Raw genomic sequence first — 144179 nt, forward strand, 5'->3', positions numbered from 1 at the left:
AAGGTGGGTCGTGCAGCAAGACAACGACCCTAAGCACACAAGTCATTCTACCAAAGAATGGTTAAAGGCAAGGCAAGGCAAGCCAAGTTTATTTATATAGCACATTTCATCCACAGTGGCAGTTCAATGTGCTTTACAGAAGTAAAAGCAAAACAGTAAACAGTAGAAAATTACATAAAATAAATGGGGAAGAAAATTAATAAGAATTAAACAATAGTTGAAATAAAATAATAAAATGAGATAAAAATTCAATTAAAAAAAACAAAAAACAGCAGAATAAAATAGAATAAAAGTTTAGTAAAATTTAAAACATGGAGAGACTGTAAAAGTAAAGAGTTTAAAACATGTAGAGATGGCAATATTAATAATTTAGCAGAAAGCATCTGAAAATGGCTTGGTCTTTGGTCTAGATTTGAAGCTGCCAACAGCAGGAGCATTTTTAATGTCCTCTGGGAGTTGGTTCCATAGCTGTACTGCATAGTAGCTAAAAGCTGCTTCACCACACTTTGTTTTAACAACAGGTTTTAACAGTAAATTTTGCTGCTGCGATCTGGTAGATCTGATTGGGTTAGGCCGCTGCAACATATCAGAGAGGTAATTGGGCCCTGTACCATTTAGAGATTTGTACACCAGCAGCAATGCTTTAAAGTCAATTCTGTAGCTTACTGGAAGCCAGTGAAGGGACCTTAGAATTGGAGTAATGTGCTCTGTTCTTTTTGTTCATGTGAGAACCCTAGCCGCTGCATTTTGAACCAGCTGAAGTCGTTTGATGGTCTTTTTTGGCAGGCCTGTGAAAAGGCCATTGCAGTAATCAACCCTACTAGAGATGAAGGCATGTATAAGTTTTTCCAGATCATTTTTTGACATAAGTCCTCTTAGTTTGGAAATGTTTTTTAGGTGATAAAATGCCATTTTAGTGATTGCTTTCATATGCCTCTCAAAGTTTAGCTCGCTGTCAATGAAAACACCAAGATTTTTAACCATTTCTTTTGTTTTAATCCCCTTTGTGTCAAGAATAGTGGTAATCCTGAGTCTTTCATTTTTTTTCCAAATAGAATTACTTCTGTTTTATCTGTGTTCAGCTGAAGAAAATTTTGTGACATCCAGTTGATGATTTGATTGATACACTGGTAGAGACATTCAAGGGGGGCATAATCATTAGGTGATAGAGCAAGATAAATTTGGGTGTCATCTGCATAGCTGTGATATAAAATTGAATTGTTCTTGATAATTTGCCCAAGTGGGAGCATATAAAGGTTGAATAGTAATGGTCCAAGAATCGACCCCTGGGGGACACCACAGGTCAAGGACATTGATGCTGAGGTACAATTTCCCATGGTAACAAAGAAGCTTCTATCTTTTAAGTATGATTTTAACCAATTGATAACTTTACCAGTCAACCCAACCCAGTGTTCAAGTCGATATAGCAGTATGTTGTAATCAACAGTATCAAAAGCTGCACTGAGGTTCAGTAACACCAGGACCGATGTTTTGCCTGCATCAGTATTAAGATGTATGTCATTTATAACTTTAATCAGCACTGTTTCAGTGCTATGATTGGCATGAAATCCTGATTGAAAGTTATCAAAACAGCTGTTTGATATCAAGAAGGCAGTTAATTGATTGAAGACAATTTTTTCAAGGATTTTCCCGATGAATGGTAAATTTGATATTGGCCTGTAGTTATTTAATACTGAAGCATCCAGATTATTCTTTTTAAGTAGGGGCTTTACAACGGCTTTTTTCAAGGACACAGGAACAATGCCAGTCTCTAGGGATGTTTTTATGATTTGAAGCACAGCTGTAATTATAAGATGTAGAACAGACTTAAAGTTTGTGGGCAGAATGTCCAGTTCAGATGTTGAGGAACTGAGATTTTGTACAGTTTTTTCAAGAGTCTCAATCAATTAAACAAAATTCTGACACTGTGTTGAAGTTATCTGTCTGTGTCAATGGTGATTGCAGTTTTTCAATTATTTGCAACTGAGATATATTATGAGCAATATTATGTCGTATTTTATCAATTTTACCTTTAAAGAAGGATGCAAACTCATTGTATTTATTAACTGAGAGAAGTTCAGGTGCTAATTGTGGTGGGGGATTTGTTAGCTTCTCTACTGTTGAAAATAGCACACGGGCATTGTTCATATTCCTGTTGATGTTGGAGAAGAAAGACTGTCTTGCTTTACGAATTTCATAATTATATTTACAAAGCATCTCTTTATGGATTTGATAATGGATGTGAAGTTTAGTTTTGCACCATTTTCTTTCAGTCTTCCTACATTCTCTCTTTAACAGTTTAACAGCTGGGTATTGCTTCCATGGTGCTTTCTGCTTATCATTGACTCTTGATTTTGAATGGAGCAATATCATCCATAATTTGGGTCATATTTAAATTAAAAATTTCCAGTAAATCATCTACAGAGTCTGACATTTTGGTTGAGATCCGAGAGAGAGCTTGCTCAAAGAGAACACGTGTTGTCGTTTATGACTCTCCTACCCATCGTCATTGAGCTGTTCTGAATGTGAGGAGACATAGAAACATCAGAGAAAACACAAAAATGATCAGATAAGGCCAGGTCAACAACAGTAGTAGAAACAGTAAGACCGTTTGTGATGACGAGGTCAAGGGTATGACCACGAGAGTGGATCGGCCCCTGTACGTTGTACAAGGTTGAAGTTGTCAATAAGTGCAAGAAGTTCATTAGCATAGGTGTTTTCAGGATTATCTACATGCAAGTTAAAATCCTCAGATATAATAAATAAAGAAGAATAATGTTTTGGAATGGCCAAGTCAAAGTCCTGACCTGAATCCAATCAAAATGTCGTGGAAGGACCTGAAGCAAGCAGTTCACGTGAGGAAACCCACCAACATCCCAGAGTTGAAGCTGTTCTGTACGGAGGAACGGGCTAAAATTCCTCCAAGCCGGTGTGCAGGACTGATCAACAGTTCCCGCAAACATTTAGTTGCAGTTATTGCTGCACAAGGGGGTCACACCAGATACTGAAAGCAAAGGTTCACATACTTTTGCCACTCACAGATATGTAATATTGGATCATTTTCCTCAATAAATAAATGACCAAGTATAATATTTTTGCCTAGTTTGTTTAACTGCGTTCTCTTTATCTACTTTTAGGACTTTCATGAAAATCCAATGTTGTTTTAGGTCATATTCATGTAGAAATAAAGAAAATTCAAAAGGATTCACAAACTTTCAAGCACCACTGTAGCTGTTTGTCATGCTTAAAATGTCAGGGTTTTGGTTGAGATGGGGATTGAACATCTTAAACCTCAGGCCACCCTTGGAATGAGACAGAGATTCAGGACAGATGCAGAGACTTAGTGTTTTCAAAAAGGAAGTCTTTACTGAGAGCACCAGATCAAAAATCAAAATAAAGTCTTTAGCATGTATACTCCTGATCCAAAAAAGGTCAGTCATTAAAATGCACAAAAAAAGAGAAAACCCAAAAATGGCAAAACAGTACTTGGCACAAAAGTTCAAAAATAATATCCACTCGAGAAAGTCAAAAGCAAAACAGTCCTCTTCTTAGAAAACAGAGGGAGTGGTCAAAAGGCAGTTCAGAACAGTGGAGCAAACAGCTATAGTGAAAAACCCAGGACAAGTACTCACACGGTGGCTTACAGGAGAACTCAGCAAAGTGGAAAGAAAACAAACTCATATATAGGCCAACCAATCAACTACTTGCCATCAATGATTCACTTAGCCAATAGCATGAAGACAAGTGTAACCCAAGAAAAACAAAAGAAAATATAATGCAGAATAGTGGCATCTAGTGGCCAAGTAGATGAACAGCAGGCTGAAAAGTCCACAGAACCTCCCCCCTAAGATTGTCTCCTGACGATCCCAGGCCGATCAGGATGCAAGCGATGGAAGTCTCTAATCAAGGAGCGGTCAAGTATGTCTCTGGACGGCACCCAGGAGCGCTCCTCCGGCCCATACCCCTCCCAGTCCACCAGATACTGAAGAGACCCACGGACACAGCGGGAATCCAGGAGCCAGTTGACCGTGTACGTGGCCTGGCCATCGATGAGCCGAGGAGGAGGCGGTAGCCGAGGAGCTGGAGACAGCGGTGAGGTGACCACTGGGCGGAGACGGGAGACATGGAAGGTCGGGTGGACCCTCATGGAGCGGGGCAGCTGTAGAGTGTAGGCCACAGGGTTGACCTGGTGGAGCACCTTGAAGGAACCAACGAACCGCGGCGCCAGCTTCCGGTTCTCCACCCTCAGAGGAAGATCCCGAGCCGAGAGCCAGACCCTCTGGCCAGGTCGGAAGGTGACCCCCCCTCCGATGGCGATTGGACTGCTGCTGGTACTGTCGGGAGGCTCTCAGCAAGGCACGTCTGGCTCTACCCCACGTACGCCGACACCGCCGCACAAACTGCTGGGCAGACGGGACCCCTGCATCCACCTCCTGTTCAGGGAACAAAGGCGGTTGGTAGCCAAACTGACACTCAAAGGGCAACATACCTATAGCTGAGCACTTCAGCGTGTTGAGCGTATTCAGCCCATGGGAGTTGGGAGCACCAGGAGGTGGGATTGGTCGAGACCATGCATCTCAAGGCGGCTTCAAGGTCTTGATTCAGTCTCTGTCTGCCCATTAGACTGGGGATGGAAGCCATATGAGATGCTCGCAGTCACCCCGATTAGCTTGCAGAAGGCTCGCCAGAAGCAGGAGGTGAACTGGGGTCCACGGTCTGAAACGACATCTTGGGGAAGACCAAAGACTCGGAACACATGGTCGCATATTAGTCTGGCAGTTTCAGAGGCAGAGGGCAATTTGGGCAAAGGCAAGAAACGACAGGCTTTAGAGAATCTATCAATAATAACGAGAATGGTGGTGTTACCTTCAGAGGTAGGCAGACTAGTGATAAAGTCAAGAGAGATGTGCGACCATGGTCTGCGAGGAATGGGCAAGGGCCACCTCCGGTAGAAATTTGCAAAGCCCAAGAATCTCTGCGTCTCCTTGATTGTGTTGGGGACCGGCCAATCCTGTACTGCTTTCACCTTCTTAGGGTCCATGAGAATCCTCCCCTCAGAGATGACATAGCCAAGAAAGGACACCTTGGGAACATGAAATTCACATTTCTCAGTTTTAACAAAAAGGTTGTTCTTGAGGAGGCAACTGAGAACCTGTCGGACCTGCTGAATGTGCTCGGAGGGGGTCTTAGAAAAAAATCAAAATATCATCTAAATAAACAAAAACAAATCTGTTCAGCATGTCACGAAGGACATCGTTAATAAGGGCCTGGAACACAGCAGGGGTGTTTGTGAGCCCAAAGGGCATGACCTGGTATTCATAGTGGCCAGTTGGGGTGTTAAATGCAGTCTTCCACTCATCTCCTTCACGAATTCGGACCAGATGGTCGGCATTGCGAAGGTCCAATTTGGTGAAGATGGTGGCATTTTGCAGGAGTTCGAAAACTGATGACATTAGTGGCAGGGGGTAACGGTTACGGATAGTAATGTTGTTGAGTCCTCTGTAATCAATGCAAGGCCTCAGGCCTCCATCCTTCTTGCCCACAAAGAAGAAGCCAGCTCCGGCTGGAGAAGAGGAGGGTCGAATGAAGCCTGAGGACAGTGACTCCTTGATATACTGTTCCATGGCTAGGCGTTCTGGCGCAGAGAGTGAGAAGATATGACCCCTAGGTGGACAGGTGCCAGGCAGCAGGTCAATGGCACAATCATAGGGTCTGTGAGGTGGTAGGGTCGCTGCTTTTCCTTTGCAGAACACTTCTCTCAAGTCATGATACTCGGGAGGCACTCGGGACAACTCGGGAGGGGCTTGGGACAACTCGGGAGGCTTGAGAAACTCGGGACAGGTACTTGAGACAAGACAGCTGGCATGGCAGGTCAGGCCCCACTGGAGGATCGTGCGTGAGCCCCAGTCTAGATGAGGGTTGTGGCGAGTCAGCCAGTGGAATCCAAGGACTATGGGAAATTCTGGAGACTGGATTACATGGAATGACAGTTCCTCCTGGTGGACTGTCGATCCGTACGTGAACGGTAGAGGTCATTAGATCTACAAGACCCCCACCCAAAGGTCGTCCATCTAAGGCAGTCACTGACAGAGGGGGGTCAAGGCCAGATGTGGGAATCCCCAGACGTTGTGCTAGAGAGAGGTCCATGAAATTGCCGGCAGCACCAGAGTCAATGAAGGCCTGGAGAGAGTGCCGCTGGTGATCCCAGGAGAGAGTTACAGGAACGAAGAAGCCAGTGAACGGGAGATCAGGAGATGTCACCCCCATCACAGATCTCCTGGGGCTGGACGGGGTTTGGCCTTTTCCCAGGAGTTCTGGGCAGGTGCTGTGAAAATGTCCAGGCTTTCCGCAGTAAATGCAGCAACGCTCCCTCATTCGCCTATCACGTTCTGCCTGAGACAGTCGAGTTCCCCCCAGCTCCCTGGGCTCCGGTCTTCCGTCAGAGGAGTCGACTGCTGGGCTGCTACGGACTGGAACTGCTTGGTAAACGAAGCTTTTCGGGGCTTTGTTTTGTTCCTGCAGCCGATTGTCCAGCCGGATGACTCGAGAGATCAACGACTTGAGGTCTTCAGCCTCCTCCCATGAAGATAGCCTATCCTTGATATGGTCAGCCAATCCACTGTAGAGGGTAGCGAGCAAAGCCTGCTCCCCCCAGCCGCTTTCCGCTGCTAGGGTGCGGAACTGAATGGCATAGTCCGCTGCTGACTGATGGCCCTGGCAAAGTTAGTTTGTTGGCTGCGGTGCGACCACTGACTTCTGGGGAGAAGACCTTCAACATCTCCTTAGAGAAGGACAGGAAGGAAACGCAAACAGGGCTGTTGCTTTCATAGAGGGCTGTGGCCCAGGCCAGGGCTCTTCCAGTCAAGAGTGTGATGACGTAGGCCACTCGGGAATGCTCGGTAGGGTAGGCAGCAGGCTGGAGGTCGAAGGACAGACGGCACTGGGTTAGAAAGCCCCTGCAACCTTTAGGGTCTCCACTGTACCTCTCTGGGGCAGGCAAGCGGGGCTCACGGCTGTGCACAGGAAGAGACGCAGTTGGCTCGTTGGAAGACATGGCTGTAAGGGGTGGAGGAGCTGAAGAGGCTGAAGGGGCAGGTTGTGTAGGTTGACGAAGTTGGAGGACCTGGTGGATCTTGGTCAGCATGCCAGCTTGTCTTCCCATTTCCGACCCCCCACTGGGCTAAAACCTCTTCATGATGGCGCATGGTTTCCTCTCGGCTGGTGACAGCTGCTACCAGGTGCTGGAGGGTGCGTGCCGGGTCATATGCGGGGCCAGTTGCAGGTAAGGGGTCAGGCACTGGCACAGAATCGGACTCGGGAAGTGGTATATCCTCTGCTCCGTCCATTGCTGGCTGAGTTCTTCTGTCAGGGTTTTGGTTGAGATGGGGATTGAACATCTTAAACCTCAGGCCACCCTTGGAATGAGACAGAGATTCAGGACAGAGATGCAGAGACTTAGCGTTTTCAAAAAGGAAGTCTTTACTGAGAGCACCAGATCAAAAATCAAAATAAATCTTTAGCATGTATACCCCAGATCCAAAAAGGTCAGTCATTAAAATGCACAAAAAAGAAAACCCAAAAATGGCAAAACAGTACTTGGCACAAAAGTTCAAAAATAATATCCACTCAAGAAAGTCAAAAGCAAAACAATCCTCTTCTTAGAAAACAGAGGGAGTGGTCAAAAGGCAGTTCAGAACAGTGGAGCAAACAGCTATAGTGAAAAACCCAGGACAAGTACTCACACGGTGGCTCACAGGAGAACTCAGCAAAGTGGAAAGAAAACAAACTCATATATATATATAGGCCAACCAATCAACTACTTGCCATCAATGATTCGCTTAGCCAATAGCATGAAGACAAGTGTAACCCAAGAAAAACAAAAGAAAATATAATGCAGAATAGTGGCATCTAGTGGTCAAATAGATGAACAGCAGGCTGAAAAGTCCACAGAACCTGACATAAAACTGATCCAGGCAGTTCTGACAGCTACTTATTGTGGTTAGTTAAATCCTTGAGATTTATCTTTGCTCACATTCTGCTCTCTGTTTAATGAAGGCTATTTTGACCAGTAATGTCTTTCTTCTTTCACAAGATTATAATCCTGATGCATGATGTAATGGTACATAATGTATCTCTTTTTTCATAAAGCAGTCTAAACCAGTGAATTAACCCAGGGGTTTTCAAAGTGTGGGAGAGTCAGCCCCCCTCGGAGAGCAAATAAACAACAGCGCCCCCCCCTTACAATTTTTGTTGTTGCGATACTTAATGTTCCATTCGTATTTAAAAAAAAAGGTTGTTGTACACATTATTTTTTCTTTTTCACATTTTAAACATCTGTGCTTTTTAAAACATCTTGTTTTACACATTTTAAACATCTCATAGCATCGTTAGCTAGCACCTCTTGGCAGACAACACACTGTGGCAGTGGAGCATCTTCAGATCCAGTCCATGAAAATCCAAACTTTAAATAATTGTGGTCATACTTCCTTCTTTTTCCAGTCCCCCAGGATTCCGCGGGCCTTTTTTGTGATTGTTGCGGGCTAAAATGTCTGATGTTGCAGGGGTTTCCAAAAAAATTGCGATGCAAGTTGCGGTGTTTAGGTTTTTGTTGTGATTACATTGCGGGAGGAAGTGAAAGTTGCGAGAAATTGTTGCGATTTTCTCTTTTTGTGATTAAAATTGAGTGATATGTTAAATATTAAGTTATTACTGAAAAACTATTGATTAAAAAAAACAAAGACACTGAGAAATGGTCCTATAAACAACTTTACCAATATAAAAGATTACCAGGACTACAAAAATGCAGAAAAATAGGCTTTACTGATCCAAATGCACCTGTTTGTTCAAAAGTTAAAGTGCAGAGAACCTCACAGCACAACATGAAGTTACCTTAAAATATAATATAAATGCCTCAGCTTTCATGTAAGAAAAAAAAAAACTATTAATACTAGTACCGTGTGCAGGCAGTCTCTCCTGAATACTAAATTAAACAGTAATTATAAATTAATAAAATAAATGGCTCAGGCTTCATAGAAGAAAAAAAACAATTTGAACAGAATCTCACAGTATGATGCTGAAGCTGCCTAAACAATGGAAAATAAAATACCATTTTGGCAAAAATGTTGGCATCCATTAATTTCTTGTATTAAGTAAAAAAAAAATAAAGTGCACACAGTCCTTCACTGTAAACATAACACACTTTCAGCAACAGAATTTAAGCCTATATAAACATTGTCTCGCACATCATGCAATGTTGCCAGATACTGCTGACGTTTTCCATTCCAAAATATGTTCAAAACCCGCCAAAATGCACTTGAAACCGCCAATCTGGCAACACTGCGTATGCTGCTTCTCTTGAACATAGACATCCAGAAGTAAGGCGGAAGGTAGTTTGTCGATGTCACCTCAAGACGACACCAACGATTGGTCACATTTGCGGGAAAGTTGTGGTGATTGGATATAATTGCAACACCGCCCTGAATTCGCGGGGATTGGTTGAATTTGCGCTGAAGTTGCAAATCGCAACATCCTGGAGGCTCTGTTTTTTTGCTTGGCTGTCTCCTCACTCCCTGTAGCTTCAGGTACTAAAAATCGATCCATTTTGTCTCTCACGTTGCGCCCCCCCTGAAGAACTCTGGCGCCACCCGGGGGGGCGCGCCCCACACTTTGAAAAGCCCTGAATTAACCCATTCCCATCACCCACTGATGTTACCCTGTCATACATGGATAACTTAGCTTCATGAATCACATCATCATCCAATCACAGAGCTACAACACATTCCTGAATGTGAATATATACTCATGTTTGTCCGACAATAAACTGAGGAAAGTCTCTGAACACCTAAGCCCGTGTCAGTGACTGTGTAGGTCCGAAATTATTCATATTATATATCAATGACATATGTAGAATTTCACAAGTACTGAAATTTGTTTTGTTTGCACATGACACCAATATTTTTTGTTCCGGTGAGAATTTGCAGCAGACTTTAGAGACAATCACAACTGAAATAAATAAACTAAAACTATGGTTTGACAAAAATAAATTATCATTAAATCTAAGCAAAACAAAGATCATGTTGTTTGGGAGACACAAAATAGATTGTATTGTAGAATTGATAACAGACAATACTAAGATAGAAATGGTACAGGAAATTAAATTTCTTGGTGTGATTTTGGATCATAAAGTCTGCTGGAAACCTCATGGAGGATACATACGAGCAAAACTGGCAAAGTGCTCGGCAATTCTGTGGAAAACAAAACATATTCTTGATTGCAAATCTTTGCATACTCTATATTACGTGTTATTTTTGCCATATCTGAATTACTGTGTCGAAGTCTGGGGAAACACCTACAAAACCACTCTGCAGCCGATATGTACAATACAGAAAAGAGCAATAAGGACAATAAACAAAACAGGATACAGAGATCACACAAGCTCACTATTCATAAAATCACACATGTTGAAATTTATGGATCTGGTCAAATTCAGAACAGCACAAATAATGTACAAAGCGAGAAATAATCTATTACCAAAAAATATACAAGGGATGTTTAGTGAGAGAGAGGGGGGATATAATCTAAGGGGAGACCTAAATTTTAAAAAACCAAAGGTTCGAACAAATATGAAAAGCATGTGCGTATCGAGCTGTGGGGTGACTTTATGGAACAGACTGGAGACAGAAATAAAACAAAGTGCAAATATAAATCTGTTTAAAAAAAGGTACAAAAAATATTTTTAAACAAGTATATGGAAGAGGAAGTATGTTAACGGAGGATGATGAGGGATAAATCTATAAATAGAATAGGGTTGATTGTTATATTAGAACTAACTTAGTATCTGGTATATATGGTATATATTTATTTATGGGGATAGTTTATATATTTATATTTACAGGGATAGGTATGTAGTATATATATATATATTTTTGTAACTATATATTTATATAGATATTTATGAACTGTATATATATATATATATATATATATATATATATATATATATATATATATATTTTTTTTTTTTTGTAGCTATATATTTATATAGATATTTATGAAGTGTATATAGTGTATATATATATATATATATATATATATATATATATATATATATATATTTGTAATTATATATTTATATAGATATTCATGAAGTGTATATATGGTATATATTTTTAAAGGTGTATTAATGTAGTTTGGATTTCGGGGTAGTTAAAAAGGGGTGGGAAATTAAAAAAGTACTGTACTTCTTCATGAATCTCTGGTTAAAAATCTGGTTGGAGGTAAAGAGCTGACAAAATCAGTTATATAAAGGTGGGAAAAAACTGGACATGCATGTTTTTACAGAATATTTGACCAATATATGTTCTGAAAAGGGGGTACAAACTTCTGAGCTCATGAATTCAATTGTTTTCCACCTTTAAAACTATTAATGCCATGTTGGCCATGACTGTACCTTGTGATGATGATGATGATGAAGAAAGGGCTGTGAAACCAAACAGATGGCAAGTTCTTTGTACACTTCATTTTCTCTTTGGGTGTACAAACTTTTGCACCGAACTCAAACACCATCATGTAACAGTATGGTGTAAAAGAATTGTGTGCAGTTATATTGCTGCATATAATAATAATAATAATAATAATAATAATAATAATAAAGCTTGAAAGGTTCATATTTAGGCATTCCATATGACATTTATTAACAGTATATATCACGAATCTGATCGTCCTGTTTCTCTCTTTATTGTCTCATATAGAACATGTGTCTGTAAACTACAGAAATCAGTTTCTCTTCACATGAGTCTCATTCAGAAGTGAAGTTCTGTGAGTGTCAGCTGGGATCAGCTCCAGCTCCCCCGCGACCCACAGTGGACAAGAGGCAAAGAAAATAAATGAATGAAAGTGAAGCTTGAACATTTTAAACTGAAACGTGAGAAAATCCCCTTGAAGATTTCATTCTAAATCCACTGAAAGACGCCGCACCTGACTCTACATTTCTAACCTCATCAACTGACAGACAAACACCACTGAAGTTCAATATTGTGGACATGAGGTTTGTTCTTGTTGTGAGCATTCTCAGAGTCATGGCTCCTGGAATGAACAGAGCAGCAGAAACTTATTCACTGATAAATTAAATACACAGAGGAACACTTCAGACATGACTGCACTATGCAGAGAACCAGGGGCATCAGAAGCATTTTTATTTGGGGGGGAGACACTGGTGAGGGGTCTGGGGGTCCTCCCCCAGAACATTTTTAATTAATTAGATGCCATTTCCTGCATTCTGGTGTATTTTTAACAGGTTGTTAAACACCTAATTTTACCTACGAAAGTCACTTAATTCAATGACTATTAGAGACTCAACGATAAGTCCTCATTCAACGAGTCCAGATATTCATCAGCCTGTTTTTAAACCCACTGCTCTGCCGAAGATAATGAGATGAATGTGACACAATTTATCACCAACAATGACTTTATGGGTGCATTTTACTTTTTATTTTGTGTTTCCTTTTTTATTTAGTTTTAGATGTAACACACCATGCCACTGTGCCAAGCAATAGTGACCCTCAACTGTCTGTTTAAAAATAAGAATATTCATAATTTCACACCATGAACAGGCATGACATGGCATCATGCAAACTTCACAACACACAATCACACTGTGTCAAGCAACGGTGACACACAAAAGAGAACTTCACACAATGAACAGGTGCGATTTTGTTCACCACCAACAGTGACTTTATTGGGTGCATTTTACCTTTTTTTTCCAATTTAGTGATACTCATAACAAAAATGACATGGCATCATGCAGTCTTCATAACACACAATCACACTGTGTCAAGCAACGACACATAAAAGAGAACTTCACACAATGAACAAGTACAGTTTTGTCAACCTACATGCAATGGTGGTGCTACAGTAACATTTACAGATTAGTATAACAAATAGATTTATAGCTATAACTCCTTCTTACATTGGTGCCACCACAATTTCTACCACTTCATCACTTTTATCCCCCTTTCCTACTAAAACTACTCCAGTGCCAGCTATCCAGGTGGAGATGGGAGAAATGCCTCTTCATCTTAGAAGAGAACAGTTAGCCATTGTGTATTGGGCAAATTTGAAGGGTCATAATGAAAATCATATGAGTCAACCAGTCCTGAGGCAATGTCAAGAGTGTGGAAATGCCCAAGTCAGAAGTTTTGGTTGGGTGATTAATGATAAAGTTAATGAGATAGGGTTTAGTGAATTAACGATAAGTTCTACTGTGCCTATCCCAGCTGTTCCACCATGGGTTTTTAAAGAGGTATCCATTGACCTGGGGTTATTAGAGGAGATGCAAGAGAGCAACATGGACAAATTAAGGGTTCAGAGCTATCTTATGGAGACGTATAGAGAGGATATAACTCTATACACAGATGCCTCTAAAATGGCTGGTAAAAGAGTTGGGGTTGCTTTTGTTATCCCAAAGTTAAAAGTCAAAGTAGGAAAAAGAATCAATGATGATCTAGCAGTTTACACAGCAGAGTTGGTTGCTGTGTGGCGAGCCCTGCTATGGGTGGAAGTTAACAGGCCAAGGAAGGCAGTAATTGCTTCAGACTCCAGCTCAGCTTTGATTAGCATGAGAACGTCCCAGTCAAAATCAAGGCAGGACATTTTGTTTGAAATATTACAAGTTGCAAATAATCTGTTAAAGACAGGAGTTAAGATAACTCTTGTATGGGTACCAGCTCATATAGGAGTTGGAGGGAATGAGATGGCAGATAAATGTGCTCAACAAGCAGCTGGAAATCCCAGCATAGATATTGAATTCGCTTACAGCAAGACAGAAATTAAAAGTATGGTTAAAAACATAGTTAAGGGAAAATGGCAAACATTATGAGACAATGGCCAGACTGGGAGACAGTTTTATAATATCCAGAACAAAGTGGGAAAGAGGGGGCGGCACAGTGGTGTAGTGGTTAGCACTGTCGCCTCACAGCAAGAAGGTCCAGGTTCGAGCCCCGTGGCCGGCGAGGGCCTTTCTGTGCGGAGTTTGCATGTTCTCCCCGTGTCCGCGTGGGTTTCCTCCGGGTGCTCCGGTTTCCCCCACAGTCCAAAGACATGCAGGTTAGGTTAACTGGTGACTCTAAATTGAGCGTAGGTGTGAATGTGAGTGTGAATGGTTGTCTGTGTCTATGTGTCAGTCCTGTGATGACCTGGCGACTTGTCCAGGGTGAACCCCGCCTTTCGTCCGTAGTCAGCTGGGATAGGCTCCAGCTCGCCTGCGACCCTGTAGAAGAGGATAAATTAGCTACAGATAATGAGATGAGATGAAAGTGGGAAAGAGTAGCAACACCAACAGAAGTAAGGAAGAGGAGGATGCTTTTTCAAGCATGAGGTTTGGACACACAAGATTAAATAGTTCTTTGGTGATAATAAAAAAAGCATGCAGATGGAAAATGTGATTTCTGTGGCAGCCCAGAGTCTACAGAGCATGTTATTTTGCAATGTCCTAAATACCAGGAAGAAAGGCAAAGATTAATTTTACTGTTGCAAGGGAAACAATTAGTGTTAAACTTGGAGGACATTCTGCAAAGTAGTGCAGGTGAAATCTGCTTCAAATATGTATTTAGCTTCTGAAGGAACACAGGTCGAATTCAAAGAATTTAGATTTGTTTGTTTTTAAACTCAAGTACCACACCCCAGTCCAGCTGGTGGTGGTAATGCACCATTGAAGCTACACATAGTTGCCAACCACCATAAAACTGAAAGAAGAAGAAGAAGTGTGTGTGTGTGTGTGTGTGTGTGTGTGTGTCTTTCCCCCACCAGAGCAGGAAGAGAAAGCAAAACTCAGCAGCTGGATTTTGTGTCGAGGTGAAAATAAACTCTTTTAGGACGAAAACAAGGTGAGTTTCTCCATCTAAAGCTTTAATAAAACCCTCTGAAAGTATTGGAACAGCAAGAACAACTCTTTTATTTCTGCTTCACACCAAACACATTTGGGTTTGAGATCAAAAGATGAATATGAACCCAAAGATCAGAATTCCAGCTTCATTTCCTGATCATTACATCTCGATGTGTTCAACAACAGAACACGACACCTCTGGAGGCAGACCACCCATTATTTGGATGATCAAAAGTATTGGAACAAATAGTCTGCAAGTAAATGAGAAAAATGTAAGAATTGCCCTTGCTGTTCCAGTGCTTTCAGAGGGGTCTGTATAAACACATGAGACATGACGAGTAAAACTAATCACAATGTACACAGATTGATAATCTGAAACCAAATAACAAGGCATTTAATGCCACTTTTTGCAAATGTTCCTTAGTTTTGAACTGTTGGCTTTGATAAGACTTTTATCAGGCTTTGATTTATTTTGAGACAGAAGTCTTGTGTTATTTTGTGTTTATTAGATGAAGATTGTTGAAGAGATTCTGTGCTAATTCAAACTCGATATCCAATCATCCATATACTCTGTAATTATATCTCTATTGCAGAAGGATGGAGGGAAAGAGATCAGACTCACCAGAACCCAGCTCGGTGTCCATGAAGAGTCAATGGACAAAGGACCATTCAGTATACTTCAGAGACAGTTCTGCTGATCTGAGGTCAGTATAGTGAGATGTTTTCATTCTTTTCTCAACAACAAAATCCAGAATGTACACATTTGCCTTCAGCTTCATTGTCAGCTTAGTTTTCACAGCCCTGCTGCTATTCAGTCCAACTTGTCTGATTAGGGGACTGGACGTAACTGTTGAATAAACACCAATTGATATTGTGCATTACGGAGCTCCTGTCACGTCTGCACCTGGAAGCACTCAAGACTCCACTTCCCATAATTCACAGTGGCCTTCAAACATGGCCACCATGGACCACAGAACCCAGCCTCGACCTCACCGCTCAGTCACCTGATTATTGATTTCATTCACCTGTTCACTGTTACCACAGCACACGATTCCAACAGATCACTGCAAACTCTCGGTGTGCCATTCCTGACCTGAACAAACCTTGAATTTTGCTTTTCTGTTTTTTTTTCTTGCCAGGATTTGTTTACTTATCACCTGGCCAGTGCCTGTTTGCTTGAATAAAATCCTTTTTCTGTGCTGACATCCATCTGCTGCCTGCGTTCTTGACAGATTACTTCGCCATCTTCATGGATGTAGCAGGAGAGTGTCATGGAAGTCTGAATTTCAAAAACACACTTCCACAAAAGTAGTTATCTGAAAGCGCCTTTATCGTGAAGACAGTGCCAGCACTGAGTGTTTTCCGGAACACACTGAAATTCCTCCAGAGATGGCAGAGGTTTTATACAATCTGTCCCAGTACAAAGTACCTCCCCAGAACTGGCCCAAAACAAAATGGCAGCTCCTATTAAAATCATTGTAAAAGGACTTTTCTTTGTTTGATCACAGACTTCTGACTGGCTGCCCAACGAGGGGCTTCCCATTTTTTTGTGGATATTCATCAATTTAGATTTTTAAATTTGCTAAATGAGAAAATCCATTTAAAGAATATTTTTCTTTCATTTTTAGACTTTTGAAATAAATAAGAAATAGTTGTTTTTGACTGACACATTTTATTCATGATTTTGAAAATAAAATTCCCCCAACTGAAAAACGAACAGAGCAAAAACAATCAATTCAGGAACATCATGACAAAGTTCAGGTGCAGTGAAGCAGAGGATGGACATCATGTTTGTGTGATATTATAACATGCTTTCCATGAATCAGTAATATTTGATGTTTTTTGAAGAAAATAGTGAGAATAAATATAATTCCCATCAATGGACATGGAACATAGCCCGAGTTATAGAAAGACTCTTGTGTTTTTCCATGAAATGGTTGGACAGACACCAAACACTGACTCCGTTTGAAGCGGTTGTTGAGTCACAAAAGAACCCTGCAAATGCATTTGAACACAGTGCAAGTATTTATTGTTTGGAGAGAGCTTTTGTGTGCGCGCGCATGTTTTCACTTGTTTTTCATGTCGGAGTCTTTTAAACATTTATAGATATAAAATGGTTGGTTGAAATGTGAGGCCTTGACTTTTATTTGTCTGTATTATTTAATTTGCTGCTTATTAGACTAAGATTGAATTGAGACTAAGACGATCTGTGCAACATGAATTCAAACTCGATATGCAGTCTTCTGGAGACACTCCATTTTATATTAGCATGTACACGAACCTTAATTACAGGATGTAATAATATCTGTGTTGCAGAATGATGGAGGGAAAGAGATCAGACTCACCAGAACCCAGCGGTGTGTCCATGAAGAGTGAGATGTCAGTGGGACGTCCACCTGCCTTCAGAGACCGAGACGGTTCTGCTGATGTGAGGTCAGTACAGTGAGGTGTTTTACGGTGCTGTTCCACCTGATCAAACTCACTGGTCTCATGATGAAGCCCTTCATGAGCTTTATCAGGTGTTGAAGCAGTAAAACACTAAACTGTGCAGTGCTGCAGCTCTCGGACTGGCAGTGAGGAAAACTGCTGTGAGAGTTCAGTTCAGCCTGCAGTCCCAGAGCTGGAGGGTCTGTGGTGGAACACGAGAACATTTACACCTGGACATTCATCACTATATCACTATTTCATTCATTCATTCATTCATTCATTCATTCATGTGTTTGTAAGTATGTTCGTATCAGTGAGGAAATCCTGAACTCAGTGTATTGTGTTAAGAGGACAGTGTTAAATATCTGTCTCTGTATTTATTAGCGTGTGTTGGACAGCTATGGTACATATAGTCCATATTACAGGATGTGTTTTGTTTGTTCACAGACCACAAAAGAAGAAATCAAACATCAGCAGAAGTCAACTGGAGTCCATATTCAAGGTGTGTGTGTGCAGTTTTAGCCACATACAGTTGCATTATGGGTAATCAAGGCAAGGCAAGTTTATTTCTATAGCGCATTTCATACACAGTGGCAGTTCAATGTGCTTTACAAAGGTAAAAGCAAAACAGTAAACAATAGAAAATAAAATTGCATAAAATAAAGGGGGAAGAAGAGAGAAAGTTCAGTAAAAACAGCAGAATAAAATAGAATAAAAGTTAAGTAAAGTTTAAAACATGTAAAGATGATGATGATATTTATCAGTTAGCAGAAAGCATCTGAGAACAGCTTGGTCTTTAATCTAGATTTGAAGCTGCCAACAGCAGGAGCATTTTTGATGTCCTTTGGGAGTTGGTTCCATAGCTGCACTGCATAGTAGCTAAAAGCTGCTTCACCACACTTTGTTTTAACAACAGGTTTTAACAGTAAATTTTGCTGCTGCGATCTGGTAGATCTGATTGGGTTTGGCTGCTGCAACATATCAGAGAGGTAATTGGGCCCTGTACTATTTAGAGATTTGTACACCAGCAGCAATGCTTTAAAGTCAATTCTGTAGCTTACTGGAAGCCAGTGAAGGGACCTTAGAATTGGGGTAATGTGCTCTGTTCTTTTTGTTCGTGTGAGAACCCTCGCCGCTGCATTTTGAACCAGCTGAAGTCGTTTGATGGTCTTTTTTGGCAGGCCTGTGAAAAGGCCATTGCAGTAATCAACCCTACTAGAGATGAAGGCATGTATAAATTTTTCCAGATCATTTTTTGACATAAGTCCTCTTAGTTTGGAAATGTTTTTAGGTGATAAAATGACGATTTAGTGATCGCTTTCATGTGACTGTCAAAGTTTAGCTCGCTGTCAATGAAAACACCAAGATTTTTAACCATATCTTTTGTTTTAATCCCCTTTGTGTCAAGAATAATGGTAATCCTGAGTCTTTCATCTTTTTTCCCAAATATAATTACTTCTGTTTTATCTGTGTTCAGCTGGAGAAAATTTTGTGACATCCAGTTGTTGATTTGGCCGATACACTGGTAGAGACATTCAAGGGGGGCATAATCATTAGGTGATCGAGCAAAATAAATTTGGGTGTCATCTCCATAGCAGTGATACAAAATTTAGTTGTTCTTGATAATTTGTCCAAGTGGGAGCATATAAAGGTTGAATAGTAATGGTCCAAGAATCGACCCCTGGGAGACACCACAGGTCAAGGACATTGATGTTGATCAGACAGAGTTTCAGTTGTAACTGTGGGAATAGAAAGAGACTTTTCTTCTTTTCCTGAAATAAATCCTCTCTCATTGTGTAACATTATATTTCGATTTGTTCCTGTGTGTTTCTAACCAGGAGCTGGAACACAAAGTCATCGCTGTGATACAGAAGGAGCTGAAAAGGTTTAAGAAGCTCCTGAGTCCAGATTCCCCAGCATGCTCTGAGAGGGAGGTGGAGGATGAGGAGGATCAGAGCAGCATCAGAGAGGGAGTGCTGAAGATCACACTGCACTTCCTGAAGAACATGAACCACACAGATCTCGCTCACACACTGCAGACCAGTAAGAGCTCTGAATCATGACTTTATTTTATCTCCATAAGTTTGGTTCATATTTAAATGCATCATCTTAAATTTATCAAGCTGAATCAGTCAGTGATTTTAGAACTCTGGAATTAGTTTCAGTTTGCAATGTTTTCAGTTATAACTTCTTATAATTAATGAGAAGCGTACATCAATATTTCATTTATATTGTTCAGTGATTTTTGCATTAAAAGATGTTATGACTTTTTTTTTTTTTTATCAGAGTCTGCGGTCTCTGTGTGTCAGCAAAAGCTGAAATCCCACCTGAGAGAGAAGTTCAAAAGAATTAATGAAGGAATCTCACAGCATGGAAGCCCAGCTCTTCTGAATGAGATCTACACAGAGCTCTACATCACAGAGGGTTGGAGTGGAGACGTCAATAAAGAACATGAAGTGAGACAGATTGAGACAGCGTCCAGGAGACCAGCAACACAGGAGACACCCATCAAATGTAATGATCTCTTTAAAGACACGTCCATCAGAAGTGTGCTGACTAAAGGAGTTGCTGGAATTGGAAAAACAGTCTCTATGCAGAAGTTCATTCTGGACTGGACCGAAGGAAAAGCGAATCAGGACGTCACCTTCATGTTCCCACTTCCCTTTCGAGAGCTGAATCTGATGAAGCAGGAAATTCTCAGTCTGATGAATCTCCTTCATCACTTTTTCCCAGAAATGAGAGAACTAGGATTAATAGACTGTAACATCTACAAAGTCCTGTTGATCTTTGATGGTCTGGATGAGTGTCAATTTCCTCTAAATTTCAAGAACAGTGAGAGATTGTGTGATGTGACAGAGTCGGCCTCAGTGGATGTGCTGCTGACAAACCTCATCAAGGAGAATCTGCTTCCCTCTGCTCTCCTCTGGATAACTTCACGGCCAGCAGCAGCAAATCAGATCCCTCCTGAGTGTGTCGACCAGGTAACAGAGGTACGAGGGTTCAGTGATCCTCAGAAAGAGGAGTACTTCAGGAAGAGGATCAGTGATCAGAGCCTGGCCAATAAAATCATCACACACATGAAGTCCTCAAGAAGCCTCTACATCATGTGCCACATCCCAGTCTTCTGCTGGATCTCAGCCACTGTTCTTGAGAGAATGTTGGGTGGAGCAGAGAGTGGAGAGATCCCCAAGACTCTGACTCAAATGTTCACACACTTCCTGATCTTTCAGATCAAACACAAGGAGCAAAAGTACCATCAGAAATGTGAGCCTGATCCTCAGCAGACCAGAGAGAGTATCCTGGCACTGGGAAAACTGGCTTTCCAACAGCTGGAGAAAGGAAACCTGATCTTCTATGAGGAAGACCTGAGAGAGTGTGGCATTGATGTGAGAGAAGTGTCAGTGTACTCAGGAGTGTGTACCCAAATCTTCAGAGAGGAGTTTGGGCTTCACCTGGGGAAGGTCTTCAGCTTTGTACATCTGAGCGTTCAGGAGTTTCTGGCTGCTTTATACACATTTCTCTGCTTTATTTTTACAAAGACAAATGTGCTCGGGAATCAACCTCCTGGACTTTTTAATTTCTTCAGAAAGTCAAACATGTCTGATTTCCTCAGGAGTGCAGTGGACAAGGCCTTACGGAGTGAGAATGGACACCTGGACCTGTTCCTCCGCTTCCTTCTGGGTCTCTCACTGGAATCCAATCAGACTCTCTTACGAGGCTTGATGCCCCAGACAGGAAGTAGCTCTCACAGCAAACAGGAAACAGTCAAATACATCAAGAAGAAGATCAGGGAGAATCCATCTCCAGAGAAATCCATCAATCTGTTCCACTGTCTGAATGAACTGAATGATCATTCTCTCGTGCAGGAAGTACAACGCTACCTGAACAGAAGAGATTCCTGGTGTCTCAGTGGAACCAGACTCGCTCCTGCTCAGTGGTCAGCTCTGGTGTTTGTGTTACTGAACTCAGAACAGGAGCTGGATGAGTTTAATTTGAGTAAATATGACCCATCAGAGGAATGTCTTCTGAAGCTGATTCCAGTGGTCAAAGCCTCCAGAAGAGCCGAGTGAGTATTTTTATTTTTAACTGTATTAGTGCATGGTTTGTTATTTTAATGTGACACTGAACTGCACTGTTAGGATTAATGCTTGTGAATAATGACTCTGATCATCTGGAAACCAGCCTCTGGTACTTTTACTGAAGATTGTCTTCTTGTGTGTGTGTGTGTGTGTGAGAGAGAGAGAGAGAGAGAGAGAGAGAGAGAGAAGCTGCTTGCTCTCACGTGTGTGTTCTGTCCATGAGCTAATGGTGTGATAATAAATTGTAGCTGAGAGATCGTGGAGTGCAGAAAGACGTTGCTGCTCCTGTAAATGTGCTGATGTGGCGTCCTGTCCTCTGATTTCTGTGTTTGAGAGAAACACACTGTAAGGTTTCAGAGACAGACACCCAAATGCAGATCAGTTTGGCAGGTTTATTCTTTTAACACAGTCACAAGGTCAGGGCAGGTGAAAAGATTATGCTTCAAAGCAGTCCTCAACCATGTCCACAAACAAAAGGGCACAGAAGATCACTGTGGGCTTCGTGTTCAAAGTTACTCAGTCAGTTCACACAAAAATCCAAAAAAAAAGATCCAGCAAAGTACAGAGGTTAGTAGTAGAACTTTCAGATACAAAAAGTCACTGAGGCAGTCCACAAAAATCCATAAGAACAAACTCTCAAAGGGTCCCAAGCAGAATTCCAGATTCCACTGGTTACTCACGGACAAACAGGATAATCTTCACAGGCAAAAACAGGTTCACAAACATTAGAGTCAAGGTCAGGTGATCAGAGACAGAGCAGAGAAATGACAGCGCTTAAGTAGCAGTCCAGCACACAGAATTAAACAGGAAACAGCTGACACTGATTACAATGGTGATTGAGTCAGGTGACAAAGGTGAGGCACGAGGGGGGCGTGGCAGGAGACCAAAACAAAGGGCACATGGGACATCAAAACAAACACACTGTGAACACACCCGCAGTACTACAACTGTCCAGTGGGTGGCCAGAGTTCAGGACATTCAGACTCTAACAGTACCCCCCCAACGGACACCTCCCGGAGTCCCCCGGGCAGACACGGGATGCTGACGGCGAAAGTCCCTGATAAGTGTGGGGTCCAATATGTGCCGGGCCGGGACCCAGCACCTCTCCTCAGGGCCATAGCCCTCCCAATCAATGAGATACTGCAGCCCACGGCCCCGGCGCCGAACTTCCACCAGCCATCGGACAGTGTATGCCTCAGAGTCATCGATGGGGCGGGGGGGGCTTGGGGGCAGGATGCATGGGACTGCACAGAAAGGGCTTGGCCCTCGAGACGTGGAATGTGGGGTGGATACGGCGCGGGGTAAGGGGAGCTTGAGCCAGACCGTTGTGGGGCTGATGACTTTGGCAATGGGGAAGGGCCCGATAAAACGTGCTGTGAGCTTGCGAGACTCCGTCTTCAGGGGCAGGTCTTGTGTGGAAAGCCATATGCGTTGTCCCTGGAGATATCGAGGGGCCCAGGACTGACGCTTGTTGGCCTGGGCCTTCATCCTGGCAGCAGAGCGAAGCAGGGTGGAGCGGGTGCGCCTCCACGTTTGGTGGCACCCGCGGATGAAGGCTTCCACTGATGGAACCCCGACCTCCTTCTCCTGTTCCGGGAACAGTGGTGGCTGGTACCCCAAGGAGCACTCGAAGGGAGATCGACCCGTGGCAGAGGAGATGTGTGAATTGATTGCATACTCTGCCCATGGAAGCTGCTGGCTCCAGGAGGATGGGTTCTGGGACGCCATACAGCGTAGCACAGTCTCCAGCAACTGATTCGTCCTCTTGGTCTGGCCATTGCTCTGCGGGTGAAAACCAGAAGATAAACACACAGAGGCACCAAGCAATTTACAGAAAGCCTTCCAGAATGCAGAAGTGAATTGGGGGCCCCTGTCTGATACCACTTCTACAGGCAACCCATGTATGCGGAATACATGTTGAATCATCAGGTTTGCAATGTCTTTGGCAGATGGAAGACCAGGCAGGGGAATGAAATGAACAGACTTTGAGAAACGATCCACAACAGTAAGAATGGTAGTGTTACCGTCTGATGGGGGCAGACCAGTCACGAAGTCTAAGGAGATGTGGGACCATGGTCTTTGGGGCACGGACAGGGGTTGCAGCAGGCCAGCAGGGGGTTGAGTGGAGGTCTTGTTTCGGGCACAGACCTGGCAGGACCGGACAAAGTTGGTAATGTCCTCCTTCATGGACGGCCACCAAAATCTCCTCCCGATGAACGCTTGGGTTTGTCGGGGTCCAGGATGGCAGGACAGCTTGGTGGAGTGACCCCACTGCAGCACCTGTGAGCAGACAGAGTTAGGAACATACAGATGGTTAGTGGGACATTGACTGGGGCCTGCTTCATCCGCTTGAGCAGCCTTCACAGTGGATTCCACATCAAACAGAGCTGTCCCCAAAATGCAGTGGGAAGGGAGGATGGTGTTAGAGTCTGGATTCATCTTGGACATGGGAAACTGTCAGGACAGAGCATCAGGCTTAACATTTTTATGACCAGGGTGGTAGGACAGGGTGAAGTTAAACCTGGAGAAGAATAGGGACCAGTGTGCTTGTCGGGGGTTGAGTCTCTTGGCAGAACTGATGTATTGCAGGTTCTTATGGTCAGTCCAGACCAAAAATGGCAGCGGGGCACCCTCCAACCAGTGCCGCCATTCCTCCAGGGCTAACTTCACTGCAAGCAGCTCCTTGTTTCCCACGTCATAGTTCTGTTCTGCCGGTGACAGATGGTGAGAGAAGAAGGCACATGGGTGTATGCGATTATCCTTAGCAGAGCGTTGGGAGAGCACAGTGCCAACACCCACCTCAGAAGCGTCTACCTCCACAATGAACTGCCGGTTGGGATCGGGTTGGATCAGGATCGGAGCAGAGGTGAATTGCCGCTTCAGGTCTTGAAAGGCCTCCTCTGCAGCTGTGGTCTGAACCACTGAAATGAACTGAACCACTGAAGAGGTCAGGGCGGTGAGGGGGGCGGCTACAGTGCTGAAATTTCGGACAAAGCGCCGGTAAAAGTTGGCGAAGCCAAGGAAGCTCTGCAGGTCCCGTCGACTAGCAGGTGTGGGCCATTCCAACACTGCTTTGACCTTACGTTGGTCCATTTGGATGCCCCCCGGGGTGATCACATACCCGAGGAAAGTGACTGTTTCCTGGTGGAACTCGCATTTCTCCACCTTCACAAACAGCTGGTTCTCCAGAAGACGCTTCAGGACCTTACGGACATGGACAACATGCTCAGTGAGTGACTTGGAAAAAATCAAAATGCCATCACACATCACATCACACATCACACAAAGACAAATTGATTGAGCATGTCCCTCAGGACATCATTGACTAAGGCCTGAAAAACCGCAGGGGCATTGGTAAGGCCAAAGGGCATGACCAAGTACTCATAATGACCTGAGGTGGTGTTAAAGGCCGTCTTCCATTCATCCCCCTCGCGGATACGGACCAGGTGGTAGGCATTCCTTCAGTCCAGTTTGGTGAATACCTTGGCTTCTTGGAGGAGTTCAAACGCTGAGGACATGAGAGGGAGAGCGTAACGGTTTTTAATAGTGATATCATTTAAACCACGGTAATCAATGCAGGGGCGTAATGAACCATCCTTTTTTCCAACAAAGAAAAAACCTGCTCCTGCCGGAGATGAGGAAGGGCAGATGATGCCTGCAGCGAGGGACTCTTGAATGTACTTGTCCATAGCTTCCATCTCAGGCCATGACAGGGAGTACAAACGACCTCTAGGGAGAGTTGTGCCAGGAAGGAGGTTAATGGCACAATCATAGGGGCAGTGAGGGGGTAAGGAAGAGGCTTTGGACTTACTGAATACAGGCTTGAGGTCCATATAGTTCGGGGGGACGCCTGACAGATCTGGAAACTCCTCGTTGACATCAGAGACAGGTTTCGACAGAGTCTGGGCCTGAAGGAGACAGTTTGAGTGGCAAAATGGGCTCCAACCCATAATACACCTCCCTACCCAGTCAACATGTGGGTTGTGCTTAATAAGCCAAGGGTAGCCAAGAACTACTGGAGCATGAGGGGCATTAATGACAAGAAAGCATAACTGTTCATGATGGTTGCCAGAGAGGGTGAGACTCACCAGAGCAGTGATGTGAGTGATGTTTGGCAATTTCACTCCAGTCAACGTGTTGGCCACCAGGGGTTTCTCCAGGCTCTTGGTAGGCAGACTCCACTGACTCACCAAGCTGGCGTCGATGAAGTTCTCCTTGGCACCAGAGTCGACAAGAACTCCCACCTCCAGTTGTTGATCTCCCCACCAGAGGACAGCTGAGAGAAGAGTGCGCTGAGTAGAGAAGGAGTGTATGGGGGTCATGCTCACCGGTACCCCCCTCACAGGTGAGCGTTAGCTTTTTGCTGGACAGGAGGCAACGAAGTGACCTGGTTGGCCACAGTACAGGCAGGAGCGTGTGTTGATTCTTCTTTGCCTTTTCTCTTGGGTCAGACGGGTGCGGTCCACTTGCATGGGTTCTGGTACCGATATGGTGGTGGGAGGAGAAGGAGGGGGCATGACTGGACTGACAAGAGGCCTTCCTGCTGTGGACCCAAAGGTCCTGGCCCGGCGGTGTTGCTGTAGCCTGGTGTCAATGCGGATTGCAAGGTTGATGAGGTCCTTGCAGGAGCCAGGCAGATCGTGAGAAGCCAACTCATCTTTGATCTCTTCCGACAGGCCATGAAGGAAGGTGTCATAGAGAGCCTCAGTGCCCCACCCTGTAGTGCTAGCAAGAGTTTGAAAGTCAATGGCAAAGTCTGACACTGACCTATGACCCTGGTGCATATGAAGTAGCTCACGGGCAGCCTCATGCCCTTGCTTGGATTGATCAAAGGCTCTCTTCATCTCAGTCGAAAACTCCTGGAAATTCCCACAGATTGCTGACTGAGCATCCCACACTGCAGTTCCCCACTCTCTGGCACGCCCTGACAGCTGGGTAATCACATAGGCAACCTTTGCTCGATCGGTGGGGAAGGTACCTGGTTGCAGCTCGAAGATGAGGGTACACTGAGACAGGAAAGAGCGGCAGGTACCGGGTTCCCCAGCGTACTTCTCCGGTGGGGGCAGTCGTGGCTCTCGGGCTGATTGTGCAGTTGAGGCAGACTGGGCAGGCTCTGTGGACTGTGGAGATGTGGAAGCAGACTGGGAGAGTTAGAGTGGCTGGATCTGGGCTGTCAGGTTTCTGATGCTGGCAGCTACTGCCTCCAGTTGGGCTTGTTGGCGGCCCAGAAGCGCTCCATGCTGTTTGAGACAAGCCCTCAGGTGCTCTGGATCTGCTGGGTCCATCCTGCTCTGATCGCACTGTAAGGTTTCAGAGACAGAGACCCAAATGCAGATCAGTTTGGCAGGTTTATTCTTTTACCACAGTCACAAGGTCAGGGCAGGTGAAAAGATTATGCTTCAAAGCAGTCCTCAACCACGTCCACAAACAAAAGGGCACAGAAGATCACTGTGGGCTTCGTGTTCAAAGTTACTCAGTCAGTTCACACAAAAATCCAAAAAAAAAGATCCAGCAAAGTACAGAGGTTAGTAGTAGAACTTTCAGATACAAAAAGTCACTGAGGCAGTCAACAAAAATCCATAAGAACAAACTCTCAAAGGGTCCCAAGCAGAATTCTAGATTCCACTGGTTACTCACGGACAAACAGGATAATCTTCACAGGCAAAAACAGGTTCACAAACATCAGAGTCAAGGTCAGGCGATCAGAGACAGAGCAGAGAAATGACAGAGCTTAAGTAGCAGTCCAGCACACAGAATTAAACAGGAAACAGCTGACACTGATTACAATGATGATTGAGTCAGGTGACAAAGGTGAGGCACAAGGGGCCATGGCAGGAGACCAAAACAAAGGGCACATGGGACATCAAAACAAACACACTGTGAACACACCCGCAGTACTACAACTGTCCAGTGGGTGGCCAGAGTTCAGGACATTCAGACTCTAACACACACATTTCTGTTCCATGGTAAAGTTTAGCTAGATGATGGCTGTGTTTGTGTTAAAGATCAGTGTTCTGGGATTTCATCATTTCTCTTCCAGTCTGCGTCGGTGTAATCTGACAGAGGAAAGCTGTAGAGTTCTGTCCTCAGTTCTCAGCTCAAACTCCTCCAGTCTGAGAGAACTGGACCTGAGTCACAATTATAACCTGCAGGATTCAGGAGTGAAGCTTCTCTCTGCTGGACTGGAGAATCCACACTGTACACTGGAGATACTGAGGTACACACACACACACACACACACAGGACTCAGATCATCACTTTATAACTGAAGATTCCAAACAGAATTGTGTCGTTATTTTTTTTTTACTTTTATCCCAGTAAAATTATATCCAAGGCCCAATCTTACTTTCTCTCTACCTACTGATGTTCATGCATCATGTTCCTTCTTCTACACAGTGAACTCAACTGATTTATTTTGTTTAAACTGGAATGTATTGTAGCATCCCCAGCTGAATGATGGTCATACTCTTTAGCTGATGATTCAAAGTGTTTTTTCTTTTATTTTGCAGGAACCATGCACTTGTGAACACACCATAAGAGCTATGAAAGAGGACAAAAAATATAAATATCTTCCTTCACAACAAAGAGCATACCGGAACATAGCCCCACAATATTCACCCAAATGAAACCATGTCCTTTCTAACTGCTACAATCACTGCCACACTCATAGAAACAAATAAAAAAACAAATAAATCTCTTGTATTTATAAACAAATGAATGAAATAATTCCTTTAATCTAAACCGAGAAGATGTGAATTGGCATTCCCGCTCGCCAAAACACATTCATGAAACTGCATGAAACAACAAAAGAAACAATATGAGCTAGGCATTAAACATGACAGAAAAAGAAATGGCAACAAACCATGTGCCCTTATCAGCCAGGTGCTAATTAAATAATCCTTTTAATCTGTTTTCCTCCCGTCAGGTAGACACTTTTTAACGATATAAACACACTGACGGTAAACTCCAGATGCCCTTTTTTTTCTGGTGAGACGCCTTCAAAATCAAAGCAGCAAATTTAACGTCTGTTATAATTAAAGAAATAATAACCTGGCCTTAAAGAATGCTCAAAAAACAACACATTTTAGAAACAGTCTATTTCCACTAAAGGTCATTTACACTCCCACCAAATCATGACTGATTTTCATCACAATATGGGATGTCAAGCATAAATGATTTCTAAACTCAATATGACCTTTAACTCTTAAAGCTGGAGTCTATAACAATGTCCATAAACTCTTCATACAGTGAAGGATACGGTTACCCAGTCTCTAGGAGCAGGATCAGCTTCTGCACTGGACGCTCGACAATGGATGGCTTCCCAGAACGCTGTCCCCCCTTTCCTATCTTCTGATCTCCAATCTGAATCTTTACTCTTCTCCCCAGTTCATCTCTATCAGTCACTGTCTCTACAACTTTAGCCAGCTTCCACTTGTTGCGAGGCAGATCATCCGTTTTCTCCATCATGATGTCGCTGACTTTGAGGTTTCTCCTTGGAGTATGCCAGCGTTGTGTGGTGGCAATATTATAAAGGTACTCTCTTCTCCACCGACCCCAGAACTGCTCCGCCAGATACTGAACATGACGCTACCTCTTACAAGCATACGTGTCCTCTCTGATGAATCTGCCAGGAGGTGGTAAAGCTGCAATGGGTTTCATGGTAAGCAGGTGATTGGGTGTTAGTGGCTCTGGACTATCTGGATCATTTAGGTTGTCCGCTGTGAGTGGACGACTGTTCCCAATAGCTGCCGCCTCATAAAAGAATGTCCGCAGAGAGGCATCATCCAGCCTGCCTGATGAGGGTGAAAGAGTGGAACGAAGAACATTCCTCACCGTCCGGATCTGTCTCTCCCATACACCTCCAGCATGGCTTGCATGCGGAGCATTCAAGCTGAAGTCACACTGCTTTTCAGCCAAGAATGTGGTCAGATGATTAGCATCCACTTGCTTAAAAGCTTCATTTAGTTCATTTTTAGTTTCAACAAAGTTAGATCCTTGATCACATCTTGTATCACGTACAGCTCCTCTCATGGCAATGAAACAACAAAGTCCATTAATGAAGGCATCTGTTGACATTTCATCCAACATTTCAATATGGATAGCTCGACAACAAAGGCATGTGAAAAGCAGACCATATCGCTTTTGTACTTTGCATCCTTGCTTGGTGAGAAATGGACCAAAACAGTCCATTCCACAATAGGTGAATGGTGGTGATGGATCCACACGCTCAGACGGCAAGTCTGCCATCCGCTGTTCTTCTGTGAACCTTCCGAGTTTCTGACATGTAATACGTTGATGCAGATAAGCTGCCACAGCTGTGTTGATGCTTGGAATCCAATATCCATTTGATTCGATCTCATGAACAGTCAGGCCCTTTCCTTGATGTTGAACTTTCTCATGACAATGAGCAATTATTGTTTTGGTAATGGGATGATCCTTTGGTATAATCACTGGATGCTTCAGTGAGGTAGGGACTGATGCATTTTTCAGTCTTCCTCCCACCTTGAGGAGTCCATCTTGATCAAGAAAGGCATCCGTTTGAAACAGTTTGCTCTGAGTGGGAAGTTGATTTACCTCACTGAGCCGCTTTATCTCTTCTGGATACGCTTGCCTTTGTAAGTCCTTTATGATGATACAGCATGCATCTTCTCGTTCCTGCACAGTGCTGTGATCTGTTGACTTATCACCTTTGACACGATGAATGAGACGAGCGACTGCTTGGGTGGCTTTCGACCATGAAGGAAACTTTGGTAAGCGGTCTGAGAGACTCGATTGTTCCAGTGTCTGTGTTTTTAGTGTCTGAATCCTTTTGACTTCAGGACCTCCAATCTGTATTTCTGTGCTAACATCTGCAGCTGGAGGTATCTCTTTCTCCCATAGGAACCGAGGTCCTGTGAACCAGCTTGATGTGAGAATCTCACTTGCGCTTGAACCCCTAGAAGCGAGGTCTGCAGGGTTATCGTTAGTTGAGACATATCTCCATTGCGGAGGAGATGAGTTGAGATGTAGTTTCTGTTTCCAGTTTGACACAAAGGTGTGAAAACGACGTGCCTTGTCATTGATGTATCCCAAAACCACTTTGGAATCAGTCCAGAAATACAACCCCGATTCCAAAAAAGTTGGGACAAAGTACAAATTGTAAATAAAAATGGAATGCAATAATTTACAAATCTCAAAAACTGATATTGTATTCACAATAGAACATAGACAACATATCAAATGTCAAAAGTGAGACATTTTGAAATTTCATGACAGCAACACATCTCAAAAAAATTGGGATGGGGCAATAAGAGGCTGGAAAAGTTAAAGGTACAAAAAAGGAACAGCTGGAGGACCAAATTGCAACTCATTAGGTCAATTGGCAATAGGTCATTAACATGACTGGGTATAAAAAGAGCATCTTGGAGTGGCAGTGGCTCTCAGAAGTAAAGATGGGAAGAGGATCACCAATCCCCCTACTTCTGCGCCGACAAATAGTGGAGCAATATCAGAAAGGAGTTCGACAGTGTAAAATTGCAAAGAGTTTGAACACATCATCATCTACAGTGCATAATATCATCAAAAGATTCAGAGAATCTGGAAGCATCTCTGTGCGTAAGGGTCAAGGCTGGAAAACCATACTGGGTGCCCGTGATCTTCGGGCCCTTAGACAGCACTGCATCACATACAGGCATGCTTCTGTATTGGAAATCACAAAATGGGCTCAGGAATATTTTCAGAGAACATTATCTGTGAACACAATTCACCGTGCCATCCGCCGTTGCCAGCTAAAACTCTATCGTTCAAAGAAGAAGCCATATCTAAACATGATCCAGAAGCACAGACATCTTCTCTAGGCCAAGGCTCATTTAAAATGGACTGTGGCAAAGTGGAAAACTGTTCTGTGGTCAGACGAATCAAAATTTGAAGTTCTTTATGGAAATCAGGGACGCCGTGTCATTCTGACTAAAGAGGAGAAGGACGACCCAAGTTGTTATCAGCGCTCAGTTCAGAAGCCTGCATCTCTGATGGTATGGGGTTGCATTAGTGCGTGTGGCATGGGCAGTTTACACATCTGGAAAGACACCATCAATGCTGACAGGTATATCCAGGTTCTAGAGCAACATATACTCCCATCCAGACGACGTCTCTTTCAGGGAAGACCTTGCATTTTCCAACATGACAATGCCAAACCACATACTGCATCAATTACAGCATCATGGCTGCGTAGAAGAAGGGTCCGGGTACTGAACTGGCCAGCCTGCAGTCCAGATCTTTCACTCATAGAAAACATTTGGCGCATCATAAAATGGAAGATACGACAAAAAAGACCTAAGACAGTTGAGCAACTAGAATCCTACATTAGACAAGAATGGGTTAACATTCCTATCCCTAAACTTGAGCAACTTGTCTCCTCAGTCCCCAGATGTTTACAGACTGTTGTAAAGAGAAAAGGGGATGTCTCACAGTGGCAAACATGGCCTTGTCCCAACTTTTTTGAGATGTGTTGTTGTCATGAAATTTAAAATCACCTAATTTTTCTCTTTAAATGATACATTTTGGCGGCACGGTGGTGTAGTGGTTAGTGCTGTCGCCTCACAGCAAGAAGGTCCGGGTTTGAGCCCCGTGGCCGGCGAGGGCCTTTCTGTGTGGAGTTTGCATGTTCTCCCCATGTCCGCGTGGGTTTCCTCCGGGTGCTCCGGTTTCCCCCACAGTCCAAAGACATGCAGGTTAGGTTAACTGGTGACTCTAAATTGACCGTAGGTGTGAATGTGAGTGTGAATGGTTGTCTGTGTCTATGTGTCAGCCCTGCGATGATCTGGCAACTTGTCCAGGGTGTACCCCACCTTTCGCCCGTAGTCAGCTGGGATAGGCTCCAGCTTGCCTGCGACCCTGTAGAACAGGATAAAGCGGCTAGAGATAATGAGATGAATAAGATGATACATTTTCTCAGTTAAAACATTTGATATGTCATCTATGTTCTATTCTGAATAAAATATGGAATTTTGAAACTTCCACATCATTGCATTCCGTTTTTATTTACAATTTGTACTTTGTCCCAACTTTTTTGGAATCGGGGTTGTACTCAACAACATTTGCCAAACCAAGCTCCTCCTTCAGGGTGTTGCTTGCTGTGACTGACACAACAGCAGCTGTCAACTCTAGCCTGGGGATAGTCGTGACCTTAATTGGAGCTACTCTGGACTTTCCCATAACCAGAGCACAATGGACACTTCCATCTTCATTCACCTGTCTCAAATATGAACACTGTCCATAACCACATGTGTTTGCATCAGAGAAATGGTGTAACTCTTTTCTCAAGACTTGTCCAAAGCCAGGGGGCACATAGCAGCGTGGTATGGTGATATTCTCTAAATTTGCAAGATCATTCTTCCAATGCTCCCACACTGGTTGCAGTTCACTGGAAAGGGGATCATCCCAGCCTGTGCCGTGCCTACACATTTCTTGAAGCACCCTTTTTCCAGTGAGCAGGAAAGGGGCAACAAACCCCAGGTGGTCGTAAAGGGAGGCAACCGTGGACAGTATACCACGTCATGTTGCTGGCTGGTCTTTTAGGCAGACTCAAAATCTAAACGTGTCTGATTCAATGTGCCAGTGGATTCCCAAGGCTCTCTCTAAAGTCACATCATTAAAGGCCAGATCAAGAGCCTTCACGTCAGCAGCACGCTCAGATGGTGGTATACTGTCCAGTACAGATCTGTCATTACACATAAACTTGTGCAGTCTCAATCCACCCATAGCACAGAGCATCTGTGCTTCCTGTGCAAGCTGAATAGCATCATCCACATTTGCTATGCTAGTGACACCATCGTCAACATAAAAGTCTTTCATGATGAATTGTGAGCCAAGGGGGAACAGAGTCTCATTGTCCTTAGTGAGTTGTTTCAGTCTGTAGTTGGCGCATCCTGGCCACACACAGCACCAAAGAGATGAACTTTCATGCGGAACTTCTGTGGCTCTGCATTAAAGTCTCCATCTTTCCACCAGAGGAAATGTAGATAGTCTCTGTCAGCTTCATATACACAGAACTGATGGAACATCTTTTCGATGTCACGCATCAATGCAATATGGTGCTGTCTGAATCTGAGAAGAACACCATTCAGATTATTCAGCAGGTCTGGGCCTGACAGAAGATAGTCATTCAGGCTACTTCCCCTGTACTTAGCCGAACAATCAAAAACCACACGGAGTTTGTCAGGTTTTTTGGAGTGGTGTACTCCCTGGTGGGGGATACACCATTTCTCTCCTTCCTTCCCTTGATCGTGAACTTCCTCTGCTTCACCCTTTCTGATGATTTCATTCATAAAGTTCACACAGTGTTCCTTGTACTTATCATCCTTCACCAGCTTACTTTTAAGGTGACTGAGCCGAACCATGGCAAGTTTCTTATTGTCAGGGAGATATGGTCTCTCTTTCAAGGGGAGTGGCATCTCGTAATGTCCATGAATGTTCCTCTGAATTCCTTCCTTTAAAATCAAGCAGAGCATAAACGAGCCTTTCCATACCTGGACTGCTGACAGAGGAAACCCACACTAGCACGATCATTGAAGTGTTTATAGATGGTTCCTCAGTCTCCGCACTGAGAGACAATGTGGTTGCTGTTTCCTCTGTGGTGCTCTGATTTGAGACTGACGTGGGTTTGGCTTTCGTGTAGTTGTCATCATGGAGAAGCATAGGATGTCTTCCTTTACAGCCAGTGGTGTAGTGGAGATTTTTAAAGTGGGGGTACGCGATTCGTGATGTCATCGATTTAATATCATGTCAGAAGCGGTAGCCTTTGTTTGGTCGCCTATGTTTGGTATGAATGATTTGTATAAATGTTACGTTCTTTTAACAACACAAGAGGGCACAAGAAGACACTTTTTTTCAGACATTTTTATGTGTGCAATTTTCATTCGTGTTTGTCAGTACAGCCCAACTGTTATGGCGAAAAGCCGCGGTTTATTTTGTCTCCAATAAATATGCCGAAATGGCTAAAGAGGAATAAATTCGCCTTCTCCTTCCGAATGCATCGTCGTAGACAGCACCACTCTGCTGCTGGAACTCAACATAAACCTTGCATAGGTTTAACATGGACTATCAGGCGTGAAGCCAAAATATTGGAAATTATGATACACAAACACCTTTGTTCATGTTCGATTCATGTTCATTTGAGCCGAGCTGCATTCGGAATTCGATATTTTTACTAGCCTACTTACTGCCGTGGCAACAGCTACAGCATGTGTCCAGAAGTTCAAAAAAAGTCATGTCACTCACTCACATCGCATACAAACCAGCAATGGGCTGAAATTTATTATAAAAGGCACCAATCGAATAAATCAAGCATTTAGTCTGGCGTGATTGAGGCACCTGCGTATACAAAATACATGACATGCAGCCATTGGGTTAAGCCCTACCATGCACTCCTTCTTAAAGACTTGAGTATTTCTTTAAATTTGTCATTTCACATTTTTGGATGTACAACAAAACACTAAACAGGAAGGCCACAAAGATTATGAATTTCAAATCATATATATAATACAGTATGTGGTGAAATTATCCGCGTAAGGATGACCAGGCAGGCGATTATATCAGTTCTGTTGCCCTCTCGGTGCTGCTACCATGAACGCCCGGAAATCACACACACACACAGAGAGAGAGAGAGACCCTACTGTTATTATTAGGCTATTCAAAATCATAGGCCTATACTGAGCAAAAATCGCATTAGAACTTCAAAGATCATAAAGCATTAAACCGACAGATGGCGGAGTCAACCGTTTACATAATTCTAATATCTCGGCTGCGTTTAGAATGCATTCTACTTTGCGTCGCTATGTTTTACGTAACGTTCGATTGGGGTGGCATTGATGATGAGCACAAAGGCACATGTCACTTACTGTAGAGCATATAAACTCAGGCCATTGAATGACAGTTGTTTTTTTTTTTTTGAATCTCACCTCAGGAGAAGTGGGTGGACGGCGTACCCCCACGTACCACGCCCACTACACCCCTGTTTACAGCTATCACATGAATGTCTATTGCAGCAGTCCTTGGCATTATGGCCTGACTTCAGACAGCCATAGCAAGGTTTCTTTTCTTTCACATCTCCGTCATTCCTCCAGAGATTTCCCTTTGAACTCAGGACAGCGATGAAGATGACGTTTATTGTCTTGACAAAACATAGAGTGGCTTTAAACCTGTTTTTAACTGTCCATGAGTTTCATTCTCTGGACTGTCTGTGTCGAAAAACATTGGATTTATACTTCCTTTCTTTCAGATGATGTTTCTCTGGGTTAGTCTCTGATGAGTGGAGAGCATGGAACGAAGTTATAGAATTACATGCAATCTCTGCCTCAGTTACAATGAAGATGACAAAATCCTGGAAGTTAGGAAACTCCTGCTCATCTCTCATGACTTGAGTGACTTTATGGTTCCACTGTGATGCTGTCCAATCAGGTAGCTTTTGAACCAGTTTCTGATTGTCTTCACAATCGTCAAGACCTTTAACAGAAGGCATGGCTTCCTGACATGAGTGTAAGAAATCAGCAAATGCCCTGAGTCCCTCAGCAACCCTTGGATGGATCTTTGGCCATTTTGCTAGTTATTTTTCTGAATGCTCTGTATAACAAAGGGCTGACCGTATCATTGTTTGAGACGATTCCATGCATCTTTATAGGCTTCATCATTTCTATAAAATATGCCATCAAGTGTCTTTAGAGCTGGACCTCCTACATATTTTTTCAAACAATGCAATTTGTCAGCTGAAGCAATGTTCTTTTTATCTATGAGCGATGTGAAGGAAGCCTTCCACTCCATGAACTGGATTGGGTCACCAGTAAATACAGACAGTTCTGGCATTGGGAGCCTGTTCAGACCTATGCTATCTTGGACTGCTTGAGCCAGATAACTCTCATCTGTCCATGCAGGTGATGTTGCCACATTACTGGGCTGCTGGATGAGAGCTGAAGACACAGGTTGTTGAGGAGACACATGTTGCTGTTCCCTTGTGTTATGATTAGCAGAATGAACACTCATTACTTCCTGGTCATAGGTTGTAAACCTAGCTCGTGCAGCTCTTATGTCCTTTTCTGCCTTTAATCTTTCCAACTCACGTCTTTGAGCTTCAAGTTCTCTCCTCTGTTGTTCCTCTAGGAGTTGAATCTTTTCCTTTTGTTTCTCCTCCTCCAATAACACTTCATACTCTGCTTCCTTTGCTGCTAATTCTGCTGCAGAGTCTGCTCTTTTTGCTGCTATGACGGAGTTTGCAGAGTTTTGGCTGGAACCTTTACTGGAGTGTTGACTTGCACGTGAAGCTGTGGATCCATAGATGGAGCGAGCATAATCTCTGTTAAGAAGCTCACGAAGGCGTTGCTTTACTGTTTCACTATCAAATTCTCCATCAATGCCTGTTATCCTTTCAAAATCAATCTCAACAATGTCCCTTGTGACTGCCTCACAGGCATCAGTACGACGTCTTGTCTCACTAGATGGAGTGAGGTGAGCTCTGATTCCCATAAACATGTTAATAACATCGTTCTTTCCTTCCTCTAGTGTGTCGATAAGAGCTGCAATGTGGCTCTCAGGAATGTTTAGCTTTAGCTGCTCTCGAGCCTTGCGTGCCTGGGTCTTCCATTGTTCATAAATGTGAATCAACCTTTTCTCCTTTTTGCGCTCCTCCTCTCTCTGAAATGTAAGCATCCTCTCTGTGGGATTCCATTGGCGACCAGAGCAACAAGGTTCATCCTCGCCATTATCCTTATCCATTTCCTGGTCAGAGTCTTTCTTGATAAGTGAAAAATAATGCTCCGAACACCATTATCGCTCCTGTGGAGGACGGCCCCATGTGGACAGTTGGGGGTCGCACCTGGAAGACGCTCTGGACTCTTGCAGTGGTGCTTTTGTGGCTGGGGACTGCAGTTGACTTGCTGACTTTGGGACTGCAGTTGTCGTGAACGGTTTTGCGCTCGGGTTTCCGTCGGTGGGGGGTTTATAGCATCAACGAAGCTGACTTTATGTTAGGACTGTTAATGTTATAGTCATGTTGTCTGTTGTTGCCCAAATGAGGATGGGTTCCCTTTTGAGTATGGTTCCTCTCGAGGTTTCTTCATGTCGTCTGAGGGAGTTTTTCCTTGCTACCGTCGCCACAGGCTTCATCATTGGGGATAGATTAGGGATAGAATTGGCTCATATTTTAAGTAATTCAAATTCTGTAAAGCTGCTTTGTGACAATGTTGATTGTTAAAAGCATGATACAAATAAACTTGACTTGACATTTTAATAGCTTGACTGCTGGTACCTCTTAATACCCACATTAAACCAGAAGAAACTTCAAAGAACACAGATAATTGCTCTTAAGTTAAAATACTTACCTTGTTGATCTGAAACCAGTACAATTTTTCAACAAATTTGAAAATTTTCAGAAAATTATGTTAAAATCCACCACAATGCACCGTGTTAAGTCTAAAGTGTCCCGGGGCGAGACCACCCCCAAATAACACAAGCCTCTGTGCTGCAATCCTCACTGTCAGGGCCCCTCTTCAGGCCATCTTCGGCCCCTCTTCCCTTCCAATACTTACAACTTCCCCTTCTACTCAGAAACTGATTGAGACGGCTGCATTTATCCATCAGATATTCACGTATTTGATCATTTCTCTTCCAGTCTGCGTGTATGTAATCTGACAGAAGAAAGCTGTAGAGTTCTGTCCTCAGTTCTCAGCTCAAACTCCTCCAGACTGAGAGAACTGGACCTGAGGGACAATAACCTGCAGGATTCAGGAGTGAAGCTGCTCTCTGCTGGACTGGAGAATCCACACTGTACACTGGAGAAACTGAGGTATACACACACACACACACACACACACACACACACAGAGGACTCAGATCATCACTTTATAACTGAAAATCACAAACAGAATTGATTGTGTCTTTATTTGTGACTTTTATCCCAGTAAAATTATTTCTGAGGCCCAATCTTACTTTCTCTCTTCACACTCATGTTCATGCATCATGTTCCTTCTTCTACACAGTGAACTCAACTGATTTATTTTGTTTAAACTGTTATATATTATTCTAGGGCGGCACGGTGGTGTAGTGGTTAGCGCTGTCGCCTCACAGCAAGAAGGTCCGAGTTTGAGCCCCGTGGCCGGTGAGGGCCTTTCTGTGTGGAGTTTGCATGTTCTCCCCGTGTCCGCGTGGGTTTCCTCCCGGTGCTCCGGTTTCCCCCACAGTCCAAAGACATGCAGGTTAGGTTAACTGGTGACTCTAAATTGAGCGTAGGTGTGAATGTGAGTGTGAATGGTTGTCTGTGTCTATGTGTCAGCCCTGTGATGACCTGGCGACTTGTCCAGGGTGAACCCCGCCTTTCGCCCGTAGTCAGCTGGGATAGGCTCCAGCTTGCCTGCGACCCTGTAGAAGGATAAAGCGGCCAGAGATAATGAGGCGAGATGAGATATTATTCTACAAGACACTGAAATGTGGACATGAGAATCAGATTTACTTTCTCGATGAATTCCATATCATGAATCAATAAAAAATAAACTAGTGAATTGTAATTAATACTGTTTAGATCTCATGTCTCCACCTCTATCCGTCCCATTCCTTTTCTTGTAGTTAAATCCATCATCTTATATGAACTGAGACACGTGGGATCTGTCCAAGTACAAATACACAGACTCTTTATTTTATATTTTTATTCTGACATCAGAACCTTGTGTTCAGGGAGACACTTTATTCCACAACTGATGGAACACACCTCATTTAGAGTCTTCTCAATAACTGCTGGGGACTTCTCCACCTGTTCATCAGCCAAACTGACTAGGAAGGGTTTTGACTCAAAATATTTTCAAAAGTTTTAATCCTAAGTGGCTGAAAAAAAATATAGGCTTCATCTTTTTACTAAAATGCACCAATATGATCAATATAAAAGCTGGAGAATTACTGAGTTAAGAAATGAATGAACTCTGAAAATCCTACCAGAGCTGATTCTGCCTGTTTCCCAAAGAGATGAAAGAGTGCTTTATGCACTTTTAAAAGCCCTTGCATTTGTTTATGATTCAAGACAGAGGCACAAAATTGTGAGGAGTTCACACTGGCAGGAGGTGATGCTGCTAAAAAGCTATTAAAGGCCTGTGCAGCCTCTACTTTTGCAGATATGGAGTTACAAAATGTGCATTTTCAGCTCTGACAACCACCGAATTTCGGGGTTCTCCGAAACCCCATATCTCAAAAACTGTGAAAGATAATGGCTTGAACTTTTCTGTGTGTTTATTTGCTTTATATACTTTCTTGATAAGTGAAAAATAATGCTCCAAACACCATTTTAAAAGTCTGCCTGCCGGTACCTATTAATACCAACATTAAACCAGTAGAAACTTCAAAGAACACAAATGATTGCTCTTAAGTCAAAATACTTACCTTGTTGATCTGAAACCAGTAAATTTTTTAATCAAAACTGAAAAGTGACAGATTTTGAGAAAAATAAATAAATAAATCACGCAAGCCTCGGTGCTTTGCTCCTCACTGTCAGGCCCCTCTTCCATCAGATATTCACATATCATTTCTCTTCCAGTCTGCGTGGGTGTAATCTGACAGAGGAAAGCTGTAGAGTTCTGTCCTCAGTTCTCAGCTCAAACTCCTCCAGACTGAGAGAACTGGACCTGAGTGACAATAACCTGCAGGATTCAGGAGTGAAGCTGCTCTCTGCTGGACTGGAGAATCCACACTGTACACTGGAGACACTGAGGTACACACACACACACACACACACACACAGAGGACTCAGATCATCACTTTATAACTGAAGATCACAAACAGAATTGATTGTTTCTTTCTTTGTGACTTTTATCCCAGTAAAATTATATCCAAGGCCCAATCTTACTTTCTCTCTACACACTGATGTTCAGGCATCGTGTTCCTTCTTCTACACCAGGGGTCTCAAACTCAAATGAGCTGGGGGCCACTGCTGCTGACGTCATCTGATCGGAGGGCCACAACAATGTTCAAGTAGAATACAAAAAAAGAACGGATATTTCTGATTTTTTTTTTTATTTCAAATACTGTAACACAAAACTGCAAACAGAAAGTGCAAAGTCTTTTTTATCTCCTTTTAGACACCTAGCAGCCTTAGTTTATCACTAAAATAATTCATTCATTCATTCATTCATTCATTCATTATCTCTAGCCGCTTTATCCTTCCACAGGGTCGCAGGCAAGCTGGAGCCTATCCCAGCTGACTACGGGCGAAAGGCGGGGTACACCCTGGACAAGTCGCCAGGTCATCACAGGGCTGACACATAGACACAGACAACCATTCACACTCACATTCACACCTACGCTCAATTTAGAGTCACCAGTTAACCTAACCTGCATGTCTTTGGACTGTGGGGGAAACCGGAGCACCCGGAGGAAACCCACGCGGACACGGGGAGAACATGCAAACTCCACACAGAAAGGCCCTCGCCGGCCACGGGGCTCGAACCCAGGACCTTCTTGCTGTGAGGCGACAGCGCTAACCACTACACCACCGTGCCGCCCCCACTAAAATAATGATAAAATAAATATTAAAAAAATTATAAAAACAAAAAAAAGCATATAAACAGGTATATATGTGTTTCACACCAAATAAAAATATTTTCCTCTCATAACTTATTTAAACCTGGCAAGGAGCTGATAAATGAAATACCAGAATGCATTGCTTTTTGTTAACACAACAAACAACACCTTCAAACACAAGTATACATTTGTATCTGCATTTTAACGGTTCTTTATGGTAAACTATTTAACTTACTGTATTGCCCTCAACAAACAAATCATCCTTGAGCCCATTTGTGCATTATTTCTTGCCAGATACCTGGCAGCGCTTGTGCCCACAAAGCTGAGTCACATTTGCTCTAATGGTCATTGCATTTGAAACTCTGAGTACAGCTTCAAGATGGGCATCTGTAAGCCTTGATCTGTGCTTGCTTTTGTTAAAGTTCATTGTTGAGAACAATTTCTCACACACACACATGTACTTCCAAAAAGGCACAATACATGACTAAAAACTCTGGATAGCTCTGGGGATGATGGAAGCAGCTCTCTCAGAAACATTCCAATCTTGTCTGCTTTTCCCTGTGCTTCTCTGAATTTAGCTTTTAGTTCACTGCTGCACTGCAAGTCAATAAGTTCATTTTGCAAAACGCCAGGGACACTCTCCACATCAGCTGAGAAGGGGTCTGCAAATAACTGAAAGGTGTCATGGTGTACCTTAAAGTCAGCAAAATGTTCATCAAACTCTCGCTACAGGTTTTCAATAGCAGAGATATATTCATCCCCACTGAAAGATGTGCCCTCTTCAACCAAAGATCTGCATGCAGCAAAATGACAGAGGTTTGCTGCAGACAGTTGAGTTTTCCACAATCTCAGTTTTGTGGAGAAAGCTTTCACACTCTCATAGGCAGCTGTGATGAGCTGACCAGGACCCTGCAGCTTTAGATTCAGGATGTTTATGTCCACAAGGAAGGCCAAATCCATTATCCATTTTGGATCATCAAGCTCGGGAATATCCAGCCTGCCATTTTCCATGAATCTCTTCACCTCAGCTCTTAATTCAAAAAATCTCCTTAACACGTTTCCCCTGCTTAGCCAGCGCACCTCAGTAAAGTAGAGCACATCACCATATGATGCCTCAATTTCCTCCAAAAAGGCCCAGAACTGGTGGTGTTGTAAACCTCTGGACCTGAAATAATTAACACATTTCAGGACGACAGACATCACATGTTCAGAATTCAAGCATTTGCCGCACAGTTGATGCTGATGTATAATGCAGTGCAGAGCAATAGCTGGATCAGCATTTTCTTCCTCTAACTTTCTCTGTACCAGCGCTACCAGTCCGTTTTTCTTGCCTGTCATGGACGGTGCTCTATCAGTGGTAATGCCCACCAGTCTGTTCCACGGCACACCAAGCCGCTCAATCGCACTGCACAGCTGCTGAAATATGTCTTTTGTTGTGGTACGGCCATACATAGGACACAAACTCAGCAACTCTTCTGTCACCTCAAACTTGTCATCAACACACCTGACGAAAATTGCTAGTTGGGCAGTGTCCGTTTTGTCAGTGCTTTCATCAAGCGCAATAGAGTATGCAATTAAACTGCCGGCTCTGTCCTGTAATTGTTCGTAAATGTTACCTGAACCTGAACATTAATCCGCTCGGCCACAGTGTTCGCTGAGAGAGAAACATTGTTGAATAAGCTCCTCTTTTCGGGACAGAGAATATCAGCAACTCGCAACATACAGTCCTTCACAAACTGCCCTTCGGTGAATGGTTTTCCCGCTTTGGCAATCAATTCACAGATCACATAGCTTGCTTCAACTGCAGCATTGGCGTCCTTACGGGCGTTGTGGAAAAGTTCTTGCTGGGATAGTATTTGTAGCTGCTCGGCTCATTGTCTCCTGTCATCATCTCCCTTGTATTTCTCACCATGCTCTCTGTGTTTAGTTGAATAATGATGCCTGAGATTGTATTCTTTCAAAACAGTGAGTTTCTCTTTACATATGAGGCAGATCGCATTTCCACCAAACTCAACAAAAAAAAATACTGTGATGTCCATTTGTCTTGAAACTGCCTATTCTCGCCATCAACCTTTCTCTTAGGTTGACAGAGACACATTTTCCCTTCTCGTCATTGTGTTCATGTCATGAACTTCATGTTTTGACGCAGTCAAGCTTCCATTGATTAGCGGCAAAATGGAGAAAAACTGGACGGATGAAAGGCGAGAGAAAGGCGAGTGCGGGTCAGAACCGATATCATGTGTGTGATGGTGATTTGGCCTGAGGTGCCGTATGAAGTTTGGTGGATGTGTGGTGAAGTGTTACTGAGCAAAACTCCATTCATTTGAATGGGGCCAAAAATCAATGGAAGCCTATGGAGGTAAAAAGAGATGCGTGAAAACCAAGGAAAAGACGAATGCAGGTCTTAGATGAGGGGATGGATCTGTGCGGGGACTTAGCCTGAGGCATCAAGTGAAGTTTCTTGAAGTTTGGTCACTTGGTTAAAAAAATTGATGGAGAGTGAAAGTTTTTCTCCTGAAACACCATTCATTTTCAATGGGGCCAAAAATCAATGCAAACCTATGGAGGAAAAAGGGATGAGCAAAAAGAAAGGAAAAATATGAGTGTGGGTCAGAACTGATTGCATGTATGTGTCGGGGGAGTTGGCCTGAAGTATCACATGAGGTTTGGTGCATCTGCGATGGAGCGTGTCTGAGTAGGATGATTCGATTCATGAGCCCTATTCATTCTCTATGGGAAAAAAACAAAAGAAAAATGACAAGAACAAGAGAACGGGCGCGTTGATCCAAAAGCTGTATACAAGCACACTACACCACTTCGGGCCAGACGTCTCAGAGTTGGAACGGTGTCTCTATCTCGAACACCCTAGGAGGAGTAGTGGATCCAAGAAATGTGTCGGAATAAGGCAGAATAAGTAAACTTAAGAAGAACAATAGTGTACTAATAAAATAAACAGAATAAACAGAAACAAGGGAGAGGTAAAAATAAATAAGAGATCAATTATGTAAGATCCGAGGTGGACACAGCCATGAGCAGTCAGACAACTACAACTTTTACTCTGCAGTCTCAAGATAAACACAGCAATACAACAACAAGATCACAGCGCCGTCTAGTGGACAAACTCAGTAATGCACCTTTTAATATTGCAAAACACCTTCATCTCCCTTTCTCAAGTTGTATTGTTTTTCCAATTAAGTGTTTCAAAGTAGAACATGGGCATGGCAACTAATGAGAACAAGTGATAGGTTGCATTAAACCAGATTTGAACATGAATGCATCGCGTAAACAACATATTACTTTCTTATAAGACTTAAATTGCTACCCAACATGGCATCTGTTCATCGGAAAAACAAATGACGAAACTTAAAGGAACAATTTCCAATCAACACACTATGTATGATATTAAGATTGACAGCAAAATAATAAGTGCACATCAGGCTCACTGTGTAATGTTTCCACCAAAACACAATTTGATTTTCTTCTTACAATTCCTTAAACTAAACCTTGAACTCAGTCCATAATGGTCTTTCATTTAGCCCTGGTAACAGTCCATGACATCAGTTTTTCTGATTTAGTCCAGATAACGCTGTGGCACTCTGACAGGCCTTCCACAGCGTGTTGTTTTCACAGGGCTGTTTATGGAAACAGTATGGTCTGTCACTACCCTTGGACTAGTTGGTACAGCAGAACAGTCTGAAGTACAGCTGGGAGGATCAGCACTTGGCGGAGTGTCTTGTTCCACATGACATGGGTGCTCTGATGTGGTGTCAACAGGTATCACTGGGACTGAAGTCTCTTTTGTTTTGAGCAGGTGTTTGCGATTCCACTTGTCCACTTGGGGGTTTTCTCTATGTAGGATCTCAGCTGGTTGTGTTTCTTAATCACAGTGGCTGGCTCCCACTTGTTGCCTAATCCTCACACGTTCACCCTCTTGGAGGTCCGACAGTGTTCTGGTGCCTTGGTCAAAGTATTGTTTTTGTTGTCTAGTCACAAGGTTGCTCCTGGCATTTTTATAGAGACCTGGCTGCAACAATATCTTTGCCACTGGTAACTTTGACTTGAGCCTTCTTCCCATGAGCATCTGAGCAGGTGAGAAGCCAACCCCACTCAGTGGTATATTCCTGTAATCTGGCAGGGCCAAGTAAGGATCACCAGCAGCATCCTGTGCTTTCCTCAGCAGGTACTTTATGGTCTGAACGGCCCTCTCAACTTGCCCATTTGACTGCGGGAAGGTGGGACTTGAGGTGGTGTGCTTGAAACCCCACTCAGCACTGAAGTCCACCATCTCCTGGCTCACCAGCTGTCTACCATTATCTGAGGATAACTCATTTGGCACATCGTGCCTTGCGAATATAGATTTGAGTCCAATGATGATATTTTTGCTTGCGGTTCCATTCAGTTTGACGAGCTCTGGAAACTTCGAAAAGTAATCCACACACAGTAAAAACTCTGCATCATTGAAGTGGAACAAATCCACACTTACTTTTGCCCATGCTCTGTCAGGCACTGGATGTGACATAAGTGGCTCTTGGGGATTATTGTTCTTGTGTGTTACACACAGCACACTGAGCCACAATTTCTTCTGTTTGGATATGCCTGGCCAGTATAGTACATCACGGGCTCACTCCTTACACTTAACCATACCCATGTGTGACTCATGGATTATTCTGAGCATTTCACTTCTCAATGTGTGTGGTACAACCAACCTTGAGTTCTTGAATATGAGTCCATCTGCATATGACAGCTCTTCTTTAAATGTCCAGGACTGTTTGATTTTGTCTGGAAGTTGTCTCTGTTTATCTGGCCAACCTCTCTGAATCGCATTTGCGACCAGACTTAACTCAGCATCCTCTTTCGTTGCCTCTTTGAACTCCTGCAACTTTTCCTCCGATACTGGGAGTTGGTGAGTGACAAAGTTGACTTCCAGTTCTTCATCAAAGAGTTTCTCATGGTGCTCTGTCAGAAATGCTCTGCTTAGCAAATCAGCTATATGCATCTCCTTGCCTGGCTTGTACTTGACCTCTAGACTGTACTTTTGTAGTCTCATGAGCATTCTTTGTAGCCTGGCTGGGGTGCTGAGGAGTGACTTTTTAAACATCACTTCAAGTGGCTTTGTGGGTGGTAAAAGAGAGCAACTGGACTTGCTTGAAGATTCTTGAAGACGTTTCACCTCTCATCTGAAAGGCTTCTTCAGTTCTGTCTGACTAATAGGGAGTATCAGGTATTCATCCTCTCACGGATGAAAAGCTCATCTAAGGTGTCGTTGAGTCATCCTGTTGATGTGGGTCACTGGGGGCTGGATGTGAACGGCCTCGAGAGTCGTTAGGGTGATCAATGGATTGCCCGTTAAGGTGATCAATGGAATGCTGATTCTCTCTGTCCTCCTGTGAGTCACTGAAAACAGCTGGGTTTTGGTGTGCGTTCAGTTGTCTGGGAAGTGTGCCAAGGACTGCATTGTAGGTGGCTGATAAATTATGTCTTCGACCTACAATGCAGTTGTCAGCCACCAATATCATCATCATCATCATCATCATCGGCGGACACTCGTGGTCGAGTATGTCTGTCCTCCTTCATGGTCCTTATGGGTCTTCAGATGGGCAAAGAGGCCAATCCTGGACCCACATACTTTGGGGCAATGTGGGCATGGGTGGACAGGGGTAGTTATGGGTTTTGGTGGAACCTTATTGGTGGAGGTGATCCCTTTCTTCCATTTGCACTTCTGCTCTGCAGCACTGTGGAGATTATTGCTGTATTGTGCAGCCCCCTCTCGAACCGCTTGTCTCCAGGTAGGCCTGTTCTTCACTGTAGTCTCCCAGGTGTTAAAGGTGGAGTATGAGATTTTTTTCAGGAGTATTTTTTACCATATTGCTTGAAAAGCTCCTCACACCCATGTTGTAAGCAGTACAATAGAAGGTTTGATCCCAAAACGAAATATTTTAATCTAGTCTACAGTGTAAAATAAAGGAAAAACGCCATCCAATCATATCGAGGTACCACCTCAAAATGATTGGATACTGACACGTCAATCAGACTGAAGCCCGAGCAGCCCGGCCCTTCTGTGTGTGTGTGTGAGAGAGAGCCAGCAGTGTCACACAGAGCGCAGGATTCTCTCAGTGCGCTTCCTCCAAACAACAGGGATTTACATGAAAATGGAAGGAGATATTCACAAAATTCTTTCACAGTGAGTGCTACAAGGATCTCCTGAACAAACTGATGTAATTTTTTTGTCTGTAGTTTAAAAAAAGAGGTCCCTAGAGCGAGTTAAAAACAAGTGACTTTTTTGGCAAGTTTTATAATGGAAGTCTATGGGGCTGGGCGGCTGTGCTCTCCTCACTTTCAGGCTTCTCATTCAAAAACTGCAAGTCCTATTGTGTAGGTAGACACATTGGGTGAATCAGGACAAGTGTGGCTACTACTTTTGAGAAAATTATGTGTGTGGAGTGAAAATTGGGGCTGAAAACACACTTTAACTGAGAAAGTTTGAGCTATTTTTCCAAGCTCTCTACACTCTGCTCTAAGGGGGAGGAGGGGTGGAGACACGGGGGGTGGGAGCATGGCGAGGGCGGGCGTGTTTCTTTTCAAAATATGGCTTGTAGGAACCATTATTCCAAAATCTCATACCCCACCTTTAAGGGGTATATGGCACTTCCTGATGTTGTCTTTAATGTTGTCTTTGTACCTTTTCTTTTGGCCTCCTGGAGCATGTTTCCCTTGGACAAGCTGTGAGTACAGGACTTGTTTGGGTAGCCGATAGTCTTGCATTTGGATGACATGGCCAGTCCATCTGACCTGGTGTTGTGCAATGATGGCTGTGATGGTAAGGATGCCAGCCTCCTCCAGGACGCTGGTATTTGTTCGGCGATCCTCCCAGGTTATCCTGAGGATTCTCCAGACGTATCTTTGATGGAAGGCTTCGAGTGCTTTCAGGTGCCTACTATATGTGGTCCAGGCTTCTGACCCATACAGGAGAGTGGGGAGCAGTACCGCTTTGTAGACTAGGATTTTGGTCTTTGACTGGAGATCATGGTTTTCAAACACCCTTTTCTTTAGTCTTGAGTATGCCGCACTGGTACAACTAAGGCAGTGGTGTATCTCATCAATGGTGGCTTTAGATGACAGAAGGCTGCCAAGATATGGGAAGTGGTCCACATTTTCCAACCTGGTGTTTTCAATAAAGATGTTTGGGGGAGTGATGCTGTCAGGTGGTGGCTGGTAGAGGATTTGAGTCTTTTTGATGTTTATGGCCAGACCAAGCTGTTTGTATGCTTTAGCAAAAGCAGTCAAGATGCACTGTAGGTCCTCTTCTGAGAGGGCTACAATAGCATTATCATCTGCATACTGCAGCTCTGTGATGGATACGGTGGTGGTTTGACCTTTGGCCCTGAATCTGTTGATGTTTAGAAGTCCCTCAGTCCTGTACATAATTTTGACTCCCTGTGGCAGCTGGTTCCCTGTAAGATGGAGGATGCTGACAATGAAGATGGAAAACAGTGATGGTGCAATAACACATCCCTGTTTAACTCCTGTGTCAACCCAGAATGGTTCTGTTTCACCTCCAAAGCCAGTCAATACAGTGGCAGACATGTTGTCATGTAGCAGCCTCAAGACTCGGATGTACTTATCAGGGCAGCCAATTTTTGCCAGGACCAGCCATAGAGCTTGGCGGTTAACAGAATCAAAGGCTTTAGTGAGGTCTATGAAGGCCATGTATAGAGGTTGATTCTGTTCTTGGCACTTTTCTTGCAGCTGACGAGCAACAAAGATCATATCCATGGTGCCTCTGTTTGGACGGAATCCACTCTGTGACTCAGGAAGAGTGCTTTCTGACGGGGGGGCGAGTCTGTTGGCCAACACCCTGGCTAATGCCTTCCCTACGGTGGAAAGGAGGGAAATGCCTTGATAGTTCCCACATTCTGTCTTGTCACCCTTCTTGAAGAGGGAGATGACTAAGGCATCCCTCAACTGTGTGGGTATTTCCTCTTTTTCCCATATTTTGACAAGCAGGGTGTGGATGTGTTCAAGAAGGACAGGCCCGCCTTCTTTCAGAACCTCAGCTGGGATACCATCAGGCCCAGGAGCCTTGTTATTTTTCATCTTCCTGATGGCGTCCTGTACCTCTCCCAAACTGGGTAGTTCTCCCATACTTTCAATGATGGGCAGTTGAGGGAGTTGGTCCAGGGTCTCAAAGTCAGAGTTGTGTCCCTGTTCAGAAGCTCTTCATAGTGCTCCTTCCACCTATGTGCTATAGCCTCTTTATCCTTCATCAGGGAGAGCCCATCCTTAGAGCGAAGGGTGGTCAGGCAACGAGGCTTTTTGTGTCCACCACTGGTTCTTGAGTGCCCTAACCCTTGATTGAACAGCTGCTTTCGCTTTAGCATGGGCTTCTCTTTTAACATTGCAGTTGATGTCATTCTGCCAGGTGATGAAAGTTTTCCGCTTGATGTTGATAAGCCGCTGGATTTCGGTATCATTCTCATCATACCAGTCTTGATGTTTCCGCGTCTTCTGACCAAGGATGGTTTTGCAGGAGTTCATGATGGTGGAAGAGAGGGTATCCCGATGTTTTTCAATATTCATGGGGTACTAATCTGGCAAGTCTGCACTCATGGCTGCCTGCAGCTGTTGTTGATAGGCTGTTTCTCCCAGTCGCTCGATGTTGAACCTTCATCGAGGCTGTCCTTTTTGGTGCCTCCTTTTCCGCATCAGACGGATAGACATGGTGGAGCGAATGAGGCAGTGATCAGTCCAGCATTCATCAGCACTGGTCATTGCTTTTGTGCTGAGTACATCTTGACGGTCCTGGGAGCAGACAATGACATAGTCGATGAGATGCGAGTGGGGATGCATCCAAGATGTTTTGAACTTGTTCTTTTGATGAAAAAGGGTGTTGGTGATGACCAGGTCATATTTGGAGCACTTGGTTAACAGCATTAAGCCATTGGAGTTAGTGTTTCCAGACCCTTCTCTCCTCAGCATGCCTCTCCATAGATCGTGGTTTTGCCCGACTCTGGCATTAAAGTCTCCAAGAAGGATTAATTTGTCTTCCTTGGGGACTTTGGATAGAATTGTGTCCAGGTCAGCATAGAAGGCCTCCTTTACATCCTGCTGCGCATTGAGTGTTGGGGCATAAGCGCTAATAACAGTGGCCATCTGACTGCTAGAAAGCATCAGGCGTAAAGTCATTAAGCGCTCGCTGATGCCTACAGGAAGTTTATGGAGCTGGTTGACGAGGTTGTTCTTAATGGCAAAACCCACACCATGGATTCGCGGCTCATCAACAGGCTTCCCTTTCCAGAAGAAAGTATAGCCCCCTTTTTCCTCCTTCAGCTGCCCTTCATCAGCCAGGCGGGTTTCAGAGAGAGCTGCGATGTCAATTTGGAATCTTTTTAGTTCCCTGGAGATGATGGCTGTTTGTCTCTCGGGCCAATCACTAGCTTGGTTGTCTGTGAGGGTTCGCACATTCCAGGTTCCAAAATGAAATTTGTGTTTCTGACCGCATGGTGGTGACCCCTCTGGATGCGGTAGTCCAGACAGGGTAATAAGAGGCAGGCTATGTTTAGGGTACCTTTTCTAACCCTCTCCCCTCTTGGGGTGAGCAGAGCGGATCCTAAAAAGGGCTGCTCAGTCATGGGTGCAGCTACTGAAAAGCTCTTTCTGCCTCATCCAAGAGCTTAGCGATCTTCTTGCACCCACCGCCTGTGTGCCGGGTTGTGGCTAGGGGCTGCCAGACTACACAATCCTGCCCCCGTCACCACTTCTTGATTGCCACAGGGCTTTGTATCCAGGATGTGAAATGGAATGGGTTTCCTTTCGGGAGGACGCCTGCGTGTGGCATCTTTTAACGTGGGGAGACTGATGCGCCTGCAGCCACCACACGGTCCTTGGCAGAGAGAGGCCTGGATCCAGTGGCATGGAGTCCAAGACAACTGGAGGACACCCTCTGTTGCAGCCTTCATCCACCTTCTCAGCCATTGTGGTACGTCTCCCTGTTGCTATCTTCCGCCTGGTCCGCCGTTGAGGTCTTTGCTATTTACCCATAGCTGGGACAGGGGTTGACGGGCAGCAGGGCGTGTCCACACTGTAGTGGGCCTGTATGCCGTGTCTCTGGGGCCCCCTGCTACTCCGAGATCCCGTACAACTTTGCCTGGAACCGCAGGGAATTAGTTACCGTGTGTGGCCACGAGGAGGTGTGTACGAGTCTTGGCAATGGAGAGGCTATGTACCGGCAGAGGAGACTTATGCACTCGGCTCCTCTTTTCACCCCCTGAAAGAGGTGGCTAGCTGGCGGCGGTAGCTGAAAGCAGAGAGCAGCAAGCAGAAGCAACATGCAGCATGCACTAACCGCAGGCACTATTTCTACTCCAACACTACTGCACTGACACATCACATGCCCTGTGCTACAACACAACACACCAGCCACCAACCACACCAGCCACCAACAATGCAGTCCTTGGCACACTTCCCAGACAACTGAATGCACACCAAAACCTAGCTGTTTTCAGTGACTCTCACAGGAGGACAGAGAGAATCAGCATTCCATTGATCACCTTAACGGGCAATCCATTGATCACCCTAACGACTCTCAAGGCCGTTCACACCCAGCCCCCAGTGACTCACACCAACAGGATGACTCAACGACATCTTAGATGAGCTTTTCATCCATGAGAGGATGAATACCTGATACTCCCTACTAGTCAGACAGAACTGAAGAAGCCTTTTGGATGAGAGGTGAAACGTCTTCAAGAATCCTCAAGCAAGTGCAGTTGCTCTCTTTTACCACCCACAGTTACTATGACCTGGATGACTGAGAATCTTCACAGACATATTCAAGTGGCTTATGATCACTTTCTACATCCATGTCTTCCATACAAATACTGATGGAACCTGTCACAGCTGAACACTATTGCAAGCATTTCTTTTTCAATTTGGGCATAACGTTTTTGACAGTCGGTTAATGCCCTGGAGCCATATGCTACTGGCTGTCCATCTTGAAGCAGCACTACTCCCAGACCCTCAGAGCTTGCATCAACAGACAAGGTAACTGGCTTGCTTACATCATAGTACTTAAGTACTGGTGCTTGGCTGACGAGAACTTTTAGTTTGTCAAAACTCTGTTGTTGTTCTGAACCCCACTGCCATTCCACATTTCCCTACAACTTCCTCAGAGGGGCACTCAGGTCTGAGAGGTTGGGGATGAATTTAGAGAAGTATTGAAGCAACCTCATGAACCTCCAGAGGGCAGCATTGCCCTCTGGTTCTGGCATGTCTTGTATAGCTCTGATTTTGTCAGGATCAGGCTTGAGTCCTTTTCTCACTGAGCACATGTCCAATATAACTGATTTCCGTCATCCTTATCTTTACACTTACTTTTGTTCCGTTTCAGATTAATGCCTCTGAGACGGTCCAGCAGTTGTCTCAAATGATGGTCATGCTTCTCTCTGCTCTCTCCCCAAACTAAGGCCTTGTCCACACGGCAACGGATTCAGGTGACTCCGATACAATTGCTTATCGTTTAGGCCTGGCGTCCACATGGCACTGGCGTTTTGGGTGCCCAAAACGCAATCTTTTTGAGAACGGGTTCCAGAGTGGAAAGATCTGGCAACGTTGCCGTTATGAAGTCGTCTGGATGAGTAGAATGGATTTGTTTACGATGACGTCACAACCACATGACTGTGAGTGTTTCACGCCGGGTAGAAGTGTAACGAATATCACCAGGAAAAAGCCTTACAGAGCACTAGTGAGAGTGAAACACGAGCTTGAATATTATTATGTTCAGTGTTAGTTCACAGTAGTAATGCAAGAAGCAGAATAGTGACAGTAATAGTGAAGCAAAAACATGCAATTGTACAAACACTGCAGCTCTGCAGCAAAATATTCATTTATGAAATGGTCTGATTCTTAACACCAGTAGTGCCAATGATGATCTCATTGCGATGCGAGTTGTCAACAAATCCTATAACTTGGTTCATGAAACGCGCTTACAAAATATTTTCACTGTGAATATTTATTGTGTAATGGTGCAAAGTGAGAGAGAGAGAATAGCCCGTAGGGCAGAGTCAATCCTGCCAGCAAAAATAGCGAAAAAAAGGAGCGATCTCACCTCTTCAGATGGTGGTTTAAGTCCGACAATACATTCCTCAAAAAGGGCGTAGAGGAGCAAATTAATCCATCAACGTAGCATTCAATTTATTCCGGACCATTAAAGACGCCGCCTTCCGTGTAGAATCATACGTCATCCTCGCCGCCATATTGGAGAGGTCAAGGCGGAGAATAAAGATTAGCTGCATTTAACTGTACCAACAGGTTTACCATCCAAACGAGATCACATGGGATTACCTTTCACAGGTGAGAAACAGCAAATTAATCCATCAACGTGTAGCATTCAATTTATTCCGGACCATTAAAGACGCCGCCTTCCGCGTAGAATCATAGGTCATCCTCGCCGCCATATTGGAAAGGTCAAAGCGGAGAATAAAGATTAGCTGCGTTTAACTGTACCAACAGGTTTGCCGTCCAAACGAGATCACATGGGATTACCTTTCACAGGTGAGACTGGAAAAATACTTTTCATTGTATTTGGTCATTATAATGTAATTTTCCGAACAGATTTTCCTGACTTTGTGGCTAATATGAAGTCTCGCGCATAATAGTTTATGCGCATGCGTCCTTACTTCTTCTACTTCTTCTACATATAGAACTTACTTCTTCTATATATATCTTTTTAAATAACATCTCGTTGCCGTTGTCGTGTGGATGTAGCCACATCCACACGACAACGGCAACGAGATGTTATTTAAAAATATATCGCGTCCAAATGGGCAACAATCAGTAAAATATCAGGTCCATATGGCAACGCAACGCTTGCTGAAAACGATGCAATACACATGCCACACCTCTAGGGGCGCTGTAAGACGGTCCCTTCGGAGACACCAGAACAATAGAAGAAGTAAGGACGCATGCGCATAAACTATTATGCGCGAGACTTCATATTAGCCACAAAGTCAGGAAAATCTGTTTGTAAAATTACATTATAATGACCAAATACAATGAAAAGTATTTTTCCAGTCTCACCTGTGAAAGGTAATCCCATGTGATCTCGTTTGGACGGCAAACCTGTTGGTACAGTTAAACGCAGCTAATCTTTATTCTCCGCTTTGACCTCTCCAAAATGGCGGGGAGGATGACACATGATTCTACGCGGAAGGCGGCGTCTTTAATGGTCCGGAATAAATTGAATGCTACACGTTGATGGATTAATTTGCTGTTTCTCACCTGTGAAAGGTAATACCATATGATCTCGTTTGGACGGTAAATCTGTTGGTACAGTTAAACGCAGCTAATCTTTATTCTCCGCTTTGACCTCTCCAATATGGCGGCGAGGATGACGTATGATTCTACGCGGAAGGCAGCGTCTTTAATGGTCCGGAATAAATTGGATTAATTTGCTCCTCTACGCCCTTTTTGAGGAATGTATTGTCGGACTTAAATCAACATCTGAAGAGGTGAGATCGCTCCTTTTTTCCCCTATTTTTGCTGGCGGGATTGCACCATTACACAAATATTCACAGTGAAAATATTTTGTAAGCGCGTTTCATGAACCAAGTTATAGGATTTGTTGACAACTCGCATCGCAATGAGAAGATCATTGGCACTACTGGTCAGAGGTGGAAAGTAACGAATTACATTACTCGCGTTACTGTATTTGAGTAGCTTTTTTGTGTACTTATACTTTTTCAAGTAATTTTTAAAGAGTGTACTTTTACTTAAGTATGTTTTCTTTTAAGTAGTGTACTTCGGTACATTTTACATCACAACCGTTACTGAGTAAAAAATAAATAAATAAAAAATAAAAAAGGCTAAAACGGAGAAGGGGAAATGCGTTCTGGAAATGAATCACGGGAAGGACAGTTGTCGCGTGCGCGAGTCTCACACAGACGATGGCGGACATGCACCGGCGCTTTAAGGGGGGGGGGCTTCGGGGGGCTCACGCCCCTGGACCACAGCCAATCAGGGGCCTTGTAATATTAATAAAATAATAAACTGTCGGAATCGTGGGCCTACATTAATGTACGGATAGAAATAAGGTTAGAAATAAATGAGCGCACAGTAGCCTGCTGTAAGAGACATGGTGGATGTGGTTCGCGAAACGAACACCCGCAACTGGACCAGAATAAAATGGAACAAAATGTAACGTCACGCACGAAAGCGCGCCAAAGACTGCAGACTGCAGAGACACAAATTTAGAGGCTTTGAAAGATGAAGCGTTCACATGTTAGCGGGGTGCATAAAAGGAAAAAAAGAGAGAGATGCAGGTAATGATAGAATCGTTGCCTAAAGTCACAGACTTTTTTAAGGTAAGGATCACCAATCTGTTCAGAATATCAGCTACTTATCAGTTATCAGCCTACCAGCAGCTAGGCTATGTGCAGCTAGGCTAGATATGCTATGATCTGTCCAACAGTAAAATAAATCAGTTGTGATTTGAATACGTGTCGTGTGATTTGAGTTATAATCCTGTAAGTATAATAGCATATTTCGATGGGGATAATAAAATGTCTAAAACGGCATCTACTGAAGAAATTGATGAAAAGATTGTAGGCTATAATGTTCACAGTTCGGGCAGCAGACAGAGTAAGCACACTGAGGGGAATAGCAATACAAAGCTAGCGCAGATCCACATTTCTCGCTAGCTGTGTTGGGTGTGTTGTTAACCCGTGTGGATTTAAGTGAAATACTTGAGAAGTTCTGTGGTCAAGACAGCATTTTAAGGTAAGGACGCTTGATTATTAATGTTTGCCCGCCGTGGCTTGTTGACGAAAGGCCCACGTGATTTTGCCTTATGCAGCTACTGCTAGCGTCATGCTTTGAACTAGGTTAAGTTCATTTGCGCTAAAGGATGGGTTTATTGAAGGACTTTGATGTAGCTAGTTTCTTTTTAAAAAATCGTATGCTCAAAACAGTATGCCCGTGTTCATCATGTTTAACTTTTTTCTTGATGGAGTGCGTGAAATATTGTTGCAAGTGGTATTTCGATGCAGTCATGTCAAAAAGGCAGTTGAATGCACGGTCTTATTCAAGGAGAAGGAAGACTTGCATGATGCTTGAACATAGATCGGTAAAATAGACCCTAGTAGGACTTGGTTTCGTGTATTTCGGTCTGTAGAGTTATGAGTTTGGCCGCTGTCCATGGTGTTTACATTTCATGTGGCCGCCGAGCCAAGTACCTTCATCATCATCATCATCATGTTCCCCTGTCAAAAGTTAAACTCTCTAGGGGTGCTTCTGCTGTAGCAGTTGCAGCAGTTGCTCAAAGTTTGATTTGTCCATCATCATACGTCTTATCTGTTGGGTGTCTATGCCCAGCAGATTTTCCCATTTCGTCCATTTGTAACCATTTTTGTCAAACAGGAGCTGCTTTTGCACTTGGTTATTGCCCATCCGGCAAATGTGAGCAATATATTTTAGTTGTTGTACGTAGCAGGATAGTTTTATATCCTGGGTTCCTGTCAGTTTCCAGAGGTCAGCATTGGACATCTTGTAGCTCCAGTCTATATCTTCATTTGTAGTGTTCTTTTGGTCAGGGGCATTCTTTCGTTTATATCCACCTTTAATCATTTTCCTTAGGAAGCCGTGCCACACTACCTCAGTTTTGTGAATTTCACTGGATGATAGTTGCCATGCCTGTGTGCTGTACAGGAGATGAGATCGAACGCATGCCACTAGGAACTTTATACGGGTTTTTAGTAGTATTCGGTGGTCGGTTAGAACGTGTTTCAGTTCATTCCATTTCATGAATGCAGCACTTATCCTAGCATGCAGGAAGTGTGAGGATTCATCACAGTTGCTGACATTATAACCAAGATATTTAAAGGTGCGGACATTTTTAATATTAGTGCCACCAAGGGAAATGATACTTGGTTTACATTTGATATCCTCATTGATGTTAAAAGCCATTGTTTCTGTTTTGACATATGATATTTGTAAACCAAAGCGGGTGTAGGTCTTATCATACAACTGAAGAATATTCTGAAGCTCCTCGATGGATCCAGCGAGTATGGCCTGATCATCTGCGTATAGAATCTCTGTTATGCAACCCTCTCCTGATGCTCGTGCTTTCGTACGCATTTCTCTTGTGGATACCTCATTTGGAATGCAATATCTGAACTTGAAGCCTGTATCTGGGTACAGTTTTGATATCTCATGCTGTGCAATCCTGACAGCAAAGTCCATATAGACATTAAAAAATGATGGCGATTCTAGGGTACCTTGTCTTGCAGTGAATGTTTGTTTTCATGCGGCCGAGCTATTTTTATGTATTTTATTTTTTAAAAGGACTTGTCTGTAGGTGTGTGTGTTTTATGTTTACAACACATAGGTCTACATTAGCGCACGCACGCTTGTGTGGTTATCTCTGGTCATGCCCCTGCGTGAAAGTTACGCAGTATCACTGTCCTGTCCGTGGTAATAATCACAACCGTCTCTGTAATGATAATGCGCGTGTTCTTCTCTCCCTCTGTGGTCGGATGTGTTGAGCGATGTGAGCGTGGGCCTTGCACAGCTACGCTGAGCCAAACGTAACCTATCGTAGGCTTCTAGGCTAATTACGCGCTTACACTGTAAATGCTTGACACGTATTGCAAATAAAATAAGAGTGTTTTCCTGGCCAACGGTAAGGGTAGGCTTGACAGGTAGCCTATGAGGGGCCTAGCCCCTGGGCCACGGGTGTTGATAAAGCGCCCCTGCGGACATGGAGGAGACCGAGGAACCTGTGGTGGACGACCCTGCAGAAAACGCAATTTCTTCCAGTAATGAAGTGCACCCCTGGCCCTACATACGTGATCACTTCAGCTTCGTAGAGAAAAGGGGTGACAGTTTCATTATGCAATGCAGATTATGTGTGCCCAAGAAGACAACCATTGCGGCATACAAAAATTCGACGTCTAATCTGCGCAAGCATGTTGAGGTAAGTATTGTCATTGGCATCATAATCATGGGCGCAGATAGAGGGTGGGACGGGTGGGATTCGTCCCACCCAGATTTAAATTCACCTCGTTCGGTCCCCCCCACTTATAGGGAGGAAAAAACGTCTATGCTGTCTTTCTTTGCATAAGGCAAACCTCACGGAAAAATCAAAAGGCTAATTACCATTCGGTTTATTGAGGTGCACAGCAGTGTATACATAGTTGCAACAACTCACATAAAACAAAACAAAGACTGATATTCGGTTGGTTGAGCTGCGCAGACTGCACAGGTTGCGAGCTCAAGCTTGGTTGCTATGGTTACCCACAACAAGTTTGACAGGCATATCGGGGTTGGGGTTGGTTTGCTGGCAGCTTTGCCCCCCCCAGTTTTTTGTCCCCCCCAGTTTTTTGTCCCCCCCAGTTCAAAAAACGTATCTGCGCCCCTGATCATAATGTTTCCTTTCCATAGTAAAACCGACAATAGGCTGGTTATATTCCAAAAATAGTGGATGGCATTGCTAATGTTGAAGTAGCAACCTGTTGGTACTGTAACATAACGGTAACTAGTCTGTTATTCGGTTGGCTAATCATGCAAGCAAGTTAGCTTGCCAACCTGACGTGATCAGTCCTCCTACCATTCTACATCCAACAGGCCAGAAAGGAATACTAAGCAAAACAAATAATGTTTGAATTGAATTGTTCAATAACACACAGTGCACACAGGCAAGCTACGAGATTTCGGTGCAACATTTCACTTTCATATTTCGTGTACAATGCTTTGTGTGTGGTCAGGGCGATGTAAACGACATGATTGTGTGTATTGACCTTTTTTGTTTGTCTCAGTTTTAATGCAGCATTATCCTAAGCATTCAATTTGATACACTTCCTTTAAATAAAACATCTGGGTTGAGATGTACATATATCCTTGTTTCCTCTTCTTTTTCATTTTTGCACAACACAATGGAGGCAGAAAACACCCATTGTTAAAAGTAACGTTTTACTTTTACTCAAAGTACATTTTAAATGATCTACTTTTTACTTTTACTTGAGTAGATTTTTTGTCTGGTAACTTTACTTGTACTTAAGTAAAATTTCATCAGAGTAACAGTACTTGTACTTGAGTATAATATTTTAGTACTCTTTCCACCTCTGCTACTGGTGTTAAGAATCAGACCATTTCATAAATGAATATTTTGCTGTAGAGCTGCAGTGTTTGTACAATTGCATGTTTTTGCTTCACTATTACTGTCACTGTTCTGCTTCTTGCATTACTACTGTGAACTAACACTGAACATAATAATAATAATAATAATAATAATAACAATAATAATAATATCCAAGCTCGTGTTTCACTCTCACTAGTGCTCTGTAAGGCTTTTTCCTGGTGATATTCGTTACACTTCTACCCGGCGTGAAGCACTCACAGTCATGTGGTTGTGACGTCATCGTAAACAAATCCGTTCTACTCATCCAGACGACTTCACAACGGCAATGTTGCCAGATCTTTCCACTCTGGAACCCGTTCTCAAAAAGATTGCGTTTTGGGCACCCAAAACGCCGGTGCCGTGTGGACGCCAGGCCTAAACGATAAGCAATTGTATCGGAGTCACCTGAATCCGTTGCCATGTGGACAGGGCCTAAGATGTCATCTATCACATTGACTACACCCTCCAGCCCTTCTCGGTGTCTGGCGATACACCTCTGGAACACTTCAGGTGCTCATGATATACCAAATGGAAGTCAGTTGAACCTATATCTACCAAATGGTGTATTAAATGTGCAAAGGCGAGAGCTTTCTTCATCAACTTGGATTTGCCAAAATCCATTGTTTGCATCCAAGACTGAGAAGAATTTGGCATTTGCCATTTCAGCTACCACTTCTTTTATTGTGCGCAGTGGATAGTGTTCTGTTTTGATGGCTGTATTCAGGTCCTGCAGGTCGATGCAGATCCAAACTTTGTTTGCTTTTGTTATAGTCACCACGCTATTTACCCAGTCTGTAGGCTCTGTCTGTTTGCTTATCACCCCTAAGCTCTCCATTCTTTTCAGCTCTGTTTCAATCTTGTCTTTTAGTGCGACAGGCACTTTCCTGGGTGCATGCACTACCGGAGTGATGTCTGGATCTGTCTTTATGTGGTATTCTCCTGGCATGCAGCCTGGTCCAGTGAATACGTCCTCATATTCACTAAGAATGTCACTCTCTGTTTTAAGCGCATAGTCTTTTGACAAGACCCATTTCTTCACATGACTCTCCTCCTAGGATTGCAGGTGCCTTGTTCTTGATGACTTCAAACTCCACATCATACTTTTTATCTTTGTGCTGACATGTCAACATGATTTTTCCTTTAGCTGGTAGCCGGTGGCCTGCATAAGCAACAAGCTTAGAGTGAGATTTGCTCACCTTTTTGTCCACTCTCAGCTTTCTGAGGTCTTTCATGGAAATCACGTTGCAGTCAGCTCCAGTATCCAGCCTGACTTTCAAAACTTTCTTGTTGACAATCAATTTTTCATGCCACTTTTTTTTCTTTGCATTCACAGCATTAATCTGTGAGACTGTGTTCATGTTTTTCTGCTTGGATTGAGCCAGTGAAGAATTCTTGATCATCTGTCTCTGCCTTGGCTAACTGTTGCACTTTATGGTTGCCCGTTTGTCTGCATGTATTGCACATTTTTGCATAATGATTTTTTACATGACAAGCTTTGCACACTTGTTCATAGGCAGGACACTTCCTTGGCTCATGCTTGTAGCCACATCTTGTGCAGTCTCCCTGATTCCTCATTTTTACACTCCGTGATGTGTCACATTTCTCTTTCTTTTTGTCATGTGGTTTTTGCTTGGAGACCTTATGAACATGAATGTCAACCTCCTCATGTAGACTTTTGAGCTGACTCTGACTCAACTCACTGGCTCTGCAAATGTTTATTGCTTTGTCTAGTGTGAGATCAGGTTCTCTCAGTAATCTTCCTCTAATTTGTTCATCCACGATTCCACACACAATCCTATCCCATATCAGTGAGTCGGTAAGATGCCCAAACTTACAGTCTTTTGTTTTATTCTTGAAGTCAGTCACATGGGCATCAATAGTTTTTGACTTTCCTTGCGCTCGAGTGAAGAATATGTGCCTCAAATATGTCAGATTTTTTTCTTGGCTCACAATGTTTGCGGAACAGCTCTTTCAACGTGTCATAATCATCAACATGATCATCGAAGCCACATGTAGGAACATGGCTCTTTTCACTTGGTCGGACTTTTCAGCAACTCCGCTGGCGACAAGAAACAGCTCAAATCTTTGGATCCAGACCTTCCAATTTTCTGCTAGATTTCCTTCTAGACTTAGTGAGGTCGGAGGTTTCATCCATTTTTCATTTCTTTTTAAGTTTTCTTCTAACACCATGTACAATACGAGGTGGACACAGCCATGAGTAGTCAACGATAACTTTTACTCTGCAGTCTCAATTTCAACACAGCAATACAACAGCAAGATCACCGCGCCATCTATTGGACAAACTCAGTAATGCACTTTTAAAATTGCAATACACTCCAAATTAAAAGTATAATTAAGTAGATTATAAAAATAGATTTACAATATTGTCTATTTTATAAATGGATTATTTAAAAAAATGTAGTTAAATCCAACGTCTCATATGAGCTGAGACACGTGGATCTGTCCAAGTACAAACACAGTCTCTTTATTTTATATTTTTATTCTGACATCAAAACTTTGTGTTCAGGGAGACACTTTATTCAACAACTGACGGAACACACCTCATTTATCCATCAGATATTCACAGATTTCATCATTTCTCTTCCAGTCTGTGGGGGTGTAATCTGACCGAGGAAAGCTGTAGAGTTCTGTCCTCAGTTCTCAGCTCAAACTCCTCCAGACTGAGAGAACTGGACCTGAGGGACAATAACCTGCAGGATTCAGGAGTGAAGCTGCTCTCTGCTGGTCTGGAGAATCCACACTGTACACTGGAGACACTGAGGTACACACACACACACACACACACACGACTCAGATCATCACTTTGTAACTGAAGAATTGATTGTGTCTTTGTGACTTTTATCCCAGTAAAATTATATCCAAGGCCCAATCTGACTTTCTCTCTACACACTCATGTTCATGCATCATGTTCCTTCTTCTATACAGTGAACTCAACTGATTTATGCTGTTGAAACTGTAATGTATTATTCTATAAGACACTGAAATGTGGACATGAGAATCAGATTTACTTTCTCCAGTCTGAGGGAACTGAATCTGAGTGGAAATAACCTGCAGGATTCAGGAGTGAAGCTGCTCTCTGCTGGACTGGAGAATCCACACTGTACACTGGAGAAACTGAGGTACACACACACACACACACACACACACAGTAAGATTACTGTATATAAAGATTGTGTGTGTTGTGTCGTAAAGCTGAGTGATTTATGCTGTAACTGTGACATGTTTCTCTCTGTAGGTTGTCGAACTGCAGGATTACAGGAGAAGGTTGTGCTGCTCTGGTTTCAGCTCTGAGGTCAAACCCATCACATCTGAGAGAACTGGCTCTGAACTGGAATAATCCAGGAAAATCAGGAGTGAAGCTGCTCTCTGATCTACTGAAGGATCCACACTGTACACTGGAGACACTACAGTGAGTTATTGACAATCTTCCACCTCCTCAAATAGCACAGGCCTCGGCACTGCGATCCTCACTGCTGGGGCCCTTCTTTGGCCCCAATCCTTACAACTTCACCTTCTGCTCAGAAACCGATTGAGACGGCTGCATTTATCCATCAGATGCTCACATCATTCTTCATTTCTCTTCCAGTCTGCGTGGGTGTAAACTGACAGAGGAAAGCTGTAGAGTTCTGTCCTCAGTTCTCAGCTCAAACTCCTCCAGACTGAGAGAACTGGACCTGAGTGCCAATAACCTGCAGGATTCAGGAGTGAAGCTGCTCTCTGCTGGACTGGAGAATCCACACTGTACACTGGAGATACTGAGGTACACACACACATGAACCCAAACACTAATCTTGCCTTCAGTAATCAAAAGGTAATTGTGGCAGCGGGGGCGTGGTTGAGCATTGGCTGTGAACGGTGAGGAGGCAGGTTGAATCAGCAGGTAACATGATGAGGTGCACCTGTGTCAAATTACTGGCTGTCTATTAACCTGTGTCTCAGTGTGTCTTTCAGACAGTCAGGAATGAGAGAGACACACACACACACACACAGAGCTGTGACACTCCGTCGCATGTGTTTGTGGTGTGTTTGTTTCATGAAGAGTCACTGAAAAGGGTGCACGATAAAACCAACTCACCTGTTCTGAGGCCTGCTTCCCGTTCCTCTGTTTCCCATAGTCAGAGAGTTGCTACAGTAATATTAGCTCTAATCTATCCATCAGTCATATGAAAAAATAAGTGAATCCCATGGAAATTGGTGACTTTTCTCAACATATTTAAACAAGCAAACATTTGACCCTTTTGATAGTGTCTACAGATAAATGTGATGTCCTTGAGCAAAAGAACAAAGGAAAATTAGCTCTTTCAATCATTTATTCAACAAAAATATCAATAGGTGTAATATTAATCAGTGGAGAAAGTAAGCACACCCTTGGCTTCAGAAGCGAGTATTGCCCCTTTTAACAGAAATAACTTCTTGGAGGCATTTTGTAATAATTGTCCATGAGTCTCTGGCTTGCTGAAAGTTTTTGACCACTCTTCAGGCAAAATTCCTTCAGTCACAAGATGTTTGACGGTTTTCTTGCATTAACTGCTCTTTTTAAAGCTTCCCACAACATTTATTGGGGTTCAAATCTGGGCTTTGACAAGGTCGTTCCATAACGCTCCATTTCTGCTTTTTGAGCTGTTCCTTGGTGGATTTGCTTGTGTGCTTCGGATCATTATCTTGTTGAAAGCTTCACTTCAGGTTCAACTTTTGAACAAATGGCTTCACATTATCTTCAAGCACTCTTTTTGATATGATTCAGAATTCATAGTTGAATCAATGAATGCAAGCTTCCCAGTCCCTGAGGCAGCGAAGCAACCCCAAACTATAACATTTCCATCACAATGCTTCACAGTTGGTATGAGGTTCTACTAAAGCCATCTTTGGTCTGCGGCATACATGTGGACACTTACTGTGGCCAAACAACTGTACCTTTGATTCGTCTGTCCAGAGCATGTTATTCCAAAAAGTTTGGTATTTACCTATATGTTCATTGGCAAACTGCAGTCTTCCTTTAATGTTGCTTTTGGATAGCAAAGGTGTTTTCCTGTCACGCCTCCTCCCATGCAGGTCAGATTTGTCCAATCTCTTTCTGATTGTAGACGTTTACACTTTGACACCAACAGTTGCAAGAGTTACCTGCAGATCCAGTGATGAAATTTTGGGGTTCTTCTAGACTTCTTTTAGCATCAAATGACATGCTCTTGGGCTAGATAAACAGACCAAGGAGATTCACCTGGCATGGCTAAATACTTGCCGTAAGTTTAGTTTTGCTAATGTTTCATGCTTACGCTCGGTTCCTTGAGTTTGTTTTTGTTTATGTTTTTGGATTACGATTTTTGCTTGCCATTTTTGGGACCTCTGGTTGTGACTTTGGTTTCAGACTTTGTTTACATTGTGGATTATGATTTTGCCTGCCATTTTTTGGGACTTAATGCCATCTTCCTGGATCTCACTAAGTTGGTTTTGGACTGTGCTGCTGCGCCGGTCACCTGCTTGCCCGCATGATGAATTGACTCCTCAGGTATGCTTCCACTCATTTCCTGTAGTTGCACATTGGGTCCGATCAGTTTCCGTGGCCTTTGGGTCGTGACAAGCAAACTGTAGTCTTGCTTTAATGTTTCTTTTGGACAGCAAAGGTGTTTTTCTGGCACACCTCCCATGCAGGTCAAATTTGTCCAATCTCTTTCTGATTTGTAGACGTTTGTACTTTCACACCAACAGTTGCAAGAGTTACCTGCAGATCCAGTGATGAAATTCTGAGGTTCTTCTAGACTTCTTTTAGCATCAAACAATCTGCTCTTGGGCTAAATTTGCTGGGGCTGCCAGTCCTGGACAAACTGGTAGTTGTTTGAAATCGAGACCACTTGTAGCTGATTTTCCTTACAGTGGAATGATTTTATTTCTAATAATTTAGAAATCTTTTTAAATCCCTTTCCAGATTCATAGGCACCCACAGCCTTTTTTCCCCCTGAGGTCTTGAGAGAACTCTTTAGATCTTGGCATGATGACACCACACACTTCAATCACAAAGAGAACACAAGACCCAAGATGTCAGGTTTCAATAAGATGGGTTCCACCTGCACATTCACCTGCAGGAGGTTCTAAACAATGGCACTGAATCTGGAACCACCCGAGTCAAATTTCATGGACTTGAAAGTGTGATAAATGTAAGGGTGTACTGACTTTTTTTTTTTGACTGATTTTTAAATTTGAATTATGAAAATGACTACAAAATGTGAATTTTATGTGTTGTTTGTTGGAGTATACCACCTTTATCTGTCGGCACTGTGTCAAAGAGATTGAAATGTTTGCTTGTTTCAATATGTTGAGAAAAGTCTACAATTTCCATGAGATGTACTTATTTTTTCCCATGGCTGCATCTATCTATCAATATTTATTTATCAATTTATTTATTTAAATATTCAGAGTTTGAAATGGAGACACTTGACTCTGTCATTCTGAGGCTATTGGAGTCTTTTTTTTTTGTCCTCAAAAACTGTTTATTATATTTTATGAAATATTTAGCATTGTGTTGTGATATGTGTGTGTGTGTGTGAGAACGTGTGTGTGTGTGTGTGTGTGTGTGTGTGTGCGCGCGCACTCATGCAAGTGTTTGATTCTCTGAGCAGTTGTCCAGATGAAGAAGTGCTTCAGGAACCTGATGAACAGCCCAGATACCAGAAAACCGATAAACAGCAGTGAGGAATGAATCCTCTCATTTACAATAAATATTTCTTCAAACATGCATTTCTTTTGACGATATACAGTCAGGTCCATAAGAATTCAGACAATGACAAAATTATTGATCCCACAGTGTATTGGAAGTGGATTTAAGTCATAAATACGGCTTCAAAGTGCAGACTTCCAGCTTTAATTTGAATGTATTTCCATCCAAAACTGGTGAACGCTGAAGGAATTACAGCACTTTGTGGATGGTGCCGACACCCTGGCCCCTTTTTTCACTTACCGTACAGGTAAGCATATGAAAGGTGCGGAGTTGATTTCAAGTGTGGGATTTGCCTTTGGAGTCTGTTGGCTTGAATTCTTAATATGAAGTCCAGAGAGCTGTCACTGCCAGTGAAGCAGGGGATCATTCGAAATTCCAAGTCATCATTAATCTGAAAAATCAAAATAAACCCATCAGAGTGATGACAAAACATTAAGTGTGGCCAAATCAACTATTTGGTACATTCTTATAAGAAGCAATGCATTTGTGAGCACAATGACACTGAAAGGCCTGGAAGACCTTCAAAAACAACTGGTGGATGTTAGGAGAATTCTTTCCCTGGTGAAGAAAAATCCCTTCATGACAGGTAGCCAGATAAAGAACACTCGCCAGGACAAAGTTGTATCTGTGTCAAAGTCAACAGGAAAGAGAAGCCTTCACCAGAGTAAATACAAAGGGCTTACCAAAAGATGTAAAGTATTGGTAATCCTCAAAAACCGGTAGAACAGATTATATATATATATATATATATATATATATATATATATATATATATATATATATATATTAGGGCTGTCAAACGATTAAAAAATGTAATCGTAATTAATCTCAGGATTTCATATAGTTAATTGTGATTAATAGCATTTTTTTTTAAATCTATGTAAATGAATAAGGCTTTTAAAGTGAAATGTTACAATTAAAATGGTGAACACATTTTATGTTAAAAGTACTTGTTGCTGGGACAAGAGAAAATGGTAAGGGAGTTTATTCACTCACATACACAGTACTGAACATAAAATCCAATTTTGTGTTTTGTGTGATGGATTAGGGAGCTGTAGTCTCAAATATAAAACATGTCGTCACATACTACTGTGTCTCAGTTCAGACATGTGTGACAAAAGAAAATAATGAAATAAAACTTCAATTGTGCTGGAGTTATATTCAGTCACAGCCTATAGGACTTCAAGCTACCAAAACCTGAGGCCAAAATAACCAACCTACAAGACTGAATATGATAAATGATGGAAATAGTGGAAAAACTGGAAATAGTGAATGAGAATAAAAATGTAGGGGAGAGTGGGGTAAATTGAGCCATTTCTTACTAATGCTGTCTTCTCAGCAAGGAAAAATGTTATAGCACAAAAACAAAACCACCCACATATAGTCCAGGATGTGTGCTGTAAATAGAAATGACAAGTATGTATCTATGACAAACGATAATGAAAAAATGACTTATCAAAAAAAAGTGGTGTGATGGCTCAACTTCCCCCACCTTAAGGGTAAGTTGAGCCATCTAAGTGGGTAAATTGAGCCACCTGGGGGTAAAGTGACCAATGCAGCTTTTCTCGTGTAAAACTCGAGCTTTACTTAAAATAATAAATAAATAGATAATGCAAGGGTATTGTTCTAAATATTTTAATACAGTGCAGACACAAAAATAACAACAGTGTATGCAAAACCTTTTCTAACTTCTTTAACTTTTTTAAATTCTTTAACTTGACCTAACATTCTTTATTGAACAAGGCTTTGTTTTTCTTACTCAACAACTAATTATTCCACATTCCAACCTTCAACGCTACAAGGAAATATGAAGTGCTGTTGCCTCCGTGCAGTTCCTCCTGCCTTTTGAGGTTGAGGTAACTTCTTCAGCACATCACTTTGTGGAAAAAGTGCCACATCATTTTCCTTGAAAGCGAAAGTGGGTTTCTCATTGGCAGTGCTTCCCCGGATTCTTCTCAGAAACCTTGCAGTCACTTCATCATTCTCTAGTTTTTCCACCATGCCAATGTAATTGTAGCTTCTGCTTTTGGCTTCAAACTTAACAATAACAAAGTCGCCAACTAACAGATCTCTGGTGCTTGGTTCACTTGTCTCATCCTCAGAGCTCTCATAATCGGACATGTCATCAAATGGGATGGGAACATCACTTTCCTCAGAGCCGCTGCTCACCATGATTTTCTTTTTTGTTTGTTTCTTCTTGAGCTTTTTGCTTCTGCCCTGCAGTTTATTTTTTCATTCTTCATAAGCCCTTTCGATTGCCTGCTTCTCAGGTGTGTCGGTGAGGACTCTTGTCTTTACGCGCTTTCGCTTTGTCTTTGTCAATCTTTCTCTCTCTTGCAACTGCTCTTATGGACCCTCCAGACTTGACCTCAGCAGCAGCTCGCTCCATCTCTTCAAGAGGTGTTGAGGCCCAGTTTGTCTTCCTTTTGTATGTTCTTGGCATGATGGCTATAATGTTTACAATATAAAGGTCATTTAAAGTCATAGAAATCGTACAAATGCCATTTTCAGACTTTTTAGGATTAAAATAACTAGTGGCTCAAGGTGGGGTAAGTTGAACCAGTGGCTCAATTTGACCCAAGGCAACTGGCTCACTTTACCCCACAGTCACCATTTTGGAAAAAACATCCTGTTCTGGCTAATCAGGCTAATCTTTAGCTAAATTATCACCATGATTTGATACACTAGCTAACCATCAACATGTATGATATATGTTTTTAGACCTTGATAAATTTGCTTTTAGCAAAATACCCTTTATATCTGATGTGTAAAAAATTTACTTTGACAAACAAAAAATGTATTTTTGTGAAAAAAAAAACATACTTACCACGCAAGCATGGACATCTCTCCTTCACATGGAACAGCAAATGAATGGTGATTGTAGAATTTCTGATCACATGACTCTAAAGGTGTACCAGTGCCTTAATACAGGGGGTGGGTCAACTTACCCACTGGCTCAATTTACCCCCCTCTCCCCTACTGTTTTATTTATTGAGTCACCACACAGACCTACTCTCGTTGAATAAAGTGAGCTGAATGAGCGCCAAACTGAGTTCGGCCAGGTTCTAACGTCATACCAAAACAAAATACATCACTGATTCCTTCACGTTCAGAAAGGTTAAAAACGTTCATCATACGTTCAAAAACGCTCATCATAGTGTGGCACTGTGTTCTCTAATTCTCACTGCTTATAACTATACACCCCCCTGGTGGAGATGAGCTGGGAAACTGAAGACTGAAGGAACAGTATTGAAAAGTATTTTTCCAGGCTCACCTGTGAAAGGTAATCCCATGTGATCTCGTTTGGACGGTAAACCTGTTGGTACAGTTAAACGCAGCACATGAATGAGGCATCTTTATTCTCGGCTACTGTCTAGACGCTATACCAGAGACGGTTGAAGAATCTCCACTTTGCCACATCCAATATGGCGGCGAGGATGACGTATGATTCTACGCAGAATGCGGCGTCTATGTTTATATGTCTATGCCTTTCTCCATCACTCACACTTACTCTTATTGAAGCAGCACGCAACAAGCCTCAACAGGAACTACGGGTGACTCGCAGGGCCAAATTAGAATTTGCGTTGACGGCACTATGTTTTTTAATTGCGATAAATTGAGATCGCGTTAACGCGTTATCACGTTAACTTTGACAGCCCTAATATATATATATATATATATATATATATATATATATATATATATATAAAGGGTTAGTCAAAATTATGTTAACACTTAAAAACAAAACATACATCATAGTGCAAGATGGACGGTCTCAACCTGTTCACCATCATGTTCAACACACAAAAACCAGTGAGCAACAGTACCATTTAATCTGTCACCCATGGCGTATGTCTATCTGTAGGAGAAAAAGAATCCATTAGTGTTCACATAATTTTGACTAACCCTGTGTGTGTGTGTGTGTGTGTGTGTGTGTGTGTGTGTGTGTAGTCAAGTTTATTTTTATAGCACTTTTAACAAAAGACATTGTTGCAAAGCATCTTTACAGAATTTGAATGACTTTAAACATGAGCTAGTTTTATCCCGAATTTATCCCCAATGAGCAAGCCTGTGGCCATGGTGGCAAGGAAAATTTCCCTCAGACGATATGAGGAAGAGCCCTCGAGAGGAACCAGACTCAAAACTGAACCCATCCTCATCTGGGTGATGACAGACAAAGTGATTTATAACATTTTTAACAGTTTTAACATGAAGTCAATTTCATTGATGGAAACTTCCGTGTAAAACTGTTCATGACAACTGCAGTCCTAAAGTTAGCAAGTCAACTGTTGTCCTCAGCCACAAAGCATTACTGTGAGTGTCCAGAACATCTTCCAAGTGTGACTTTCAACTGTCCATATGGGGCCATCCTGCACAAGAATGATGTGATGAGACTCCAACCAGATGTAGGGCATCAGGATGGATCAGGCAGGTCCGAGGAGCAGAAGAGGTCAGTATCTCAATCTCAGGATTGACCTGTAACTCAGAGGGACAGATGGGGGGGGGAAGAGAGAGAAAACACAGGTTGTTAGGTATGCCCAATGTCACCTGATAAGTAGGAACAGTAAATGTTTTGTTCTGAGTGCAAGCAGGGACTCCGGCAAAACTAACGATGACAGCATAACTAAAAGGGGAGAGCCAGAAGGTAACACAGGCATGAGGAAGACCTGGGACAGAAAGCAGAAGCCACTACACCGTCAACAAACTCGAGTGAGCAAGTGAGTGGGGGACTGACAGCATCCATACATCCCAGTTTACCAAAACACTCAATGCCTGAGGACCCTCCAGATCTACACCTTTACCGAATAAAATTAACAAAAGGCTTGATGAAACAGATGTTTTCAGCCTTGACTTAAATGCTGAGACTGTGTCTGATTTCTGAACACTACTTGAAAGGCTGTTCGATAACTGTGGGGCTTTGGAAGAAAAGGCTCTGCCCCCTGATTCCTATCACAAATGACTCCCGTAATCCTTCTCCAACTGCTCCACCCTGCCTGCACTCGCTTTCTCACCTCACTATTGCAGCCCCCATTTTCTTGCACAATTGACCCCAGGTACTTGAATTCACCAAATTTCTTTGTCTACTCCTCGCACCTTCACGACACTCTCATCCCCATTCTCATTGATGCACATGTATTTTGTTTTGCTCCTGCTCACCTTCATTCCTCTTCGTTCCAATGCATCCCTCCATCTCTCCAAACCCAACTCAACCTCCTTTCTACTTTCACCACATATCACAATATCATCCGCAAACATCATGTTCCATGGTGAATCTTGCCTCACTTTGTTCGTCAAGCTATCCATCACTGTGGCAAACAAGAAAGGACTCAAAGCAGATCCTTCATGAAGTCCCACCTTCACCTTGAACCATTCAGTCGTCCCAACTGCACACCTCACTGCTGTTTCACTGTTCTCATTCATGTCTTGCACCACTCTAATATACTTCTCATTCACTCCACTCTTTCTCATACAATACCATAACTCATCTCTCGGCACTCTATTGTATGCCTTCTCCAGGTCTACAAACACACAATGTAGCTTTCTCTGGCCTCCCCTGTACTTCTCCATTAACATTCTTAAAGCAAAAATTGCATCCGACGTGCTCTTCCTTGGCATAAACCCATACTGCTGTTCACAGATTGCTACCTCTCTTCCTAATCTCGCCTCCAATACCCTTTCCCATAACTTCATGGTGTGGCTCATCAATTTTATCCCTCTATAATTACTGCAGCTCTGTACATCTCCTTTATTCTTGTATATTGGGACTAGCACACTCTCCATTTATTTGGCATTTTCTCATTCTCTCGGATCTTTTTCAACAATCTCGTGAGGAACTCCACAGCCATCTCACCCAAACGTCTCCAAAACTGAATCGGGATACCATCTGGTCCGACTGCTTTCCCAGTCTTCATTTTTTTCATGGCTGCCCTCACCTTATCCTTACTAACCAACTCTGCTTCCTGATTTGCTGTCTCCAACGAATCTGACCTTTTCTCTCTTGGATTCTCCTCATTTAATAAATCCTCAGAGTACTCTTTCCACCTTCTTAATACACTCTCTTTGTTTGTCAGCACATTTCCATTTACATCTTTCATCGCTCTTACCTGCTGTACATCCCTCGCTTCCCTGTTTCTCTACCTAGCTTGTCTGTACAGGTCTTTCTCTCCTCCTTTGGTCTCCAGTCTTTCAGACAACTCCTGGTATGCATCTGCTTTCGCCTTCGCTACCACTCTTTTTGCCTTCTGTCTCATCTCTCTGTATAAGATTTTATCTTTTGAGATAAAATCTGTAAATTCAGAAAGAAATATGGCCCCGGGGGCCTGAAAATAATAAGTAATGGAATTAACTGGGTAGACTTATTTTTTGAGGCTACATATACAACCCTGATTCCAAAAAAGTTGGGACAAAGTACAAATTGTCAATAAAAACAGAATGCAGTGATGTGGAAGTTTCAAAATTCCATATTTTATTCAGAATAGAACATAGATGACATATCAAATGTTTAAACTGAGAAAATGTATCATTTAAAGAGAAAAATTAGGTGATTTTAAATTTCATGACAACAACACATCTCAAAAAAGTTGGGACAAGGCCACATTTACCACTGTGAGACATCCCCTTTTCTCTTTACAACAGTCTGTAAACGTCTGGGGACTGAGGAGACAAGTTGCTCAAGTTTAGGGATAGGAATGTTAACCCATTCTTGTCTAATGTAGGATTCTAGTTGCTCAACTGTCTTAGGTCTTTTTTGTCGTATCTTCCATTTTATGATGCGCCAGATGTTTTCTATGGGTGAAAGATCTGGACTGCAGGCTGGCCAGTTCAGTACCCAGACCCTTCTTCTACGCAGCCATGATGCTATAATTGATGCAGTATGTCGTCTGGATGGGAGCATATGTTGCTCTAGAACCTGGATATACCTTTCAGCATTGATGGTGTCTTTCCAGATGTGTAAGCTGCCCATCCCACACGCACTAATGCAACCCCATACCATCAGAGATGCAGGCTTCTGAACTGAGTGCTGATAACAACTTGGGTCGTCCTTCTCCTCTTTAGTCCGAATGACACGGCGTCCCTGATTTCCATAAAGAACTTCAAATTTTGATTCGTCTGACCACAGAACAGTTTTCCACTTTGCCACAGTCCATTTTAAATTAGCCTTGGGCCAGAGAAGACGTCTGTGCTTCTGGATCATGTTTAGATACGGCTTCTTCTTTGAACTATAGAGTTTTAGCTGGCAACGGCGGATGGCACGGTGAATTGTGTTCACAGATAATGTTCTCTGGAAATATTCCTGAGCCCATTTTGTGATTTCCAATACAGAAGCATGCCTGTATGTGATGCAGTGCCGTCTAAGGGCCCGAAGATCACGGGCACCCAGTATGGTTTTCCGGCCTTGTCCCTTATGCACAGAGATTCTTCCAGATTCTCTGAATCTTTTGATGATATTATGCACTGTAGATGATGATATGTTCAAACTCTTTGCAATTTTACACTGTCGAACTCCTTTCTGATATTGCTCCACTATTTGTCGGCGCAGAATTAGGGGGATTGGTGATCCTCTTCCCATCTTTACTTCTGAGAGCCGCTGCCACTCCAAGATGCTCTTTTTATACCCAGTCATGTTAATGACCTATTGCCAATTGACCTAATGAGTTGCAATTTGGTCCTCCAGCTGTTCCTTTTTTGTAGCTTTAACTTTTCCAGCCTCTTATTGCCCCTGTCCCAACTTTTTTGAGATGTGTTGCTGTCATGAAATTTCAAATGAGCCAATATTTGGCATGAAATTTCAAAATGTCTCACTTTCGACATTTGATATTTTGTCTATATTCTATTATGAATACAATATCAGTTTTTGAGATTTGTAAATTATTGCATTCCGTTTTTATTTACAATTTGTACTTTGTCCCAACTTTTTTGGAATTGGGGTTGTATTATATTAGTATGAAGAACTTCAAATGGATTATGTTTAGAAGCAGGTTTGTGTGTTACACCTAGATAATCATTATAAATAACTGGGATGCCTCCTCCTCTGCCAGTTAGACGAGGCTGGTGTATATAACTGTATCCAGGAGGACTCGCTTCATTTAATGCTATATATTCATTTGGCTTAATCCATGTTTCAGTTAAACACAGTACATTAAACTCCTGATCAGTAATGAGTTCATTAACCATTAGCGCTTTAGATGTAAGAGATCTAATATTTAATAGCCCCACCTTTAGATCAAAGGTGCTGGCAGCGGCTGTACAGTCAGTCTGATCTAATTTTATATTGATTAGGTTACTGGAACAAACTTTCTGAGTATTTCTACTTTTTTTTGTTGAGCTCAGGGAACAGACACAGTCTCGATGTAGTGGACCCTGAATGATGGCTCTGTGCAGCTAGCAGACAGTCGGTTTAGCCTGTTCGTCTGCTCCCTGGTCTTGGCTCTGGATTGTCAGAAGTTAACTAGACCTGTTCTGAGACTATGACCTATGCTGCAAGAAATGAAAGCAGCACCTTCCTGAGTGGGATGGATACTGTCCCACCCTAACAGGCCAGCAGTGCCCTCAAAATTAGTTCAATTATCTATAAAGCCCACACTGTTTTCAGAGCACCACCTGGACAACCAGCAGTTCAGCAACCATCATCTGCTGTCAGCTTTTTTGCTACACCGTATTGGGATGGGGCCAGAGCATACTCCGGCATCGGACATCGCCTTCACTAATTTAAACACCTCTACAAAGTTACTCTTAGTAACCTCAGACTGACTCCTACATGGATAACTATCTTTGAGAACCTGTGCTTGCCTAGGACCCTAAGACTACCTGCTATGTCTGGTGCCCTGGCTCTTGGTATACACCTAACTAAAGCTGCTGGTATCCCAAAAGGCGGAGCTAATTTCACGTGCCGTATGATCGAATCCCCTATAACCAGAGCTCTTTCAGGTTTCTCAGCAGGTGTATCACCTCAGGAGAGCAAACCTGTTCGACACATGAAGCAGAGAGGAGTGGTGCTCCCATGGGCAAGCCTCAGCAGTAGCTTTAGCTCTACGCTTATACCGCCAAGCCGTCACCCATTTGCCCCACTGTGAGGGCTCTAATGCCGGAGTTGGGGGATTACTAACTCCACCTAGGGCATCCAGACTCTCCCCTGCAGAAACTACACTGTTCTCATTCTCACTAGCCTTATCTAAAGACTGGATATGCACTTCTAAAGCTGCAATCTTCTCTGTCAGAGAGCTAACTAATCTGCACTTATCACAAATAAAGCTATCACTAGCAACGGAGGAAGAATGAAGAAGCATCCTGCACTCAGCACACTGAACAAGCTGAAGGTGTGCCATGATGAAAGGATTCATGTACCTGAATCGAGGATCTGTTGATCTTAAAGCAGAAGCCAAATGCTTCAAAACCCTTTGGAAGATGTTGAAAGGGCAAATGGGCAATGAGCCAAAGCATACTTCAAAAGCAACCCAATGCTTCTTCAGACCGAGAACTGGAATGTTTTGCAATGGCCAAGACAATCACTCAACCTGAATCTCACTGAGCATGCATTTCACTTGCTAAAAGTAAAACTGAAGACAAAATGCCCCCAAGAACAATCAGGAACTAAATACAACTTCAGTAAAGGCCTGCCAGAGCATCACCAGGGAAGAAACCCAGCATCTGGTGATGAATATGGGTTCCAGACTTCAGGCAGTCATTTTCAGCACAGGATTTGCTACCAAGTATTGAAAATGAGTGTATGGTATTCATTTTCCAGTAATTTTGGATACAAAAATGCTTTAATTCCTCCATTGTTCACTTGATTTGGATGTAGATAAGATATAAGGCTGCTGGGCCATAGAAGGTTCACGCTGCATGTTGCACGCTGCACGCTACACGTTCACGTGAAGAACCGGACCCTGGGCCATTAAACTTCATGCTTGGATGTTCACGTGTTGCGTCTGTTCTACTTTGACCGAGTAACCAACAATATGGACTCTTCGGATGACGACGATTGCCTCATTCTGCTTTTACTGAGACAGAGGAAGAGAAAAAGGAACAGAATTTGGAGCCGAGAACACTTCCTTCTGAGAGAAACCCGTGGTGAATTTCACCGAACATTCTATAATCTGCTTGACAATCCCGATGAAGAACTATTTTTCAATTATACCATTCAATTATATTTTTTCTGAAGTTTTCCCCTGAAAGCATAGCGTTATCTCCCTAGACCCGTTCTGATTGGCTGGCGCGGCGGTGACCGCATGCATTGACTGGAATTTCCGTCTTCACGCCTAGAAAAAAGTGTGCATGTTCATTTCATGCTTCACGCGTGAAGTGTGCAGCGTGCAGCGTGCAACGTGAACGCCGTTCTATGGCCCAGAGCAAGTCATGCTACGTTTGTCCACTTTTCTTTACACGCGTGTAGCGTGAAGCGTGCAGCATGCAGCGTGCAGCGTGAACCTTCTATGGCCCAGCTGCCTAAGAGAACCTTTTATTATCCCACAAGGGGAAATTTATATTGTTACAGAAGCAAAATATATAAAAAGAAAAAGATAAGGCAGTGAAGGAGTAGTGCAAAAGTACTAAGGATACAGAAAAGGATATATAATATAAGAAATAAACTACAAATTTAGAGATGGAAAAAAATCACAAATTTGCATAAATGAACAGGTTTGCAGATATAGTTAACATAAGTGTATTACAAAGGTGGTATTGCACGTGTAAGTATTGCACAGGTATTATTACCAGTATTACCCAGATAGTATTGCACAAATAAGTCGGTTTATTGCACAAGAGACATTTTAACCATGTGCAGTTAGCAGCTCGCTGTCAAGTACTGATGCTGATTGTCAGTGCACACAGTATACATTCAGAGAGGTTTCTATGGATGTAGAAGTGATCTGGACAGTATTGTTCATTATTGTGAGGAGTGACTGGTGCTGTGCTTGGTGAGGTGCTGGGTGTACAGTCTCACAGCAGTAGGGAGGAAGGAGCTGCTGTATCTCTCCTTAACACACCGCAGATGGAGGAGCCGGTCACTGAAGGAGCTGCCCAGTGCTGCTACTGTCTCCTGCAGTGGATGGGAGGTGTTCAGCTTTTTCCTCTCTGCTGTTGTGATACTGCTTCCCCAACAGACAACTCTATAGAATATGGCTGATGCCACCACAGAGTCATAAAGAGTTCAGAAGTGGACCTTGAACTCCAAAGGCCCTGAGCCTCCTCAGCAGGTGGAGTCTGCTCTGGCCTTTCTTGTACAGGGCGTGTGTGTGATCAGTCCCGTCCAGTTTATTGTTCAGATGAACACCCAGGTACTTGTAGCTCCTAACAATCTCAATGTCCTTTCCCTGAATGTTCACTGGGGTAGGTGAAGAGAACCTTGTCCTGTGGAAATCCACCACCAGTTCCTTGGTTTTACTTGTATTGATCTGGAGGGAGTTCTGTTGTCACCAGTCCACAAAGTTCCTTGTCAGTTCTCTGTACTCACCATCATCGCCATCGAGGATATAGCCCACAATAGCAGAGTCATCAGAGAAATTTTGTAGATGACAGGAAGTTGTATTGTGTCTAGAGTCTGCAGTGTAAAGTGTGAACAGAAATGGGGCCAGGACTGTCCCCTGAGGAGCCCCTGTGCTGCAAAGAATGGTGTCTGACACACAGTCCTTCAGTCTGCAAATATCCTCAAATTAAAGCTGAAAATCTGTGCTATGAACTTCATTTTTAATTTCAAGTCTTATACCTTGTGGTTGACAGCTAAAATAACAGTAAAATAAGACTTTCACGATCCAAATATTTATGGACCTGTTCATAATTATCATCTTGTTGATCTGTTTTTAAACAGTGAACAAAACCAGAAGTTGCAGCAGGAGAACAGAGAGCAGGTAATGTCATGTTCTTTAAATAAGGTTTATTGGTAGGGTGTAGGTGAAACAAACAAACAGAAAATATTGGTTGGCTGTAATTAATCAGCACTCTGTATGAAGGGAAAAGGATAAGGCTTTTAAAATGAATTATACCAGTATTATAGCAGTATGGTGTAGGTGAAACAAACAAACAAACAAACAAACTGAAAATACTGGTTGGCTGGATTAAATCAGCACTCTCTATGGATGGAAAATGACGACACTTTTAAAAAGAAGAATACCATCCTTACTGAGAAGCATGGGGTTGGCTGCATCATGCTGTGGGGTGTTTTCTTGGAAAAGAGACTGGTGCACCTCAGAAAATGGACATCATCATGAAGGAGGACTATCTAGAAATAATGAAGTAACATTTCAAGACATCAGCCAGAAAGTTAAAATTTGGCCACAACTAGGTCTTCCAGCTGGACATCGATTCTAAGCATACTGTATGTCCAAATGATCACAAAATGCTATATAGACAACAAAGTGAAAATATTGGAGTGGCTATCACAAAGCCCAGACCTGGATTCAATAAAACATCTGTGGTCTGAACTGAAAACTTGTATCTAAGCAAAGAGGCCCATAAACCTCACTGAGTTATACCAGCCACCAAATGGTAATAAAGTGGATGTAAACTTCAAACAAACTGAAAATCTGATACAGGAAATAAAAGCTGCTTCTTAGCTATTATTTTGAAATTATCTCTTTTGGAAAAAAACATTGATATTTGCATGTATGTAAACTTTTGGTCTCAAGTGCACTATTTTTGAGTCTTCATGTTTGTAGGCTCATTGGCACCACAGAATAATTATTCATCTCTGTATGTGTATCTGTATGATGAACGTTTTCTCCTGTTCAGAAGCATTCAGTCATCACAGAGGTATTCATCCCTGAATTAGTGAAACACGGTGATGACAGCGGTGCATACAGGTACCTCAGGCATATTTTATTCTGTCCTTCATAAAAATCTGCTTAATTATTGATGTTAAAAAGTAAACCAGATTTTTGTGTTTTTACTGTCCTTTTTGTATTTTACTCTGCAGATTTCGTTGCTCTCGTGCTGGTCAGTTTCACTGCAAATTGACCAACCTTGGCTTTGAGATGAAAGAGAATGGGGAAGTGCTGTACACAATCGTGTCCTGGGATAACGGTCAGTTGCAGGGCCTGGGCCAATTCCAGCCTGCAGGACCCCTGTACAACATCAACTGCTCAGAAGGTTCAATTCTTTATCTGCATTTCCCACACTGCGAGATACAAACAGGTGAGATCATTTTGAGTTCCATGTTTATCATCGATATAATCAAAGAGAAATGTAGAGTTATCTGTGAGAATAACGTGAAATGGGAGTGAAACAGTAATCCAACTGAAACATATCCATAAAAAGTGGGAATCCTTTTTTTTGTGTGTGTTTTTCTACTTATTCATTTTTAAAATCACCCATGTGTGCACTTGTAATGTAATCAATGAACAATATTGTAAAATATGCTAATGAGCCAAAACATGATGACCACTAATATGCCTAATACACTGCCAAAGCCGCGTGATGTCAAAGAAAATGGAACGACCATCTTCTGTTGGTTCAAGGTCCAGTTCTGGTGCTTGTGTACTCCTTGTGGGTGCTTTTGCCAGAGGACAGGGCTGAGCACGAGCACTCTGGCAGGTCTGAAGCTACGCAGCCCCATACACAGCAGGGTGTTGTGACACGTTCCTTCAGGAACCATCATTAAAATATTCTGTGACTTATGCCACAGTAGCCCATCTGTTGGTTCAGACCAGATGGAATAGCCTTTGTTGTCCTCAGGCACCAATGAGCCTTGGGTGCCCAGCAACCTGTTGGCGGTTCATGATTCATCCCTCCTCAGACCACTCTCAGGAGGTTCACACCACTTCTGGCCAGATGCACCCCACAAGTCTCGCTATTTTGGAGATACTCTAACCATCTACTGTAGCTCCAAAGATCTGACCATTGTCAAAATCACTCTGGTCTTTACACCTTACAGTTTCTCTCACCTTCAACATGTTGACCATGAGACCAGACTGTTTACTCATTGTGTAATATATCCCTGACCTTGACATGCACTGCTGTTATGAGATAATCAACAGCATTTACTTTCTCTGTCAGTGGTCATCATGTTTTTGCTCATCGGAGGATCTAATGACACCATACACACCATAATAATTGGAAAAATAACTTGTATAAAGATATTTGGGTATATCTGCTGGATCTTGGCTTTTACCCCTCAGTTCCTTCTCAGCAGCACTGTATATGTTCTAGATCGCAATCAGATCGAACTGGCTGTGGCACATTTCATTGAGGGTAATGTGGAGATCATTCAGCCCCTGAAAATAACAAACACACACGTGATCTTGGAAGTCCAAGGTCTTTCCTTGTTTGGCCTGATTATAAAAAGGATCTTTGGGGAAAACCCCATCAGTGCCCAAGTCCTTCTCTTCTCCAAAGAAATGATTGGAATGAAGGAAAGGAGGAGAAAACTGGACATTCACTTGTTGCCAGGAAATGTGCCAGTTGAAGAGGTAATCTACAAACCCACCTTTCTCAACATATTTATTTTAATTAGCATTTTAGTGTTGGCATTCAATTTATTCCAGATGGTGTTCACATGTGAAGTTTCAGTTTTTCTTTTCTTTATGATGAACCCAATTTTTACCAATGTCACGGTGAAGGCACTTAGGGATGTAAACGCAGAAGATCATTGTTGAGAAGATGGTAACAAAGCTGAAACATGAGACGAGAATCAGATTCATGGAACAAATGTGGGTCAGGTGATTGGCGAACAACGTTATAGGGAAGAGACAAAAGAGTAAACGAAGAGTAGGGAAATCAGAGTCAGAAGAATGAAGGTCAGTTCGAAAATAACAGAGAAAGACAGAAAGAAAGCACAACTTTATTCATCACACACTTGTGAAATTGCCAGTTGAAGAGGTAATCTACAAACCCACCTTTATCAATGTATTTATTTTAATGAGCATTTTAGTGTTCATTTAATTTATTCCAGATGGTGTTCACATGTGAAGTTTCAGGGTTTTTTTTCTTTTTGATGAACACAGTTTCTACCAAACTATCAAATGTGGGATATTTTTAATTTTCTTTTTTCAATCATTAAGTTAACGTCAGTAAGGGCATTGAGAGCGACAGCTTTAACCGAACTACAAACATGGCTTCTCAGAACTACAACGCCCAAGAACAATAGCGCCCCCTGTCACCGACTTCTTGATTACAGCTGTCTCTCATTCATGCACAATCAGCCATGCTACTTAAGTGTTTCTCACACTCACTGTCATTGGGAAGTATCATTCAGAGTTTACCCAGTCATACCAAGCCTTTCCATCACTGTCTGCCTCTCGTTTTCCTGATCCTCGCTATCTCTTTGCTTCTCTGCCTCTTGTTTTCTCTATATTGCCCTGTTTGCTGATCAACTGACCCTTGCTTGCTTTGTGACTACGATTCTAGTTTTGTGATTTGGCTATGTTTCCTGTTTGCTACCCCGCTCTCTCCTGCACATACATCTATAAGTGCCTTGAACCTGACAGGATACTTCGCCTCGATGGATGCAGCAGAGGAGGCAAAACAAACTCCTCTGAGTACTCAGGGATGCATCTAAGGAGAACACCAACAGATGCTTGCAGACCTCCACACCAGGATGGCACAGGTAGCAGCTGCGGTGCTGCAGGCCCTCCTAACGTGCTGTGAAGCTTCTCCCAGTCCTGCTTATCGGCTCCCCATTCTGGAGAAATCTGCCAGGGATGCTCAGCATTGCAAGGGATTTCTACTTCAGTGCTCCTTGTACTTCTCAGGCATGCCTAACATCTCTGAAGAAAGTAAGACTGCCAGTGAAAAACAAAAGAAGGTTAACAAAGCGCTACAGTGGGCTAGTGCAGTATGGAGAAATGGAGAGGAGCACACAACATCCTATGAACATTTCCTCAAATTATTCAAACAGATATTTGATCATGAACCTGAGGGGATTGAAGTCAGCAAGAGTTTACTTCCCATCACACAAGGTGCTAGGGGAGTCATAGAATATGCCCTGGATTTCAGAACTCTAGCAGCAGCCAGTGTATGGAATGAGCTGGCTTTAAGGGCAGTGTTTCGCCAAGGTCTTCACCCAAAAATTCTTAGCGAACTGGCGTGTAGAGATGAACACCTTACCTTGGACTCCATCATTGATGGAGCAATTTGACTGGATTATCTACTCTCCAATCAGCCCTCTCTCAAAGAGGACACCAGACCTGTTCAGCATTCTGATGCCTCTACATCTATGGTGGTTTCACATACCCATTTGAAACGCTCCGAATGAGAGAGAATGAGGAGAGGCTCTGTTTCTATTGTGGGAGTTCAGATCATCTCATCACGCAGTATCCCGTTCGCCCACCTTGCACCAGCCCAGCTGAGACTACTCCCAATTCGCTGAGTCCTGTAAGAAAATTCAACTCAGTATTTTAAAATACCTGGATTGCTGAAACTGGCATCTTCAACACACGTGCTATCTGCCTTTGTGGACTCAGGGGTGGAGGGGGATTTTGTGAATTGCTCGATCATCCAGAAGTTCAACCTGCCCACAACCCATCTGCAAAGTCCACTCAACTTCAGGACCATCGACGGACGACAAATACGGGATAGTTTCGTTCCTACTCGCACCGCTCCCAGACGTATTCAAGTGGGAGCACTTCATTCTGAACTCATTTCTCTCCATGTAACCAACACCATTAACCACAATATCATCCTGGGATATCCTTGGCTACAGCTTCACGATCCACTAATCTCATGGCAGAATAAGGAGATCCTCCAGTGTTCATCCACATGTTTTCAGAACTGTCTTCTATGTCCCCAACTCTGTCTCTCCTTTACTTCAGTAGAGAGTCCACAGCCTGATTCTATGGAGAATGTTCCCGAGTGTTATTCTGACCTGAAAGAAGTCTTTAGCAAGGGTAAGGCTTGTGGCCTACCACCACATCGTCCATAGAACTGTGGCACCGATCTTCTGCCAGGTACATCACCTCCACGCAGTTGTATTTATCCCCTTTCTCAGAAGGAACAGACTGACATGGAGGAGTACATTCAAGAGGCCCTCAAGCAAGATACACACGTCCATCAAAGTCACCAGCATCAGCGGGGTTCTTCTTTGTGGAGAAAAAAGCTGGAGGTCTTCAATCTTGCATAGTGTTAGGGTTTTGCTGGGATTCAAACCCGGGTTGTTGGTGTGATAATCCAGCAAACCCCCACTAGGCCACCAGGGGGATGACTCAAGTGCAGAGGCGTGAGGCGAAAGTAGAGTATCAAAAAACAGTTTATTTACATTATTTACAATCCAATGGAAAAAACAAAAAGAAAATCAAAAAGCTCAGAAGATAAACCAAAATAAAAATATCCAAAGGTTAAATGTCCAAAAACAAAAGGAAAGACAAAATGCTGAACGCTCAGAAGATCAAAAAAGTACAAAGTACAAAGAAAGCAAAAATATCAAAAACACAAGGGCACAGGCAAGATACGTGGGACAGAGGAAACTAGCACTAGGCAACATAGCATAAAGACTCTGTGACAAGGGAATAAACAGAGGGGTATTTATACACAAACTAATTAAGGAGCAGGGTGGGGCAGGAAACAGGCAATCAAGACAAACACAAAACACAGTGGCGGCCTCTAGAGGCCAAAACAAACATGACAAGATAAACATAACAGCGGCCTCTAGAGGCCAAAACAGTCCCAGTCCTAACAGGACCCCCCACCTTTAGGAGCGTCTCCTGATGTTCCCAGGGCGATCCGGATGGGCCGAATGGAAGTCCCGGCAAAGTCCTTTATCTAAAATGTCCTGGGCGGGGACCCAGCAGCGTTCCTCAGGGCCATAGCCCTCCCAGTCTACCAGATATTAAAGCCCGCCGCGGACCCGGCGGGAGTCAAGCAGGCGATGCACAGTGAACACAGTCTGACCCTGGAAGATGCGGGGGGTGGGGGATTCCTAGGGGCAGGGGCATATGTGGATGTCAGTATGGGCCGCAACAGGGAAACATGGAATGTGGGGTTGATCCTCAGAGTCCAGGGCAACTGGAGCCGGTAGGCGACAGGGTTCACCCTGCGCACCACCTTGAAGGGGCCAATGTAGCGAGGAGCAAGCTTGCGGTTCTCCATCTGCAGCGGAAGGTCCTTGGTGGACAGCCAAACCCGCTGCCCAGGGCGGAAAGCGTGGGCAGGTCTTCTATGGCGGTTGGCCTGAGTCTGGTTGGTTCTGGAGGTCTGGATGAGGGTCTTCCTGACCTTGCTCCAGGTCTTGCGACACCGTCTCACATATTGGTTGACCGAGGGCACCCCCGGATCCTCCTCCTGGTCCGGAAACAGAGGTGGCTGGAACCCGAATTGGCACTGGAATGGTGACAGCTTGGTGGCTGATGACTGCAGGGTGTTGTGTGCGTACTCTGCCCATGGCAGCCAGGTGCTCCACGATGTAGGGTTATCCATAGCCAGGCCTTGCAGGGTGGTTTCCAGGTCCTGGTTGAGCCTCTCCGTCTGGCCATTGGACTGTGAGTGGAACCCAGAGGAGAGGCTGGCAGTGGCTCCGATGAGCTTGCAAAACCCGTGCCACACTCGGGAGGAGAACTGGGGCCCCCGGTCAGAGACGCTATCCTGTGGGAGACCAAAGACTCGGAAGACGTGATTAAACAATAGTTTAGCTGTTTCAAGAGCAGAAGGGAGCTTGCACAGTGGTAAAAAGTGGCAGGCCTTGGAGAATCTGTCAACTGTGACCAAAATGACAGTATTACCTTGTGACTCAGGGAGATCCTTGATGAAGTCGACTGCCACGTGGGACCAGGGACACCGGGGAATGGTCAGAGGATGCAGGAGGCCCTGGGGATGCTGTTGTGGGTTCTTGCTTCTGGTGCACACCTCACAGGAAAGGACGAATGACCTCACTTCCTTCTCCATGCTTGGCCACCAGAAGCGTCTTCTTAAAAAGTCCAGAGTCCTTCGAGCTCCCGGGTGGGCGGTGAGAGGGGATGAGTGACCCCACTGGAGAACCTTGGCCGGGGCTTGATGTGGGACGTACAAGAGGCCCAGTGGCCCCATCCCAGGACCGGGGTCCTGGCGTTCGGCTCATCGGACAGCCTCCTCAATACCCCAGCGGACAGGGGCCACAATCCGGGACACAGGGATAATAGGACCAACTTCGCTCTCCCTGTTGGTGGGAGCGAACAGCCTGGAAAGCGCGTCAGGTTTGGTGTTTTTGGAGCCGGAGCGGTATGATAGGGTAAAGTCGAACCGACTGAAAAACAAGGCCCACCTAGCCTATCGTGGATTGAGTCTCTTTGCTTGCTGGAGGTACTCCAGGTTCTTGTGGTCTGTCCAGACCAAAAATGGATGTTGCACTCCTTCCAGCCAGTGCCTCCACTCCTCAAGGGCCATTTTAACTGCTAGCAGTTCTCAATCCCCCACGTCATACTGGGACTCCGCAGAACTCAGGCAGTGGGAGAAGTATGTGCAGGGGTGCAACCTTCCTTCCGAGCGTTGAGAGAGGACCGCGCCGACGCCGCTGTCCGAGGCATCCACCTCGACGATGAAGGGTTGCGAAGGGTCCGGGAGGACCAGAATGGGTGCCATGCAGAAGCGGTGCTTGAAGTCTTTGAACGCCTTTTCTGCCTGAGGGGACCAGACATACGATCCACCTGTCCCTTTGGTGAGGTCCAATATGGGCGCTGAAACAGAACTAAAGTTCCTGATAAACTTGCAGTAGAAGTTAGCAAATCCTAAGAACTGCTGAACCTCTTTGACGGACTTGGGGGTGGGCCAGTCCCGGACGGCCAGGGTCTTGGCTGGATCCATCTGGAGTTGGCCTGTCCATACAATAAAACCCAGAAAGGAGACCTTGGGAACATGAAATTCGCATTTCTGGGCCTTAGCGAACAGATTGTTCTGTAGCAGCCTCTGGAGAACCTGGCAGACATGCTGGTGGTGCTCCTGCACAGTCTTGAAAAATATTAGGATGTTGTCAAGGTAGACAAAAACGTACTGGTTAATCATGTCCCTCAAGACGTCGTTGATTAGGGCCTGAAAAACAGCTGGTGCATTGGTGAGTCCGAAGGGCATCACCTGGTACTCGTAGTGCCCAGACGGGGTGTTAAAGGCAGTCTTCCACTCGTCTCCCTGTCGGATACGGATGAGGTGGTATGCGTTCCGTAAGTCCAATTTGGTGAAGACGGTGGCGCCTTGGAGCAGATCAAAAGCTGTAGACATCAGCGGAAGGGGATAGCAGTTGCGTACAGTGATCTTGTTCAGACCCCGGTAATCAATACATGGCCGGAGCCCCCCATCCTTCTTGCCGACAAAGAAGAAGCCGGCACCAGCGGGTGAGGTGGAGGGTCGAATGAACCCAGAGGCCAAGGCTTCCTTGATGTACTCCTCCATGGTCTTGCGTTCTGGCTGAGAGAGGGAAAACAGTCTGCCACGAGGAGGGGTAGTCCCAGGGAGCAAGTCAATGGCACAGTCGTAGGCACAGTGCGGAGGGAGAACGGCGGCCCTGCTCTTGCTGAAAACTTCCTTGAGATCCCAGTACTCTGTGGGAACTTGAGATAACTCTGTGAGATCAGGAGGCTCGACAGGAGACACAGGAGAGCTAGAGAGCAGACAAGAGGCATAGCAAGCAGGATCCCACTCCACAACCTGGCTAGTGACCCAGTCTATACGAGGGTTGTGGTGGGTAAGCCAAGGAAGACCTAGAATAACTGGGAACTCTGGTGAAGGAATCAGGTGCAGGGATATTTCTTCCTTGTGACCTTGAGACTGGAGGAAGACTGGAGAAGTTACTTGGGTGACTCTTCTGTCACCTAAGGCTTGGCCATCCAGGGCAGACACAGACAGTGGGACTTCAAGAGGTGCAGTCGGGACATTGATACTTTGGGCGAAGTGAACATCCATAAAGTTTCCAGCTGCCCCGGAGTCTAACAAGGCCTGACAAGAGTGGACGGACTCACCCCAGGAGATGGAGACCGGAATGTAGACTCCTTGGCCAGGGAGTTCGGGAGAGAGGGTAGGCCCCGTCACAACCCTCCCTCGGCTGGACGGGGCGGTCCTTTTCCCAAGAGCTCGGGACAAGATGCTCGGAAATGGCCAGGCTTGCCACAGAAGATGCAGCACTTGTTCCTCCTTCTGCGCTCCCTTTCAGCTGCGGAGAGACGAGTACGGCCAAATTGCATGGGCTCTGGACAGTCACTGGAGGAGGTAGACGGGCTCCATGTTGAGGCAGTGAGGCCAGGGAGACTCAGGACTTGGCGGCATTCTCTAATCCTGTTTTCCAGATGAATGGCATGAGAAATCAGTGTTTCGAGGTCACTTGGGCATCCGATAGAGGCCAGACCGTCTTTGATGAGGTCAGACAGACCATGGTGAAAGGCTGAAACCAGGGCAGTCTCGTTCCATCCACTTACTGCTGCGAGCATCCGGAACGAGATGGTGTAGTCTGCGACGCTTCCTCCTTGCCGGATGGACATGAGCTTTCTGGCTGCGTCTTTACTGATGTCTGCTTGATCGAAGACATGAAGCATCTCCTCCGTAAACAGCTGGAAATCAGAGCACTTGGGTCCCTGTCTCTGCCAGATGGCTGTTGCCCAAGCTCATGCCTTACCAGCTAACAAGGTTATCACGAAGGCAATCTTGCGGCCATTCGTAGTGTGGATGGTAGGCTGGAGCTCAAAGGTGAGTTGGCACTGGGTAAGGAACTCCTGACACTCACTGTGCTTGCCGTCATACCTCTGTGGTGCATGAAGGCTGGGTTCGCGAGGTGAAGAAGGCAGCATGGCAGGAGGCACTGGAGCAGGAGCGGATGGTGGAGCAGAAGCAGAATCAGGCGGAGGAGATGGGGGCAGAGAAGTCAGCTGTGCCAGGGTTTTCCCAATTTGCTGAAGCAGTACCTCGTGGCAAGCAAGGGTCTCACATTGGCTTGCAAGAGTCCGTTCATGAGTGTCCATGGTGGATCCGAGGCATGTTAACGTGGCCATCATTCCCTGAAGGTTAGCCGGGTAGACAGTTGAAGAAGCCTCTGCTGAGTCGGTCATGACGGAGTCTTTCTGTTAGGGTTTTGCTGGGATTCAAACCCGGGTTGTTGGTGTGATAATCCAGCAAACCCCTACTAGGCCACCAGGGGGATGACTCAAGTGCAGAGGCATGAGGTGAAAGTAGAGTATCAAAAAACAGTTTATTTACACTATTTACAATCCAATGGAAAAAACAAAAAGAAAATCCAAAAGCTCAGAAGATAAACCAAAATAAAAATATCCAAAGGTTAAATGTCCAAAAACAAAAGGAAAGACAAAATGCTGAATGCTCAGAAGATCAAAAAAGTACAAAGTCCAAAGAAAGCAAAAATATCAAAAACACAAGGGCACAGGCAAGATACGTGGGACAGAGGAAACTAGCACTAGACAGCATAGCATAAAGACTCCGTGACAAGGGAACAAACAGAGGGGTATTTATACACACACTAATTAAGGAACAGGGCAGGGCAGGAAACAGGCAATCAAGACAAACACAAAACACAGTGGCGGCCTCTAGAGGCCAAAACAAACATGACAAGATAAACATAACAGCGGCCTCTAGAGGCCAAAACAGTCCCAGTCCTAACACATAGACTTTCGGGGATTCAATCAGATCTCTGTCAAATACCCCTATCCTCTTCCACTGGTCCCCTCAACTTTAGAACAATAAATGGAAGACCACCTTCAGCACTACTGTTGGCCATTTTGAGTGCCGGGTAATGCCTTATGGCCTTTCTTCAGCACCAAGCATATTCCAGTGTTTTATTAATGGTGTGCTATGGAACATGCTGGGCAAGTTTGTGATAGCATACATTGATGATATCTTGATCATCTCTCCCGATGAGAAGAGCCGTCTGGGACATTTCAGATCAGTTCTCCAACACTTGTTAGCTAATCACCTCTATGTGAAAGCTGAGAAGTGCGAGTTCCACTTGCGTCAGATCTCCTTTTTGGGGTATGTCATTGACTCAGAGGGAGTCAGTATGGACTCCTTCAAGGTATCTGCAGTCATGTCCCAGCCAGTACCCACATCTGTGAAGGAGCGCCAAAGTTTCTTAGGTTTCACCAACTTCTATCATCACTTTATTTGAGGTTTCAGTACCATTGCTTCTCCCCTAATGGCCTTGCTCAAGAAGGGACACAAACACTTCCACTGGAACTCTTTGGCAGAAGAATCCTTCAATCGACTCAAGAATGCCTTCACTTCAGCCCCGATCCTGCAACGCCCTGACCCGACCAAGCCATTCACAGTCGAGGTAGATGCCTTTGACACTGGAGTAGGAGAGATCTTGTTTTGGTGAGAGACCCAAACTCCATGTGGTGGCATTTTTCTCAAGAAAACTCATATTGGCAGAGAAAAACTATGACATTGGGAATAGAGAATTACTAGCCATCAAGCTCACCCTTGAGGAGTGGAGACATTGGCTGGAGGGAGCCACACATCCCTTTGTGATATTGACTGACCATAAGAACTTAGAATATCTCAAGAAGGCCAAGAGACTTAATCCACACCAAGCCAGATGGGCACTCTTTTTCACGTTTCAATTTCACGATCTCCTTTCATCCTGGTTCCAAGCATACCAAGGCTGACGTCCTATCCTGAACCTTCAACTTGTCAAGTCATAGTCCCGAATCTCACCCCATTTTCTCACCTGAATGTTTCATCCAGACCATTACTTGGGATTTAGATCAAGAAATAAAGAACTCTCAACCTCGGGAGAGCCCAGCAAACTGTCTGCCAGGCCTCCTTTATGTCCTGAAGCGCCTCCGAGGGAGACTCGTCACATGGGCACATGTGACTCCTGCCACAGGGCATCCAAGCAGCCAACAAACTCAGCAAATGCTGAAGCACAAATACCGATGGGAGAGCATGCGAACATTGGTCAACCAGTTCATCACTTCCTGTTTTGAGTGTGCCCAGGCTAAAGTTCCACAAATCCCTCCAACGGGTAAGCTCTGTCCCCTCCCTGTACCTTAAAGACCCTGGTCCCACCTGGCCATTGATTTCATTATGGATCTACCACCATCTGAAGGTAACACTACCATCATGGTAACTGTAGAAAGATTTTCTCAGGCTCTGAGACTCATTCTGCTCCATGGTATCCCCTTTGCATTTAAAACAGCTGAATTACTATTTCAGTATGTATTCAGGTACTTTGGCATCCCAGAGGACCTTGTCAGCAACCATGGTCCCCAGTTCATCTCAAGATTATGGGGATGTTTCATGGAATGATTAGGAGTTTCAGTGAGCCTCACATCTGGCTATCACCCCCAGTCCAATGGCCAGGTGAAATGGGCTAACCAGGAGATTGGGTGTTTTCTAAGGATTTTCTGCATGAGGAACCGGGGGACTGGTCCCGATTCATTCCATGGGCCAAGTATGCACAGAACTCACTCAAGCACTCTGCTACTCAACTAACACTGTTTCAGTGCATGCTCGGCTACCAACCACCCTGTTCCCATGGGACGACGCACCCACACAGGTACAAGCAGTTGAAGAATGGTGCTTGTGAAGCCAAACAATATGGGAGGAGGTTCACCAGCGCATTGAGTCTGTAAGTGTCACATATAAGGAGTGCATTGACAAGCACAGAAGTAGCAATCCAGAATTTTCTCCAGGCGATAGAGTATGGGTCTCCACAAGAGACCTCAAAAACCCAACACATGCAGACAGCTACAGGCATGCTACATTGGTCCATACAAGGTACTTCGGCTGTAACAGTTCCCTGATGTAGGTGGAGTACAGAAGCACGGCAGGCTGGAGTTGATGTTCGCACACACTTTATTTTATTTGTTTCCACAGCTTTTCAGCTTCACACACTCGCACTCTTCCAGTCACACATGCAACACACACACACATGTTCTGGTCAGGAGAGCACCTTTCTCTCTGTTCTGTCCCATCTTTTCTATTCTCTGTCACTGCAACACAGACACACAACATTAATTCGGCACAGGTGCATTGACTTTGCCACTCACCTTCCCTGGCCCCGCCCTTCATTCACAAACCGCAGCTAGGCCATGCCCCCACTGCCACATACCCCCACTGCCCGACTCAGGTCGGGAAGCCATCCGGCCTGCAGAGGACTCCCCCCCAACAGGACAGGAAGTCCGCCACTACCATCTGCGCCCCCAGCCTGTGGACCACCTCGAATTTAAATGGCTGGAGGGCTAGATCCCAATGGGTGATCTGTGCATTGCCATCTTTCATGTGGTGGAGCCACTGGAGGGGCACGTGGTCCAAACAGAGGATGAAAAGGTGCCCCAAGCAGGTAATACCGGAGGGTGAGGACCGCCCACTTGATGGCAAGACATTCTTTCTTGATGGTGCTGTACTTACTCTTGCGCATCAAGAGCTTGCAGCTGATATACAGCATGGGGCGTTCCTCACCCTCCACCTCCTGGGACAAAACGGTCCCTAGCCCTCTGTCCAATGTGCCCGTCTGCAAAATAATGGGGAGAGAGAAGTCAGGGGAGTGTAAGAGTGGCCCCCCACACAGTGCAGCCTTTTTGGTCTCACCCCCTTTTTGGTCTTAGGCCTTGTGCAGGCCACAACTGCTGCTGTCTTGTCAATTTGGGGACATACCTGCCCATGACCCAAGTGGAAACCCAGATGCTGTGCTTCCACCTGCCCAATTGCACACTTTTTTGGGTTGGCTGTGAGACCTGCCTGCCTCAATGACTCTAGGATGGCCCTAAGGTGTTCTATATGCAACGGCCAATCACTGCTGTATATGATTATATCGTCTAAGTAGGCTGCCGCATAGGTGGCGTGGGGGCAGAGGATCTTGTCCATGAGCTGCTGGAACATAGTGGGAGTCCAACAACCCAAAAGGAAGCGTGACAAACTGGTGTAATCCAAACAGTGTGGAAAAAGCCATTTGCTCTCGAGATAGAGGAGTCAAGGGGATCTGCCAATATCCCTTTGTCAAATCCAGTGTCGAATAAAAGTGAGCCGCACCTAACCAATCGAGCAACTCATCAATGCGAGGCATTGGGTACATGTCGAATTTAGACACTGCATTGACTTTTCGATAGTCCACACAGAATCAGACTGACCTGTTGGCTTTAGGTACCAGGATCACTGGCTGCTCCAGTCACTGTGTGACTCTTTGATTATGCCCATATCGAGCATGGCCTTGAGTTTGTCCCGAACCACTTTTTTTTGTGTTCGGGTAAGCGGTACAGGTGGCTACACACCACCACCCCCGGAGGCATTTCAATGTGGTGTGCTATGAGATAGGTGCGGCCAGGAAGGGGCGAGAACACGTAAAAAGTTCCTCCTGCAACTTGGCTCCCTCTGGGAGTTGGGCCAGTGAGAGATGGTCTCCACAAGAGACTGGAGTGGTTTGGGTTGTGGTTTTGGTTGTTTTTACTTCCGGCCCCAGCTCTGCCTTCTCCAGAACTAGCGATGCCAACACCACAGGGGCCCCCTCATTCCAAATGCTTTAATAGGTTGAGGTAGTATATTTGTAGGGCCCTGCCCCTATCTGTTCACCTCACCTCATAGTCAACATCCCCGACTCGCTGTGTGACCTCGAAGGGCCCTGCCACTTGGCAACTAATTTCGAACTCAACGTGGGCAATAATATGAGTACTTTGTCTCCCGGTGTGAACTCTCTCAGGCGCGTACCTCTATCATACAGCCGGGCTTGACGTTCTTGTGCCTGCCGCAAATTCTCCTTCTGTGCTCCATACAAACTGGGTGGCTGGAGCACAGAAGGACGGCAGGCCAGAACTGAGTTCACAAAACTCTTTTTATTTTCACTTTTCAGTGCAAAACTTTAACTCTCCCAGCCACACACGCGCACACACACACACACAAGTCATGTGGTTGGGGAGAGAGCTCGCTCTGCTCTCGCTCTCTCTCCTTAAATAGGGCGCGGTCATTGGGGAAGACACACAAACACATTAATTAACATCAGGTGCAGTGATTCTGCCACTTACCTTCCCTGACTCTGCCCTCCAGTCACAAACCGATGCTTGACCACGCCCCCGCTGCTACATATACCATCCATTTGTGGGTGATAAATGCTGGCTCAGATAGAGTTAATTTCCAACAACCTATGCAGCTCGTGCAGTGTGCGTGACATAAAAAAAGGGCCTTGGTCGGTCAGGATTTCTTTTGGAATCTTGACCGGGGAGATAATATGGAAGCGCGCTTCCACAATACTGCATGCTGAGATATTGTGGAGAGGCACTGCTTCCAGATATTGCGTCGCAGTCCATCAGAACTAAAATAAAGTGATATCCTCGTGCTGACGGATCGAATGCCCCAAGAAGATCCAATCCAATTCTTTCAAAGGGGATCTCGATTAGAGGGAGAGGTCGCAAAGGCACTTTTGGAATGGCTGCGAGATTTACTAATTGGCATTTGCGGCACACCATACACCACCGATGAACGTCCCCGCGAATCCCTGGCCAATAGAACCGAGCCATTATTCGGGCTAGTGTTTTATCCTGCCCTAAGTGTCCGGCTATGGGATTAAAGTGAGCTACGGCTCTTGGGGATTAACAACTGGGTTATTTGTTCACTGGTTTGAGTGTCCTGCGTCACTCGATAGTCTATCTTTAATAATTGCAAAGTATGGGAAGACGGATGCCACATTTGGCTGGAGAGTTTGACCATCGATTTATCTCACTTGGTCAAATGCATGCCACGGTGTCTCGTCTTGTGACTACTCAAAAGAGAAATCCTCGAGGGAAGCCCCGAGAGCAGGAGGAGGGGAGGGCTGCTCCTCACACCTTGTATTGTCCTGACACGGTGATGACATAGACAACTCTGTGACAGCGTCTCCAGTCAATGCCACATCGGGATCCCCCCCATGACGTTTTATGGCAGGACCCACTCCCTACTATGTATTCCAATAAAGTTCGAAACCCTGGCCAATCAGTCCCCAAAATCAGCAAGTGGGTGAGACGAGGATTAACTGCCGCCTTAATTCTATGCTTTTGGCCCCAAAAGAGAATATGGACAGACACTAGAGAATAATTGTGAACATTCCTTTGCACACACAACACCTTCACCGCTTGTGCTCTCCCTAATGCCTCACCAGGCTTTGGTGGATTGAGGTCTAATTACAACCAGAATCCAACCAACGCATGATATGTATCCCCTTGAACGCTTACCGGTATGCGGTATGTTCCAGACTGATTGGGGGCAGTCTCTGGTGCATCGGGGATGCAAATCACAGCTCCCACCTCTGTTGCAGAGCCCTGGCTCAGGAGATGCTCCGGCTCTCTGCCACGCCAGCACACCAGCCCAGGCTTTCCCTCTGCACTGATGTTATGGGCATCACTCACCTGAGGGGGAGAAGACACAGACATGGAAGAGGGAGATGGAAGTACACCCAGGTGCAACGGGCTGGCTGGGGAGGAGCCGGCCGCCGCCTCCGTGGTGGGGGAATGGGGTGGGGAAGGGAGAGAGGGAGGAAAAGGAGAAAGAAGGAATATGAGGAGTGGCGCCTCGTCCGCCTCCCATCGGAACCGCCTCCAGATGGTCTTCCGCCAACTCGATGGCTCATTCTCGCGATGCCAGGTGATGGCACTGGACCCATTCCGCCGTTCCTCCCGGAAGTTGAGAGGTGAACTATTCCAGTGCCACCAGATCGACGATCCCTTCGGTGTCATGGTCTTCCACCACAGCCACTGCCAGCAGGTGTCCCAGAGTTGTTGGCCGAATGTGAATGGCCGGCTGAACTCCTCCAACGTCAGTGTCTGGAAGTGCTGGCAGTGTTGTTCTGGGGAATGGCTGACACGCTGCAGGATGGCTTTCTTCAGGTTGGCATACCTGTTTATGACCTGAATTATAATTCAGGTTATGATTGAAGCGGTGGGCAAAGCTGTCGGCACTCAGACTGTGGCTATTCAGAACTTGAACCACAATATGGTTGTTATCTTGGAGAAGCTTTCGGTTTTGCAAGGAATAAGTATTTTGGAGACCAATTTGAACAGAATGGACGAAATGGACAGATATGGATGAGCAGTGTGGACGTGCAAAGACTGCATCTGGAAAGACCAAACAATTTCTATCTTATCGACATTCGGCTCCCTGAGACAGCACCAGCCTCGGTTAAGGCCGTTGCTGAGACAACATTTCCCCCTGAAGGTCACTGCTGGGAGACGCTCTTGCATTCCTCTCATTCCTTGTACAACTTTCCGTGATCGCCGTTTTCATCCCCAGTGTGACAAGCGGGTGCGTGACCAGCACCCTCATGGCTGCAGGAGTGGACGGCTGCTTGCTTGCACTGGGTTGCCTCTACCTCCTGCCCTTTCCCTCCCCTCAAGTCCCGTGTTTTAAAGTGTACTTGTGTTATTGTGTGCGGAGGTTTTTTAAATGTTCCCACACTGCACTCCTGACAGGAGCATGGGGGGGGTGTTCTTTTTTTTCCCTCATCTCTCCTCATGTTATTACTGTTTCTTTTTCTTTTTATCCCTGTCTTCCTGTCCTGTTCCCCTCTGTAAGGACAGGTTGATGGTCAATTTCACTGGTACAGTGATAATAAAGGGTCCATTCATACCTCAGCCGGCAGTCAGCAGGGAGCTGCTGTGCCTCACCAGTCAGAAGTGGGAGGAGGCACGCTCCGCACTGCTTGAGTGGCCACCCCCATGTTTCAGCCGCTTGCTCAAAAAGAGTGAGGAAAGCTTCCGGATCATCCTGCGGGCCCATCTTCATGAGGGTGGCCTGAGGAGGGTCTGCCGTGGTGACAGTCAAAGCCCCTGCCAACGTGAGCAGATGCCGGAATGCCTGGCAAACTTCCTGCTGGGCCAGCATCAAGGCTTCAAAGCGTTGCTCTTGCTCCTTCCAGAGGGTGGTCAGTGCTTGATGCTGGTTCTGCTGGGTGGTAGTGAAGGCATGGATGAGCTCTTTGAATGGGGAGGACTCCATGTGGTGGTTTCCTTCTGTACATCCCAGGTTTCAGTACCACTGTAACAGTTCCCTGATGTGGGTGGAGTACAGGAGCACGGCAGGCGGGAGTTGATGTTCACGCACACACTTTTTATTTTATTTGTTTCTGTAGCTTTTCAGCTTCACACACTCACTCTCTCCCAGCCACACACGCAACACACACACACACACACACATATTCTGGTCGGGAGAGCACCTTTCTCTCTGCTCTCTCCCTCCTTTTCTATCCTCTGTCACTGCAACACAGACACACAGCATTAATTAGGTACAGGTGCATTGACTTTGCCACTCACCTTCCCTGGCCTCACCCTCCATTCACAAATCGACCGTAGGCCACGCCCCTGCTGCCACATCGGCCTATCACCAAAGTTTCTGACAGACTAGAGCTCCGACCTCACAGCCAGATAGCCCCCGCTTTTCATGTCTCCTGCCTGAAACCTGCTATTCAGGGTCCTCTTGCAGAGAATGCTCCCGTCCAAGAGCACCCACCTCTAAGCCTAGAAGGACAGCCCATCTACCAGGTAAACAGAATACTTGATTCCAGATGCAGAAGAGGGTACAAATCAAGTATCTGGTAGACTGGGAGGGCTATGGACCAGAGGAATGAAGCTGGGTGGGAGCCAAAGACATTCTGGACCATCTTCTAAAACAAGAGTTCCACCCACAACACCCTGACAAGCCTGCACCTAGGGGAAGAGGGTGCCCCAGGAACCAGAGGGAGCTTCTCGGGGGGGGGTTCTGTCAGTAAGGGCGTTGAAAGCAACAGCTTGAACTGAACTACAAACATGGCTTCTCAGAACTACAATGCCCAAAAACTACAGCACCCCCTGTCAACAGCTTATTGATTTACAGCTGTCTCTCATTCACACACAATCAGCCACGCTGCTTAAGCCTCTCTCACACTCACTGTCATTGTGAAGTATCGTTCTGAGCTTACCCAGTCATACCAATCCTTTCAACCTCTGTCTGCATCTAGCTTTCCTGATCCTCACTATCTCTTGGCTTCTACACCTCTTGTCTTCTCTATAATGCCCTGTTTGCTGATCGATCGACCCTTGTCTGCTTTGTGACGATGATTTCTAGTTTTGCAATTTGGCTACATTTCCTGTTTGATACCCTGCACATAGATCCGTAAGTGCCTGCAACCTGACAGTTAAAGTTCACTGAAATGTAAGTTTACTTAGATATTTTTCTTGAATGTTCATTACTGACCACGAAGGTGCAGAAACGACACCAGTGCAGCACATACATTCCATGCAGCTCCATATGTGAACTGACGCCTGGTAAAAAATATAGACCACTTTGTCAACCTCATGTATCCCAGCCAAAGGTAAACTATAATTTTGTTTGTGGAGAAATAATATTTCTTAACACATTGAAATCGTGCATTCAGCTAGCTTTGGTTTTCTTAGGTTCAGACATTTGTCTGTGACTATGGACCCAACTATCACATCACATTTGAGGTGATCCTTAAGAGGGAGGTTGAAGTCCTCACATTAGGTCTTTCAGACGAAATTGGTGAGGAGGTGTGGGAGCCTCGTCAGGTCTTTCTTTCAGGTACCAAGATTTCGTTTTCTAATTTGACAGAAAATATTAACGTAGCTTTCAGCCTGTCACTCAACCCAGAACATGACCACTCCAGGCCTTCCAAGTTCACACTCACCTTTACCACTGGTTTATAAGGCCTGGGATTCTCATATACATGTCGTTCTCAGTTCACTTTACTATGATATTAATTCAGGCAACGTTATAGTTTCATAGCACTGAATATTTTTTTTGTCATGTTTCCTCAGTGAATAGTCAAGAAGCAGCTCCAGTTGTAATGGATAAAGGTAAGGTTTTCTGACTGAATGTTGCATAATTTATCTTTAAACTTCATACGCTCTTTTCCAGAAGAAGAAAGTGGACATTGCAACATGAGATTTTGTTTTTGCTCCACTGAGCACAATTCATTAGATTGAAAAACATGAAATAAGTTGTGACTCCACAAACTTTTTATGCATTGTATGTTCTCAAACATTTGAATCTATTTTCAAGAACTTGTTAAATATTGTGTAAAATATTGTTAGAAATATAAATAATTTCCAATCCATGATCCTGACATTTGTATGAAATTTATTGATCTTAAATTCTTTTGATTTGTCAAAATAAATGTCCTTGTGATGAACTTGGGATGAATTCTGTTGAAAGAGTCCTGCAGTGTACATTGTTATAAGTTCATGTTTATCTCCCCCCCCTTTTTTTTTTAAGGTGTTGAATTTGTGGATAAATACAGAGACACGCTCATACAGAGAGTTGCATCAGTACTGGAAATAGCAGACACTCTACTCACCAAGAAAATAATCAACAATGAAATGTACAGTGTTCTCAACGAGGCAACAACACCACAGGAGAAAATGAGGAAATTGTACAGATTTCTCGACTCAGGAGGAAGAGCTGCCAAAGCAGAATTCTATAAAGTCCTGAAGGAGAAGGAGCTTCTTGTAGTGAATGACCTGGAGTCAGGATTTGAATAATCCAACACTGTCACAATGTAGTATTAATTTTTATGTCAGGTTTTTTATACTCAGTAACATCAGCCATTGTAATGATGTCACTTTCATGAATAATTCTATTAGCCAATGGCAGACTGCAGTTAAAAAAATAAAAAATAAAATGTTCCTGTGGTCAGGAACTTACTGTTCATAGACCATGATGTTTTGAAGGCTGTCCATAAGTGACACCTCCTTGTTATTTGTAATCTATGGAGTGATAGAAATATATGTTTGACATGCTTAAAACTGGCCCAGGCAGTTCTGATGGCTACTTGTTTTGGTTCGTTAAATCCTTGAGATTTATCTTCGTTCACATTCTGCTCTCTACTTAAGGAAGGTTATTTTGGCCAGTAATGTCTTTCTTCTTTCATTAGATTATAATCCTGATGCGTGATGTAATGGTACACAATGTCTCTCTCTTTCATAAAACAGTATCAACCAGTGAAGTAACCCATTCCCATCACCCACTGATGTCCTGAATGTGAACATATACTCATGTTTGTCCTACAGTAAACTGAGGAACGTCTCTGAACAGCTATGCCTGCGTCAGTGATTATTTGCTCCCGGATCGATCCTTGAGGCAGAATCTCCTGGGTGGTAGAGGTTGACATTCCTCTATCATGCAACCCCGATTCCAAAAAAGTTGGGACAAAGTACAAATTGTAAATAAAAACGGAATGCAATGATGTGGAAGTTTCAAAATTCTATATTTTATTCAGAATAGAACATAGATGACATATCAAATGTTTAAACTGAGAAAATGTATCATTTAAAGAGAAAAATTAGGTGATTTTAAATTTCATGACAACAACACATCTCAAAAAAGTTGGGACAGGGGCAACAAGAGGCTGGAAAAGTTAAAGGTACAAAAAAGGAACAGCTGGAGGACCAAATTGCAACTCATTAGGTCAACTGGCAATAGGTCATTAACATGACTGGGTATAAAAAGAGCATCTTGGAGTGGCAGCGGCTCTCAGAAGTAAAGATGGGAAGAGGATCACCAATCCCCCTAATTCTGCACCGACAAATAGTGGAGCAATATCAGAAAGGAGTTCGACAGTGTAAAATTGCAAAGAGTTTGAACATATCATCATCTACAGTGCATAATATCATCAAAAGATTCAGAGAATCTGGAAGAATCTCTGCGCGTAAGGGTCAAGGCTGGAAAACCATACTGGGTGCCCATGATCTTCAGGCCCTTAGATGGCACTGCATCACATACAGGCATGCTTCTGTATTGGAAATCACAAAATGGACTCAGGAATATTTCCAGAGAACATGATCTGTGAACACAATTCACCGTGCCATCTGCTGTTGGCAGCTAAAACTCTATAGTTCAAAGAAGAAGCCATATCTAAACATGATCCAGAAGTGCAGAAGTTGCTGTCATGAAATTTCAAATGAGCCAATATTTGGTATGAAATTTCAAAATGTCTCACTTTCAACATTTGATACGTTGTCTATGTTCTATTGTGAATACAATATCAGTTTTTGAGATTTGTAAATTATTGCATTCCATTTTTATGTACAATTTGTACTTTGTCCCAACTTTTTTGGAATCGGGGTTGTACTTTGTCAATTCAACCTCCTTCAGTACAGACAGATCAAAACCTATCAGGGTTGAAAATGTGTATACATAATGTATTTAAAACTAAAGATGTAAAAACAATGCAGCCGGTTTAAAACGTGTTGCAGTTCCTGCAGTAAACTGCAGATCCCTGCAACTTCAAGAGACCCAAACATTACATGGTTTTATAATCTCGGTGAGGGCCCATATTGATGTATGTCATTCATGTGTAGATTCTACAGCATCCAAGGTGACCTACTTGTGTTTGTTTTCCTCATGCAATCTTGTCACAAAATCCTTTATGAAGATTATATACACAAAGGAATGCTTTAATGTTTCCTAATTAAAGCAGTTTCCAATTGAATACTCACTTTACATTCTTTGATGTTTTCTCCATATTTTGTCATGATTTTTACAATACAGTAAAAATGAGCAGTGTAACGAGGGTTAGTTTCATGGATGAAACAATTTCCTTGTGCAAAGTTGCTGTGAGCGGAAGTGGCCCTTATAAGAGCCACGTGCACGCGACCAGTGGACGCACCTGCCATGAAGGCCACACATTCGTATATCTTTGATTTTGTGATGTTCCTTCAACAGCTTCCTTCTACACGGAGTGCAGAATTATTAGGCAAGTTGTATTTTTGAGGATTAGTTTTATTATTGAACAACAACTATGTTCTCAATCAAACAAAAAGACTCATAAATATCAAAGCTGAATATGTATGGAAGTTAGAGTGGGGTGTTTTTAGTTTTGGCCATTTTAGGAGAATATGTATGTGTTCAGGTAACTTTCACTGTGCAGAATTATTAGGCAACTTAATAAAAACCAAATATGTAGCCTTTTCACTTATTTATTTTCACCAGGTACACTGATATGACAACTCCAGATTTGCAAATAAACATATCTGACATTCAAACACAAAACAAAAACAAATCAGTGACCAATATAGCCACCCTTCTTCATGAGGACGCTCAAAAGCCTTCCATCCATAGATTCTGTCAATTTCTTTATCTGTTCACGACCAACATTGTGTGCAGCAGCAACCACGGCCTCCCAGACGCTGTTCAGAGAGGTGTACTGTTTTCCCTCTTTGTAGACCTCAAGTTTTATAATGGACCACAGGTTCTCTATGGGGTTTAGGTCAGGTGAACAAGGGGGCCATGTCATTATTTTTTTCACCTTTCAGACCTTTACTGGCTAGCCACACAGTGGAGTATTTGGACGCATGAGATGGAGCATTATCCTGCATTAATCATGTTCTTCTTGAAAGATGCTGACTTTTTCCTATACCACTGCTTGAAGAAGGTTTCTTCCAGGAACTGGCAGTAGGTCTGGGAGTTGAGTTTGAGTCCATCCTCAACTCGAAAAGGTCCAACAAGCTCGTCTTTGATGATACCAGCCCATAGCAGTACTCCACCTCCACCTTGCTGGCGTCTGAGTCGGAGTGGAGCTCTGTGCCCATTACTGATCCAGCTACAGGCCCATCCATCTGGCCCATCAAGAGTCACTCTCATCTCATCAGACCACAGCACCTTAGAAAAATCAGTCTTAAGATATTTCTTGGCACAGTCTTGACCATGTCCCTCAGTATTGCACACCTTGTACTCTTTGACACTCCAGGAATGTTGCAACTCTGGAATATGGCAGAACTGGATGCTAATGGCTGCTTGTTAGCTTCACGCTTGATTTTCCACAGATCATGTGCAGTTATTTTGTGCCTTTTTTTTCCCCACACGCTTCTTTCGACCCTGTTGACTATTTGCAATGAAACACTTGATTGTTCGGTGATCATGTTTCAACATTTTCGCAATTTCAAGAGTGCTGCATCCGTCTGCAAGACATCTCACAATTTTATACTTTTCAAAGTCTGTCAGATCTCTCTTCTGACCCATTTTGCCAGAGGAAAAGAGGTTGCCTAATAATTATGCACACCTGATATAGGGTGTTGATGTCATTAGACCACACCCCCTCTCATTACACAGATGCACAGCACCTGATATACTTAATTGGTAGTAGGCTTTCAAGCCTAAACAGCTTGGAGTGGGACAACATGCATTAAAAGGATGTTGTGGTCAAAATACTCACTTGCCTAATAATTCTGCACTCAGTGTAGATGTTAAGCCAGAGACCGCAGAATACAGAAGGTTTAAATTATAATGGTGAAATTCTTTATCGAAGAAGAATAAGAAGCCTTCTTTTGTCACATGTACACTCCAGTACAGGGAATCTTCTCTGCCTTTAATACATCTGAAGCTGTGAACAAATGCATGCACACACAAGTGAGCAATGAGCACACACACACACACACACACACACACACACAGCAGTGTGGAGCTATGCTCCAGCACCCAGGGAGCAGTTGGGGATTAGGTGCCTTGCTCAAGGACACTTCAACCATGATACAGAGGGAGGGGGAAACTCTGTTCATTTACACAAATCAAATCAAATCAAGTTTATTTGTACAGCGCTTTTAACAATAAACATTGTCGCAAAGCAGCTTTACAGAATTTGAACGACTTAAAACATGAGCTAATTTTATCCCTAATCTATCCCTAATCTATTTACACAATTCCCTTCACATTTTTCCTGCCGGTCCTGGGAATCAAACTGGTGACCCTTTGAACCCAAGGCTGCTGGAAAGGCCATGGTCCCCCCTCCCCCCCAAAGTTTGTAGTTTCTTGCACAAAAACATAGCAGATAAAGTTTACAGCAGACAAACGACAGGCGGTGAAATATTTTTATTCGGTCCGCCGGCTCTGATCTATGATAACCCTGTTCACCCAGCGACAGCCTTATTTCTGTATTTTGCACATGTCCAATAGATGGCACTAGGCATGCTCTGTTCACTGTGACAACTCATATGATGGTAGCCAACATGGCCAAATATGCTGCACATGTTAATACAGGTAGTCATCGACTTACAACTGCGTTTGGTTACGACTGACCAGTCGTAAACCGATCTGGTCATAAGTCAGCCTATGTTAAATGAACGCAAGTATATTGTGATGTGTAATGATATTGTAATCATCTTAAAGTCTTATTTTATCAACATTTTCTCATTTCAGTACCTTGGCTGATTATTTGTGTAGCCAAAAGGAGTGTGTGTGGGGGGGGGGGGATTGTAATATTCCGACTATGCCACTAGGGAATTTATCTAGACCAGTATCACCTTAACAGGTGTCTCAGTTATTACCCATAGACTGTTCTATAGCACACAGGTTCGTTGTACCCCCAAGACAAGAAACGTGTTTCCATCCATGAAATTCAGTTTCTTGAAAGAGTATAAAAAATATATATTTATGAAGCACAAACTCAACACTCACAACCACAATTGTATGTACCACCTCAAATGAAGAGGGAAGAAGAAAAGAAAAAAAAGAAATGTCTAGGCTGGGGGCTTATCCACAAAAAGGGCAAGTCTTTAGCCTAGGAAAAGTCCCAGGAGTAAAACACCCACTCACATGTGAACACACCCACAGCAAAAAAAAAAAAATATCCAACCTAATCACACGTAACCACAGCACACTAAAAAGAAAATTAATATAACCAGAGGTGGACACAATTAACAAACACACCCAAAAACACATACACATCTACTCAACAAAATTGGTATAAATCAAACAAAATTAAACTAAATTGACAAAATTAATTCAAACAAAGCAACCCAAAACAAAAACAAACTAATGAAAAGTGTATACTGGTGATCCACGGTAGTTGTCAGAAATCCTCCCACCAGTACACAAAGGAAAAGAAAACACAAAACAATTAGCCCACACAAAGTAGGCCAACAGCAAACAAAATAACAAAGATAAATTACAAATACAGACACTCTCACAGACAATCACACACAACGCGAACAGAACAGCAACGCCACACAATTGCAGCTGACATACAGCAAAAACTCTGTTTGCCATCAGACCAATCACACAAAATCAGGGCCAAGCAAAACAGCAGAAGGCACCCCAGTGAATGTCGCGTATGCCCACGATTCCTAAAATACATCATAAAATATTACATTAATAAAAAAAATAAATGAAACAAATTCATTCCAAGACTCTATCAAGCTACATACCGGGGGAGCAGTATCAAGTTGCTTGCGACGCCAAATTCCACAGGTTCAGTTACAATTCTTTAATACTGCAGAAAGTTTCTCGGTTACAATAAACACAGAACAAGCTGCCAACATAAACTGGATGGGAACCTCCCGGTACAGGAAATACAGACTCAAACGTGCAGCAAGGTATTAGCGTAGCTCACCAACGGAAGCTGCAGAAAGTAAAACATTACCCACAATGTGAGGAATAAGCCACAACAAACAATGCACATTAAACAAACAGGAAATCTTACCAGCGATCAGGCAGAAACGGGTATATGGGGAGCCATTGTAGGACCAGGAAACGAAGGTGTTTTTTTTTCCCTGGGCCAGATCTCCATATCCTTATATACAAGCACCCAGCATACCCATTGGCCCATGAGTGCCATTACCAGAAGCTCCGCCCATTCATCCCACTACAATCTGTCCCCACCTTTTTGCATCGTCCCGATGATGGAACCCGTCAGCTCCCCACTTTAATTCCATGGCCTAAACAAGGCTGTGATTGCACTTGATGCAGAATCGCTAGCACCAAGTGCCCCACCACCTACTGGTCATGGTAGATGATAAATATTAGAGTGATGACCAGCTGTGGGCCTTGTGGTCTGACATAGGGATAGCCCAATGTTACCATGCTGGTCCTCTACAAGTAGTGATGGTACAACTGGGGCATTCACACTAGTCATGGTGGACCCTAATGGCATGGGGGGCAGATCTTGTATGGCGGCTGGACCCGAGGTGGCCTCAGGGGCAAGAGAGGGAAGCACAGACACAACTCCAGACACTTCTGGAGGATGTTGGGCAAGCTCAAGGCCAGGGGGAGCCAAACCCCTCCTCTCCTCCTCCTGTGAGGTCGCCCGCTCCACTACCAGTGGTCTGTCAGGGACAAGGAGGGCTAGATCAGCCATCTCCTCCGGTTCTGGAGAACTAGCCTCCACAACCAGTGGCCCTGTCCCAGACAGACCCATGGGAGGGTCCTGTCCTAGACAAGCCTTCAATAGGCTACAATGTACATGTTTTACCTTACTGAGATCGCCCACTGGTGCAATAGTATACACCCCTCCTCCAGCTGGGGGGGGGGGGCCTTAATAACTTGATGCACCACTGGACTCCACAAGTCCTGGATTTTATGTCTACCTCGCACATTTAAGTCATGCAGATATACCAGCTGACCCTCCCCCAATGGTGCATCATGGACCCAATGATCATGTGTCTCCTTTCTCCGATTTGCTGCAGCCTGCAAATGGTCACAGGCTCCCTGAAAGGCCACCTGCAATCTGGTCTGATGTTCCATGACCCAATCATGGAGGCTGCCTGCTCTTGGCTCTTGAACCCTCCCTAACAAAAAACATCAATAGGTAACCGCCAAACATTAGGAAGTATGGGGACTCCCCAGTGACTGGATGGGGGGTGGAGTTATAGCTAAAGAGTAGTTGCAGAAGGCAAACTACCCAGTCTCTCTTACAGGATGCAGGTAGCATATGGAGAAGGTTGTATAATGTGCGATTAAAGCGTTCGCACTGGCCATTTCCAGCCGGATGATGGGGGGTAGTCCGAGACTTCTGAATCCCATAGAGATGGCAAAGCTGTTGAATTAAAGATGCCTCAAAGCACCTGCCTTGATCAGAGTGAATGCGAGCTGGGACACCAAACTTACAAAACCACTCGCAAACAAGCACCTGGGCTACAGTGGCAGCACGTTGATCTCTAGTGGGAATGGCCAGAGTGTATTTGCTAAAAACATCAGTCATAACCAAGACATTCTCCAGGCCAGACCGAGACGGCTCTAACTGGGTAAATTCAATGGCAAGCACTTCATGTGGCCGTAAAGCCAACAGATGTCCCATAAAACTATGGGCCACTGGTTGAGAGTCCTTGGCCAGTTGGCACTGGTCACACTCAAGGCACCGATGGGCCATGTCAGTAGACATGCCTGGCCAATAGCATCGTTTCCTAACCAGCTCCATAGTACATTCGATGCCTTGGTGGCCGTGATCCTGATGGAGCTGAGTCAATACCTCTGTTTGAAGTCTAGCTGGTAATAACAACTGAAAACACTCCCCTGCACCATCTGGCCGCAGAACCCTTCAGTACATGATTCCCTCCCTCTCCACCAGTCGATCCCACTGGCGTAACAGGATTAGTGCAGATTTTGACATGCGCTTACATACCTCAGAGCTAGGCCTCACTTTCTGTCGCCAGTGGGGCAGAACCTCCTGTAAGGTAGGATCTGCTTCCTGCATGGAGCACAACTCTGAACTACTATGTCCCGGTAGAGCAGTAATAATGGTCTGGGTGACTGTTACTGTTGGTTGTGCTTCTATTACCTGCTGTAATGAGGCAGGGAGGATGGTGCCTAAGACCAACTCTGCTGAACCAGACGAATCTGTGGGGTGCTGTCTAGACAGGGCAGCCGCATTACGGTTATGCCAACCGGAATGATACTTTATTTCAAAATCAAAAGAGGCCAACTGGGCAGCCCACTGTTGTTCCAGGGCCCCCAACTTAGCCGAGGACAAATGACTGAGGGGATTATTGTCTGTATAGACCAAACAATGATGTCCCAGCAGGTACTCCCTAAACTTCTCGGTCATGGCCCACTTGAGCGCAAGGAACTCCAATTTCATGGAGCTGTAATTGGACATATTGCACTCAGTGGGCCTCAGACCTTGGCTAGCATATGCTATTGGGTGCACTTTTCCATCCTGCTCTTGGGAAAGTACTGCTCCCAAGCCACTATGGCTGGCATCAACCTCCAAAATAAATGGCAGCCTAAAGTCAGCATAAGCAAGAACAGGAGCGGTGGTAAGCCTTCTTTTCAATTCCTCAAAGCTATGTTGACACTGCTCCGTCCAGGAAGAGCCAAGACTATGGCTGGAGCCTCTCCTAGATTTTGTACCACCTAGCTCAGCCACCAGTCTGTGCAGGGGTGCCACCAACTTGGCAAACCCCTCCACAAACTGGCAGTAATAGCTGGCAAAGCCCAAGAAGAAGCGCAATTCTGACACTGTGCTGGGTAAGCGCCAACTAGCAACAGCCCCAATCTTTTTAGGATCTGTGGCTACCCCATGTTGCGAAATGACATGGCCCAGATAGCCTACCTCCTGCTTGAAAAAAGCACACTTCCCCAGCTTGGCCTTTAGGCCCTCCCATTGTAAGCGCCCCAAGACCACCTCTAACCGCTTCAAATGTTGAGAAACTGAGGAGGAAAAAAAATCACAATATCGTCAAGATACAAGAGTAAAGTCTGACATTGTTGATCCCCAAAAAGCCGCTCCATTAGCCTCTGAAAGGTCGCAGTGGCATTACAAAGCCCAAATGGCATGCGATTCCATTCAAAGAGGCCAAATGGAGTGCAAAATGCGGTCTTAGAACGATCACCCTCATTGACAGGAATCTGGTTATATCCACTGGCTAAGTCCATTGTGGAAAACCACTGGGCCCCTGCCAGTGCATCCAAAGATTCCTCTATTCGGGGTAAAGAGAAGGCATCCTTACGAGTCTTGCCATTAAGTTGGTGGTAGTCCACGCACACGCGCAGGCTACTGTCTTTTTTCCACACCAAGACAATAGGAGAAGCATAAGGACGACTGCTCTCCCTGATGACCTGCACCTCCAACAGCTGATTGATATGAGCCTTGACCAACTCATACTCCAAGGGAGGGATACACCTGTGTCGCTGTTGAACAGGGGCGTCGTCGATTAGGGGTATATGATGGGAAATAAGGTTAGTACAACCCAAGTCTCCATCATAGGTAGAAAAGACTCCACTAAACTTATGCAGCAATGACTTTACTTGTTCCTGGTCTGCATCAGACAGAGCAGACAAGTCTATAGCCTCGATCTGATCCAGTGTGGAAGGAACCACTGTATGGGACGCCATGGTTACTGTCGTGGCATCAACCTCCAGCACATCTGCAGGCAAGCTAACCACTTGTACACTGTGCAACTTACCGAAGCATGTACAAGGGTATAATAAAACATCATCACTGCCTACATTAACCACAGGTATAAAGCTGGTACCTCGAGTCACTCGAATCAGGGCAGGAGAAACCAATAGGCCAGCTGGTAAGCCCATTTCAGGGGGCTCAAATAGCACAGGGTTATGGGAGTACTGGGCTGAGCATGTAGCGGCAACCATCATCATGGTGCCACCCGGAATTCGATATGCCTGCTTACCCCGGACCTTTACCCTCCCAGGCCTAGCGACATTCTTGTCTGCATGATGGCAAAATTGCAAAGCCTGAACAACTAAGCTATGAGCCCATGAGACCAAGGGCAGATCAAAAAGGCAGGGCCATGCTGACCAAAGAGCTCATGGTAGCATTTGCTCAGTATATTCATCCCTACGACTCCTGGGGACTGCAAGCCTACCCCACCAGCCGGGTCCTTAACAACCAACACCCCACAATGAGGTAATAACTCCCCACAGAGTTCTATATCCAGTTCCAAATAGCCAATGTAAGGAATAGCCAGGCCATTTGCTGCATGGAGCTGCAACCACTGACAAGATCGCAGACGGTCGGAGCCCCATGGCTGAAAGTGAGTAATAAAGAAGGATTCAATAATCGTTGACATCATAGAACCGGTGTCTATTAGGCAGGGCGCACATACCCCCCCATAAGCACATCCAAATGCAGGCATGATGACATTAAGCTTGTCCTGCCACAACTAACACTTGAGCCAATCAGGCCCCCACCTAAACTGTGGCTCTGCAATTTGGTGGGAGCTAGTTTCCCGCCAGGATGTGAGAAGACCGTCTATTCCCACTAGAGGGAGCTGTCGAAGGAGGCAAGGTACGAGGAACAACCTGTTCCCCGTCACATTCCCGAGCAAAATGGCCGGACTTTTAGCACCTTTTACATATAATGGAATTACTATGGGGTGGGAAACGGGACCGTTGTAACAAGGAAACACTCTGTGAAAGCTGATTCAACTGATCTTGCTGCCATTTCAAACCCAAAGGAGGCCCTAGGACTCATTTGGGCCCCCCCCCCCATACACCATATTGAATACCACATGCTGATGGAACTGAATAGCTACACCCTCTGGCTCTGCCTGGCAAACCCTCCCGTTCCCACCTGATCACCTCAGCTCTTAATTCTAACATGGTAATGGTGGGCTGGCACCGTATTAATTGCTTAAGCTCCCTACGTAATGCACCATCAATCACATGTTCGGCAAACTGGTCACGCAAAAGAACCTCAAAATTTACTAAACCATTAGGTGCACACTGCTTAATTCTATCCATCAGCTTCATCAAAGCCAATGAAAACTCCAATAAAGTCTCACCCTCTTGCTGCTTTCTAGAGAAGAAAGCCTCCTGGAGGGCTACATAGGACTGGGAGCACCCATACAGTTCCCATAAGATGGCAATGATTTGTTTGGGGTCACTCTTGTCAGCACTGGAATGGTACTTAATTTCCTCCCTTGCTTCCCCTTCTAGATGATCATACAAGAAAAAGGCTTGGTCGGATGTTGAGAGACGACAAGCCCGCATACAGGCTTGCACCTCTTTGACCCACTCAATTACATTTATTCCTGACTTGCCATTAAACATTGGGCACTTTCGGTCATGTGGCACAAAAACCAATCTTTCAGTTATCGAAGGGGTCGTAATAGCACTAGTTATGGAAGCAGCTGAAGTACCAGGACCTCCAGAGGCTGCTGCCTCAATAGCTGGTGGTGCAGAATCTACAGGGGCCACAAAGACCCCACCACCATCACCCTGCGACACAGCAGCTACCCTTTCCTGTCTTAATTTTTTATTATCCGCTTTCAATTGTGCAACCAGTTCCTTTAAGTCTTGTAATTCATCCTCCATGGCAAATATTTCAACTAAAGACTTACTATGATTGAAGTGACACCCAGTAGATTCTACCAACCAGATCTCACAGCACTTCGGCAGGCACCCACTGCTGTTTTGCTTGACCAACACACCAGAAAAAGAAATAAACAATAATCTCAATTAACACAAGACAAAATAGACCAATCAACAATGAATACCATAGGACTGGAACACACGTTTCTGCTAATATTGGGCAAATCCTGCTGACTACGCCAGATTGTAGCCAAAAGGAGTGGGGGGGAATTGTAATATTCCGACTACACCACTGTAGGTACAGTCCCTTTAGAAACTACATTTCCCATCAGCCCACTTCCGCATTGACCTGCATCACGCTGGGGTGGGAGCACCAACGAAGGCATAAAAGACCCGGAAATGCTCCGCCCTTCCTCTTTGGTGCTGTGGACCTTGTGTCGTACAGACATAAAGAGACACCCTCTCATCAGAACAAACCAGATAAAGACGTCTTTTTCTTTCTTTCTTGCAAGATCCACCATTCAGCACAATTTCTTTGTTTACCACTGGCCACAGTAAAAATCCAGAATAGCGCGATCTTTAAACTCAACCTGAGTTACAGCCGGTTTATTCGTGTTAGAAGTGATGTCACGACTGCTGCCCAAATGCAGTTTTTTTAAATCAGGCAGTTAAAAGTTAAGAAGCAATTAAATCCTTTTTAACTCAAAAACGCTGTGCACATTATTTTGATCAGAGACTGCCCTTTCATTACGAGCGACCACGCCGGACCGGAAGACTCTGTGCCTCCTACAGAAGCGTCTCACGTGCTTCACGAACGGCAAAGCTCTACAATGGCAAAGATCTCTTCATATCTTGCTAAAGAATATTAAGTAAGACTTTGGCATTTGGGCATAATAAAGCTAGTCTTAGGAATTTGCTTTGATTGAAATAGTGTGAATTTAAACCCAAGTTTATTGTTTACACTGCTCGACATGCAGCGTGTTGAATTGTTGATTGTTCTGTTTTTGTTTAATCTCAATTGTTTTAATAGACAGGCTGTGCATGCTTCTTTTTCTCTTATTCTTACTAACATTTTGATTTCATTATCATATCTTGATCGCATCAAGATTTCAGTGGATTCAGTATTGTTATGAGCTAGTGGGTTAGCTACTGGCTAGCCCTTTGTTTCATTAGCCTCACAGGCCCCACCAGGCCTGATAAACCACACCTCAGCTAGAAATCCACAGGCTAGCTCTTTGTTCACACCACGTGGTGACACACCCTATTTAGCTAGCCACACGGCTAATTCCTTTGTTGTTAGCAAGCTAGGCTAACCTTTGCTTAGGCCTTAAGGCCTACACCATGTGCTCACTCACAAGCCCACGTTAGCTAGCTTCCCTTTGTCTACTTAGCAACACAAAGCTAATCTCGGCCTACCCAAACACACACAAGGCCTCTCACACACACACCCTCACACACACACACACACACACACACACACCATAACAGATTTGTATATATTGGTTATCCATTTTTATCTTTGTTGTAATAAATCCATTTATTATCAAAGCTGTGTGTATTTATTTTGTTGGTGTTCCAATATTTCCGAAGTCACCCAGTCTCTCAAATAATTCAAAAAGGTGCATATAAGTTATGTAATATGGTAAGTGATCATAATAATTTGGAATATACCATAATTTAGCTGTTTGGTAATTTATTATTAAGCACCAGGATTAATGGTATGATTCACTTGAATGATTCACTACTTTGAATGATTCACTGATTCACTTTGAATGATTCACTGATTCACTTTGAATGATTCACTGATTCGATTCATTTGAACGATTCACTTGAATTATTCATTTGAGTGATTCACTTCAAACGATTCAAATGAGACTGATTCATTTTAATTATTAACCTTCAAATTTAATGAGACTGATTTAATGAGATCACTTAATAATTAACTGTAATTGCACCCACACCACTAGGGAATTTACCTAGACCAGTATCACCTTAACAGTTGTCTCAGTTATTACCCATAGACTGTTCTATAGCACACAGGTTCGTTGTACCCACAAGACAAGAAACGTGTTTCCATCCATGAAATTCAGTTTCTTGAAAGAGTATAAAAAATATATATTTATGAAACACAAACTCAACACTCACAACCACAATTGTATGTACCACCTAAAACGAAGAGGGAAGAAGAAAAGGAAAAAAAAGAAATGTCTAGGCTGGGGGCTTATCCACAAAAAGGGCAAGTCTTTAGCCTAGGAAAAGTCCCAGGAATAAAACACCCACTCACACGTGAACACACCCACAGCAAAAAAAATATATATCCAACCTAATCACACGTAACCACAGCACACTAAAAAGAAAATTAATATAACCAGAGGTGGACACAATTAAAAAACACGGCACGGTGGTGTAGTGGTTAGCGCTGTCGCCTCACAGCAAGAAGGTCCGGGTTCGAGCCCTGTGGCTGGTGAGGGCCTTTCTGTGTGGAGTTTGCATGTTCTCCCCGTGGCCGCGTGGGTTTCCTCCAGGTGCTCCGGTTTCCCCCACAGTCCAAAGACATGCAGGTTAGGTTAACTGGTGACTCTAAATTGAGCGTAGGTGTGAATGTGAGTGTGAATGGTTGTCTGTGTCTATGTGTCAGCCCTGTGATGACCTGGCAACTTGTCCAGGGTGTACCCCGCCTTTCGCCCGTAGTCAGTTGGGATAGGCTCCAGCTTGCCTGCGACCCTGTAGAAGGATAAAGCGGCTAGAGATAATGAGATGAGATGAAATTCATTCCAATGCTCTATCAAGCTACATACCGGGGGAGCAGTATCAAGTCGCTTGCGACACTGAATTCCACAGGTTCAGTCACAATTCTGTAATACTGCAGAAAGTTTCTCGGTTACAATAAACACAGAACAAGCTGCCAACATAAACTGAACAGGAACCTCCCGGTACAGAATATACAGACTCAAACGTGCAGCAAGGTATTAGCGTAGCTCGCCAATGGGAGCTGCAGAAAGTAAAACATTACCCACAGTGTGAGGAATAAGCCACAACAAACAATGCACATTAAACAAACAGGAAATCTTACCAGCAATCAGGCAGAAACGGGTATACGGGGAGCCAAGGTAGGACCAGGAAACGAAGGCATTTTTTTTTTCCTGGGCCAGATCTCCATATCCTTATATACAAGCTCCCAGCATACCCATTGGCCCATGAGCACCATTACCAGAAGCTCTGCCCATTCATCCCACTACATTTGGTTTAAGTCAAACACTGCAAACATCAGGCTGCCCTTTGTCACTGGTTCTGTTCATAATTTTTATGGACAGAATTTCTAGGCGCAGCCAGGGGCCGGAAGGAATCCTGTTTGGGAACCACAAGATTTCATCTCTGCTTTTTGCGGATGATGTTGTCCTGTTGGCTTCTTCAAACCAGGACCTTCAGCATGCACTGGGGCAGTTTGCAGTCGAATGTGAAGCGGCTGGGATGAGAATCAGCACCTCCAAGTCTGAGGCCATGGTTCTCGACCGGAAAAGGGTGGCTTGCCTTCTCCAGGTTGGTGGAGAAGTCCTGCCTCAAGTGGAGGAGTTTAAGTATCTCGGGATCTTGTTCACGAGTGAGGGAAGGATGGAGCGTGAGATAGACAGGCGGATCGGTGCAGCCTCCGCAGTGATGTGGTCGCTTTACCAGTCCGTCGTGGTGAAGAAGGAGCTGAGCCAAAAGGCAAAGCTCTCAATTTACCGGTCGATCTACGTCCCGACTCTCACCTATGGTCATGAGCTTTGGGTAATGACCAAAAAGACAAGATCGTGGATACAAGTGGCCGAAATGAGTTTCCTTCGCAGGGTGGCTGGGCACTCACTTAGAGATAGGGTGAGAAGCACAGTCACTCGGGAGGAGCTCGGAATAGAGCCGCTGCTCCTCCACATCAAGAGGAATCAGCTGAGGTGGCTCGGGCATCTTTTTCGGATGCCTCCTGGATGCCTCCCTGGGGAGGTGTTCCAGGCATGTCCCCCCAGGCGGAAGCCCCGGGGAAGACCCAGGACATGCTGGAGGGACTATGTCTCTCGGCTGGCCTGGGAATGCCTCGGTGTTCTTCCCGAGGAGCTGGCTGAGGTGTCTGGGGAAAGGGAAGTTTGGGCTTCCATGCTTAGACTGCTGTCTCCGCGACCCGGACCCGGATAAAGCGGAAGAAGACGAGACGAGAGACAAGACGAGACTGCAAACTCACGGGTGAAAGTCACTTTTATTTCTTGCCGGTATATTATTTTGAGTCATAGTGCATGAGCACGGGTGGCACGGTGGTGTAGTGGTTAGCGCTCTCACCTCACAGCAAGAAGGTCCAGGTTCGAGCCCCGTGGCCAATGAGGGCCTTTCTGTGCGGAGTTTGCATGTTCTCCCCGTGGGTTTCCTCCGGGTGCTCCGGTTTCCCCCACAGTCCAAAAACATGCAGGTTAGGTTAACTGGTGACTCTAAATTGACCATAGGTGTGAGTGTGAATGGTTGTCTGTGTCTATGTGTCAGCCCTGTGATGATATGGGACTTGTCCAGGGTGTACCCCGCCTTTCGCCCGTAGTCAGCTGGGATAGGCTCCAGCTTGCCTGCGACCCTGCAGAACAGGATAAAGCGGCTAGAGATAATGAGATGAGATGAGAAATTAGTTAAATGAGAAAATCCATTTCAATAATATTTTCGTTCATATTTAGACTTTTGAAATAAATAAGAAATAGTTGTTGTTGTTCGGGGCTGCATGGTGGTGTAGGGGTTAGCACTGTTGCCTCACAGCAAGAAGGTTCTGGATTCAAGCCCAGCGGCCAGAGAGGGCCTTTCTGTGTGGAGTTTGCATGTTCTCCCCGTGTCTGCATGGGTTTCCTCCAGGTGCTCTGGTTTCCCCCACAGTCCAAAGACATGCAAGTTAGGGTAATTCCCACTGTCAAATAGCCTTGTTTCCCTGGAACCTCCTGACAATCCCAGGTTGTCTCTTGTTATGTGGGGGGTTCATATAGCCACAGTAATATATCAAGTGTTCTGTTTCATCCCTTATAACCAACAACGGCGGTGAGAATCAACTTGAGAACAGGTTTACTGACACTCTTGTGTTTTTCCATGAAATGATTGGACAGACACCAAACACTGAGTCAATTTGAAGAGGTTGTTGTCACAAAAGAACCCTGCAAATGCATTTGAACACAGTGCAAGTATTTATTGTTTGGAGAGAGCTTTTGTGTACGCGCGCATATTTTAACCTGTTTTTAATGTTGGAGCCTTTTAAACATTTATTGATATAAAATGGTTGGTTGAAATGTAAGGCCTTGACTTTTATTTGTCTGTATTATTTAATTTGCTGCTTTTTAGACTAAGATTGAATTGAGACTAAGACAATTTGTGCAACACGAATTCAAACTCGATATACAGTCTTCTGGAGACACTCCATTTTACTTAGCATGTACACGAACCTTAATTACAGGATGTAATAATATCTGTGTTGCAGAATGATGGAGGGAAAGAGATCAGACTCACCAGAACCCAGCGGTGTGTCCATGAAGAGTGAGATGTCAGTGGGACGTCCACCTGCCTTCAGAGACCGAGACGGTTCTGCTGATGTGAGGTCAGTACAGTGAGGTGTTTTACGGTGCTGTTCCACCTGATCAAACTCACTGGTCTCATGATGAAGCCCTTCATGAGCTTTATCAGGTGTTGAAGCAGTAGAACACTAAACTGTGCAGTGCTGCAGCTCTCGGACTGGCAGTGAGGAAAACTGCTGTGAGAGTTCAGTTCAGCCTGCAGTCCCAGAGCTGGAGGGTCTGTGGTGTGACACGAGGACATTTACACCTGGGACATTCATCACTATATCACTATTTCATTCATTCATGTGTTTGTAAGTATGTTAGTATCAGTGAGGAAATCCTGAACTCAGTGTATTGTGTTAAGAGGACAGTGTTAAATATCTGTCTCTGTATTTATTAGTGTGTGTTGGACAGCTATGGTACATATAGTCCATATTACAGGATGTGTTTTGTTCACAGACCACAAAAGAAGAAATCAAACATCAGCAGAAGTCAACTGGAGTCCATATTCAAGGTGTGTGTGTGTGTGCAGTTTTAGCCACATACAGTTGCATTATGGGTAATCAGAGTTTCAGTTGTAACTGTGAGAATAGAAAGAGACTTTTCTTCTTTTCCTGAAATAAATCCTCTCTCTTTGTGTAACATTATAATACAGTGATGTTTGAAAGTTTGTGAACCCTTTTGAATTTTCTATATTTCTGAACAAATATGACCTACAACATTGTAGCAGTTCGTAGGAGGGGGAGGAGCACAGAAAGACGTCAGGCCAGAGTAAAGTTCAATCATTTGTTTATTTTGCTCTTTTCAGAAGCAAAACGCGTGCGCACACACAAGTCGTCGGGTTCAGGAGAGAGCTCACTTCCTCTGCTCTCTCTCTCTTTATATAGGGCGCGGTCAATGGGAAGACACACAAACACAGGTTAATTGACATCAGGTGTAGTGATTCTGCCACTTACCTTCCCTGACTCCGCCCTCCGGTCACAGACCGGTGCTTGACCACGCCCCCACTGCCACAAACATGATCAGATTTTCACACAAGTCCTAAAAGTAAATAAAGAGAACCCAGTTAAACAAATGAGACAAAAATATTATACTTGGTCATTTATTTATTGAGGAAAATGATCCAATATTACATATCTGTGAGTGGCAAAAGTATGTGAACCTTTGCTTTCAGTATCTGGTGTGACCCCCTTGTGCAGCAATAACTGCAACTAAACGTTTGCGGTAACTGTTGATCAGTCCTGCACACCGGCTTGGAGGAATTTTAGCCCGTTCCTCCGTACAGAACAGCTTCAACTCTGGGATGTTGGTGGGTTTCCTCACATGAACTGCTCACTTCAGGTCCTTCCACAACATTTCCATTGGATTAAGGTCAGGACTTTGACTTGGCCATTCCAAAACATTAACTTTACTCTTCTTTAACCATTCTTTGGTAGAACCAGTTGTGCGCTATGGATTGTTGTCTTGCTGCATGACCCACCTTCTCTTCAGATTCAGTTCATGGACAGATGTCCTGACATTTTCCTTTAGAATTCGCTGGCATATTTCAGAATTCATTGTTCCATCAATGATGGCAAGCCGTCCTGGCCCAGATGCAGCAAAACAGGTCCAAACCATGATACTACCCCCACCATGTTTCACAGATGGGATAAGGTTCTTACGCTGGAATGCAGTGTTTTTCTTTCTCCAAACATAATGCTTCTCATTAAAACCAAAAAGTTCTATTTTGGTCTCATCCATCCACGAAACATTTTTCCAAAAGCATTCTGGCTTGTCCACGTGATCTTTACAAACTACAGACAAGCAGCAATGTTCTTTTTGGACAGCAGTGGCTTTTTCCTTGCAACCCTGCCATGCACACCATTGTTGTTCAGTGTTCTCCTGATGGTGGACTCATGAACATTAACATTAGCCAATGTGAGAGAGGCCTTAAGTTACTTAGAAGTTACCCTGGGGTCCTTTGTGACCTCGCCGACTATTACACGCCTTGCTCTTGGAGTGATCTTTGTTGGTCAACCACTCCTGGGGAGGGTAACACTGGTCTTGAGGTCCTCCATTTGTACACAATCTGTCTGACTGTGGATTGGTGGAATCCAAACTCTTTAGAGATGGTTTTGTAATGATGTCACTTTCATGAATAATTCTATTAGCCAGTGACAGACTGCAGTTAAAAAATAAAAAATAAAATGTTCCTGTGGTCAGGAACTTACTGTTCATGAACCATGATGTTTTGAAGGCCGTCCATAAGTGACACCTCCTTGTTATTTGTAATCTATAAATATCTCTAGTGAAATGGGAGTGATAGAAATATATGTTTGGCATACTTAAAACTGGTCCAGGCAGTTCTGACGGCTACTTACTGTGGTTAGTTAAATCCTTGAGATTTATCTTTGCTCGCATTCTGCTCTCTGTTTAATGAAGGTTATTTTGACCAGTAATGTCTTTCTTCTTTCACAAGATTATAATCCTGATGCATGATGTAATGGTACATAATGTATCTCTTCTTTCATCAAGCAGTCTAAACCAGTGAATTAACCCATTCCCATCACCCACTGATGTTACCCTGTCATACATGGATAACTTAGCTTCATGAATCACATCATCCAATCACAGAGCTACTACACATTCCTGAATGTGAATATATACTCATGTTTGTCAGACAATAAACTGAGGAACGTTTCTGAACACCTAAGCCCGCGTCAGTGACTGTTTGCTCCCGGATCGATCCATGAGGCAGAATCTCCTGGTTGATAGAGGTCGACATTCCTCGATCATACTTTGTCAATTCAGCCTCCTTCAGTACAAACAGATCAAAACCTGTCAGGGTTGTAAATGTGTATACATAATGTATTTAAAACCAAAGATGTAAAAACAATGCAGCCGGTTTAAAATGTAAACCAAGTCCTGCAATAAACTGCAGATCTCTGCAACTTCAAGAGACCCGAACATTACATGGTTTTATATTCTCGGTGAGGGCCCATATTGTTGTGTCATTCATGTGCAGAATCTACAGCATCCAAGGTGACAAACTTGTGTTTCTGTTTTTCTACTGCAATCTTGTCACAAAATCCTTTATGAAAATTAGATACACAAAGGAAAGCTTTTATGTTTATTAATCAAAGCAGTTTCCAATCGAATACTTGCTTACTTTTTTTTTACATTCTTTGACGATTCCTCCATGTTTTGTAATGCATTTTACAATAAAAATTATAATGGTGAAATACTTTATCGGAGAAGAAACCTTTTTTTGTAACACGTACACTCCAGCACAGCGAAATTTCTCCTCTGCCTTTAACCCATCTGAAGCAGTGAACACATGCAGGCACACACACACACACACACACACACACACACACACACACACAGAGAGAGCAGTGGGCAGCTACGCTCCAGCAGCCGGGGAGCAGTTGGGGATTAGGTGCCTTGCTCAAGGGCACTTCAACCATGATACAGAGGGAGGGGGAAAGTGCTGTTCATTTACGCAACTCCTCTCACATTTTTCCTGCCGGTTCTGGGAATCAAACCGGAGACCCTTTGAGCCCAAGGCTGCTGGCAAGGCCATGGCTGACCCCAGGTTTGTAGTTTCTCGCACAAAAACTTAGCAGATAAAGTTTATAGCAGACAAACTACAGGCAGAGAAATATTTTTATCTGATTCACCAGCTGTGACCTGTGATACCTTTATCAAAAAGAAGTATACTTCAAGTTCATTTTATTAATTATCTCGTCTGGTCTCGTCTTCTTCCGCTTATCCGGGACCGGGTCACGGAGACAGCAGTCTAAGCATGGAAGCCCAAACTTCCCTTTCCCCAGACACCTCGGCCAGCTCCTCGGGAAGAACACCGAGGCATTCCCAGGCCAGCCGAGAGACATAGTCCCTCCAGCGTGTCCTGGGTCTTCCCCGGGGCCTCTTCCTGGGGGGACATGCCTGGAACACCTCCCCAGGGAGGCGTCCAGGAGGCATCTGAAAAAGATGCCCGAGCCACCTCAGCTGATTCCTCTCGATGTGGAGGAGCAGCGGCTCTACTCCGAGCTCCTCCCGAGTGACTGTGCTTCTCACCCTATCTCTAAGGGAGCGCCCAGCCACCCTGCCAAGGAAACTCATTTCGGCCGCTTGTATCCGCGATCTTGTTCTTTCGGTCATTACCCAAAGCTCATGACCATAGGTGAGAGTCGGAATGTAGATCGACCGGTAAATTGAGAGCTTCGCCTTTTGGCTCAGCTCCTTCTTCACCACGACGGACCAGTAAAGTGACCGCATCACTGCGGAGGCTGCACCGATCCGCCTGTTGATCTCACGCTCCATCCTTCCCTCATTCGTGAACAAGATCCCGAGATACTTAAACTCCTCCACTTGAGGCAGGACTTCTCTACCAACCTGGAGAGGGCAAGCCACCCTTTTCCGGTCGAGAACCATGGCCTCGGACTTGGAGGTGCTGATTCTCATCCCAGCCGCTTCACACTCGACTGCAAACCGCCCCAGTGCATGCTGAAGGTCCTGGTTTGAAGAAGCCAACAGGACAACATCATCCACAAAAAGCAGAGATGAAATCCTGTGGTTCCCAAACAGGATTCCTTCCGGCCCCTGGCTGCACCTAGAAATTCTGTCCATAAAAATTATGAACAGAACCGGTGACAAAGGGCAGCCCTGCCGGAGTCCAACATGCACTGGGAACAGGTCTGACTTACTGCCGGCAATGCGAACCAGACTCCTGCTCCGTTCGTACAGGGACTGGACAGCCCTTAGCAAAGAGCCCCGAACCCCATACTCCCGAAGCACCCCCCACAGAATACCACGGGGGACACGGTCAAATGCCTTCTCCAGATCCACAAAGCACATGTGGACTGGTTGGGCAAACTCCCATGAACCCTCGAGCACCCTATGAAGGGTATAGAGCTGGTCCAGTGTTCCACGACCAGGACGAAAACCGCATTGTTCCTCCTGGATCCGAGGTTCGACTATTGGTCGAATTCTCCTCTCCAGTACCCTGGAGTAAACCTTCCCTGGGAGGCTGAGAAGTGTGATTCCCCTATAATTGGAGCACACTCTCCGGTCCCCTTTCTTAAAAGAGGGACCACCACCCCAGTCTGCCACTCCAGAGGCACTGTCCCTGACCGCCACGAGATGTTGCAGAGGCATGTCAACCAAGACAGCCCCACAACATCCAGAGACTTGAGATACTCAGGGCGGATCTTATCCACCCCCGGTGCCTTGCCACAGAGGAGCTTGCAAACCACCTCAGTGACTTCGGCTTGGGTAATGGATGAGTCCACCTCTGAGTCATCAGCCTCAGTCTCCTCAGTGGAAGACATGACGGTGGGATTGAGGAGATCCTCAAAGTATTCCTTCCACCGCCCGACAATGTCCCCAGTCGAGGTCAACAGCTCCCCACCCGCACTGTAAACAGTGTTGGCAGAGTACTGCTTCCCCCTCCTGAGGCGCCGGACGGTTTGCCAGAATTTCTTTGAGGCCGACCGATAGTCCTTCTCCATGGCCTCCCCGAACTCCTCCCAGTTCTGAGTTTTTGCCTCCGCAACTGCCCGAGCTGCAGCATGCCTGGCCTGCCGATACCCGTCAGCTGCCTCAGGAGTCCTGGAGGTCAACATGGCCCGATAGGACTCCTTCTTCAGCTTGACGGCATCCCTTACTTCCGGTGTCCACCACCGGGTTTGGGGATTGCCGCCACGACAGGCACCGGAGACCTTGCGGCCACAGCTCCGAACAGCTGCATCCACAATGGAGGTCGAGAACATGGTCCACTCAGACTCAATGTCCCCTGCCTCCCTCAGAAGCTGGGAAAAGCTCTCCCAGAGGTGGGAGTTAAAGACCTCCCCAACAGAGTGCTCGGCCAGACGTTCCCAGCAGACCCTCACCATACGTTTGGGCCTGCCAGGTCTGTCCAGCTTCCTCCTCCGCCAGCGTATCCAACTCACCACCAGGTGGTGATCAGTTGACAGCTCAGCCCCTCTCTACACCCGAGTGTCCAAGACATAGGGCCGGAGATCAGATGAAATGACTACAAAGTCGATCATCGACCTCCAACCTAAGGTGTCCTGGTGCCACGTGCACTTATGGACACCCCTATGCTCGAACATGGTGTTTGTTATGGACAAACCGTGACTAGCACAGAAGTCCAATAACAAAACACCACTCGGGTTCAGATCGGGGAGGCCATTCCTCCCAACCACGCCCCTCCAGTTGTCACTGTTGTCGCCCACGTGAGCATTGAAGTCCCCCAGTAGCACAATGGAGTCCCCAGTCTGAGCACCTCTCAGTACCTCTCCCAGGGACTCCAAGAAGGCCGGATACTCTATACTGCTATTTGGCCCGTAGGCACAAACAACAGCAAGAGCCCTCTCCCCAATCCGAAGGCGCAGAGAGGCGACCCTCTCATTCACTGGGGTAAACTCCAACACATGGCGGCTGAGCTGGGGAGCTATAAGCAAGCCCACACCAGCCCGCCGCTGCTCACCACGGGCGACTCCAGAGAAGTGGAAAGTCCAGCCCCTCTCGAGGAGCTGGGTTCCAGAGCCCAAGCTGTGCGTGGAGGTGAGCCCGACTATCTCTAGCCGGTACCTCTCAACCTCCCGCACAAGCTCAGGCTCTTTCCCCCCCAGTGAAGTGACATTCCATGTCCCAACAGCCAGCCGCTCTGTCCGGGGATCAGGTCGTCGAGGCCCCTGCCTTCAACTGCCACCCAATCCACACTGCACCAATCCCCTACTGCTACCTCTGTGGGTGGTGAACCCACAGGAGGTCGGGCCCACGTCACCTCTTCGGGCTGAGCCCGGCCAGGCCCCATGGGCAAAGGCCCGGCCACCAAGCACTCACATACGAGCCCCAACCCCAGGCCTGGCTCCAGGGTGGGGCCCCGGCTGCATCATACCGGGCGACGTCACGGTCCTTGCTTTTTTCTCCATAGGGGTTTTTGGTGAACTGGTCTTGGTCTGGCCTGTCACCTAGGACCTGTCTGCCTTGGGAAACCCTGACAGGGGCATAATGCCCCCGACAACATAGCTCCTAGGATCATTCAAGCACACAAACCCCTCCACCACAATAAGGTGGCAGTTCTAGGAGGGGTTTATTAATTATATATAAAGTATATTATATAATATACTTTAACTTAAATATAATTTATTAATTATATTTAAGTTAAAGTATATTTTCTTCAGTATACTTTTGTGTACCAATTATATCAATGTACTTGCAGTATACTTGTAAGTAAACTAATCTAATACTTCTTGGGAATAAATTGGCCCACTTTTAGTTTTTAAAAAGTATACTTTAAGTCTAAGAGAAGTAAACTTTGAGTATACAACTAGTATTTTTTTATTTTGTACTGCAAGTATACCACAAGTAAACTTGTATACTAATAGTTTACTAGTTCTATACTTGTAGTCCACTGTTTAATTTGCAAAAGCATAGTATACCGGAAATATACTATGAATTTACTTGTTTTTTACTTCTCGTCCACGTTTTAGTTTACTAAAGTATACTTTGTAGTGGACTGGAAATATACTATTAGTTTACTCGTTACACACTTCTTGTCCACTTTTTAGTTTATAAAAGCATACTTTATAGCATATTGGAAATATACTTTTAGTTCCTGGTTATATACATCTCTGTAATAAGTCCCTGATGTGGGTGGAGGACAGAAACATGGCAGGCAGAAGTTGATGTTCACACACACGCACACACACACACTTTATTTTACTTATTTTCTTGCTTTTCAGATTTTGGGGAGAGTGGGGCACAATGAGACGAAAAAACTTCAGATCAGCACATACTTGTACATTATGAGAGCAAAGCACTGTAACTTATGCCACATAAGAAATGTGTGGTCTCCTTCGTTATTGGGCATGGCTACTTGCTTTGTTCTTGCACAGTTAGATTCAAGAAAACTTTTTTTTAAAAACCTGCGAACTGTCTCATTGTACTCCATGGCTGGGGCACATTGAAACATCCAATATTTGCCATCATTTTTATGCAGAAATACTTAATCAATCTAATGAAAACTCTCAGAAAGACAAAAACTAAATGCAACAGACTATTATCTACTTCAAAGTCATGATTTATTCAAAAAATAAACTTTCAAAACAAACCTGCAATTAGGTTAACAAACAAAAACTGTCATTTTTGACATGGACAAATAACATTCAAAATACTGCAAAGTTTCTTGCACACTAATTTTTGATACCAATAATTAAAGATAATCAACAATAGAACAGTTTGGCAATCTTTCTGTATTAATGCACAGCTTTGTAGAAATGACACACTGTTAATCTAACGAATTTCAATACTGCCAAGTTCAACCTCAAAGGAGTAGTGTGATTGCTGCCTTTTAGTGCTGCCAAAGAATTTAGGCTGAGGTCATATCATCTTGATTACCCCTTCCTCAAGGGACATTTGGAAGCACAAATTTTCCAAGCATTTTTTTCACTTGGTTTGAGAAAACTGATCTCATAATCCTGACCATCACCCTTGTTTTTCAACACCTTTCCAATGTAATAGACTTTCCTCTCCTTCTTGTCAGTTGTGAATTCTGTCAGCACATAGTTGCCTTCTTGGACTTCACCAGTAAACTCTTTTTCTGGCTCAAACTTTCTGAAGTCTTCTTCACTGTATTCCTCGTTATCATCAAGAATTGGCTCTTCATTGGCATTTGAGTTGGAGTCAGATGAAGCGCTGGAGATAATGTCCTGGTCTTCAGGAAGCAGCTTTCGTTGAGCTTGGCATTCCTTCACTTTGGCTCTTTTCTCCTTCATGGTGTGTGGTGTAGATTTGGACCTCTTCAAAGCAAGATTCTCTTTTTCTGGTGTGTCTGTAGCAATCATGCTTTTGCCTTCTGGTGTGCGGAAAGACAGCCTTGGATGTCGTTTCATAAAACCAGTGTTCCAGTCTATACCAGCAGCTTCTTCATCGGCCCATTTCTCTGGACACTTGATTTCACTGACCTTGGCCATTTCATATGCAAGGCATCGACACTTGAGACTTATCAATCTGTAGTGCATCTTCAGTTTCACAATCAATCACTGGACAGTGCCAGAAATTGTAAATATATTTGAAGAAACTCTGACGTCATTCACTGACAGCAGAACTGTAATAATATGTGAAACTACAGGAAATGACATAATCTTCAACAGGAACATGTATCTCTGGTTAAAAAGCTGGTTGGAGGTAAAGAACTAATAAAATCAGTTATATCAAGGTGAAAAAAATGGACATCCATGTTTTTACAGAATATTTGACCAATATATGTTCTGAAAAGGGGGTACAAACTTCTGAACTCATGAATTAGTTTTTTTTCCACCTTAAAAACTATTAATGCCATGTTGGCCATGACTGTACCTTGTGATGATGATGATGACAACGATGAAGAAAGGGCTGTGAAACCAAACACACGGCAAGTTCTTTGTAAGCTTCATTTTTTCTTGGGTTGTACAAACTTTTGCACCGAACTCAAACACCATCATGTAACAGTATGGTGTAAAAGAATTGCTGCATATAATAATAATAATAATAATAATAATAATAATAATAATAATAATAATAATAAAAAAGCTTGAAAGGTTCATATTTAGGCATTCCATATGACATTTATTGACAGTATATATCACGAATCTGATCGTCCTGTTTCTCTCTTTATTGTCTCATATAGAACATGTGTCTGTAAACTACAGAAATCAGTTTCTCTTCACATGAGTCTCATTCAGAAGTGAAGTTCTGTGAGTGTCAGCTGGGATCAGCTCCAGCTCCCCCGCGACCCACAGTGGACAAGAGGCAAAGAAAATAAATGAATGAAAGTGAAGCTCGAACATTTTAAACTGAAACATGAGAAAATCCCCTTGAAGATTTCATTCTAAATCCACTGAAAGACGCCGCACCTGACTCTACATTTCTAACCTCATCAACTGACAGACAAACACCACTGAAGTTCAATATTGTGGACATGAGGTTTGTTCTTGTTGTGAACATTCTCAGAGTCATGGCTCCTGAACATTCCGGTACATTTCAGACCCAGTAACACCCTGAAGCAGAAACTGGTCCACCCTAAGGACAGAATAGCCAGACACAAACAGGACAACGTAGTGTATGCCATTCAGTGCAGTGAGGAATGCACGGACTCGTATATTGGGGAAACAAAACAACCGCTTCACAGGCGCATGGCTCAACACAGGAGAGCCAGTTCCTCAGGCCAGGACTCTGCTGTCTACCTTCATCTTAACAATAAAGGACATTCATTTCAGGATTGTAACGTACGCATTTTAGCCAGAGAGGATCGTTGGTATGAGCGAGGAGTTAAAGAAGCCATTTTTGTCAACCTGGAACAGCAATCACTGAACAGAGGTGGTGGTCTAAGACACCATTTATCAGCCACCTACAATGCAGTCCTTTGCACACTTCCCAGACAACTGAATGCACACCAAAACCCAGCTGTTTTCAGTGACTCACAGGAGGACAGAGAGAACAAACAACCCACTGATCACCCCAACGACTCTCTAGGCCAGGGGTGTCAAACTCAATTGCACCAGGGGCCAAAATTCAAAGCACACTTTAGGTCGCGGGCCGAACAGGATAAACATTTATTGAACGCACTAAAAATAAGTATGTTCTGAGCAGACAGGAATATTATTTCACAATAAACTTAAACTTTATTCAACTTAAATACTTTGCTCGGCGGCACGGTGGTGTAGTGGTTAGCGCTGTCGCCTCACAGCAAGAAGGTCCTGGGTTCGAGCCCCGGGGCCGGCGAGGGCCTTTCTGTGCGGAGTTTGCATGTTCTCCCCGTGTCCGCGTGGGTTTCCTCCGGGTGCTCCGGTTTCCCCCACAGTCCAAAGACATGCAGGTTAGGTTAACTGGTGACTCTAAATTGACCGTAGGTGTGAATGTGAGTGTGAATGGTTGTCTGTGTCTATGTGTCAGCCCTGTGATGACCTGGCGACTTGTCCAGGGTGTACCCCACCTTTCGCCCGTAGTCAGCTGGGATAGGCTCCAGCTTGCCTGCGACCCTGTAGAAGGATAAAGCGGCTAGAGGAGATGAGATGAGATACTTTGCTCTCGAAATATATCTCTTGTCAAAATTATAAAAGTTACAACTATGAAAATGCTGCAAAAACATGGAAAAATGAAATCAAAATCGTGCATTTCCACTATTAAAAAATTAAATCAGAATTTCCATTTCCCTCAAAATCACCATTTTAGAAAAATAAACTTCAAATATCTTTAAATATTTCTGCTCTCCATAAAAATGTTAAACAATACAAAATCAAAACATGAGCATGGTCCAAAAGCCCTGAAAAATAAATTAAATGTGTGCTTTACATTCACTTTTCAGTTTTAACATTCAGTTGTCAACATTCAGTTGTCTTTGCGCTTATGCTGTTTTGTCAGAGCCGGATACTTGGCATCTCTTCTTGCTAACAATTTCGTTCAGGTTTGGTGTAAGGCTCTGTATTGTGGAGATTCTCAACATGGACTGTAGGTGTTCATCAGTGAGATGACTTCGGTGTGCCGATTTGTTAATTTTCATCACTGAGAACAACTTCTCACAGAGATATGTGCTGCCAAACATGCACAGGGTTCAAGCCACATGTAGACGGAGCTGAGGCATTGTTTCAGAAATGGAGCAAATAAACTGTACAGGCCCTGCAGTCTTGTATTTAGCCTTTAGTGTCCCATTACACTGCAGCTCTCTCAGCTCCATCTGAATCTGTGCAGGTGCAGTTGCCACGTCGACAGCAAATGGGTTGCGAAGTAGCTCGAAGTTGCTTTTTTGTGCTTCGAAGTCTCGAAAGTGCCACGAGAACTCAGTGCGCTCAGCTTATCAGCAAAGTGCGCATTAGGGAATATCGATGCACCAACTTGGTTCGACAACAGCACTTGGCAACAGGGAAAATGAGGCAAGTTGCACTGCTGCATCTGTGTCTCCCATAAGAGCAGCTTCACTTGAAATGCCTTCACAGCATCATGCATGTCAATGATAATGCGATCACGTCCCTGGAGCATTAGGTTCAAGTCGTTGAGATGGCTCGTTATGTCAGCTAGAAACGCCAACTCACATTTCCATTTCTCGTCCCGCAACATTGTGCAGTCTTTCCGCTTACTGTCCATGAACTGACAAATGTCCTTGTGTAGATCGAAAACTCTTTGGAGAATCTTTCCTCGACTCAGCCAGCGCACCTCTGTATGATAAGGAATGTCGGTAAACGCTGAATCAATTTCTCGCAGGAAAGACTGAAACTGCCAGTGGTTCAAACCTTTAGCTCGAATGAAGTTCACGGTTTGTGTTACAGTGCTCATCACTTCTTCCATTTTTAACACTTTACAACACAGCGTTTCTTGGTGTATGAGGCAGTGATATGCTGTCAACTCACCGGTGCAGTTCTCCTGCATCTTTACTCGCATCCTTCCCACGAGCCCACTTTTTTCACCGCACATTGCCGGTGCTCCATCGGTTGTAAGTCCAACAAGTTTGTCCCAGGGAAGTTTCATGTCAGTTACACTTTCACATACATTTTCAAAAATGTCTTTTCCTGTCGTTGTCCCGTGCATTGATTCAATGTCCAATAATTCCTCTGTAACAGTCAAGTCGGAGTCCACGCCATGGATGAAAATGGCTAGCTGGGCTGTGTCAGTAATGTCAGTACTCTCATCAACAGCAAGAGAATATCCAACAAAGTCTTTGCTCCTTTCAGTCAACTGTGTTCTTAAATCCGTGGCCATCTCACAAATCCGATCAGCAACTGTATTTCTACTCAGGCTTACATTTGCCAATACCTGCTTTTTGTCTGGACACAAAACGTCACACACCTTCAGCATACAGTTCTTCAGGAACTCTCCCTCAGTAAATGGCCAGCCAGCTTTGGCTATCTCTTCTGCCATGATATAGCTTGCTTTCACAGCAGCTTCATTTTGTGTTTTAGCTCTGGTGAAAAACGTCTGCTGAGATGACAGATTCTTTTTTAGCTCCTTTACTTTCTGTAGCTTCTGGTCAGCATTTAGGTTTTTCAGCTTGTCCTGATGTCTCATCTCGAAGTGCCTTCTTAGATTAAATTCCTTCAGTACAGCCACATTGGCTCCACAAATAAGACACACGGGTTTGCCAGCAATGTCAGTAAACATATACTCAGCCTCCCATCTGTTTTGAAAGGCTCTATTTTCTGAATCAACTTTTCTTTTCGCCATTGTCAAAGGCTAGCTTTACAGACAGTCACCATAGAGACAGTAACAGATGCTTGACTTGAATAACGCGGGAATGTTGGTGCGCTGCATTATGGGACATGCAGTTTGTGTGTTATCAGCGCATCATATCACCGGGCCATTAATAACGATAATGTAAAATGGTCTCGCGGGCCGGATATAATTGTTTGGCGGGTCTTAAATGGCCCGCGGGCCTTGAGTTTGACACATGTGCTCTAGGCCGTTCACACCCAGCCCCCAGTGACCAACACCAACAGGATGACTCAACCACACCTTAGGATTGCTTTTCATCCATGAGAGGATAAATACCTGATACTCCCTATTAGTCAGACATAACTGAAGAAGCCTTTCGGATGAGAGGTGAAACGTCTTCAAGCAAGTCCAGTTGCTCTCTTTTACCACCCACAATACCCCATTAGGCAAAGCTTATTTAATTGTTTAGTTGAACATTAATTTAACGAGGGCTAGGGTTAATTTTGAGGGCATATAACAAAAGAATAAGGTTTTAGCAAAAGCCAGCCATTGTGAGGTGGCGATGGGGCTTACGTCACCTCCTCCACTTTCCAGCAGCTGCACCAACATGTCTGTGCTCACGCTGAGAGTCGCTTCACCTGTGCGCAGTGAGCTGTTGTCGGGAACGCCCGGAAAACCCGGAGTGGATTTTAGGTGGTCTGTGTATTCTCTTATCGATCAAGTGGAATGGATTCTTTCACGAAGCAATAGAAACGGCGCTGGGTGAACTCATATTTTATGTTTAATGTGGGCGGGTCGGGTGGCACGGTGGTGTAGTGGTTAGCACTGTTGCCTCACAGCAAGAAGGTCCGGGTTCGAGCCCCGTGGCTGGCGAGGGTCTTTCTGTGCGGAGTTTGCATGTTCTCCCCGTGTCCGCGTGGGTTTCCTCCGGGTGCTCCGGTTTCCCCCACAGTCCAAAGACATGCAGATTAAGTTAACTGGTGACTCTAAATTGACCATAGGTCTGAATGTGAGTGTGAATGGTTGTCTGTGTCTATGTGTCAGCCCTGTGAAGACCTGGTGACTTGTCCAGGGTGTACCCTGCCTTTCGCCTGTAGTCAGCTGGGATAGGCTCCAGCTCGCCTGCGACCCTGTAGAACAGGATAAAGCGGCTACAGATAATGAGATGAGATGAGATGTGGGCGGGTCCAAATGAAGAATTATGAAATGTGAAGGGACATGCCCCCTTCACATTCAATAGTGGTGACGCCCATGCAGAGAACAAACTAATGGCTCCTACACCTCATCTAGTGCACTACATGACCAAGTGTGTGTGTGTGTGTGCCCTTCCCCCACCAGAGCAGGAAGAGAAAGCAAAACTCAGCAGCTGCATTTTGTGTCGAGGTGAAAATAAATGTTTTAGGACTAAAACAAGGTGAGTTTCTCCATCTAAAGCTTTAATAGAACCCTCTGAAAGTATTGGAACAGCAAGAACAATTATTTTATTTCTGCTTTACACCAAACACGTTTGGGTTTGAGATCAAAAGATGAATATGAGCCTAAAGATCAGAATTCCAGCTTCATTTCCTGATCATTACATCTTGATGTGTTCAACAACAGAACACGACACCTCTGGAGGCAGACCACCCATTATTTGAATGAGCAAAAGAATTGGAACAAATAGTCTGCAAGTAAATGAGAAAAATGTAAGAATTGCCCTTGCTGTTCCAGTGCTTTCAGAGGGGTCTGTATAAACACATGAGACATGACGAATAAAACTGATCACAATGTAAACAGATTGATCATCTGAAACCAAATAACAAGGCATTTAATGCCACTTTTTGCAAATGTTCCTTAGTTTTGAACTGTTGGCTTTGATAAGACTTTTATCAGGCTTTGATTTATTTTGAGACAGAAGTCTTGTGTTATTTTGTGTTTATTAGATGAAGATTGTTGAAGAGATTCTGTGCGAATTCAAACTCGTTATCTAATCATCCATATACTCTGTAATTATATCTCTATTGCAGAAGGATGGAGGGAAAGAGATCAGACTCACCAGAACCCAGCTCGGTGTCCATGAAGAGTCAATGGACAAAGGACCAGTCAGTATACTTCAGAGACAGAGACAGTTCTGCTGATCTGAGGTCAGTATAGTGAGATGTTTTCATTCTTTTCTCAACAACAAAATCCAGAATGTACACATTTGCCTTCAGCTTCATTGTCAGCTTAGTTTTCACAGCCCTGCTGCTATTCAGTCCAACTTGTCTGATTAGTCAGCTGGTCTGATTAGGGGACTGGACGTAACTGTTGAATAAACACCAATCGATATTGTGCATTACTGAGCTCCTGTCACATCTGCACCTGGAAGCACTCAAGACTCCACTTCCCAAAATTCACAGTGGCCTTCAAACATGGCCACCATGGACCACAGAACCCAGCCTCGACCTCACCACTCAGTCACCTGATTATTGATTTCATTCACCTGTTCACTGTTACCACAGCACACGATTCCAACAGATCATTGCAAACTCTCGGTGGGCCATTCCTGACCTGAACAAACCTTGAATTTTGCTTTTCTGATTTTTTTTCTTGCCAGGTTTTGTTTACTTATCACCTGGCCGGTGCCTGTTTGCTTGAATAAAATCCTTTTTCTGTGATGACATCCATCTGCTGCCTGCGTTCTTGACAGATTACTTCGCCGTCTTCATGGATGTAGCAGGAGAGTGTCATGGAAGTCTGAATTTGAAAAACACACTTCCACAAAAGAAATTATCTGAAAGCGCCTTTATCGTGAAGACAGTGCCAGCACTGAGTGTTTTCCGGAACGCACTGAAATTCCTCCAGAGATGGCAGAGGTTTTATACAATCTGTCCCAGTACAAAGAACCTCCCCAGAACTGGCCCAAAACAAAATGGCAGCTCCTATTAAAATCATTGTAAAAGGACTTTTCTTTGTTTGATCACAGACTTCTGACTGGCTGCCCAACGAGGGGCTTCCCGTTTTTTTGCGGATATTCATAAATTGAGATTTTTTAATTAGTGAAATGAGAACCCATTTAAAGAATATTTTCTTTCATATTTAGACTTTTGAAATAAATAAGAAATAGTTGTTTTTGACAATGACAAATTTTATTCATGATTTTGAAAATAAAATTCCCTCAACTGAAAAACGAACAGAGCAAAAACAATCAATTCAGGAACATCATGACAAAGTTCAGGTGCAGTGAAGCAGAGGATGGACATCATGTTTGTGTGATATTATAACATGCTTTCCATACAACAGTAATATTTGATGTTTTCTGAAGAAAATAGTGAGAATAAATATAATTACCATCAATGGACATGGAACATAGCCCGAGTTATAGAAAGACTCTTGTGTTTTTCCATGAAATGGTTGGACAGACACCAAACACTGACTCAGTTTGAAGCGGTTGTTGAGTCACAAAAGAACCCTGCAAATGCATTTGAACACAGTGCAAGTATTTATTGTTTGGAGAGAGCCTGTGTGTGTGTGTGTGTGTGTGTGTGTGTGTGTGTGTGTGTGTGTGTGTGTGTGTGTGTGTGTGCACGTTTTAACCTGTTTTTAATGTCGGAGCCTTTTAAACATTTATAGACATAAAATGGTTGGTTGAAATGTGAGGCCTTGACTTTTATTTGTATTATTTAATTTGCTGCTTATTAGACTGTCATGGAGTAGCACAGCTCAGGTGTAGGTCCACTCATAAGTAAACTGGCTCCACCACAGCAGCACTTTAGTGCAAGGTGTTTATTTTAAAAAGTGCACCCAAATAGTCCAACAGTGCAAAGGTGAGGATTGCAAATAAAGCTGGCCAGTAGCAAAATTTACGAAGAAAAAAGAAAAAAAGTACTTTCCTAGTGTAACAAATCAAACCCGAGAATATTCCAAAGCAATTCAGTTCAGTTTAAATTACATCCAACAACTACAGCTGCAATCTGCATTACAATTGGTTACCTGAGCTGGTACTCTGTTGCTTCTCCCTCACTCTCTCTGCCACAGAATGATCAGGGTGAACATTTTAGGCTCTCAGCCCCTCCCCCAGGTCATACTATTACACAGTTTTAAATAAATTACCACAAGTAAACATTTTCAGATATAAATAAAACAGCCATCAAATAGTTTATCAACAATACCCTCCATAAGCATCCATTTCACAACAGTTTATACCCCACAAACACTATTATTTCATTAAACTGTGGGTGGTAGAAATGGGCAACTGGACTTGCTTGAAGATTCTTGAAAACGTTTCACCTCTCGTCCAAAAGGCTTCCTCAGTTCTGTCTGACTAATAGGGAGTATCAGAGGAACTGAGGAAGCCTTTTGGATGAGAGGTGAAACGTTTTCAAGAATCTTCAAGCAAGTCCAGTTGCCCATTTCTACCACCCACAGTTTACTATGACCTGGATGATTGAGAATCTTCACAGACATATTTCATTAGTTTGCAAAACACCCCTCAAAACTTGGTTTTGCCTGTACCCACGCTGCATTGCGCAGCCCTGACGCTACTGAATTAGCCCTCAGTTACTCAGTTACTACGGGTTGGCCTGTCATGGCGGCGCGCAAGCCATTCAAACCTTCCCTAAACAAACGCCAACCGGCCTAAAACCCCATGGAGAAGACGGACAAGACAGAAAAAAAAACAAACACAAGACACAATCAACATTACCCAGACAACTCAAACAAGTAAGTATATGTTTATTTTAGCGGGTTGTGTTTTTACCGCGGTAGGGAAAAAGACGTGAGTTTAATTGTATTTGCATGTGGTCGCGTGTGCATATTTGTTTTCACGTACTGTTGTTTGTTACTGTGTGTGTGCTGCTACTAAAGTCAGGTGTGCACCCCTGCTGTAGTAACTAACTGGGAAAGGGAAAACAGACTTGAAGAGGAACTAGACAGAGCCCTCTGTCACATTACCTCCCCCTTCTCCTAGATTGCAGAGCATCAGCAATCTGGACAAGTAGTCAGCCATCAGATTTTGTTTTCCCGCTTTATGACGGATCTGGAATCTATAGGGCTGTAACGCCAGATACCATCTTGTCACTCTGGCATTATGGTCCTTCATGGTCTGTATCCACGTCAGGGCCCGATGGTCAGTATCCAGATCAAACTCTCTTCCTAGCAGATAATAACGAAGGCTATCCAGTGCCCATTTAATTGCAAGACATTCTTTTTCAATGGTGGAGTACCTTTGTTCCCTGGGCAGCATCTTCCGGCTGAGATAGAGGACTGGTCTTTCTTCTCCTGGCTTCCCTTGTGCCAGGACTGCCCCAATCCCCACAGATGAGGCATCAACCTGCACAAGAAATCGCTGAGTGAAGTCGGCACTTTGCAGAACAGGAAAGGAGCACAGACATGTCTTCAGGGTGGTGAACGAACTCTCACACTCTTCCATCCACTCAACTGGATTCCTGGTGGCTTTGCTTGTAAGGTCAGTTAGGGGTGCATCGATGGTGGAAAAATTGGGTATGAAACGCCGATACCACCCAAGAAGACCCAGGAAAGACCTGACCTGTTTTCTGGTGCGAGGACGTGAACTGTTCTTAATGGCCTCCGCCTTGTCCACTTGTGGCCGAACCTCCCCATTGCCAACAAGGTATCCCAGGTACTCGGTTTCAGCCTTGGCCCACTCGCACTTCTGGACATTCAGGGTCAGTCTTGCCACTTGGATACGGTGGAGAACCCTCCACAAGTGATGGCAATGTTCTGCCCAGGTCTGGCTAAAGATGACCACATCGTCCAAATAGGCAGCACAGCAGTCATCACACCCCTGTAGGACTCTGTCCATAAGCTGTTGGAAAGTTGCTGGGGCTCCATGCAGCCCGAAGGGCATTACGGTAAACTGGAAGAGCCCTACAGGTGTTCTGAATGCTGTATACTCCTTAGACTTCTCCTCCAGTGGCACCTGCCAGTAACCTTTGCAGAGGTCTAGCATTGTGATGTACCTGGCATGACCAATCTTTTCTCGCAGGTCATCTATTCGGGGCATTGGATAAGCATCGAACTGTGACACTGCGTTGAGCTTCCTAAAGTCCATGCATATCCTCAGGGACTCATCCCTTTTTGGGACAACTACAATTGGACTGCTCCATTCACTTGTTGACAGCTCAATGACCCCCAGCTCCTGCATGGTTTGAATTTCTTCCCTCAGTCCAAACACCAGGGTCTCCGGCACCCTGTAAGGCCTTTGCTGAATTGGAGTAGGGTCTTTTAAATGTATTCTGTGCTCCAACACTCCAGTGCAGCCCGGTCTAGGCTGGAACAAATCTAGAAAGAGGTCAAAGACCTTCAGAAGATCCCTCTGTAGGTCATTCTTCAAATGATCAAGGGTTGGTTCTGCCTCTCTCTGCTGTTGCCAGGTCTGCACATCATCTTCATCCTCTCTATCTGCCTCCACCCTCCACACCATCATCACCTTAGCTTCCATTCTATCCACCTCTGCCGTCACCTCCTTCACCTCCTTTCTGTCCACCTCTGTCTCTGCTTTTATTTAATCTGTCTTCATCTCCTTCCACTCCTTCATCAAGTTCACATGGTACACCTGTTTAGTCTTGCCCTTGTCAGGATGATGTACCTCGTAGGTAACTGGACCCATTCTCTTGGTGATAACATAAGGGCCTTGCCATTTCGCAAGGAGCTTGCTGGTACTGGTGGGAAGCAGCAACAGGACCTTCTGACCTGGCTTGTACTCACAGTGTCTGGCATACTGGTCATACCAGAGCTTTTGGACCTTCTGTGCCTTCCTCAGATTCTCTGCAGCTTCTTCTCTGTACTGGTCCAGGCGATCCCTCATTCACAGCACGTACTGCACCATTCCTACTTCTGATGAAGCGTCAGGTGATTTCTCCCAGGCTCTCTTCAGCAGGTCCAATGGGCCCTGAACCTGCCAGCCATACACCAACTCAAATGGGGAGAACCCTGTAGATGCCTGAGGCATCTCTCTGTATGCAAACAGGAGGAAGGGTAGCCATTGATCCCAATCTTTGCCGGTATCTGAGATGAATTTCCTCAGCATGTTCTTGAGGGTGTGGTTGAATCTCTCCATGAGCCCGTCCATCTGTGGATGGTAGGGACTGGTCCGGAGGGCTTTGATACCCAGTTGCCAGTGGAGCTGCTGCATCAGTCTTGATGTGAAGTTTGTCCCCTGGTCGGTAAGGATTTCCTTCAGGAATCCAACCCAGGAGAACAGCTGGACCAGGGCACTGACGACCTTTGGCGTGGTGATTGATCAAAGTGGGAAGGCCTCTGGATAGTGAGTCGCATAATCGCATATGACAAGGATGAACCTGTACCCAGAGCTGCTCTTCTCAAGTGGTCCCACTATATCCATAGCAATCCGTTGGAAGGGGGTGGCGATCATGGGTAGTGGATGCAGGGGGACTCTGTCAGCTCTCCTCACAGCACCTGTTTTCTGACACACAGGACAGGATGCACAATATGCATGCACGTCGGCATACATAGAGGGCCAGTAGAACCGTGCACCTAACCTAAGGTAGGTTTTTTGTAGAGCTAAATGACCTGCCCAGGGAAGTGTGTGCGTGAGGTGATGCAATAATGGTCGACATGTTGTTGGTATGACTAGGTGTTTGACATTATCCCCCTCAATGTACAAAATACCATTTTCCACCAACACTTTTTCCCCATCTACCCCCTTGTGATCACCCTCTTTCCCATTTACTTTGTCAAATAAAGGTTTCAAAGACACATCTGCAGTTTGCAAGGCCCCAATGTTCTCTGGTACCTCCCACAACCCCTCAGCTTCAAGCCCATCTACTTCCGGTTTGACCACTGGTGTACCCAGATGCTTCTCTAGATGCCGTTGTCTACGCATCTTTCTGGAGGCTTTGGACCCACCCTGGCACAGACTACCACACAAGTCTGGTAGGGGCTTCAGTCCTCCCTGAGTTTGGGATCTTGTAAACACTGGACAAGACAGATGCACATCTGCAGTTTCACCCTGAGGGGCAGTCATGAGATCAGACAACACTGGTAAGTCCCTGCCTAACACCATGTCAGTTGGTAAACCCTACACCACTCCAGCATTAATCAAAAACATTTGTGCATTTACAGTTACCCTGACCTCCATTGTCGGGTATTCTTTCTTATCACCATGTACACATTGCACAACCATTTTCTTTTCATAGTTCAGATTATCAGCAGGAACAACACATTTGTTAACAAGAGTCACAGAGCTTCCAGTATCAAGCAGTGCTTGCACAGCTTGACCATTCAACAAAAGTTCACATTTCAATTCATCACCATCAGCATCCCCACAAAGACGGTCCCCCTCCCTTGGTACATAACAGAATCCATTCAGCTTTGGCTTTCTCATAGGACATACAACAGCTTTATGACCCGGTTGCTGACAGTAAAAACAGATTAACTCCTGAAATCTATTCTGCGCATTGTCCCATCTTACAGCCCCACCCATGGTATCTCTACTGTCCCGCATAGATGCTTGAGGTTGTGCTTGAGGTGGTGGTGTTGCTTGAGATTGTAGTGGTGCTTGAGGTCACTGATTACCCCTTCGATGCACGTTCAAGTACTGCATGGCAAGTTTTGAAGCCACTTGCCCATCCTTTGGCTCATGCTCTTTGACCCAGGTTCTGATGTCGTATGGTAGGACTTGGATCAGCTGTTCCAGAATAATCATCTCTGCGATGTCCTCCTTGGAATGCTGCTCAGGTCATATCCAGCGACGATAGAGGCCCTTCAGGCGGTTATAGGTCTCAGTAGGGGTCTTTCCAGATGGTGTCATAGATGCTCTAAAGCGCTGACAATACGTCTCTGGTGCAATATCAAACTTCTCCAGCAGGGCCTCTCGCAGGTACTTGTATGTGTTGGAACGCTCCTCATCCATGGCTGTGTATGCAGCAAGCGCCTTCCCAGTCAACAGTGGCACCAGGCGACACGCCCAGTCTCGCTCTGGCCAAGCCCAGGTTCTGGCCATGCACTCAAACCGCAGCAGGTAATCTTCAATGTCTTCCCCTTGCTGATAAACAGGCATCTTGGGCTCCTTACGCACAACCCTCTCTGACCGGGGTGGCTGAGAAGCAGGACCCTGGGTGAGTTGAAGAGCAGGAACTTGCCATGGCTCAGCAAAAGAATCTGCCGATGTCTCTCGGGCCGCTGGACATCGATGGGGGGTTGGTGTGGGGAGGCCCATCCGTGGACTCTCAGATGCAGTTGTTGACACTGCCGGGGCTGTGTGGTGTGGCTGTTGTCCTCCTGCTTGCCCTTGAACAAAGTGTGTAGCTAGGCCACGGAGTTCTGCCAAGATGCTCTCCTCACGTCACTGCTGGGTGGTCAGGAAATCCCTCAGCAGGCCTGCTACTTCTCCCATAGCCCTGTCTGTCTCAGGTGCTGTCACTGTAGCCGCTGCTTCTGTGTGGAACCATGCTCGGGCTTTGGCGTGCCAGTCTGCCTGTGTGCTAGCCATCATCTTTGGCCGTACATCTGGTTGTGTCTGCTCCAACTGCTCCTCAGAGGCATCCGCCCACTCATCGCCCTTCTCGCCCTTTACATCCGCTATTTTGGGTCTTTCAGATGCACTTTTTGTGGCTGGCCAATCCCACTTCTGACACCATGTGTCATGGAGTAGCACAGCTCAGGTGTAGGTCCACTCATAAAGAAACTGGCTTCGCCACAGCAGCACTTTAGTGCAAGGTGTTTATTTTAAAAAGTGCACCCAAATAGTCCAACAGTGCAAAGGTGAGGATTGCAAATAAAGCTGGCCAGTAGCAAAATTTACTAAGAAAAAAAAAACTAACACTAAAGAAAAAAAAGTACTTTCCTAGTGTAACAAATCAAACCCGAGAATATTCCAAAGCAATTCAGTTCAGTTTAAATTACATCCAACAACTACAGCTGCAATCTGCATTACAATTGGTTACCTGAGCTGGTACTCTGTTGCTTCTCCCTCACTCTCTCTGCCACAGAATGATCAGGGTGAACATTTTAGGCCCTGTCCACATGGCAACGGATTCAGGTGACTCCGATACAATTGCTTATCGTTTAGGCCTGGCATCCACACGGCACCGGCGTTTTGGGTGCCCAAAACGCAATCTTTTTGAGAACGGGTTCCAGAGTGGAAAGATCTGGCAACGTTGCCGTTGTGAAGTCGTCTGGATGAGTAGAACGGATTTGTTTACGATGACGTCACAACCACATGACTGTGAGTGCTTCACGCCGGGTAGAAGTGTAACGAATATCACCAGGATATCACCAGGAAAAAGCCTTACAGAGCACTAGTGAGAGTGAAACACGAGCTTGGATATTATTATTATTATAATTATTATTATTATTATTATTATTATTATGTTCAGTGTTAGTTCACAGTAGTAATGCAAGAAGCAGAATAGTGACAGTAATAGTGAAGCAAAAACATACAATTGTACAAACACTGCAGCTCTACAGCAAAATATTCATTTATGAAATGGTCTGATTCTTAACACCAGTAGTGCCAATGATCTTCTCATTGCGATGCGATGCGAGTTGTCAACAAATCCTATAACTTGGTTCATGAAACGCGCTTACAAAATATTTTCACTGTGAATATTTATTGTGTAATGGTGCAAAGTGAGAGAGAGAGAGAGAGAGAGAGAGAGAGAGAGAGACTCTGCCCTTAGGGCAGAGTCAATCCTGCCAGCAAAAATAGGGAAAAAAAGGAGCGATCTCACCTCTTCAGATGTTGGTTTAAGTCTGACAATACATTCCTCAAAAAGGGCGTAGAGGAGCAAATTAATCCATCAACGTGTAGCATTCAATTTATTCCAGACCATTAAAGACGCCGCCTTCTGCGTAGAATCATACGTCATCCTCGCCGCCATATTGGATAGGTCAAAGCGGAGAATAAAGATTATCTGCGTTTAACTGTACCAACAGGTTTGCCGTCCAAACGAGATCACATGGGATTACCTTTCACAGGTGAGACTGGAAAAATACTTTTCATTGTATTTGGTCATTATAATGTAATTTTACGAACAGATTTTTCTGACTTTGTGGCTAATATGAAGTCTCGCGAATAATAGTTTATGCGCATACGTCCTTACTTCTTCTATTGTTCTGGTGTCTCCGAAGGGACCGTCTTACAGCAACCCTAGAGATGTGGCATGTGTATTGCATCGTTTTCAGCAAGCATTGCGTTGCCATATGGACCTGATATTTTACTGATCGTTGCCCATTTGGACGCGATATATTTTTAAATAACATCTCGTTGCCGTTGTCGTGTGGATGTAGCCTTAGGCTCTCAACCCCTCCCCCAGGTCATACTATTACACAGTTTTAAATAAATTACCACAAGTAAACATTTTCAGATATAAATAATACAGCCATCAAATAGTTTATCAACAATACCCTCCATAAGCATCCATTTCACAACAGTTTATACTCCACAAACACTATTATTTCATTAGTTTGCAAAACACCCCTCAAAACTTGGTTTTGCCCGTACCCACGCTGCATTGCGCAGCCCTGACGCTACTGAATTAGCCCTCAGTTACTGCTGCTCGGGTTGGCCTGTCATGGCGGCGCGCAAGCCATTCAAACCTTCCCCAAACAAATGCCAACCGGACTAAAACCCCACGGAAAAGATGGACAAGACAGAAAAAAAAAAAAACACAAGACACAATCAACATTACCCAGACAACTCAAACAAGTAAGTACATGTTTATTTTAGCGAGTTGTATTTTTACCGCAGTAGGGAAAAAGATGCGAGTTTAATTGTATTTGCGTGTGGTCGTGTGTGCGTGTTTGTTTTCACGTACTGTTGTTTGTTACCGTGTGTGTGCTGCTACTAAAGTCAGGTGTGCACCCCTGCTGTAGTAACTAACTGGGAAAGGGAAAACAGACTTGAAGAGGAGCTAGACAGAACCCTCTGTCACATAGACTAAGACTGAATTGAGACTAAGACGATCTGTGCAACACGAATTCAAACTCGATATACAGTCTTCTGGATACACTCCATTTTATCTTAGCATGTACACTAGCCTTATTTACAGGATGTAATAATATCTGTGTTGTAGAATGATGAAGAGAAAGAGATCAGACTCACCAGAACCCAGCTGTGTGTCCATGAAGAGTGAGATGTCAGTGGGACGTCCAGCTGCCTTCAGAGACCGAGACGGTTCTGCTGATGTGAGGTCAGTACAGTGAGGTGTTTTACGGTGCTGTTCCACCTGATCAAACTCACTGGTCTCATGATGAAGCCCTTCATGAGCTTTATCAGGTGTTGAAGCAGTAAAACACTAAACTGTGCAGTGCTGCAGCTCTCGGACTGGCAGTGAGGAAAACTGCTGTGAGAGTTCAGTTCAGCCTGCAGTCCCAGAGCTGGAGGGTCTGTGGTGGAACACGAGAACATTTACACCTGGGACATTCATCACTTTTTTTCACCATTTCATTCATTCATTCATTCATTCATTCATGTGTTTGTAAGTATGTTAGTATCAGTGAGGAAATCCTGAACTCAGTGTATTGAGTTAAGAGGACAGTGTTAAATATCTGTCTCTGTATTTATTAGTGTATGTTGGACAGCTATGGTACATATAGTCCATATTACAGGATGTGTATATGCATAATATATTTCATACATTGACGGAGTCCCTGCTTGTACTCAGTGCAATATGTATACTGTTCCTACTTATTCAGGTGACATTGGGCATACCTAACAACCTGTGTTTTCTCTCTCTTCCCCCCCAATCTGTCCCTCTGAGTTACATGTTGGTCCTGGGATCGAGATGCTGACCTCTTCTGCTCCTCGGACCTGCCTGATCCATCCTGATGCCCTGTGTCTGGTTGGAGTCTCATCGCATCGCTCCCGTGGAGAGCGGCCCCATGTGGACAGTTGGGGGTCGCGCCTGGAGGATGCTCTGGACTCTTGCAGTGGTGCTCTTGTGGCTGGGGACTGCAGTTAACTTGCTGACTTGACCTGCTGACTTTGGAACTGCGGTTGTCATGAACGGTTTTGCGCTCGGGTTTCCATCGGTGGGGGTTTATAGCATCAATGAAGCTAACTTTATGTTAGGACTGTTAATGTTGTCTGTTGTTGCCCAGATGGGGATGGGTTCCCTTTTGAATCTGGTTCCTCTCGAGGTTTCTTCCTCATGTCGACTGAGGGAGTTTTTCCTTGCCATCGTCGCCACAGGCGTGCTCATTGGGGATAGATTAGGGATAAAATTAGCTCATATTTTTAAGTCATATTTTAGTCTCATATATATTAAGTCGTTCAAATTCTGTAAAGCCACTTTGCGACAATGTTTATTGTTAAAAGCACGATACAAATAGACTTGACTTGACACTTCTTGATTTCCCTGTTCTGCTTGGCCATTGGACTGTGAGTGATATCCTGAGGTGAGGCTAACTGACACTCGGCCTGTCACGGTAACACATTTTGTTGGACAGTATATTGTCTCAGAAATATTATTGTTGATGTTTTTTCAAGACAATTTTATGCCACTAGTAAAATAAAAATGATCATGCAAATACTCCCTTTCAAAGAACAGTAAACTTTTTAATTAAGTCAACTTATTCAATTCAACAGTGGAATGTAAAAAATATAAATAAATAACCTAAAGAAATAAAACAACAATCAAACAAAACCACTCACAACAAAAACAATAAATAAAATTCAATCTATGGCTCTTAAAAATTGCACTTAAGTAAATATTAACTTTGCACAGGGTAATAAAGACATTCTTTTCTTCACAGACAACATTCTGCCAATCCAGTTTCTCAGAGATTCGTACCCAGATAAATAAAGTGCAAAATAACAACGTATTGCCAGCTATCATTTGGATAAAAGTAACAACAATTCGAATGAAAACATGTAGGCGAGGGCCTAGGTTTGGTATTAACATTGGTGGGGACAAAAGTAAGTAAGTAAGTAATATTTATTTATAAAGCACATTTAAAAACACAGTTTTAAACTGACCAAAGTGCTCTACAGAGTTAATAAAACAAGAAGGAATAAATAATCACAGAAAAGGGATAACACACGCAATTATAAACAAAACCACAAATATAAGTACACAGGAGTTTTGAGAAATAGAGCAGGAAAAGGGGGTTAAGACGAAGGAAAAGCCAGAGTATAAAGGTAAGTTTTAAGTCGGGATTTGAAAATTAAAATGGAAGAGGCACTTTTAACATTAGAAGGTAATTGGTTCCATAGACATGGAGCGGCAACAGAGAAAGCCCTGTCACCTTTCGTTTTCATGCGTGTTCTGGGCACAATTAATAAGTCTTTATTTGCAGATCTAAGGGATCTGGATGTGGATGTGGATTGTGTGTGGATGAGGCTACTAATATAGGATGGAGCCTGGCCATGTAAAGCCTTAAAAACAAGAAGTAAAACCTTAAATTTTACCCTGAATTGAATGGGGAGCCAATGCAAGGAGGCAAGAGTTGGAGTAATATGCTCCCGCTTCCTCGTGCCTGTCAACAGTCTTGCAGCTGCATTTTGGACTAATTGAAGACGTGATAGAAAAGACTGAGGGAGGCCAAGGTATAAGGAATTACAGTAGTCTAAGCGTGATGTGATGAAGGCATAAATTACTTTCTCCAAATCATGATAGGACAGAAAGGATTTGAGTTTGGCAATGATTCTTAACTGATAGTAACTGTTTTTGCTGACAGAGCTGATTTGTTTATCAAGACGGAGCTCAGAGTCAAGGATGACACCCAAGTTCGTGGGACTTGACATATGGGGAGAGATAATCTAAGCTATTAGAGAAGTGGTTTAGAGATTTATGAGGGCCAAAAATGATAACTTCAGTTTTATCACTGTTTAGTTGAAGAAAATTATTTGACATCCAAGACTTAATGTCATGGAGGCAGTTAATGAGAGGTTGGATGGAAGCATTAGTTTTTTAAGGGAGATACAGCTGGGAGTCAGCAGCATAAAGGTGGAAAGAGATGTTGTGCTTCCTAATGATGTTGCCTAGAGGTAGCATATACAGGCAGAACAAAATTGGCCCCAGTGTGGACCCCTGAGGGACCCCATAGAAGACAGGGGCAGAAGAGGAAAATAAATTTTCTAAAGAAACGGAAAAAGTCCTCTGGGTGATGTAAGAGATGAACCAGTCTAACGCTGTACCAGTAATGCCCACCCAATGTTCAAGGTGGGACAGTAGAATGTTGTGGTCGACTGTGCCAAAAGCTGCACTCAGGTCCAATAAAATCAGAATAACATTTTCACCAGAGTCTAAAGTGAGTAAGAGATCATTTGTCACCTTTAACAGAGCAGTTTCAGTGCTATGGAGAGGTCTGAAACCTGACTGAAAGGGTTCCAGTAACTCATTTGAACTTAGGAAAGGTAACAGCTGTGACAGAACAACTTTTTCTAGCACTTTTGAGATAAAAGATAGCTTTGATATGGGACGGTAATTTTTTTGGACACCTGGCATCAAGATTGTTTCTTAAGCATGGGCTGGACAACTGCATGCTTAAAACATGCTGGGACAGTGCCGGTGGTTAGGCATGAATTAATGATAACTTGGATGCTAGGGCCAACTACAGTGGTGCTTGAAAGTTTGTGAACCCTTTAGAATTTTCAATATTTCTGCATAAATATGACCTAAAACATCATCAGATTTTCACACAAGACCTAAAAGTAGATAAAGAGAACCCAGTTAAACAAATGAGACAAAAATATTATACTTGGTCATTTATTTATTGAGGAAAATGATCCAATATTACATATCTGTGAGTGGCAAAAGTATGTGAACGTCTAGGATTAGCAGTTAATTTGAAGATGAAATTAGAGTCAGGTGTTTTCAATCAATGGGATGACAATCAGGTGTGAGTGGGCACCCTGTTTTAT

The 144179-nt window shown here is 44.2% G+C and overlaps 1 protein-coding gene and 1 pseudogene across 5 annotated transcripts; one reads left to right on the top strand and one right to left on the bottom strand.

The window, feature by feature from the left end:
* Nucleotides 1–14726: 14726 nt before the first annotated feature.
* Nucleotides 14727–100095, top strand: LOC132886366 (NACHT, LRR and PYD domains-containing protein 12-like). Of its 5 annotated transcripts, XM_060920932.1 has the most exons (22): nt 14742–14882; nt 15475–15585; nt 17198–17314; nt 17756–17810; nt 19147–19351; nt 19595–21374; nt 27428–27604; nt 38027–38200; nt 39935–40108; nt 61692–61865; nt 62122–62223; nt 62340–62513; nt 62691–62864; nt 65719–65787; nt 77623–77662; nt 78543–78613; nt 78727–78944; nt 79959–80218; nt 96850–96960; nt 97043–97187; nt 97424–97462; nt 97881–100095. In XM_060920932.1, the coding sequence occupies exons 2-22, from the start codon at nt 15479–15481 to the stop codon at nt 98144–98146; spliced, it is 4632 nt and encodes a 1543-aa protein (XP_060776915.1). In that variant the 5' UTR covers nt 14742–14882; nt 15475–15478; the 3' UTR covers nt 98147–100095. The 5 variants fall into 5 exon arrangements, with proteins under 5 accessions (XP_060776919.1, XP_060776915.1, XP_060776916.1 ...); XM_060920933.1 differs by lacking the exon at nt 39935–40108 and having other exon boundaries at nt 14744–14882; XM_060920934.1 differs by lacking the exons at nt 39935–40108; nt 61692–61865 and having other exon boundaries at nt 14745–14882.
* A 26477-nt stretch (nt 100096–126572) lies between these two features.
* Nucleotides 126573–128383, bottom strand: LOC132885814 (general transcription factor II-I repeat domain-containing protein 2-like; annotated as a pseudogene).
* Nucleotides 128384–144179: the final 15796 nt, after the last annotated feature.

Source organism: Neoarius graeffei, chromosome 5 (assembly GCF_027579695.1).
Source record: "Neoarius graeffei isolate fNeoGra1 chromosome 5, fNeoGra1.pri, whole genome shotgun sequence".
Lineage (NCBI taxonomy): Eukaryota > Metazoa > Chordata > Actinopteri > Siluriformes > Ariidae > Neoarius > Neoarius graeffei.

Excerpts from the sequence above, each read along its gene's own strand:
- LOC132886366 (XM_060920932.1), top strand. The coding sequence starts at position 15,479 with ATGGAGGGAAAGAGATCAGACTCACCAGAACCCAGCTCGGTGTCCATG. Across the intron at positions 21,375-27,427 it reads AAAGCCTCCAGAAGAGCCGA|TCTGCGTCGGTGTAATCTGA; the intron begins GTGAGTATTTTT and ends TTTCTCTTCCAG. Across the intron at positions 62,514-62,690 it reads TGTACACTGGAGACACTACA|TCTGCGTGGGTGTAAACTGA; the intron begins GTGAGTTATTGA and ends TTTCTCTTCCAG.